At 42.5% G+C, this 141627-nt stretch overlaps 9 protein-coding genes and 1 non-coding gene across 26 annotated transcripts in view; 7 read left to right on the forward strand and 3 right to left on the reverse strand.

Moving 5' to 3' along the window:
• Positions 1-251, reverse strand: part of snai1b (snail family zinc finger 1b) — a 2758-nt gene extending 2507 nt beyond the window's left edge. The window contains exon 1 of one of the 2 annotated variants that reach the window (XM_034591819.1): positions 1-245. This exon is cut by the window's left edge and continues 124 nt beyond it. The gene's annotated coding sequence lies outside the window, so the exon portion shown is untranslated. The other variant, XM_034591820.1, reaches the window with a different exon arrangement.
• An 8320-nt stretch (positions 252-8571) lies between these two features.
• trnaa-ugc lies at positions 8572-8643 on the reverse strand. Its single transcript has one exon. It is a non-coding gene; the product is annotated as a tRNA-Ala (tRNA).
• Positions 8644-13076: 4433 nt separating this feature from the next.
• LOC117765333 (glutathione hydrolase 7) lies at positions 13077-36189 on the forward strand. 4 transcript variants are annotated; one of them, XM_034591807.1, is made up of 18 exons: positions 13077-13087; positions 14832-14836; positions 26528-26677; positions 27017-27593; positions 28054-28277; positions 28379-28530; positions 28650-28767; positions 28888-28955; positions 29406-29479; positions 29664-29857; positions 30877-30964; positions 32133-32260; positions 32358-32446; positions 32544-32696; positions 32813-32927; positions 33033-33170; positions 33710-33809; positions 34593-36189. In XM_034591807.1, the coding sequence occupies exons 4-18, from the start codon at positions 27374-27376 to the stop codon at positions 34763-34765; spliced, it is 2034 nt and encodes a 677-aa protein (XP_034447698.1). In that variant the 5' UTR covers positions 13077-13087; positions 14832-14836; positions 26528-26677; positions 27017-27373; the 3' UTR covers positions 34766-36189. The 4 variants fall into 4 exon arrangements, with proteins under 4 accessions (XP_034447698.1, XP_034447697.1, XP_034447700.1 ...); XM_034591806.1 differs by lacking the exons at positions 13077-13087; positions 14832-14836 and having other exon boundaries at positions 26242-26677; XM_034591809.1 differs by lacking the exons at positions 13077-13087; positions 14832-14836 and having other exon boundaries at positions 26242-26677; positions 28111-28277.
• On the forward strand, positions 14453-23074 carry LOC117765336 (tumor protein p53-inducible nuclear protein 2). 5 transcript variants are annotated; one of them, XM_034591813.1, is made up of 4 exons: positions 14453-14750; positions 19044-19405; positions 20087-20654; positions 20743-23074. In XM_034591813.1, the coding sequence occupies exons 2-4, from the start codon at positions 19282-19284 to the stop codon at positions 21008-21010; spliced, it is 960 nt and encodes a 319-aa protein (XP_034447704.1). In that variant the 5' UTR covers positions 14453-14750; positions 19044-19281; the 3' UTR covers positions 21011-23074. The 5 variants fall into 5 exon arrangements, with proteins under 5 accessions (XP_034447704.1, XP_034447708.1, XP_034447707.1 ...); XM_034591817.1 differs by having other exon boundaries at positions 20746-23074; XM_034591816.1 differs by having other exon boundaries at positions 20090-20654.
• A 788-nt stretch (positions 36190-36977) lies between the features above and the next one.
• ncoa6 (nuclear receptor coactivator 6) lies at positions 36978-50210 on the forward strand. 6 transcript variants are annotated; one of them, XM_034589789.1, is made up of 19 exons: positions 36978-37112; positions 38692-39029; positions 39435-39590; positions 39729-39851; positions 40099-40221; positions 40330-41157; positions 41241-41372; positions 41957-43280; positions 43379-43497; positions 44281-44353; positions 44450-44473; positions 44636-44696; positions 44801-45040; positions 45133-48184; positions 48618-48674; positions 48809-48839; positions 49306-49347; positions 49589-49722; positions 49826-50210. In XM_034589789.1, exons 2-19 carry the CDS (start codon positions 38732-38734, stop codon positions 49870-49872), a joined length of 6864 nt encoding a protein of 2287 aa, XP_034445680.1. In that variant the 5' UTR covers positions 36978-37112; positions 38692-38731; the 3' UTR covers positions 49873-50210. The 6 variants fall into 6 exon arrangements, with proteins under 6 accessions (XP_034445680.1, XP_034445677.1, XP_034445678.1 ...); XM_034589786.1 differs by having other exon boundaries at positions 44450-44696; XM_034589787.1 differs by lacking the exon at positions 44450-44473 and having other exon boundaries at positions 44281-44345; positions 44481-44696.
• Positions 50211-51406: 1196 nt separating this feature from the next.
• top1 (DNA topoisomerase I) lies at positions 51407-66106 on the forward strand. Of its 2 annotated transcripts, XR_004614343.1 has the most exons (22): positions 51408-51629; positions 51924-51948; positions 54978-55074; positions 56072-56204; positions 56526-56581; positions 56664-56768; positions 56875-56965; positions 57081-57166; positions 57265-57380; positions 57469-57590; positions 57709-57831; positions 57914-58101; positions 59046-59190; positions 59405-59548; positions 60127-60312; positions 60841-60909; positions 61032-61146; positions 61906-62033; positions 62186-62280; positions 63038-63187; positions 65373-65569; positions 65620-66106. XR_004614343.1 is itself a non-coding variant. In XM_034589791.1 (21 exons), exons 1-21 carry the CDS (start codon positions 51597-51599, stop codon positions 65473-65475), a joined length of 2310 nt encoding a protein of 769 aa, XP_034445682.1. In that variant the 5' UTR covers positions 51407-51596; the 3' UTR covers positions 65476-65589. The 2 variants fall into 2 exon arrangements, 1 of the variants encoding a protein (XP_034445682.1); XM_034589791.1 differs by lacking the exon at positions 65620-66106 and having other exon boundaries at positions 51407-51629; positions 65373-65589.
• A 1677-nt stretch (positions 66107-67783) lies between these two features.
• plcg1 (phospholipase C, gamma 1) lies at positions 67784-94270 on the forward strand. Its single transcript, XM_034590387.1, has 33 exons — positions 67784-68090; positions 69244-69521; positions 75910-76062; positions 76449-76542; positions 76655-76702; positions 77220-77304; positions 77460-77543; positions 77953-77975; positions 78063-78132; positions 78223-78324; positions 79566-79684; positions 80215-80300; positions 80690-80810; positions 81007-81175; positions 81331-81453; positions 82216-82317; positions 82550-82737; positions 83394-83594; positions 83712-83831; positions 83972-84152; positions 84291-84368; positions 84463-84566; positions 85142-85235; positions 85448-85517; positions 86616-86779; positions 87889-87985; positions 88077-88301; positions 88401-88549; positions 88950-89064; positions 89815-89976; positions 90069-90157; positions 90809-91077; positions 91175-94270. The coding sequence occupies exons 2-33, from the start codon at positions 69305-69307 to the stop codon at positions 91215-91217; spliced, it is 3945 nt and encodes a 1314-aa protein (XP_034446278.1). The 5' UTR covers positions 67784-68090; positions 69244-69304; the 3' UTR covers positions 91218-94270.
• Positions 94271-95428: 1158 nt separating this feature from the next.
• Positions 95429-110630, reverse strand: zhx3 (zinc fingers and homeoboxes 3). Of its 3 annotated transcripts, none has more exons than XM_034590492.1 (7): positions 110037-110630; positions 103145-104054; positions 102932-103024; positions 101257-102825; positions 99759-100490; positions 97650-97944; positions 95429-96673 (listed from the first exon to the last, which is right to left on the reverse strand). In XM_034590492.1, the coding sequence occupies exons 2-7, from the start codon at positions 103886-103888 to the stop codon at positions 96663-96665; spliced, it is 3444 nt and encodes a 1147-aa protein (XP_034446383.1). In that variant the 5' UTR covers positions 103889-104054; positions 110037-110630; the 3' UTR covers positions 95429-96662. The 3 variants fall into 3 exon arrangements, with proteins under 3 accessions (XP_034446383.1, XP_034446387.1, XP_034446386.1); XM_034590496.1 differs by having other exon boundaries at positions 97650-97926; positions 110037-110627; XM_034590495.1 differs by lacking the exon at positions 110037-110630 and adding an exon at positions 107637-107801.
• Positions 110631-112877: 2247 nt separating this feature from the next.
• rab5if (RAB5 interacting factor) lies at positions 112878-117273 on the forward strand. Its single transcript, XM_034590903.1, has 4 exons — positions 112878-113315; positions 114969-115072; positions 115160-115289; positions 115705-117273. The coding sequence occupies exons 1-4, from the start codon at positions 113205-113207 to the stop codon at positions 115744-115746; spliced, it is 387 nt and encodes a 128-aa protein (XP_034446794.1). The 5' UTR covers positions 112878-113204; the 3' UTR covers positions 115747-117273.
• A 1246-nt stretch (positions 117274-118519) lies between these two features.
• On the forward strand, positions 118520-127544 carry zgc:158828 (probable ATP-dependent RNA helicase DHX35). Its single transcript, XM_034590904.1, is given in 22 exon segments — positions 118520-118645; positions 119009-119136; positions 120239-120331; positions 120609-120686; positions 120809-120913; positions 120995-121056; positions 121627-121696; positions 121845-121904; positions 122294-122406; positions 122507-122603; positions 122729-122887; positions 123452-123662; positions 123852-123976; positions 124219-124273; positions 124412-124602; positions 124698-124775; positions 124872-125001; positions 125148-125182; positions 125184-125230; positions 125321-125392; positions 125539-125650; positions 125826-127544. Coding segments are annotated over 22 exon segments (2100 nt in total). The 5' UTR covers positions 118520-118605; the 3' UTR covers positions 125865-127544.
• Positions 127545-141627: the final 14083 nt, after the last annotated feature.

The following is a 141627-nucleotide window of genomic DNA, read 5'->3' on the forward strand; positions in this document are numbered from 1 at the left end:
GTAGTGACAATTCCCACGCCGGAGTGCGCTCGGGTGCAAGGATGTGGATCTGTTCCTCGGGCTGCGGTCGGACGGGTTAGACGCTCGGAAGAGATCTGCGGGACCTCTGGCAAGCTTGGATGTGTCTCGATGAGGGAACGCGAAGTTGCCTCCTCATATAGTAGGAGAGAGGGGAGAAGCAGCGGGGTGGGTGGGCAGGTCTCCGCCCAAAGACACACCCCGTGCGTCATGGCGCCACCAGCACCATTCACCACAGGTGCCCGATGTGCCAAAAGCTGCAGCAAGGCGCAAATCTAATCGAGCGTTTCACGGTTCTTTTGAATGTTTTTTTTTTCACCTACAGGGAGACAAGTATTAGTATTAAATGTGAGGATTTCAATTTAAAATACGCACATGTTTTTCAATTAACACCTGAACCTTGTGAAAATGTGAACGTGAAGGTTTTTCGTTGTGGAAAACAATCAGATCAACGTTTATATAGTTTTCTTATCCCCCAGACTGTCTTCATTCATTAAAGTGAGCCATGGTCTTTACTATCTGAGGCTACAGCGGCCTCTGTCGGTTCATGCTGTAAATTTACTACGAGCTGCTAAATTGTGTTCATCTCTACACTCGTCTCCGGAATAAAACAGATAAAACCAAAGCTTTCATCTGAGGTTTAAAAAAGTCAAAAATGCGCGTAAATTTCAACCTCAGTTAAATTGCTCTTGGTGGATTTAAAGGACAGTGTCTGAACATGATCACACTTTTTCTCCACTTGTTTGCAGTTGTGACACTGAAACTCTTGCTCCACACACACACGCGTTTTATTGATGCCTGTGCGCCTTTGTGCGCCTGTTGCTCGGGGCTTTTACGCACCCCGGTGAGAGGGGGAGATGAGACATTTTTGAGAAGGTACAAGAGACAAACGCTCTGTTCTCGCTGCTCCTCTCAATACCAACAAAGTTCATCCCGACCCGCATCTCCCTCTGTCTCTCTGCGGGGAATAAGCCCGTTTGGATAAAAGAGGAGCTGTTGTTCTCCTGCTCGCTCACAGCACGATCTGGGGTCAAATTAACCGAGCTGACAGGAGCCATATGATGATGTAAAGCCAAACAGAGTCCCATTCAGTCCTGTGCCTTCTTTAACTGGCATGAAATCCACCGACCCGGGATAAATGCCCCTAGAGGAAACGAGTGTCACACCATCTTTCATCCTTCTCTTGTTAATTAAGTGCCTAATTTAATTTGCGTACCCCTGATATCTTCCAAAATAAGATGAGGAAGGGTTAATAGAATATAGGTCTAAACAGATTTCAAACTTTTTACACTCTTTAAGCTCCGTTCTGTAAACTCAAGGGGAAGGGAATTCTTATTGCGGACACCATTCATCACCATATTCTACTTATTTCACTGCGTATTTTATTGTAATTTTTTAACGATTATTTGCATTTTAATCCTCCACTTTCATGCAAGTAAAGAAAATGCATGGAATTCATGACCTTTGCACATATTTTACGCATGGCTTGTACAGCCTGTGTTTATATTTTACGCACGGAATGCACGACCTGTGGACATATTTTACGCACGGATTGCATGACTTGTGTATTTGATTTTATCACAACGCTATGATATGGATATGGGGTCTTCTTCCTTAATTTTTTTTGTTTTGTTTTTGCAGATGTACACAACCCGTGAGTCTGAACATCAGGTGGCAGCCATCAGAAAGGAATGTCACGGTCCTGTTTAGCATTGCAAAGGGCCTAGTATTGCATGGTGAGTGGTGGTGGAGGTGGTGGGTGGGTGATGGGGGTGTATGCACCTGTCTGAAGGCGCCATTGTCGCGGCATGCCCAAAAGTTCACACGTCATTAGGGCGATTGTTGACACCGACGCCACGTAGACTGGAGGTCAGGAGGGCAGCGCAGCAGTAAAAACACGAAGCCAAGACACACGTGAAAGTCATCTGAGCTGCTGCTGCGGGCTCTGACAGTGCAAATGGGGTTTGGTGGTGGTTTACACACCGAGGTATGATATGGGTTTAAGTGTGTGTCTTTGCCACCTCCACCTACTAAAATGAAGACAAATTGAGCATCCACCATCCTTCAACATGTGCAGGAGGCCATGAGAGTGGAAGCAGCTGATTTCAAACAGTTTTCCTCCTCTGCGGAGATCACTGCAGTTTGTCTGTGACTGCAGACAATTTGTGTTACAACAGGGAGTTGACCTTATGACACACAGATGTTCTTTTCCTCTCCTGCCTCAGGGACCATGAACCAGCCGGTGTGCACACACTGCTGCTGAAACCTCTTCAAACTAAATAAAAAAGTATGAAACATTCAGGAAGGATTTACTGATTAATGTCCAAAAAGTGCTGCAACAGTGGAAGTTGGATGCAACATTTCCGGCCAAAAGGAATGTGGCTCTCTGACTATTACTGTGGATTTTGTAGAAGAAAAGCATATTGATCAGTTTTTTGTACACCCTCTGCATAACCTTGGTTGTATTTTTCTCAGTTAAATTACAGAATTTAAAAGAGGGGAAAGAACACAAGCTCACGATACATCGCCAAAATCTTTAATTTCTAGTTCAAATATGAAACAAAAAGTGTCCCACAGCAAGATCAGGTCACAGAAACTCTTGGATATTACTCTTGATAACAAAATGGGCAGAGTAGTGTCTGTAATTAAATTGTGATATAGATGTAGGGTTTATTCAGTTTATCATGACAAATAAAGACATGAATTAGGATGCATTTATTCCATATTGTGTGTGGCATTTGATTGTACTGTATTAATGTAACTTATGAAAATATATTCATTGAATACCATTTTTATTATCAGTTTGATTTACATAACTTAATGGAATCATATTGTAGTTTTCCCCTCATGGACGCCAGTAGAACAGGGAAACAAACAATTAGGAAAAGACATATATATTCTCACACTGTATATATTTTGTTTAAACTGTATTCCCTTGCATTTATTAAGTATAAGTATTGCATCAAAAGGTGATTGAATAGTCCACAAAAACGACAATCCAAAAAATCGTACATATGTCAAACAGAATTAAGTGAAACTAAGAAATTATTTCAGAAAATATATATATATTTTTTAATTTACGATTGAAACCCAGCTCTTCTTTCCTGCTGTTTTACGTTCTCCTTCATGTTTTTCCAGCTCACAAACCTCAAGGGAATCCAACATTATGACCGATCCGCTGGTGCATCAATGGAATCACTTTCTTTAAAACATATTAACTATTTTCTTTTCTCCACCAGCACGATTTGGGTGCAAGAAATGAAAATAAGGAGGAGAAACACTGTAAGCTGGTCATTTACCTCCTTACTTGAACATAGGAATGTATTTTTTCATATCTTATTCAGTCTATTGTATACATTTCATCACTTGGATTTATTTTGCATCCTGTCTGGGCTGATGGGTGGTGGCCGTGTTGCCCTCCAGTGTCCGCTCATGTGTTTGAAAAGAAGCCAACTCCCTGACTTACACCTTTTGTCATTGTACAAGTGGTTGGTTTTTTTTTTGGCTCAAGCAACAAGCACAGAGCTGTGGTTTAAATTCACAATTTACATTTTAAAAGCCCATCACTGGTGGACTTTGAATAATCAGGTGCATTGTTACCTTTCAGCTCATTCAGACGACAGGTAACGGCCACTTGAGGACATTTGCATTAGAAGTTTATGCAGGTTGTTTTCCAGACTGATCCTAAGGCGCGACGACAAACAAATCAGGTCAAGTTTTCTTTGTACTTGTGTTGATTCAAAGGATTCAGCAGATCTCCCAAGATGCTTTGAGTCGAATCTGAAAGGAAACGAACGAGTCTGTGATTCGCAGGTTCTTTCACTGCCAGTGAGGCCAGTTCACTGTCCACTCAGGTTAGGAGGTCTGGTTAACTTGTGCTCAGTCATCAATCTCTGTCTTTATTCATCTATCACATGTTACTTGTGTTATGCCACATGATTTTGTCTTCAATTCACACACTAAACAAGCTTGTGAAGATATGATAAACTATTGTTTATCATGTGCATACAATGCTGGATATTACTTATCCACTGCATGTTTGTGTGTGTGTGTGTGTGTGTGTGTGTGTGTGTGTGTGTGTGTGTGTGTGTGTGTGTGTGTGTGTGTGTGTGTGTGTGTGTGTGTGTGCGTGCGTGTGTGTGTGTGTTGCCCTGCAGTTCAGAGGTCCATAAGCCCAGCAGGAGGAAGATAAGATTACCCTTGAAGAATGCAGAGCATGGACACACACTCCCACACACACACACACACACACACACACACACACACACACACACACACACACACACACACACACACACACACACACGTATGGTCTGTACACACTCTCTGTTCAGTTTTCTCCATTAGACACAAAACAGTCACATGTTTAAGGGAAGATCCATCAAGGACACTCTGAGTCTCTCTCACTGATCCTGACGCTAACTTGTTGTGTCTCTGGAACCATCTCTTCGCCCTATGACGTCATCAACAGGGCAAATGGCAGATTGTTTACATTACACATGAAGCAGCCAGCAGCATCAGACTGCAGCTCTGTGTCCCACCGGCCCCAAAACTGCTCAGCCCTTAGTTCTCCCATACTGGTGCTAATTTATAAACACGATAAAATCTCTATTTGACCCAGAGGTGAGTTTTAAGTACATTTAGTCAAGTACTGTACAATTTTGACTCTTGTAGGAGTAGTAGAGGAAATACTCAGATCCTTTACTTCACATTTTAAATTGCACCATGCAACCTGTGGGACACTTAGTCCTTGGTAGAACCTTGATTTATTGACTTGTTGTCCTGGACTTAATCTTGAGACAACCATACAAAACACATCTTATTCAAAACCTTTAAGTCTCTGACATTTCGAATCAGAAGGATTGAAATGTTAGGACTTTTTTTTTCTATATCAGGTAAAGTAAAATTGGCAACTTCACCCTGAAAAACTACTAAATGAAGTAAGTAAGTTGCTGCAGTGAAAATATTATTTGAGTTAAACTACATAAGTACTATCAGCTAAATACGCATGAAAAGAAAACTGACTGTGTTATATTATCCAGTAATAAATAAACAAACCTTGTATGCTTGCCTACAGATGTGGATTTTAACCAAACATGGGTAATGTGTGTGTCTCTGCTCCAGCCTTATCTGGACGGCAGACAGTCGCAGACCTTTCCTGTGATATGTGGGGCCATTAAAAGTCATCCAACAGTCAGCAGTTTACTTTCTGAGGGAAACTGATGATCTTGGAGGAACCAGATGAACAGTCTGAAACTTCCCAAAGTCAGGAGTTGCGAGTTCTGAGTTGCTTTCCAAAGGTTTGGAACAAACTCCCACCACACATCACTTGAGTTACTTCTGTTCATAGTTTTAAGAAACAACTCAAGACACCATTGTCTTTTTTTTACTTTTTTTTACACGTTTTGCTAGTTTTATGCTTTTGTCTTTGTTTTATTGCTAAGACATTACTTCAAAAAAGTCTGTCTTTTTGTTTGCGCCGCTAAGTGTCAGCCTTGTCTTCACCACCTCTGCATCTGCTCACTGATGATGCGCTGGTGTCTGAAAGTTCTCTGCACATTACTGAATGCTCTGTTATACTGACCTCTAGTGGATACTTTCTATAACTGCCTGCTCAAATAATACAAGCAACTACAAGCCTCCTACTTTTCTATTAGCAAAACATACCACAATGATGTTAATGTAGTACATATATGATATAATAATATAAATATATATATATATATATAACACTTATAACTATTATTGTTGTTAATGATGAGTTCTGATTGGATTCCTTAACAACACTTTTCAGGGATAAACAACAAACAAACAATTGGAATTTGAGACAGAGTAAGACCTCTTTTCTGACAAAACATACAGGATCTCTACTAATGTTTCAGTCCTTTTCAGTTCAGCTTCTCCTCCACTAGTGAACCATCTCCCCAAACAAACCCACAGAAGATCAGTGATGAGGAAGTAAAGTGAGAAGCTGTGGCTGTGCTGGACTCACCTCCAGCACCAGGCCTCATGTCTTCATGTTCACAGTCTGAGATCCAGAGTTTGTCTGGAGACAGAGCTGCAGGTGAAGCTGCTGCAGGAACCGATGCTCTGTGACTAACTCCTCTGCAGAGGGAGGCGCCTTCATGAGCTTTACTCTCCATATTTAAAGGTAGAGAGGCGAGATCAGACCAGAGCAGGACACAATCTCATTGTACCTCTCTCTTTCCTCAGGCCTGTGTTTCCCTCTTTCGATTTCCAACATTGGTTTTCATTGCACAAGTCGGATAAAGGAACAAGTTGTCTTGCTGTGGCCCAGAACTGCATTGTTTGTCTTAGTTTAAATATGATCCTTCAACCTTTCTGCAAAGGTCATTCTGGGTCAAGACATCCTCTGCTGTTCTACTGAAGGACTGTTCCAACACGGTCCACACGAGGGTGCTCAAAGAACAACAATGAGGTGTCTCCAGGTCAGCGGTTAATTCAGAGGTCAGATCCATTATTCACCAAACAGCATGTTACTGCAGGTACAGAGTTCAGATTCATGGAGAGGATGTTAGCAACACGCTGCAGCTACAAAGTTTTATAATGGATGATATGTGACTCTAGGTGGTAATACAACACAAACAGGTGTTCACTCACAGAGACATCCTGAGCTCAATTATAGAGACTAGACACAGAGGAATGTGTGTGTGTGTGTGTGTGTGGGTGTGTGATCCAGCACAGGGTTGACACAGGCGTGTTTCCTGTTTTGTCTCATTACTCAGCAACAAAACCCTCAGGTTGGACCGGACAGTGTTTTCAGTAATGATGTGTGTGACAGCGAAGAATCTGAGTCAGCAACAGGCGAAACGTACCAGACCTGTTTTCATGATCTTTATTTGTTTTATGGAAATTATATTTCCTACACGCCCATCAACAATTTTTTTTGACATATGTAGCAGCTTTGACGTCTGATATTTACACTCTAGGACCTTTCAGTTCAGATTAAGACTGACCTCTTTCACTCTCTGCTGTTGTTATTAATAACATCATCACATCCATAAGTAGGCCTATTACTATTATTATCGTCCGTTCACAGTGCTTCAGTACGACTTTGATTGTTCTCCCTTTCTCTTCTCCCCCTCTTCCTCTCTCTCTCTTCTCTTCTCTTTCCCTTTGCCACACTCACCTCTCCTATCTCACCCATTTCCCTTCTCGCACGTCACGGCAGGTGGCCGCCCACACCGGGTCGGGCTCTGTTGGAGGTTGTTTTTTTCACAGTGCTTGCTCATTGTAGGAGCTGTTGGGTTTCTCTGTAATATTGAACCTTATTGTGGAAAGTCCCTTGAGATGTTATGTTGTGTGGTGATTTGGCGCCATACAAATCAAATTGAGCTGAACCTTGGCAGACATAAATGGGATTTTCTGAATATGCTCGTTTCTTGACTACTACTGTAAAACAATAGATAGGATCGGATAGGACTGGCTAATGTTTCTCCTCATCTTCCACCTTCAGGAATGTTGAAAGTGTTTCTTTCAGGTCACAATGTACAGCCGTGTATGTGGGTTAGGCAGTTACGTGCACCTGAATAGTGCATGTGAAGGTTAGACCCTCAGAGTGGTCTTGTTTCACGGCAGATAGTGTGTCCTGCTTGCTGGAGAGCTGGCCTAGACTAACTTGCTAAAAGAAGATGACATTAATACAGCCATATTTCTTTCTAGGTTGGGGTCTACCTGAGTGTGTGTGTGTGTGTGTGTGTGTGTGTGTGTGTGTGTGTGTGTGTGTATGTGTGTGTGTGTGTGTGTGGAGGCATAGGGTCAGCACCTTGACTGTAAACTGTGGCCCTCGATGGTGAACACAAAGTGACCACCAACGTCTGATTTGTCATAATTTTTAAAGATATTTAGTTTAACTTAAATCCTACAGTTTGTAGTACATTTCAAACATACACGCCATAATAAAACACATATCAAGTTGAAAATATACACACAATTCATACATGTTTTACTATAAAAATAAATAAATAGTGGAGATACAGTGTTCTTTGTCGCTGGAAATCCAAACAAACAAACTCATACACTTTAAATCATAAATAGATATAAATAAATGTATGAAAATATTCCAGTAAGATTATATATTGTTTACAAATACATCATATACAAACTGTTTGTTTTTTCTCATTCTCATCCCCATACCACTCCATATTTCTTTTAAAAAATCGACATATTTTCCTATTTTATTATAATTGTATAGTAAATAAATAGTGTATATGTCTCATATAAATAAATAACGCTGCTGTCAGCAAACCCAACTTCATTGGGCTAAATTAAACAAAACAAAAAACATTTAATCCGACTGTTACATAAAACAAATGTAGATTTAAAAACAAATGATGATTTGGTGAAACACTCGACAGATCACAAGCTGGTAGGACGCGAAGTCATTTGGAGATTTAACGTTACAGTTTATATTAAAAAATATCTTCGTGAGACGCGTTTTTACGATATTGCCAGATTTCCCTGTAACGAAAGCAGCTCCCGGCCCCGGAAGCGGAAAAAGAAAAGTGTGGAGATGCCGGGGATTGAAAAGTGTGGAGATGCCGGGGATTGAACCCGGGGCCTCATACATGCAAAGCATGCGCTCTACCACTGAGCTACATCCCCTTCCGTGTCCAAATGGTAGACTTTATCATATTTAAAGACATGTACGCAGTGATCGTCCGGGAGATGTCACAGCTGTAAAAGGAGACGGCTGTTGGGCTGGATATTTTTGCTCCGCCTTGGGCCAAGTTATGTAATTTCAGGTCACAAACTTTAGACTGGTGTTTTCAACCTTGACCTGGCTCCACGTACCATAGTTTGATCAGTGCGAGTGTTCGAGTGTTTTAAAAGCACGTCGAGGTGCTCCAGCTGTTTCTAAAGCCGGTTCGTCAACACACCAGCTGTGTAGACGCAGGTTGGAAAGACTGGAAAAGAAAGTTGCTGAGTTTCCTCTGGTCTGATCTTCGCTCTGTGTTATTTTTAGCCTCCAGGTCATGTTTGGGTTTCAGTCAGGGGACACATCTGAGCAGGGGCCTCCTCTTCCTGCCACGCTGGAGGGAAGGAAACAGCACATTGGTGGGGATGAGGAGAAATGTATCATTGTGTTTCATCAATAATAAATGTCATCATCAAAGACGCACATGCCACAGAATACACACCGATCAACCCAGTCGGACACAAGCAGCTGCAACTCACTGCTTTCTCCATAATCCTTTGGGGAATTTAAAATAGCCCCCTTGTTAAGTTTCATAATATCCTCCAGGGGAGCGTCAACGAGGGGCTGTCGTCCCCCCTCTGGAGAGCACAGCCTGTCCCCACTCATGTCTGTGTTTATCAGCACACGCTTGCCAAGGACACACTTACAGACCCTGTTTGCTTTAGCCTTGTAGGGACAGAGCCATGGGATGGACATGTGGCACAAAGCCTTCAGGAGGGCTGCAGGGGAGAGGAGGAAAGGAAAGAAGGAAAGGAGTGACAGGCTCCCTGTCTCCTTTCCCCTCTGTCTGCTGGATGTAAACACACGGGCCTGTAGAGTTATCTCACAGGAGGATGAGGGGGGGGGCACTGGTTGAGCTCTGGTTATGTTGTGTAAATTTGAATCGGTGACACCATGTTGCCTCTGTGTTGTGCTGAGTAAGGACTAGTAGACAAGTGTGGTGGTGGAGGGTTATCTAAGGACTGTATGGGGCTTTGGAAGGCAGCCAGTGTAGACTGTATGCAACATGAGCTGCAGAAGGAGATAAACGAAGGCCACAGGCCTCCAGACGTTACAGTGGATAGTGTCACAAGGGAATACCCAGGGGAGAAATAACATCTTAAATAACACCTTGCCCCAGATGGAGCCATAACTTTACAAATAGGGGTTCAGATTCAGTGCCCTTCAATTTACCACAATAAGAACCAAAGGAAAGCAGCCAATCAATCAATTTGAAAAGCTAAAGCAGATAAATTTGTGTCATTTTCACCTGAATATTGATTATCAAACTATTCAAGGAAATCATTTATTAGATTTATCAACAAATGAACTCCATTCTATTTATAAACATACATTTTCTTGTATGTAAAATCCATGAAATTCATTATTTGTAATTAACTGAGCTATAAAAAATCAAATATTTATTCATTTCAACGTAGTGAACTATAAAGTAACCACAAATAGATACTCAGGTGCTATACAAATAGCTCAAACATGTACAGCACAAGTTCAGTTGTGTACTTAGGTAATTGTAATTCATCACTCACTGTCTCACTCACTGTCTCACACACACACACACACACACACACACACACACACACACACACACACACACACACACACACACACACAATGCACATAGACACTTTTGGACCAGACATTAAAGGGTTGCAGCAGTGAAGAATTATATTTGGCAGCAGCAGCATAAGGCGGCTATTGAACTTTCTACAAAGGTGTTTTCACCTACGATTTACGTGAATCTTTGTATTTCGCATGTTCATGTTCTGCCGCTGTCTTGTACAACATAGCTCACATCAAAGGGTGGATTTCGACTTGGATGTGGATGCAGATTGAGATCCCTTCACCCGTGTTAGTTTGACATTTGGGGAAATACTATTATTCACATTATGGCTGGTAGTTAGATGAGAAGAGATTACCACGACTATTCAATGGCTTACCATTACATTTTGTACAGACAGTCAAGGGTCCCAGAGGAAGAACCTTAAAGACTTTGGAGACATTTCTTTAGCATTACTGAGGTTAAGATTCTTGTGTTTTCTAAAATTTCAGGTGGATCCCTGACATGAAATCTTGTACGCACGTGAACACTGTGATAACTCGTCTTTAAGCCTTTAAAACTTCTGACATAATCTTTGTCTAGTACTTTGGTTTATGACCAAACACCTGCAAAAGCCCGTGACAGTATTTATCACGTTAGCAAGCAAGTGTTAGGATGTTAGACTATGGACAATGTGGTAAACATTAGCTTCATTGGAAGTTAACATTGTTTGAATTGCAAAAGTGGAATTTACACAAGTCCTGTAATTAAGTGCAAATTTGACGTTCTTGAACTGCAGAGTTTACATTTTTGACACTCAACACCTCTGCCTCTTTCTATTTCCGAAATGTTTCACTTTTATTTCACGGCATTTATTTTTCTGCCAGTTATTTTACCAATGAAAAATTTACACACAATATATTTGTAATATATTAAGCTTTTTTAGATGTAACCACCCAACATTACATACGAGCTAAAAGTACTGACAGAAAAGTAATTAGTATCAATTTTGAAAATAATTTTAATAATAACATTGGCTGCTTTGCTGTTTCCCCATTTTGCTGTTTCCACATTTTATTTCTTATTGCTTAGTATATCAGTAGCTCAGTATATTTAGTTAATGTACTGATATGAAAGTGGTATCGATCTCATCGATTAGCTCTGCAAAGTAATTCCTCAAAACTTTCAGTCGAATGCACAGAGATCTGCCACTTGAACAACCCCACTGTGTCATATTTCTGGCCTTTTGCACTGCTGTTGGCACTGTAATGTGGTGGTGCTCTGTATCTTCTGGTGCTGCTGTCTTATCATTTGCCAGCACACTCAAGGAAGCGGATGAGCTGTCAAGGGGCAATTTTTTTTTTTTTCTACAAGGAAGTTCATATACTGTTTCAAGTATCAACACATAAGAAGCCAGACCTCTGATTCAACCAGTCCATCGCCACACCTTGGTCTTCGACTGCAAAATAAATACCAGCGCTTACAGCCCAGGGATTGATTGGTAGGCTGCACGTGCCTGTGTTAGTGGTGTCAGCCGGAGCAAGGGCAGGCACGCTGTTAAACAAGAGCTTCATGTCACATTCATGAACACAGGCAGAGAGGGGAGGGAAGGGGACACATTGCTGTAACCTTTCACCCATTTCTCCCACCCGCTCTGCAAACTGTGGGAATCCCGGGAAGCCAAGCAACTTCAGTGAAACCTGCGGCCTGGATAAAGCAGAAGAAGAAGACAATGGAAAACCATAACCTCTTCTCTTTCTGTGTCCTTGAGCGGTGTATTCAAGCACCAATTATTTGTGCATGATGTGGTTGTAATCAAATGCACTAAAGGATAATGTCTTGAATTGCATTTTCTGTGCATGATTAGTTGCTGACATGGCAATACGTGCCCCAAAGACATGACATAACAAGCTCTGCCAGGCCTGTGACTTCTGCTGAATAGTTTGTAAGCACACACGCAAGATGCACAAACTGTTCTTGCTAAATGTCTGCACTCACCGTGTTACTGGGGTTTGGATATCATCATCATCACTGCAGGGTGACTGCGTGTGTGTGTGTGTGTTTGTGTGCGAGTGTCTGTGCGAGTTGCCTAGCACCTGGTAACTGTATAGGCCGAAACCTTATCATCCTGCCTTTGAAACGCTCTCACTGTGCTGGTCTCTCGCTGGTGCGGCAATAACACGACAAAGTCTGCCAGAAGAAAAATGTGATTAAAAAAATCTGGAGGCATTGCCCTGTTAGGTGTGGTCCATTTGTTTTCAACTCATGCAGTCTCTATGACAGGCCTTCATGTGTATTATGATACATAAGATAAACTGAGTCCTGAACAAAACATTTTAGGTTCACAGTCATACGCTGTACATCAAGAGTCTCTGTCAATCCCACTTAGCTAAACTTTAGTAAATGCCCCAAGTAGTGTAAAGTAGACTATGATGTAAGCAGATGTAGATATTCAATTATCTATATAACTACCGGATCTACTTGACCAGTGGTTGATAAATAAAAAGCTGCAGAAAGTAAACAGGAACTTAAATATATTATTCTACACAGTGAAGTAAAAGTGGAATTCATTCTTGAACATTGTATTTCGTTCTTTTCCAGTGGGTGCACTGTGTTTTGAATGGCAGCGACACACTATAGGAACCCTGAACCCTTGCACGGTTCAGGATTATATGCTCCAATGCTCTGGGTGACCTGTCCACTTTTGTGCAGATCAAAGATCTCGAAAAACCTGTTTGCTCTGGTTGTCCTGGCCAGTGCACATTGTCCATGTCTAAAAAAAGTCATTATTATTGCCCATCATTTGTGAACCTGTCTAACTTTTACGAGTTCTCTTCTTTATTATTTGTTTACCTCCCTTCCTTTTACAAATCTTTTTTGTTTCCTAATTTGTGAGGAGGTCCATGGTGTAATAATCTGTTCACATTTGCTCAATTCTGTTCCTCAGTTTTGATGCTGTTGCATTATATGTTCGAATAAAATGACAAATAAAAAACACACGCCACCTGTAATCATGGACTCCAGAGGTCTTGTTTATGTGTATTATCTTATAGACTTCATAAAAGCACAAGACACTCACCTACAGAGACACACACACACACACACACACGCACACACACACACACACACACACACACACACACACACACACACACACACACACACACACACACACACAAACAAACAAACAAACAAACACATAGTCATCAGTTTGCACAATCTGCAATAATAAGAGGCGGTGGGTATTCTTCTTCAAGCTTTTACAGACTGCAGAGTGTAAGAGTGACCAGCAGGGGGGCTTTCCAAACCTTTCCAAAGCCCATTGGTTACTGAAATGCTGCATTCAGAAAAAAAACATCTGATTGGCTGGCCCTCGCCACCGAGGCGGACTGAGCAGAGGGATGTTGAGGGGGAGGGGAGAGAGGTCTATTTACAAATGAAACTTAAAGTAACATCACCAGCATCAATGGACAGGGACGCTTAATCTAGTTTATAAACTGGGGCTATAAATACAATTTGAGGATGTAATGTTAGTGTCAGGTTCCTAGTGCAAGATTAATTATAGGGTTCTGTCACAAGAGAGGAATCTGCAAAATAGCGTGTGCTGCTTCTTTCATGTCTGACAATAAAAATGAATATAAAACAAAAAGAATAAAATGATAATTGTGCAGTGCAACATTACATAACGAAAATACAATCCACAAAAGATAATCTGGTGTCCAGAGGCTATTCAGTGGGTGTTATAACAGTTTAGTAGAAGAAGTTTCAGCTCTACCTGAATTTATTTAATGAACCACCTAGTTGACAATTCTATGACTTTGCTGTCGACAGATCTTCATCCCTCCCTGCTGTAGAAGGCCTGCATTTGAAGCAGTTTGAGAGCAGACTCTGGATCAGTTTACCATCCCCCCCAGCCTGGACTGCAAACAGCAGGGCCGGGGAAGGTGGAGGCCGATCAGGGATCAGTCTCCGGGTGAAGTCACCACCAGTCCCATCTGGGCGCAGGTTGACAGCTCCTCTCTCGCCCTGCCCCCCACCCCCCTGTTACCTAGAGGCCCTCGGCTTGTGGCTTGTGTAAAATTCCGATTGGTCGATTTGTTTGGTGTGGGCGGGGCCTGTGGGCGGGGCCGGGAGTATTGTGATCTCACAATCAGCTGTTTTGTACGTTCTACATTCTGATCCGAGGATCAGCTGGAGGCAGCAATAAACAGAGGCCAAATCTGCAGCGGAAAAAAAAACCGAAGAGAGGAGAGGAGAGAAAAAAATAGCTGCAGATGTTATGATCTGAAAACGTCAGTGTAAAAAAAAGATTTTTACACGAAGCCCTTCTTCTGAGAAGAAAGCCTTTTATTTTTGTATAACGGTGTTTTGATCTACCTCACTTTAAAGGCTATCTAAAGCTATGCTTTAAGAATTGTTGTCGTTTCTACTGTGTGTGAGATCTCGTTTACAACTTGAATAACATTGCAAAGGCAGGTAAGCTATTCTCCATTTCTTATTTCTTATTTGCTCGTAACAATCGTTGTGTCTTTTGTGTGGAAGTGTGTGATCTCAGAGGAATCGTATGTGTCTCTGCCACTGAAGCCGCTGCATTCCTCGCAGGCTTATCTACACCAGATACCAGCCGTTATGAAATCATACGACATGTATGTTATTCTTATGAAACGTTGTGTGTGTCGCTGCCTCACCACACAGGAGCTATCTTTGACTGCTGTGCCATGTAGCCGCTGATGACCTATTATTAGGTCATGGGTAGATTTGAAAGCAGCGAACACCTAAACGATTTAATGAGGTCGATTCGACGTCCAGCACTTGAAAATAACACCAGGCTGCATACATGGAGGTTACAGTCTGCAGGACATGTAGCAGCAGCTCGTTGTTTGTGCAAACTGCAGCAAATGAATGCTGATGTGGAGTCAGGTCGATGGCGGATGTTGATGTTTTTTCTGGGAGGCGAACCCTGCACAGAGTCGATGTTTCATATTCCACACAGCCGCAGATGCTGAACAGTCGAAACCACCGTCTTTACTGTGTCGTCCCGAGCTTTTCCACTCGATGTCTTTCGTGCACAGTCGCAGAGCCACAACTGTCATTGCGCTGACCCTTCAGCCGGGAGCTTATACGGATAATTCATGTTTAACCTGGATCCCCTGCACTCGCACTCCCGGCTGTCACTCGATGTCGGTTCATTGTTTTATTACACAAGTCCAGGGGTTTTCGTGTGTTTTCCCAAATGTAAACACTGTCGCTGTGAGCACCATATTTTATTTTCATCATGTCACTGGATTCAGTTCGATGACCGTCGACAGCAGCAGACACTCGCTCATCCATGGATTTGCTGTTGTCAAACTGCAGATCGGACATAAGGAGCCGAACTGATCGTTTACACGCTCTGATAGATATGATTTTTGTGATATGTTTGCTACTCAGACTTTTTTTTCTCCTCCTTCCTCCGGTCGCCAAAAAAGCCGGAGCCTCTCTGTTAGTGTCAGTGACGTAAGCGTGACGCCACATGCGTCTTGTTTTTATTTCGCGAGTCCCCTCCCACCCCGCGCCTCGCCCCTCCCACTTTTATTTTAAAGGACCATTGCCAAATAAAAGTTCATGAGTCAAGATCCTCTCCACATATCAGGATGTGCAGTTGTTCCAGGATAAATATTTTTTTTATTCAGAGGCTTTTGACCGCAAGCATAAAATGAGCACATGCACACATACGGACGGGGTAATCCTGTGCTGACTGATCAGTGGGAAACTACAATAACACCCACTAGATCCAGATATTTATTTAGATCTGCACCAAATTGCACACACTCGTAAATATACGTCCTTGAGACATGCATATACGTTTTTTCATCACGATCGACAAATTACTCTCAGAGAAATCAATGAAAATGCTAAAGAAAGTATAAAAGAAATTCGGGATCTGTCTCCTGATTCAGATATGCACCAAAATGTAAGGGCTGCTGCCTTGGCCCAACCCACCAAGTTTCGTGGAAATCCACTGGTGGAAGGATTATAGTGCTAAATTGAAACAGACAGGGGTGAAAACAGAACCTCAATTGGCTGAGGTAAAAATTAGTCAGAGTTAGTCCCGGGTTAGACGCTAATGGGCATCCTAAGAATAGAATGAAACAGCATGTCTTATCAGATTAATATTGACATCATCATAAATATGCAGAGGGAGCCGTTCTGGACTCACAAACCAATAATTAATCCAATACACACTAATAAAGGGGGAGAAAAACCTGAGCATGATGGTCAGACTTTCTGATATTATCAAGCTTAGATATGTTTTACTTCAAATGAGATTAATCAGCATTAACATGTGGTAGTTGTTAGATAAGGCCTCTTCACCACCCATGCCATGTATCCAGGAACTCTCTCCTCCAGGATAAAAGCCATTTCAGTGGCTGTTATTTGTCCTCTATTGACAGGATCACCAGCTTTATTTACACTACAGACAAACAGCCCTGAATTAGCTCGTGCAGACTAAAGACCAAACTGATACAAAAATATTTATTGAGGTCCGTGTTGAGTGTGTGTGTTCTATCTACTGCACCCTATGCAAAGCAGCCCCCGGGCCTTCTCACCAAAAATTTGTTTATCTGAATTTATTGGTCACAGTCTCATGACTTTAGTGCTTTTATTCCAGGAATGCATTAAAATCAGTCTCAGTGTTGAGGACAGACTGCAGCGCCTCAGTTCGTAGTAACTCTGCAAAATCCCCAAAAGTACGACAACCCTGGGCCTTTTTAATGAACTGACTGGATAGACTTTTTAAAACATGACCTGAGAGCAGAGGAAAAATGAAGTCAAACAACCCAGAGTATTACAAAATACAACCGTAAAAGCCATTTTTTGATCCATTTTCTCCCCCCTTTCATTCGTCTCTCACTTTCTCTTGTTATTTCAAGCACACGCCAATTCAAAGGGACTCATTGACAGTGACTTTATTTGTTAAAATAATTGTAATTCCACCTGACATGAGAAATCTCAGGAGCACATACAGTACTGTCGCAAATAGGACGTCTCTTCAGAATTATCACCATGACGATTCTCCAAATAAGGACAGAAAGCGTCAGCTTCCCAACAAGCATCCATGCATGTCTCCTTCCATGTCTCTCTGCTCCATGCGTAATTAGTTTCGCATTTTAATCTGTGCTCCTTCAATTCTACCAACCTCTGTGGCTGGTACAATAGTTCAGTGTCAGCAGCACATGTTGTATTTACATGCAGGTATTTTCGTTGCAGATCAGGCTGTGGGGTCAATCAGTTTTAGGTATGAAAGAGGTTATAAACTGGAATTTAAACCTCTGCAACCTTGAAACACCCACACAAATAAACCGATAATGGAGATAAAGCATATGAGGGGAAAGTCATTTAGCTTAAAGTTCATTACCTTAGTCAGCAGGTATTGACAGAGGTCGTGAACTCTCTGATCACTTCAGTCCTTGCCTCTTCTGGACTCACACAGTTCAAGTAAATAGAACTCAGCCTTTGAACATATAGGGGTTTGCCTTATCAGCTAGCTGTTCAAAACACCTGTTCAACATTACATCATCGTATTTACATGTAGGTCAGACACTTGTCCTTTGCCTCAGCAACTGCTGTCCTCATTTATTTGCCCTTCTTTGTATTTTAACATTGTGCTCACTTAACTTTGTTAGACTTTACAAGAGTCTGGCTCTTTGTCTCACCTCCACCTCCTCTTCCTCTTCTTCAGCCTGTCCAGCTGTCCTGAGACTTAGTTATATAAATATCATGGGGGAAGGGACTGCCGCCATTGTCCACCAGCTCCTTACTGGCTGAAAACCTTCCTTCACATTCTCACTGATTACAACATACTCAGAGTTCCTCTGCCACTTTAACTCACTATTAAGGCCACAAGCTGTAAGATGCAAGTTAAAATTGAGATGTTATACTACTGCGATAACAACATATAATTTTACTGCAATGATGCAAATTTGACTAATTTCTCTTCCATTGAAGAACCAGTACATACTCCTTTATGGGTTCGACCTGCAGTGCATGACCTTTTCAGTCTATTGAACAAACCCCAAATCTATAATCGCTTAGCTTTAATCCCGCTGTGATCAATATTTTATACCAACAATGGATCAAATGACTTTGTGCGTGTGTGAAACTGTTCACTTGTCATGACAAACCCATGGATAATGGAACCACACTCTTAAGTTTCCCTTAGCAACTCGAGTCTTGTGGTTTCTCAGGCCTCCAACTTTACAGCTTAAGGTCATTCTCATTGCCTCTCATCATCGTCACTAAATTTTCAGATGTACCAGGAATGTTTTCACTGAGAAGCTGTCTGTAGGGTTTTTTCTCAGTCGCAAACAGCAGACAGACAACATTAGCCACTAGCTGGTGAACACAGTGGAGAAATGAACAGCTACAGGGTCAGATATATTCCTCAGGAGTTGGTTGAGACCAAAATAGAGCTGAAAATGGGAGAGTATTGGATTTGCATTCATCATGTGTTCAGAAAAATCCCTTCAAATGAATATACAATGTTGTCTATACTGGATGTGTAACTCATTGTGCTAACCTGTCGGTAATAATACGTCAAAATATGATTTTCGAGTTTTTCTCACTTGTTGTACTGCACAACAAAACGACAATCAATCAAGTATTAAAGAAGTACAAGTTCCCATTTTAAGTTGTTGCTTCATCTGTAAGATGTGTTGACAGTGATGCACCCAATGACCACTAACCACTCTCTCCTTTCCCTCTTTCTCTACCTCTCTCTCTCTCCAGGCCTTTGCTCCAAACCAAGTGAAACCTTAAATTTGCACTACAGAAGCCTGTCCACTCCCGTTTGTCGAAACCGAGATCCAGCAAAGGGCTTCAAAAGAGAAAAAGACTCAAAAGATCAGACAAAGCATTGCATAAAATCGCAACAAGCGATAACGTAATCACAAATAAGAAATTCAAATAGGCAGCTAAAGCTTTTTTTTTTGTGGACAACAAATCGCACTTGGCAGTACCTGCAGCCATGTTTCAGCGTCTGAGCAACCTGTTGTTTGGGGAGGTGGAGGAGGTCGCGGCTGAGCTGAAGGGACCCAACCCCTGCGTGACGGAGGCTGACGAGGAGGGATGGATGCTCGTCAATCTGCCTGGTGAGTGTCAGCAGAGGGAGTGTGGGGTTGGATTTGAGGAATAATCAAGATTTAGGAAGTTAAGGAATACATCTGTTCTCTTTTGCATGTCTATATCCCAATTTAAGTGCATTATCTATAATCCTGAATTAAGTGTATTGTGTAGAGTGTAAGTGTAAAGTGAATATAAGGTTTGGGGTGGGGTGAAGAATCCTTCGGGGCGTGGCGCAGAAGTTCCAAACACATAATTCTCTGTGAACAATCATCTCCTTCCTCTTTGTTTATGATCTCAATCATGACAAAGCCAATTACTGAGTTTGAAATTTTTGCGTTGCCTGTTCAAAAGCCAACCAATCATCCAAAGCAACATAAAAGTAGTTCTCAGCAGAGTCGAGACAAACATTATGTCGCTGACATAAATCACCACCTTAGAGGGTCAGCACAACTAATGATGTGACTCTTTTATGTTCTGTGTTTCCTTACCCCCTCTTCTTCCTCCCCTCCAATTTTTTTAAACACCCTCACATTCTCCACACTGGTATGTGTGCGCGTGCGTATGTGATCCCTTTTAAAATTGCCCCCCTTCAACACGCATGACTTTTGCGTCTACCACATTTGCATCCTTTTTTGCAACTCGCCGCCCCTTCCACCTGTCCTTATTGGCTGTCCCATCACCTGATTTCATCGCTGCCATGTGCTCAGAAGGGTCTGACAGCATGCTGCAGGCAGAGGATGAGACGGGAGCTCCGCTGATTGCACAATCATCCCCCGACAGTAACCTATCACATCATCAAGACACACATGCAAGGACTGAATTCCCCATTCCCCACCCGCCTCACAAGCGCCGTAGGACACATAAAGGTCAGGCACGAATTGCAGTAGCAACATCAGACCCCCTGTCTTGCCCTAGCGCTAGCCCATCAGACTCGGGTGCCATTACACCCGTGACCCTGCCAAGGCGGGCCAGACTGTCCACGCCCTCCTCCACCCCGTCGATGTCCCCTGGCTCTGGGAGTGAGTGTGGGGGCAGTGGGGGTAGCAGTAGGGCAGGCTCAGAGAGAGGCTGCATGGATGAGAGCTGGTTTGTCACCCCTCCCCCCTGTTTCACTGCAGAGGGAGCTACAGCAGAGGCCAGCCCGATGGAGGACCTTCTCATCGAGCACCCCAGCATGTCTGTGTACGTCTCGCCAAACAACTTATCCATGGTCTCCAACAGCAACCTGTCTGTGGTGGGAGAGGAAAGCCTCGTCAGCCAGGCGAGCAGCATGAGGTGAGAAAAAAAGACTTTTTTATGCAAACTTCATTCCACCTTCACTTCTGTCTGACTCACAACAATCACACCTATTCTCTCCCTGAAGCAGAGTGACTGAACCAGCTGCTGCCCCCGCCACCCGCAGCACTATCCCCACCAGGGTGAGCCGTGGAGCAGCTGCCCAGGCCGGGGCCCTGGCCAAGGTCACCCAAGTGGCCAGGGTCCAGCGTGGCAAGGCTCGCATCGAGAGGCGCCATCTGGGACGCAACCGCATCCAACGCCAAAACCGCACCAGGGAGCAAGTCCCTCGCCACGCAGCGCACGCCAGAAACACCTTACTTCACCAGCCCAGCAAGCGTAACGTCTGCCACTAAACTCCTGAACAAGCAGGGGGCATCGTTCAACCTGAGGGCATTAGACACACATTATTAAATATATTGACCCCACATCATATTTGCTTTCATTTCCGCACATTATATCATGATAAATCAAATACAAACATTAGCTCCTATGTTTTGGTTTATACACAAACTGGCTCCACCTGGTAGTTGTATGCCCCGTTCTGCTGTTATGAACCAAGCCCTCTGAGTTCATCTGTGTAGATCTTTATTGCATTATACATTTTGTCCGTTGCAGTATCTAAACAACTAAAAAAAAGTCTTCAAAAAATATTTACACAGGTTGTACTTAGTAACAATAATGTCTGAAAAACAGCAAAAAAAATTTAGCTCTACTAATTTTTCTTTCCTGTCTTGGTAAAACTATTCTCCTTTCTTCCACTCTTCCTCAAGGCATGTTATTATTATTTTTTCAAATCAGCCATTACATTATCTCCAAAGTACTTGTGGAGATAATGATTTGTAATTGAAACAACCAAGTGTAATTTACTCTTCGATGGAGGAACAGACCTTTCTGCTGGAATCCATGTAGGATAGAGACAAGTTAAGTCTTAGCATATTTTCCGCGAAAAACAACTCATCATGTCCTCAATGCTTTAATTCTTACAAAATAAAACTTGAATTTTATTCAGAAAAGGTGGAGAGATATACCGTGTGTGGCGAGAGTGACGGGAAGACCACTCAGACATTGGTTTCCCTCAATTTTGCAAAGTGACTGATGAAGTCGCGGCAACATGTGGCAACCCAATTTCATCACAGGAAACAAAATGCTGTGAGATTCCTCTCCTCTCGCTTCTGGTGGAAGGTGGAGAGCAAGTAGACGATGGTGAGAGAAGGAGCAAAACAGACTAAAGAGTCAAATAAATTATGGAAAGAATTAGAACTAGGTAGCATTAAAAAAAAAGTGATTGATATGAAATGGTCGTAGGAAAGTGTTATGTAACCCTCAGAGCAGCCAGTGAATTTCAACAAGTTGAATTCAACATCGAACTCTGCTGCAGAGCATTTAGCAAATGACTCTTGTTTTTATGTTTCTCTTGATAATGCTCGTCGTTTTTGTACATATGAAAATTTGTGCTACAGGCGGCCATAATATCATTATTGAGAAGAATTAGACATGCAGTGAAAAGATGCAGGGGCTTGCCTTTGGGTTACAGGGTATGGCAGGTTACAGTAAGTATAGAGCGGTATTAATGGCAACTCTTTATTTTGTTTTGTTTCTCTTTTTTCTGCTCATTTTATCTTTGTAAGGTTATATTTTTTTTATAGTCTCTATTTCTCTGTGTGGTTCCAGCAAAGAAAGAAAAGAAAGTCTGTCCCTGCCGGACAAAGAGAAAACACAACATTTGGCTTGTGAAGCCGACAAATTCTAAATAACTACACAGCATGGCGATCATTAAATGTGTTGTCTGTGAACTAAAGCAAGGTGCCCGGCACACACGTTCACCCACAGTGTGTGCTGTGTTAGCCACAGAAAGAAAGAACCATCTATACACATAAATCCCTTTCATAAAAAAATTTAAAAGTCCCTGCCTTTCAAGAACGCACTTGTTGGGAAAAAGAAAGGAAGTAACTATCTCCTTAAAGCCCAACAACAAGCATCTATCGTCCCCTACTTCCTGCTTATGGGCGTGCATCACATTTCTTTAACCTCTCCTCCATTACTGTCCGTCCCTCTCTCGTTTGCACATCCAGCTCTAACAGTGTCCACTTAAAGATCTAGCTAACTGATATGTGTTCAACAACAATAGTAAACAATGGTGCTGAAGTGTATGCTAATGTTTGTAAATTATTTGAGACATGGATGTAAGTTTGCACTGTCATTCATTTATGTGAGTCGAAGTTATAGCGGTGTGCCGTGTGCTTGTTTTGTTTTTTGTTTTTTATTTGTGGATTTTGTTTTTTTCTCTTCTTTTCGTTTTGATTCAAACTGTGTGTGAGAAGGTGTACTGACACGTAAACTGCTAGAAACTCTACAAAAAAAGTACATGAATAATGATCGTTTTATTTCTCTTGTAAATATTAAAAACAGAAAAAAAACCAATTTATAACGCTTCGTTAGATGTCAAAGCCTCTCAGGATCTGAGTCATTGTGTCCAATGGGACTGATGAGAATCCTCTCTCTGCTCATTAACAAACCAGGAGGGCGACTCAGTGGCCAAATGTGGTGGTTTCACCCCAGGGTCAGTGTCAGCCAGTTGAGATGCACCATACACAAACAGCACGAGACTCAGAGCTGATGTGCCATACAAAACACTGCCCTCCAGAGGGTTCACTTAGCACTGCATCTGCTGTATGGTCGCTGGTGAGGACACAGACCAATGACATGATTTTATTACAATCCGAGAGTCTGGGGGATTTGTTTGTTTGGGGTGCTGGGAAAATGGAAACGTCTTTTCTTGTTAAGATCATCTAGATAAAAAAGATAAATAATTTCCCCATGAGTCACATAACACACATTTTTCATTTCTGCCAATATTCCTTTTAAATGTCTCTGTTAATTTATAATATAATTATGAAATTATGTATCCTGTTTATTCCACTGAACAGTGAAGGGAATGCATCTGAGGTGATGAGTCTGTGTACACACACACACACACACACACACACACACACACACACACACACACACAGACACAGACACACAGACACACAGACATACATGCACACACATAGTGATCTCTTCGCTAGGCTTCCTCACACCTTTGGGGCTCGCTATTCTAACTGTGCCTAAGAGGTTGAATTTTGTTCCTGTGTTGTCAAAATAAAAGTCGGTACAGAGTGAAAACAGGGTAATAATAATGAGAGAGCACATGTGGATGTGTAAGTGTGTGTATGTACGAAATATATCACCACAGATACCTCTGCCGCTGCAATCCTGTCATGTTTTCCTCAATTTTTATTTCTTCCCTTTCTCACCAGTGTCATGTAAAAATGGCAAAAGTGTTGTCAGTATGTTGTGTGTGATTTTTGAAAATGTGTGGTCATCCAATAATGGGGAGAGGGGGCGGTCACCCAGTGTGGGGGGAACCTACATTACATGGGAGATGTGGTCAGGGAGAGGACGAGGCAGGAGACAAATAGTTTATATATTTAAGAAAAAGTGAAATTAAGTGTATCAGAAAAAATACAATAGAATATGCTTGTATTTTCCCATATAGGTATTAGAACAGTCGTTCACCAATAGGATGTTTTAAATGAAAGCCGTTGAATGTCTGGGGAGTTTCATATGTTTTATGTTGTGCCCTGAAATGATGGCAGCTTAAACACACTTGGGGTTTTGCCCATGTTACATCTCAATTAGTACACCCACCTCCCCCCATTAAACAATGAAATATATAAACATATAAAATTTGGTGTATCTGATATCTATGGTGATTGTGCCTTTCACTATCTCTGCATGGTTTTTGTGATGTACTGAGTTTTCCATCCCCTAAGTGGGCAGTCGTCCACTGACAGGCAAGACTATGCAAAAAGTCATCGGATGGCTTTTCCAACATCCATTCAGAAACCACAGGTACCCGCCAAAAAGAAAAAAAAACAAGAAAAACAACAATAAATACTCAGGTTGACACCTGAATCTTGTGTCATTATTTTCATCCGGGAGAACCGAAGGGAACAGGATTAGAGCAAACAGCGCGTGATCTATTGTCAACAATAGTGGAAGATAGGGCAGGACGAGATGGCCAAAAATTATTTCAAGAAAAAAAAAGTCAATATGGATAATTATCACGATAAATGTCACATTATTATTTCTGTTAAGTGCAAAAAATGTTTTTAGTAAAGTTGAGCGAAGTTTGTGTTTTAAACTTGATAAACAGCAAAACATTTTAGACATCTGATGTAGATCACTTATGTGTTAAACCTCCTCACTGTGCTTACACAATGCACAAACTTTATATATAGAAACTTTGTTATATTGCTAATGATGAAAATTGGATTGTGATAATTGTTGATATTGTTTCATTCTCCAGCCATAGTAGAAGTATTCAGAACAGTTAAGTGAAAGAATAAAAACCACATTGTAATAAGTTAATGAGCAAATCAGCATTAAACTACAAAAATTTGAAAAAGCAACTTTTATGAGCAAATGTGATTACAGTACCAAACGTACACAAAATATCACAGAATGGTCCCTGTGAGTTTTACTGTATATGTCTTATATCATCGTGATGGGGAATAAACCCTAACTGATTCGTAGAGATTAAGTTAAATCCTTAACAATACACCATATTTTATAAATTGGACTATAATGTATAAGTACATGTATACTCTAAAATGCAGTACAAAAAAAGTAAAATATTTCCTGACAAGATCGAGTGAAGTAGATGTATAAAGTAGTTTTAAATGGAAATACTCACTAAAAGAACAGATATCTGATTTGTACTTCAGGGAACGCACTTTTTGACCTTCCACCACCTCAGAGATGATAGTATAAATGCAGGTGTAAGTTTACAGGGGAGTAAGTGAGCAGTAAGGTGTGGTAATGTGTGTAGATACAGTATCTGAAGTGAATAGGGGTGGAGTATTGACTTTGATTAGAGGCTTGACAAAGGGTAGGAAATAAAAGTTAGCAAACAATGAGAAGACACGCCAGATGACGTATGTATAGAAGGGTGATGAAGTATAATAGTGCCAGGAGTAAGTATAACATCTATTATTGCAGAATTGGATGTTTGTTTGTGGTGTGGAGCTTTTGGTGGCCCTCAGGGGCATTTTCCTCTTTTGTCCCGTTGGTAATTGAGCCCTTAAAAAATCCTTTCTTGAGACAAGACTAGCTCAAATGTTTGTTAGTCTTGGGTAAACAATGGGGTCACGCAAGGGAAAAGGTTTATATTAAAAGTTAGATCCGTCCTTTTTATGGATCGGATATAGGATCATTTAAATCAAGATCAATTTTAATCAGAGAATGTTTTTTTTAAACCCAGCCCTGTGTCCACCAGCAATTAAGAAATCAGGCAGATTACAGTTGAACAATTGGGTGGGCAGAGTAGAAAACTTTGTTTTGGCCCTTGGACCCAGAGGAGCCTGAGGCAGTGTGTGGTGGGAGGGACAGAGGACAGGTAATAGGAGCTGGGTTAGAGTAGACCTGCCGCAACTTGTTAATCTGGTTCACATAATTTAGAAGAATGCAAGAAGCAAAGGAAGCATGGAGCGGTTTGCCCTGAAACGAGGTTTCTCCATTGTTGTCTCCAAACACATCACAACGAACGGGAAACAGCTTAAAGCACCTGAGGGGGGATTGCATCACCTGCTGCGAAGTCAGTCTGACACCGGCACCAAGACGGAGCTCCAGCTAGCAGGCGTATTTCGTTGAATTGTGAATATAAAGAGCTTAAGAATATCTTTATATCTGAATTCTATATTTAGAACTCACTCTGAGTGACCGATCTTATCCAGGTCACAGTAAAGGGCGTATTTAAAAATAATGTGTAGCCTCAATACCGGCTGGCCATCTCCCAGACAGGTCCTACCAGTTGTCCGGATCTGAAGCCAACTCCCCCGTTTCGGGGCGTCGGGCCGTGATTCAGCGGTAGTCTTGGTGACGGAGAGCTGACCTCAGCTCACCTTCCCCGGGTTCGAACACGCAACAGCACCGCAGAGGACGGCTCCTGTTTGACAACACACGTTCAAACAACTGCGGTGAGTAAAGCCGTGTTAGCTCCGGGCTGTTCGCAGCCGCGGAATTAGCGTACATCGGTGTTAGCTTGTGGCCGCGCGGCGGAGGAGGATACGCAGATAGCATCGTCTTCAAAGAGCTGGACACGATGAACACGCTGCGGTGTTTTTTATTTACATTTAACACATCATCCGTCCAGTTGTCTGCGGCACAGACGGAGACGGACGCGTTGCCGCATGTCAATATTGGCTCATATGTTTGCTCAGTGCCCCGCGGGTTAAGGTTATGGAGACTCGTTTAACAGCGCTCAGACAAATGCTTCTCAAATGTTGTTAGCGTGCTTATTGTGTTATTCTCTGCAGGTTACACGATTGAAGAAGAACACAAATACACCATCATCATCACCGCAGCTACACGCCCATGCTCCGGCCTGTCAGAGACCGACTGCAGCGACAAGTGCACAAGAGAACTACAAATCCCTGCAGGACAGCTGTGATATAACGGGATGTCAAGGATCCCGTCAAGCAGCTGAAGTGCTTCTGCATCACAGCAACACTAGAGCTCCATCAGAGGTCTGTTAAAGCTGTTGTTTTCATCTGGATGATACAGGCAGGGTGTGTGGCTGATCATCCATGACTGGAAATCAGATGTGACTCTGAATATGAGCATTCCCCCCCCCCCTCGCGCCTTCAAGATATAGATAGGTTAGCTGTGTAGTCATGCACAGTCCTGCTCATGACATCATGTCAGGGTACCCGAGTGGATGTGTGGCGGACAAAGATTCAAATCCGGAGACAACCTTGGGGAGCGCCTACTCCCCCGTGGACTACATGAGCATCACCAGCTTCCCCCGGCTGCCAGAGGATGATGTGACGTCCGGGGAAAACGCCCTCAAGTTTCGCAAAGACGATGACAACATGCTGAGTGAGCAAGACACAGGTCAGCCACACGCCGTTCTACACAATACCCTCCACAAACACTTGTCCTTTGAACATCTCTGATTGTCTTTACAGCGAGCGAATTGGTATGTCATGTAGATCTTGATGAAAAATATCGTCCAAAAATGGTTAAACATGTCTATCACAGTTCTCTAGAGCCGAGGCGACATCTTCAAATATCTACAACCCAATGATATTGAATTAACTTTTGCAAAACTCACACTTAAATCTGAAAATTGAAATTCGGGGGGGAACTACAACTCTTGAACTACATAGGAGCTACTTTGAGGATTTACATGGATGCAGAATTCAGAAATAGTTTTTTGTCCCTCTATAAGCAGAGCCACTTTAAAATGAAACATTTTTGAGTGGAGTTTGGTGGGAGGAAACGGAACCCATTCCACATACACCTGCTCTCCCCTGTTTATTCTAAGCCTTTTGGTTTGTATTGCATGTTGCAGACCCAGATCTGTTTCTGAAGTCAGCTCGCCTCCAGCGTCTCCCTTCCTCTGCCTCAGACCTGGCCTGCCATGACGTGTCCCTACAGGAGACGAACAGAGACCCCTTTACAGAAGACTGTGCTTGCCAGCGAGATGGACTGACTGTCATCATCACAGCCTGTCTCACCTTCGCCACTGGAGTCACGGTGGCTCTCATCATGCAGATCTACTTTGGAGACCCACAGGTAGGTTTTTGTGTGTTACACTACGCTTCCTCCCACACATGCCGAAAGTCAGTTCAGAGACATATTAACCGCCTCTCCCTTCTGTGTTTGTTCACGTAAAGGTCTTTAACCAGGGAGCGGTGGTGACGGACGTGGCTCAGTGTACATCGCTTGGCTTCAGTGTTCTGGAGAAGCAGGGCTCCAGTGTTGATGCCGCCATCACTGCTGCCCTCTGCTTGGGGATTGTCCATCCTCACACCTCTGGTATAGGAGGGTGAGTGATAGAGAACACACTCATTTACACTTTTCTACACAGGACTACCACTGAGGTTTTTAGACTTTGCTCATTATTAATAAGGAAATAACTTAATGCTTTGTGGATCTTGTTTGCAGAGGTGGAGTTATGTTGGTGCATGACATCCGTAAGAATGAAACGAGGGTCATCGATTTCAGGGAGACGGCACCATCTGCCATCAACGAGGAGATGATGAGGACTAACCTTGATCAAAATGTACAGTAACTTTCTGCAGTATTCTTTCTCATTTATTTTATTTTCTTAAGATCGCAGTGCATTTGTCCTTGTTATGCACCAAGATACCATATGACCTCTGTTCTTGTTGTTGCATTTCAGCCTGGCCTGCTGGTGGGCACACCAGGCATGCTCAGTGGCATGCACCAGGCACACCAGCTCTATGGCAGGTACAGTAAATATAATTTGCTCAATCTTTCTCCCACTCCTGTTTTTCAAACGACCTGTATAAATAAGACGTAGTTTATTTTCCCCCCTTGATTTTGTCTAATGCTTTTAGACAAGAATAGCAAAAGCTGTTATTTATAAAGCCTGTGCCTGTGTTCAGAGCTGAAGGAGTGAGAGCGTCACCAGCTGTGTCAAAAGAAAAGACATGTATTGTTTTTTTTAGCTGTCTTGTTGGGCTGCAATTACTCTGATGCTATGTTATTATCACCGTACTGATGCTTCATCTGCTGAGGAGGATGTTACCGCACTCTCCAACCCACTTGAGCCATGCATACTACGTGTAATGTTGGTCTATTGTAGATTATTTATTTGGCAAAAGTAGGATTTCATAGTGTATGTATGAGTTTTAAACATTTGTAAACCGAGCCAGACATATTCTTTGAATTCCTCAGGATGTCATGGAAGGATGTGGTTACCATGGCAGCAGATGTGGCCAGAAATGGATTCAATGTCACCCATGACTTAGGTAAGTGTGCTGTTATGTAATATGAATCACTGAGTGAAGTCACAGTCACGAATGTCACTGCTCCCTTGCTTAACAAACACCAGCGTTATCTCCCGGCCTCAGTGTAGTTCCTTCAGCAACGTGAAGTGAAGTGAAGTAATGTAAAGATGAGGTGATCTAAGCTTCCTCTCCCATCTCTCCATAGCTGAGGCTCTGGCTAAAGTTAAGGACCAAAACACCTCAGATGCATTTCGGGCATTGTTCCTCCCCAACGGCCAGGCTCCCCTCTCTGGATTGTTCACCAGACGTCTTGATTTGGCAGCCATATTGGATGCTGTTGCAGTCAAGGGGATACCGGAGTTCTACAGTGGTAACCTGACGCAGGAGATGGAGGCTGCAGTAAGGAAGAATTCTTTTCCCTGTCTCTAGCTATGATTATATAAGAAGTCATGAATTCTGCATTATCTCCACATGGAATTATTTATACCCCCTTTAAACCCTGTTTTACTTTAAGTTCATCTTTTTATTATGTAACTAGTGTATGGTGGTAATTCAGTCGTGTCAGATTATGACTAAATAATGATGCCAATTAATTGTCCCTCATAATTGTGTGGTCCAAATACATGAAATATATTGACATTATTAGTAATACTAATACATGTATTAGTTGCAGCAATCTGAAACCAAATACGGAATATTATTTGATAGTACGTTCCGCAGATTACGAGCAGTTCAACACAATCAGTTTATTTCATTATGTTTTCTCACAATTTGTAAGCAGTTCTTGTCATGTATCAAAGTAATTTAGTTGTATTATTAATGATTGTTATATTATTTCAAATGTTATTGTTGGATTGTCTTTGTGTCAGGTTCTTTGAGATTCAAAAAAAGTGAACAAATATAGAATTTCTGTTGTATCTTGTATAGTCTCTCTGTATTTTATCTCTATAAGGTGACTCAAGTAGTGTTGCCCATGAGAGGTTAGAATTACTCCCCAATGCAGAGTATCAGCAATATTTGTCTATTTTTAACAACATTGAGAAAGAGTACACATACAGATATTGTGATACAGTCATCAAGGGGTTTGTTGTTTTTTAAACAAGGGAAAATTCTAAATGGAGAGAAAACTTGTGGTACTCCCATATCACTTACCTTACACATGAGGTGGGTGTGGGATGTCGACTGGCATCACATTTCAGGCTGTCTCTTAAAAGAAGGGACCTGGTCCTTGTTCTTTAGTTTGAAGAGAAAACACAAACCTTTAGTCACACAACTAAACTAGTATCCACCTATAACCACCACCATCATTTAGATTTGTGAGTCTACTCGGTAAAGTAATAGAATTTCAGATGACTGAAATATTTTTGACTGTTCAATTTCCCTGTGATAAATTTAAAGTCACTATGCATTTTTAATAGGTTCAAGCTAAAGGTGGAGTGCTCACAGACGATGACTTTGGAAACTACAGTACAGTCTTACAGCAGCCTGCAGAGATCACCTATCAGGGTAAGCCTGTTCAGATTTATTTTATTCATTTATTATTTTAGGTTAGATAGACCGATGCACAAGAATAAACATGATCAGAAAATTCAAGAAGATACACACACACACACACACACACACACACACACACACACACACACACACACACAAGCCGTTAAAACAGTTATACTGTGTGTGAGTACCTGAGGATAGTATTTTAAAATCCTCAAGTATAATAAGTGATTTTGTGCAGCTCATTTAATTTGCATTGGGCATCATAATCAAACTCACTCTTCCCAAGCTCAGTTAAAAAAATGTGGTATATTAATATTGATATTAAAATATCCTGAGATCTGACATTATAGTGTTAATATAAGAGCAGAAGTAATGAGACACTTTTTGCGAAAGAGCCTTATAGATAAAAACCTCAACATGGTTTTGACCTTTACTTAGCTTGTCAGGTGTTCCATGTGGAGCTTGAAAGTGAGTCTAGTGTTGAGTGATATTTCCAAATCTTTGTTTATTCACTCAGCAATCTCAATTTCAGAAGCTTAAGATAATATTTACATCAGAGCAAATAGAGGAAAGATTGGTGTATCAAAATAACATTAACTTAAATTAACCTGAAATCATTTCTTCAAGTCTTCCTCTAAAAACAGTTTGTCCTTCTAACATGTACAGAATCATGACTAAAGACATGAGCATATTGACATGGTGAAGTGTGTATAGTGCATACACCTGCACACCTATTTGCTGTACACAAGCTTGGGCCGTTAATTATCCAAATGCGAAAATAACGGGCATGAAACGTATTGTGTGTATTTCCTCACATGGTTCCATTTTTCTCATCCCTTATTTATTACACTATTAATAATTTTGAGTAAATTGTTATTTATTTTATAACCTTAAGATACAATGTTCAATGCTGTATCATAAACAATTTGTTATTTGTTTTATATCTGTATTGTACAACTGTACACTTTCTTTGGGATACCAGGCACAGATGATGCAAAACGTTTATTACAGTATGTGGAACTTTTATAATTTCCCTTTGCTTTATACCTTATACACCTAATATCCATTATTATTTATTTTCTTCTTTTTACTTTTTCATATTTAATTTTGCCACTAAAATCTCTCAGTTTCACAGTAGCAATCATTAAATTTTCCTTATTTGTTGGTATTTCTGAAGGACATCATGTGATGGTGGCCCCAGCGCCACATGCAGGAGTGGCCCTGATCACTGCTCTCAACATCCTGGAAGGCTACAACATCACCAGCCAGGTTTTCAGGAACAGCACCTACCACTGGATTGCGGAGGTACTGTACTATCTGCCCCATCAGTATGCAGCATTAACTACATACCAAGTGCAGTAAATGATGAGATATTTGTCTGAAATTTGTTCTACTTTCCCAGTCTGTGAAGATAGCCTTGGCCCTGGCTAGTGGGCTGGGAGACCCCATGTTTGACACGTCTGTCGCTGAGATTGTTACCAGGATGCAGAGGTAGAGATTAATCATCATCTTTAATAATGAATATATCCATCCTGATTCAATGAGGCATTTTCATTAAACATTGCACTTTATTGTTCCCATCTACAAGCAAATCACAGGCCTCCCTGCTCCGTCAGATGATCAATGACTCCCAGGCTTTACCCGCCAGCCATTACACTCCATCATTTACCTTGGAGGAGGGTGCAGCAGCTGCCCAGGTCATGGTCATGGGTCCAGATGACTACATTGTGTCATTCATGAGGTGTGACAAGCTTTAACTGAGCTGCTATTGCACCATGTCTGTTTATAAAGATCTCTGTGTTATTTAAGAGTGAATTTATATTTTTAGAAAACTTGAAACTGTGACCTTTTTTGTAGCTCTCTAAACAAACCATTTGGCAGCGGGATAGTGACGCCCTCAGGAATCCTTCTGAACAGCCAGATCCTGGACTTCACTTGGCCCAATAAAACGCAGAGTTCATCACCTAACCCAGTACATGCACCCTTTTTTCTTGATGGAGTTATTATTCATTTATTTCTCACAACAGCATTAATTATAGCTTCAAGTTCTCATTGTGTTTGGTCTCATTTGCTCTAGCACAACAACCTCCAGCCTGGGAAGAGGCCCATGTCCTTTCTGATGCCCACAGCAGTGAGGCCAGCCGTGGGGTTATGTGGCACATACGTGGCAATTGGATCTTCCAATGGGGAGAAAGCACTCAGTGGCATTACACAGGTAATTTACATGATGCAAGCATTAATTACATTCATGACTGATTCTTAGATTTTTATCATTTCATATATCCCATGTCATTTTTACACCGCGGCCCTCCTGGAGACAGACCTGAGAGGGGAGCTTGCTGGCAAACACCTGGTGGCTAGGCTTTGACCCACGGGGCCCAGTTAGGAAGAGACCAAAAAAATTACATGGAGCCAATGCATTGTAGATTGAATCAGCTAGATATACTGTAGTTGAGCTCATCTCCATGCATAGCATTGATTATAGAACAAAACTGCAGAAGAGCTGGACTCTTTTTTTTGTTTACAGTGTGCCCAGGGTGAGAGGCTCTGGGCAGGTGTGGAAATGCTCACAAGCCCCCAGCTGAGCACCGCTGTGTTCACCTCACGCTCCCCCAGGAGGAGCTGGAAAATGTTGGTGGGGAGAGGGAGGTCCTGACCACCTAGCTTAAACAGCTGCTACTGGGACCTGGCAAAAATAGATGGATTTATGTCTGTTGTATTATTTAATCTATTGTGTTCTCTGATTCTTCACAGGTGCTGATGAATGTTTTGTCTTCACGTAAAAACATGAGTGACAGTGTAGCGTATGGACGGCTCCACCCACAGCTGGAGCCCAACACCCTCCTGGTGGACTGTGAGTTTTTCCAACTGATCAATCTGTTCTGTACTTTGGTTTTGGTGTGACAAAGTTCCTTCAGACAATGTGAGCAAATTGGCTGTTTGACTTTGTTTCTAATTGCGGTTCCAGTTTCCTTTTCTAAAGTGCCCTTGGACCAGTATTTACATTGTCATCAGATCACAGTTTTGTATACACTAAGCACAGCAGATGAGTTGATGGGATAGCAGAGAGAACCTCTATTGTCATCATATACAAAGATTGGATTTGGTTTAGAGTAGAATGGTACAGTTAAATGTTACAACTCCCTGTGCATTAATCTGCTTTTTTGTGGGGAGCAGCATAAACCAAATTTTTTTTAAAGGCTGCAAAACACAATTTTTCAAAATTCATGTTTCTTGTTGGCACCAGGAATGAATGAAACGCTTCTGATACAGACGGTGATTCGGCACATATCAAAGATCAGTATGTTGCTGGATCTGAAGTTTTGGATCGGGCTGTGATCTAAATATCATCTGATCGCAGCTTTAGGTTTTAAGTCAGAGCTATTGGTTTTAAGACATGATATTCCGTGACCTGCATGGCTAAAAGTCCTCATAAAAATACAATCTGAACACACTGTGATGGCTAAACCGACCGTGTGAACTCATCACAAGGTGTCATTTTCCTTTATCAACATTAAATTCGAACAACAGCTGTAAAAGGAAGTCTTTTTTACTTTGACATTTTATTTATCATTGTTCATTCTTCCCACTAAACTCAGATCGTCCTCCTTTCCCACTCTCTCCTTCTTTCCTGCAGCTGAGTTTCTAGATGAAGACGTGGCGCTGCTGCAGTTCAAAGGACACAAAGTTGAGAGGAAAGACGTTCTCTCATTAGTGGAGGGCACCCGAAGAACCAATGACCTCATCATTGGGGTGAAGGACCCCCGAAGTGCTGACGCATCTGCCCTTACTATGTCCAACCTGCCCTAGTGTGTACTCGCACATAAAAAAAGAAGGGGTAAGATAAACACTGTAAGAGAAAGTTACTGAGTAAGGCGGCTAATGAAGAACCAGTTCACTAAACAGAATTTAAGACCAACATGCTGAGGAAAAATACGACTTCAGACATGCATCTTTCTCTGAAATCACTTTGTAGGAAACAAATCCACTCATTTGAATCCACTGATAAATTTGTTTGCCAGCAAAATAAAATAAAAAAACACCATTTCACACATATCAAAGTTAGTATGCCCACTCTAATGTGCAGTCCCAGTGTAGATAGTGTTGAAAATATATGTCACTCCCCTTAAAAGCATCAAAGTTTGCAGCCTATATTATCCAGGGAAGGGTATAGAAATGCAAGCTGTGCTCATAATATCTGCTTTCCAGTTCTACTTAAAACAGGCAATTACCTCCAGAGGTTTTGGGTGGATTTACTTCGGGGGTGTCAAAAAACGATAATAGAAAATTGGGATGGCTTTTGAAGCTTTTCTTTAACAGCTTGCTTTTAGAATTCGTGATCAGGAGTTCTGACGTAAATTAATGGTGAACAAACAGATTCTCTGTAAGAAGGAGCAGACAATGATGCCACACCAGGATGCCACCATTTACAGCACTTGCATGGTCCTCTATTTAAAGTACCTGTTCCAACTAGTGTTTAAGCCGAGTGTCATCACACAATAACTAGACGATCCTAAACTGAACCATTTAATCTCCTGCTTTTTATATGGCATGTGACTGTGATTAGATGTTGTTTGGTTCAGCTGCTTCCACTGTTGTGAACAATCAATAGCTCATCAGGAGCATCTTTAAACAAAAAACACATCTGCTTCAGTTTAACTGGTGTTAAATATCACTCATCATAGAAGAAGTTATTTAAATACCTAATTTAAAAATGTTTTGTTGTTGCATTACTTTGTTGTCAATTAAAGCTTGTGGAATAGAGCTTTTTTGGGGGAAGGGATAGTTGTTTTTAGAAAGGAAATCTAAGTCTTTAGAGATGGATTGAATGTAATCTGTCTATTTTTATATGAACATTTGTTGGGCTGTATACATTATTTCTACTAGTATAACACAATGCATTCCACCAGCTGCTGTGTACCTATTTCATTTGTAATTATTTCAGGCATTATATTTAAAGTAAGAAGCATTTGTCAAGCAGTGCATTCTAAAAGTTGTTTAAATGATATCCAGCATGGCCAGTGCTGAGTGAACAAACATTTCCTCAACCTTTTGTCTCTGTTGTTGGGTACCAGTGCAATACGACTTTTGATGCTTGTTTTCTTGTACTGTAGAGTACCACGCCTTAAGGCAAACATTTGCACAACACCCGATGTTTGATTCCATGTGTATTTGTATCTGATTTTATTAAAAATCAGCACTGTACAAGCCTAAGAAATAAAATGTTTTCACATTACATCCTCATGCTGGTCTATGTTTGCCACTTTGTTCCTCCATACATGTGATTGATCTCACCAACTGTAGAATAATTATGGGAGCTTGCTCTTTTCTGATAAGTTATTTTTTGGAAAGCTGGAGTTTTAAATAGGAGCTGATGTATTTTTCCAGTTCTTCTTGTGGCCTATTTATTTATTTCCCTGTTATTACCAATGCACACAAGTTATTACCAATGCACACAAGTGTAGGATGAATAAGTACAACAGCACTCAATTGTGTCTTTTGCTTTGATCCAAGAATAAAAGAACCAAAGAATTGCAGAGAACTGTCTTTAAACTTAAAGGTACAGTGTGTATGAGTTAGTGACATCTAGTGGTGAAGTGGCATGTTGCAGCTGAATACCCCTCACCTCACCCTTCCCCGTCCAAATATGAAAGAGAACCTGTGGTAGCCTTCAGTTGTCATAAAAACTCATAAGGAGTTTGGTTTGGCATTTAAATATAAAAGGCTCATTCTAGGGTAAAGAAAACGAAAATGTGTACAATTTAGATGATTATAAACTAGTGAAAACATCACTAGAGTTATTTTATGTAACATTTCTGCCAATAGATCCGTTTCACCTAAATCTTACACACTGGACCTTTTAATGCTTCTGACGATATGACAAGAGAAACCAATTTGTTTTATTTTATTTGAAACATTTTATAATTTCGTATAAAACAAGTCTGTAAGAAGAGTAACGGGATTTTTTTCTTCTTTATTTTTTTGACATTGCTACTTAATTGGAGTTTTACTTTGGAAAGCGCCACCGGAAACAGTATTTCCCCTTTAGCCGGGTTGACGTCGTTTCGCTTCTGCCTTGTATGTGATTCATGTTTTGTTAGCTAATCTTGCTAGCAGATGTCGACTGGTTTGACTCGTTTTCAGATGAATACATGTGGTAAGGGTCTTGCTTTCCTCGTGCGTGTGTAACTGCATGTGACAATAAGCGTGTCGGAGCTAACGAGCGGCGAAGCTAACAAGTTGCGGTCCACAAGATAAATGATGTGCAGCGCTGCTCGGCTAGCTAACGCAGCTAACCGTTGCTAACGGTAGCTTGAGGAGATAACCAGCAGGAACCGTCTCGGTTTTAATTTGAGCCTCTTTGACAACGCGGCGTCTGGTTAAACGCGTTTAACATCGAGTTGTTAGAGACGTGCATGTACTTTGTGAAAGTTCCCACTGACATGAGATGCGGAGTATTCTTGTTCCGTCTGCAGATATCTGATCGCTATTAGCGTGAGATTGTGCTAAGGCCCCTGCCACTGCTGGGCCGATCACAGTCACTAAGCTGCTCACTGTTCGTGATAACGTATAAGTGAAGAGTATCAGTTATTAACGTCTTATCACACTACGGTTTGAACATCTCCACCACCAACAGCCCTTTTTTGTAAAGATTTACCACGTCTGCGCGTCCAGGTTTAGCATCACAGGTCATAGTGATGTCACTGACGTGCAGGTGTGTTGTTGGCTTTAACGTCATCTTATTTACTCGATGATAAATAAATTAAAAAAACTTTATTTACTTAAATCTGTTAAAAAAAACAATTTGCAAAGGGCTCCACAAACATAGAAACCGAAAAGTGACATACACAAAGACATAAGAAATCCAGGTGAAATGAGCCTTTAAACGAGATTTTAAAAGAGGACAACGAGGTAGTTTGTCTGATTCCCAGTGGAAGGTTATTCCAGAGTCGTGGGAGCCTCTCAGACAAAACTCTACCACCCTCAGTTTCACGCTTTACCCTGGGAACCAAGAGTTGATCTGCAGACCTGAGATTAGGAGCAGGTGTCCACAGGATTAGAAGGTCAGTGATATAAGAGGAGGGAAGGCCGCTTAGAGATTTAAAAACCAGCAATAACGTTTTGAAATCCATTCTCAGTGCGATAGGCAGCCAGTGCAATGGGGCTGATGTGTTCATACTGTCGAGTTTTTGTATTTTGAACAAGTTGGAGTCACTTGATTTCTGGGGCAGTCCTGCTAATAGTGAGTTACAGTAATCTAGATGGCTGGAGACAAAAGCATGGATAGCAGTTTGTGCTTCACTAAATGTGAGAAATTATCTTATTTTGGCAATACTCAGAAATTGACCAATAGCTGATTTGATGGATGAATGTTTTGAGAAATTCGGAATCCAAGACTACTCCCAGGTTTCTGGCCTCATGGGCGCACTGTAGACCCTGTGGGATTGTGGTCCAAACACCAACACCCTGGTTTTATAGTTGTTCAGCATAAGGAAGTGCAGTCTTATCGTGGACTTTCAAAAAGAAAGATGTTTCACCTTGTCTCACGTGAAGCCTGCAACAATTCTGTAACCTCTTTATCCAGCATTTTATATACTAATTATATGGTTTCAAGTACAGGATGTTTTCTCTTCACTCTGACACCTCAGCTGCTTCCTGACTGTGGAAACAATATGTTGCAGCGCTGTAGTGGTTTATTAGATAAAAGTAATCATCTCTGTCATGTTTAATTTCAGCATAACACGGTTCAAACGCCACTCCTAGTAAGAGGGGAGGATGGCACATCGACACACCCCACCTGAGCTGTCCCAGCGGACAGAGTGCCTGGAAGCGGATAATGATTCCGACAGGGACTCTGGTGTTGGGGATGATGCGGGAGAGGATGCATACAGTTGCCATGGAAGCACAGTAACAGAAGAGGAGCAAGACAACAAGCAAGATGGCATGGAAGAAAACAGCGGGGAGGCAGACGATTTTACAGTTTTCGTTGCCTTTCAAGGGAATATGGAGGATGAGGATTTTACACAAAAACTTGACACTGTCCTCAGCGGGATCCCTAACATGCTTGACATGGGTTAGTTTCAATATTTTTTAAGCCCTTGTTAATGTTGAAAGTAAGATTACAGGAGTTTATTGAAAACACTAATAATGTTGTCACCTGATGGCCTCACTTACACCTTTTGAATTTCTCCATGTTTTATTGTGTACGACTTTGAATCTCAGTGGATGAAAATAGGTTTTCAACAGTAATCAATTAAAGAGGACACTGTTAAAGTATTATCATGTAGGCATTTCAAAGTGAATAGCATACATACTTCCATCTGTTATTTTATATTTATAGCAAATTTGAATTAAATTGTAGAGATTTGTTTCAATTTTAACTCTGAATAATATTTTATTCTTTGATCTGACCAGTGTTTTTTAAAATCTTGTATACACTGTAAATTAAACTTGCATCCATTTGTTGTCCATCATGAAGCCTCTGACAGGCTAAAACCACAGCATGTGGAGCCATGGAACAGTGTGCGGGTTACCTTCAACATTCCTCGGGATGCTGCTGAGCGACTTAGACTTTTGGCCCAGAACAACCAGCAGCAGCTCAGAGAATTGGGGATTCTCTCTGTGCAGATAGAAGGTAACAGCACAGCCGTCAAACTTCTTGAGACGTAAATCGGAATGCACTCGACAATGTTTTTGTTTTCAGTTGCGGCACTCCAAAATAAAGGATACAAACTGGACCTCCTTTATTGATTTGACTTCTTTTGGTGTTTAGGGGAAGGGGCCATCAATGTGGCTATGGGACCAAATCGAGGACAAGAAGTGAGAGTGAATGGACCAATTGGAGCACCTGGCCAGATAAGAATGGATGTCACCTTTCCGGGTCAGCCTGGCCCAGGTATTAGTTTACTGAATTGATTACACTTGAAATGGCTCTAATTGTGAACAGTAGAAGTGGTTATTTGTTTGTTTGGATAATGGTACATTAGGTTTTATGCAAATGTTGATTGTTTGTTGCATCCATAAAGACATGCAACAATAATTAAAAAAATATTAGTTGTTGGCTATTTGGTGTTAAGTCACATGATAAATATAAGATATTTTCCTGTTGCCTGTAATATATAATATGCTCGTATTTCCATAAGGAGTAGTTAGGATGGCTAATCCACAGATGGTTCCCCCTGGTCCTGGCATGGCAGGTCAGGCCATGGTACCTGGCAGCAGTGGACAGATGCACCCTCGTGTTCCAAGACCATCTTCACAGACAGGTTCAGGTCTTTTTTTTCTTCTTCATCAAATATTTAAGATCACACCATGAGTTATGTTATAGCTTGGGCAGTACAGTTGTGGAAAAACTGCTGCTTCCTCTCTCACAGATGTAATGGACCCAATGATGCCTGGTATGCCAGTTCAGCAGCAACAGCAGCTTCAGCACCAACAAGTTGGTCCCCATGGTCCAGGCCCCATGCCTCAGGCTGCACATCACATGCAGACTCTGCAGGTAGGAAGACCACTTAACCCTGCTGCACTGCAACAGCTACAACAACAGCATCACCAACAGCAACAGGCCCAGCAGCAAGCTCAGCTCTCCCAGCTTGGACCTAGACCTCCATTCAACCCATCAGGCCAGATGGCCGTACCTCCTGGCTGGAACCAGTTGCCCGCTGGGGTTCTCCAGCCTCAAGGCCCTCAAGGCCCAGGCCCTGCCTGGAGAAAGCCCCCACCCCAAGCACAAATGTTACAACGGCCACCTTCCCTTGCTACAGTTCAGACTCCCAGCCACCCTCCACCCCCTTATCCATTTGGCAGCCAACAGGCTGGGCAGGTATTCAATACCATGGGACAGGGTCAATTACAGCAACAACAGCAGCCAGGAATGGGTCAGTTTGCAGCCCCTCAGCCTAAAGGCCCACAGGTTGGCCCTGGTGGTGTTGTAGGACAGCCTAGACCCCCTCCACCCCTTCCACCAGCTTCTGGACCACAGGGCAACCTCACCGCCAAGTCCCCTGGTTCCTCCTCGTCTCCTTTTCAACAGGGTTCACCTGGGACTCCTCCCATGATGGCTCAGAGACCTACAACTCCACAGGGTTTTCCTCAGGGTATTGGTTCACCAGGAAGAGCAGCGCTTGGCCAACAGGGTAACATGCAACAAGGATTCATGGGAATGCCCCAGCATGGTCAGCCTGGGGCCCAAGTTCACCCAGGTTAGTGCACATTAAATGTGGTAACTTATGTTTAAGGAATTGGACATTTTGCCTTAAAAATTAACAATCATTGCTGATCATAGGCATGCCAAAGCGTCCCATGGGCTTTCCAGCCCCAAACTTTGTCCAAGGTCAGGTGAGTGTCAGCGCTCCAGGAACCCCTGGTGGAGGAGCCCCTCAGCAGCTGCAGAGCAGCCAAGCCATGACTCACCCAGGTAAAATGTCTACAACACAGCAGTTGTATATGGGTTTTCCTTAGGAGAAAGACACCAGTTTTGTCTGAGTTAATAAGTTAGTCTGAGTTGGTAAATTAAAATGGTGTGGAATGAGATAAGGCCAGTAATGTATTTTTTAAATCTCATATCAATATTTCAAAAGATTTCTGTTATGCAGTCACACACATTTTTGAAAATATTATTTAAATGTGGTTATTCCATAACTTAAATTGGTTCTCTGGTTGCTCATTCACCATAATACTTGTCAAGATGGAGTACTTTGAGAAAAAAACTTCACTGTGGTTCTATGGCATATTTTGAATAATTGTTTTATTTCCCATACTGTTGAGTAACATGTATTGTTTTTACCTTTAGTTGTAATGCATTAGTCCAACTTGGACATTGTCAGTTCATTATCCATAACACAAACACAGCAGGATAGCACAGTTCTTACATTACATTACTTGCAAGAATGAGAGCTAGAACTGACATGTCGTGGCTGAACATCAAGTTAATAAAAGTCATAATTGCTTATTACTGTTGTTGTGAAAACCCATTTACATCATTTTTATTTTTTACATCAGGAGCTCAACCTTCGGCCTCCACCCCAAACTCAATGCAGGGTCCAGTCCACGTCCAACCCAATGTCATGGGTGTACAAAGTAGTATGGCAGGTCCGCCCCCTGGTACAACCGCTGGGCCTAGTATGGGCCAGCAACAGCCTGGCCTCCAGACCCAAATAATGGGCCTCCAGCATCAGGCCCAACCCGTGTCCTCCTCCCCCAGCCAGATGGTTCAAGGCCAGGGTGGAGGTCAGACTGTCCTCTCAAGGCCCATCAATCAAGGGCAGAGAGGAGGAATGACCCCACCCAAGCAGATGATGCCTCAACAAGGCCAGGGGGTGATGCATGGGCAGGGTCAGATGGTTGGAGGCCAAGGGCACCAGGCCATGCTCCTGCAGCAGCAGCAACAAAACTCAATGATGGAACAAATGGTTGCCAACCAGATGCAAGGCAACAAGCAGGCATTTGGAGGCAAGATGCCACCTGGGGTCATGGCCAGCCAGATGATGCGTGGCCCTTCCCCAAACGTTCCAGGTAACATGGTTCAGTTCCAGGGCCAGGTTGGCCCTCAGCAGATGACTCCACAACAGCAGCAGCAAATGGCCCAACTCCAACAACAGCAGTTACAACAGCAGCAGCAGCAGCAGCAACAGCATCAGTTGCAACAGCTTCAGCAGCAGCAACAACACCAGCAAATGAACCAGCAACAGCCCCAACAGGTCCCGATTCCTGGAAATCCTAATCAAGCTATGGGCATGCATGGGCAACAGATGAGGCTTCCTGCTGGTCACCCTCTTATCCAACAACAGTTGCAACAGCAGCAGTTACAGCAGCAGCAGAAACAGCAGCAGCAGGTCTTGTTGCAACAACAACAACAACAACAACAACAGCAGCAGCAGCAACAACAACAACAACAGGCAGTTCAACAACATCCACATCCTCTGGGAGATCCCAATAATGGTACAGGGGACTTAGGGGTCCAACAGATGGTTCCTGATATGCAGGCACAGCAGCAACAAGGCATGATGGGGGGTCCTCAGCACATGCAGATGGGAAATGGCCACTTTGCAGGTCATGGTATGAACTTTAACTCCCAGTTTCCAGGCCAGATGCCAATGGTAGCAGCCTGTGGACAGCCAGGTGGGTTTCCTGTGAGTAAGGATGTTACACTGACCAGCCCACTGCTGGTCAACCTACTGCAGAGTGATATCTCAGCCAGTCAGTTTGGACCAGGAGGCAAACAAGGAGCAGGAGGAGGTAATCAAGCCAAACCCAAGAAAAAGAAACCTGCACGAAAGAAGAAGCCCAAAGAGGGAGAGGGACAACAGCAAGTAGAGGGACTTGGGTAATTATTTTATTATTGTATTTATTGCAGTTTAGCTAATTGTATCACTGTTACATTGATTATGTGACTCAGCTTCATCTATTTTCTCTCTTGCCTAGTGGTCTTGATGTGAATGCTGGCATTGAGGATTCAGAATTGCCAAATCTGGGTGGAGAACAGAATTTGGGCTTAGACAACACTGGCCCAAAACTCCCTGATTTTGCTAACAGGCCTGCCGGTAACTGACATTGAATAAATGAATGTCTGCAATCATTTTCATGGTTTTCCCTCACTGTTTCCTACATTTCAGCAGCTTTGCAGTAGGGATGTCACGATACCAAAAATGTAGTAGTCAATACCGATATCATGAAATCCACGATCTCAATTCGATACCACAGCAAAAAACTAACCAATAAATCCCATTTACTTCTACACACTCCTTTTTATAAACATATTTGAACATACAAAAAACATCAGTGACTATTTAGCCTCAAGTAATTAATAAAAAGAAAAAACTATTTACATTGTAAAACAGAATGGAGCCATATACGAAAATTGAGTTTTCAGGTTTATAGCTCAATGACTGTAAGAAAACAGAAGAGGCTGCACACGCAATGTAGTAACACACACACACACACACACGCACACCTATATACTCGAGTGCAAGTCCCCCAGCGCCTGCCAACAAGTGATTCTGCTCTTCTGCTCCTCTCTTATGACCTGCATACACAACTGATCTCCACAATAACTTGCTGAACTCACATCCATGTTCCTGGATAAACGGGGCGTGACTTCTTCTGCAACAACAAAATTAAAACACTATCTTGCGTCACAATCTTTGTGTCTCCAGGACCGTGCTGGGGCGAGTTGGTATTGTTAGGTACCTCCAGTACTGTAAAAAAAGTACCGTGGCGTTTTTAGAATTTTGGTATCTAAGTATTCTTGTGACATCCCTGCTGTCCAGTATTCTTTACTTTTCAGGATGTGTAATTGTATGTTTAAATGTATGCTGTATCTTTAGGCTTTCCTGGCCAACCTGGAGAACAGAGAGTATTGCAGCAAGTGCCCATGCAGTTTATGCAGCAGCAACAGCAACAACAACAGCAACAACAACAACAACAACAACAACAAATTCAGCACATGCAACAGCAGCAGATACAGCAACAGCAAATGCAGCAGCAGCAACAAATGCAACAACAACAACAGCAGCAGCAACAATTACAGCAGCAGCAACAACTACAGCAGCAGCAGATGCAGCAACAGCAGCAGATGCAACAGATGCAGATGCAGGGTCTCCAGAATGCTCAAGGGCAGCAGGGGATGACTGGGCCACAGAATTCAGGTCAAGGCCAGCCCCAGATGCACCCTCATCAGCTGCAGCAACAACAGCAGCAGCAGCAGCAGCAGCAAACACAACAACCACACCTTCAACAGCAGGTATTATTATTATTATTATTATTATTAAGTACATTAATGACAATTGTATCAACACAATGGATAATGCTCTATCGGTTAACACTAATTCTTACTCTTCATTTTAGCAACAACAACAGCAGATGATGATGATGCTGAAGATGCAGCAGGAGCAGGCAAAAAATCGCATGTCAATCCCACCAGGAGGACAGCTCCCTCCACGGGGCATGGGCAATCCATCTGAGGTGCAAAGGCTTCCTGTCTCACAGCAAGGTAACATGCCTGTAATGATCAGTCTTCAAGGACATGGAGGGGTACCACAGTCACCCGACAAAGCAAGAGGGATGCCCCTAATGGTGAACCCACAGGTAAGGGCCACGTGTTGTGGTATATGGTAATTCTAATATTGGCATTTACACCTCATAATTTCAATTTTACTATTTATTTTTCTCCTTTCTAGCTTGCAGGCACTGCACGAAGAATGTCTCATCCTGACGTAGGGCAGGGTACCCAAGGCACTGGATCTGAAGAGGTCTCTGCAGGGGCTCATCCTAAGCAGGACAGGCCTGGTGGCCCAGAGATGGGGGTGCAGCCTGGAAATGGGACACAACAGATGATGGTTAACCAGGGCCCCAACACTCACATGATGAAGCAAGGCCCCGGTCCATCACCAATGCCTCCACATACTGTAGCCAGTCCCCAACAGCAGTTACCCACTCAACCTCAACAAGGAGGGCCCATGCCTGGACTTCATTTCCCTAATGTCCCCACAACCTCACAAAGCTCCAGGCCTAAAACCCCCAACAGAGCTAGCCCCAGGCCATACCACCATCCACTTACTCCAACTAATCGTCCACCCAGTACTGAACCCTCTGAAATAAACCTTTCACCTGAGAGGCTAAATGCCTCCATTGCAGGGCTTTTTCCTCCCAAAATCAACATTCCTTTACCGCCCAGGCAGCCCAACCTAAACAGAGGATTTGATCAGCAAGGTCTTAACCCAACCACCCTGAAAGCCATTGGTCAGGCCCCTCCTAGCTTAACTCTAGCAGGCAACAACAGTAATGGCAGTACGGGTGGAAATAACAGTAACAACAATCAACAGCCTTTCTCTACTGGCACTGGAGCTGTGGGTGCAGGTACCAAACAGGAAAAGCAGTCTGGAGGGCAGGGTAAGAGGGCAAGTCCTAGCAATAGTCGGCGATCAAGTCCAGCCTCTAGCCGCAAGTCTGCTACCCCAAGTCCAGGCAGACAAAAGGGGAAAAATATGACCATCACATGCCCTCCCCACCAGCAGCAGTTGGTCAACCCTCAGGGGCAAAACATGATGCTGAGCCCTACCTCGGTACCCCCTAGTCCAGTATCTATGCCTTCACAAGTTAGTGGGGCTATGGAGGCACAACAGACTCAGAGCCCCTTCCATGGGATTCAAGGTAACCCTTCTGAGGGAGTTAGAGAAAGCCAGGGAATGATGACAGCAGAGCAGAGAAAGGTGCCTCAGCCTCAACCCCAGGCACATCCTTTGAGAGAGTTGTCAGCCCCCAGAATGGCAAGTCCTCGTTTCCCTGTGCCTCAGCAGCCGAAACCTGACATGGAACTGCAAGCTGGCACAGTTGAAAGGCAAACACACACGGCCCCTGTGCAGGATTCTGAGGTCTCACCTGCTCTCAGGGCAACTCCAACCTCCCTCAACCAGTTACTAGATAACACAGGTATCCCAAACATGCCTCCTCGCCCTATACAGATTAATGCTGTTAGGGATGTCATGGCGAAGGACAGTACCAAGTCTGCTTTGGATCCAGACAGACCACTCCAGGGTAATTCCCAGAGTACAGATGCGTCAGCCTCTGTTCCTACTACTGCAACTATAAATGAATCGGAAGCCAAACCCAGACCTGCTGTTCCAATCCCTACCAGTAGTCCTAGCTTGCAGCCTGCTTCAATTCCCAGCTCGCACCCTAGCACTATTGTGACCTCCAATACTACCCCCACCCTTCATCAAAACCCCATACTTAGTCATGGGGTCAATCCCAGTCCGAATGTAAACCCAACAGCTACTCTTTGCAACACCCTCAGTACTAACACTAATACCACCCCAATTGTTAGCCCCAACCCAGTCACTTCAGGCCAGAGCAATTCTGCCTCAGCTATTAATACCAGTTCTATCTCCAGCTCTGCTCTTAACCCAGCCAATTCGGCTCTAAAACCAATCCCAAATCCTAAACCTGTGACAAATGTTCACTCAGTCATTCAGATTCCTGCCTCTTCCAGCACCATTGCCCCCAACCAGATCACTGTGTTTGTCACCTCTAACCCCATCACCTCTGCCCCCACTCCTCAGGCCCCCACGTCTATGGTGTCTACCATGGTTGCTGTACCTAACAAGAATATTAGACCTCAGGACATCCGGCAGCAGACCCCTATCCCTCGACCTCCTCAGTTCATCACCACCACCCCTGTATTTATTAACCCAATTTTTCAAGTCCCAGGTGCGTCTGGGGCTCCCAATACCACAGTGGTATCACAGGCAGTGACCATGGTGGGGCCTATCCAAGTGTCCACTACAAATATCCAACTTTCTCCTGCCCCAACCTCCACTCAGTCCTCAGTGGCTAACATGACTAGCACTCAGCTTACCAGAAGTGCTGTGGGACAGGTCCAAATTGCCAATTGTATGCCCTCATCTGCTCAAGTTGGTCCTCTCACAGCACCTCAACAAATTAACCCTGGTGCTCTAAAAATCGAAAATGTATGTGAGACAGGTTCTGCTCAGAAGTCTAGTCCTCCAGTCCAGCAGCCATCTCCACATCCAACCTCATCAGCATCATCTCCCTTCCAGCCCCCCCTGGCATCTCCACCTCCCTGCTCTAGTCCTGGGGCTCTGAACACCATTCGAAAAAGCCCCATGCCTCCATCTCCCACTGCCCAAGTCAAAAGTAAACCTGGACAGGCTGCTGCAGCTGTTTCTGGTGCAGCTGACTCGCATCAGAATCCTGCGGAAAGGCCAGCGCAGGGGCCCACAGTGGCTGTGCCACCACCGATCTGTCATCCAACTGCTACTCCTGCCATTCAGATTGAAGCACCAACTTCCCATCCCATTCCTGCTGCTTCAAACAACATTACACCACCTGTACTATCCTCTCCAATCCCAGCTTCTGACCAAGTTGCTGTTCCTACTCAGATTGTTACCCAGGCCCCAGTTCCTGCACCAGCTCCAGTGCCAGTCCCAGCGCAGACTGTAACTTCTCAAGCTCCTGTTGTCACTGTAGTTGGTTCTACCACAGACATTGCTTCTACTACCTTGCTGTCTACGGTTGCTTCTGTGGAAAGTCCCATACCGTCCATTGTTCCAATTGTTACTGCACCTGGGCCTGTTCAGGAGGTTACGCCCACCACAACCTCTCCAGCTGCTAACCCCAGTGCAGTAACACCAGTTCAGTCTGACCCCCCAGCCATGGAGCCTCCCATACCACCAGTGGCAACACCTAATGAAACCACTCAGACCACACCAGGTAAACACACAGTAATGAGCTAAAAAAAATCATATATGTAGAGAGCAAACAGGATTAGGATCATTTTCTGGCCATAATCCTGGGTCAGGTCAAGCTGATGACTAAACATATCGTGTGTCACCACTGTGGTAAGGGTTTGTTTTTACATGTCATAGTAATATTTTTAGTACAACTTGAAATTGTCATGCAAACTTATTTATCAAGCTTTCTTGGGTATAAATTCTTGTTTTAAATAAGAAAACAGTCCCAATGTGCAAAACATTGGCAACTGGTGGGCTTAATAGCAAAAAGACAGTTGGGCCTCAATTCCCACCATATATTTACATAGTTGCTTAATATATGGATTTTATTGAGTAACCAGGGATGCATGTTTATTCCAAACAATTTTTTTATATTCATGTATCAGTTGAACTATTTCCACCTGTTTCCCCAGCACCTGTTCAACAAGATGTCCCACAGTCACAGGAACCTGTTGCCAGTGAGAAGACGAGTAAGTTCCGTCCTTTTGTTTTAGGTGTTTATGAAAATGCTTATCTCCTTAAATAGAAAACAATATTTCCATATCATCTGAGTCAATTGGAGGAAAATGGCATAAAAATTAATTGTGTTTTTTGTCCTATTCAGGTGAAGAGGTCTCAACAGGTTCTGAGCAAGGGTAAGATTCCTTATACAATATTTTTTCTTTAAATTACTATGTTGTTGATTAGTTGTTAAATGCTTAATGTGCCGGGGTTTATTAAGGTGTCCCTAACTGTTGATCTCTGAAAAGTCGGCCTAGTCTTAAAACCCTTGCTCTTGAAGGAGAAATGCTTAGACACTTCGAACTCGACTGAAACTCAGGCAGTTCATTTGGTTGTCCAAGGGGGTACATGGCGAAAACAATGAGCCACGTGGCCTCAGCACTTGGTATGTATGAATAGCATGCAACAATATGAATATACTAATGCATGTCTGGAGTTCGAAACAGAGAACAGCAAATCACAAAGGAAATCATACTACTCCTCCTGACCTTTATGGCCATATCTCTTTTCCTGGGGATTGTCATAATATGGTGGGGAAGTGAAGCCATGTTTGTTCAGCACAGTCTATAGTTTACCGCTGTTTTTCCACTTCTATCACAGATGGGCAAAGAAAAGAAAGACGCCCATCAACTTAGTCCCAAGGTATGTATTTTAACATGTTTGTGCTGCAAAGACACAAGCAGTGATCATGTCGACGTAGTGGATGCCGTCGGGATGAAGACGGACAGTATCTGTGGTAGACGAGGAAAAACAGCAGTCCTGTGTGGTATTATATCTTTCTCTGAGTAGAGCAGAGTTAACTCTCCGCCCCCTGTGTTTAATAACACACCCTTGTGTTGTCCTTTCCTTTCTCCCTTTTCGTATTTCTGTCTTGTCCTCCCAGAGCTGCCGTGGAGAAACCCAAGGGACCGAGCAGACGCAGCTCCCGGGCAGAGAAGGAGGTGGAGGAGGAGCCAGTGGCAGACAGTGGCATTAGGAAGAGATCGGCCAGGCCTGGCACAAGCGCTGCGGTAAAAGGTAAACACACGAGCATATTTTAAAAAGTGTCTCACTGCACCTGAGCTGTACACATAACATCACTACCTTTCGTCTAATTCACTTGTCTGTGACTTTTTAACAGAAACTGGAGCGAGCCCCACCCAAGCCAAACGAAGGAAGTCTAAATAGGCACAACTGCAGTTGTGTACTGTACTGTACTGTAAATTGTGTTTTTCGCTGTGAATCATTTGATATCGGTTTCTCTGTCCCAGATTATGAAATGTCCTTGGAGAAAGAAACCATGTACAGAGTGTTTTAAAAAGAATTATGCTATCGTTTTGTCCATGCTATTATTTGAGATTGTAGCTAGAATGTGATCATACATTGTGTTTCGTGTGAATGTGCTTTTTATATTAAATGCTGGATTAATCCTGTGAAGACTGATCATGGAGCTTGTTATGATTGTATAATTATGCTGTAAAACTGAATTAAATTTTCTACTGCTTTTGTTCTGTGGAACCGTGTAACATGATTCTTGGGTTTTCTTGAGGTTTTTAGTATCAGTCAAGGCATCTTAAAGACTAAATTAAGTACTGACCACATGTGCTGCTTTGGTTCAGAAACACCGGTATTGAAAAGGAAGGAGGGTAATAGTGGAACTGACTTAGGGCCCAACTACAAGGAGATGCCTGAAGTGAAAAGGTTGAAGTAGATTGTGTTGTGCTGTTTGTACAGATCTAAACAAAGAAGAAGGAAAGGTGCAATGAAACTAACAAAATCTACATAATGCTGCCTCACTGTGTGCTGCAGAGGCATGACATGTAATATAACAGCGTTTGGCTTGCTGCTCCACCATACCAGCTCTTCAGCATTTCATTTAAGTTTTCTCTTTACGGCCAAACAGTTGCTGCTCTTTAAGAGTGAATGTTTTTTTGTCTTAGCTCTGAAAAAAATGTGATTAGCCTATTTTATTTACTATTTTCTAAAATGTAAACCAAATCATGCATTAATAAATCAAGTAAAATAGTTGGCTGAATAATTAATAAACCCTTCAAGGGTTTCCCAGACCTCACAGCAACACATTTTTGAGAAAAATGTATTAAATGTACATTGACTTTAACATGAAGGAGGAGAGGGTTTATGGCGTATACTGCAACCAGCCACCAGAGGGTGATCATGGGGATTTGGCTTCACTTGTAAAAAGATGTGAAGTTGATGGTTGATGTACCCAATTTCTCAAAAGTATAATAGACATGTTACAAACATGTAACTTAGATTTATTTAATTTTAAAATTTAATTCAATGTGGTAAATGTGATATAATAAAAGTAAAATACTGACTAAAATATTTACGAACAGTTTAAAAGCACTGGAATTGACGAGGTGAACTAGGGGGCATATCACTAAGGTCACATTACCAACGTTATTTTCTTATTCTAAACAATTCTATCTACTATATTTGTTTTTTTAAATTCTCTTTCAACTCATTTACATTTGTATACAGATGTTACTGTTTAATTCCTTTTACCTCTTTCACTCTCTTTTATGTATTTATTTTTGCTTGAAAATGTTTATATTTTTCTTATGAAATGTGCTTTAGAAATAAAACTTGCCTCACAGAGGGCCCCACGTTTGTATTTTCTCGTGCATCGCCCCTGGAGGAAGAAACGTAACAAAGGGATGAATTCGGAGAAGATGAGTGTGTCCACACTGGTTTGATGGCTGATCCTTGTGGATGCTGGTTCCTGATGGGACCGTGCGTGTTGCCTGTGAGCCTGCGGACATGCGCACTGGGTGAACATCGGGACTCCATTCCGTAGTGACAGTGAGGTTCGATACCCTGACATCCCGAGCAGCTGTCTGTCTGTGTGTCTGCTGTGGTACGTCCACCTGCCTCACCTACAATAATCCACCATGAGCGGGGATCACGGACACGGAGGCTCTCAGGTATGTCTGTAATATATGCTTTTTTCCTCTGCAGCTGTTTGCATGAATTCCTCAGCAATAACACAACTGTCAAGTATCAACCATCTTGATGAAATAATGGCTCAGATCGTCACAAGTTACATTTTAATCTTTGTAATTCCAGGGAAAACTTTGAGATCATGTGCTTTTTACAGCAGCAAAAACAAATGCATCCCTATGTGACATGCCCGTGCCTATTGAAACTTGAATAACCCCAGAGCTACCGGCATTTGCAAAATTGAAACATTAAAAACCTCCTTTTTTCCCACTTTGCAGGTGAATTCCGGAGCTAAAGGAAGCGGTAGGTGCCCTGATGAGGGTTTCTATTCTCACCGATTAGTATTTCCAGTCGCAATCGTGATGTGTCTGCTGATAGTTTTGCAAAAAAGGACAGAAATGGCGTCCCAGAGACTAAGTCCCTTCTCCTCCACTCTCTTGCGGCTATTGTTCAAAAAGGGGGTCTGAAACGTGCACTTGCGACCCCCGCACGTTTCACACGGGGGGCTGATCCGGACAGGCCCGGCGTCGTGTTCATTTTGCACGCTTCAGCCCGGCGGTACGTGTGTGCAGATGTGGTGAATTTTGGAGCCGAAAGTGGCAAAATTGGGGCTGAGGACTTAGTCTCTGCGCCATTTTCTTTTTCTGTGGTGAAGCAGCCGGGGCGCCGACCAGCGCGCCGACTCTCTGCCGCGATATGGAGGCGAGAGCTGGGGGAGCTTATCGCCTCGTCCCCGCCCGCCTCTCACCCATCATCCGCCGCACTCTGCCTCCACATCTGTGCGGGAGACATCCATGATCCGTCCAACAGGGAATCCTCGCACTTTAAAACTCTCAAGTCACAGAAAAGAAAGTTGCACACGATTAAAAATCCACATTGCCCTGAGCTTTATTACACATAGGTTTTTTTTGCAGAAATTAAAAAAATCTGTCCACACAGACAAATGCATTAATAATAATGATAATAACAATAAACTTGATTGAAATAGAACCTTTCAAAACACTGTCGCAAGGGAATTTACAAGTTCAACATGAACAACTGAAGGCAAACATGGGGAAATAGTTAAAAAACAAACAATTAAAAAGCAATTTGAAGATAATAGAACAATAGAGCACAGATACAGATATAAAAAGAGTGAAAACCAGATAAAATAAAACATCAAATGATTAAAATGGATGTTAAGATCAGAACTAGGAGAACACACACCTGTACAATGTGTTTTGAAGAGATTTTAAAAAGAGGATGAGTGGATTACAACTAGATTGCTTGGATATACAATATACCTACTCACATATACTACTATTATACTATCATTACATCTGTCATTACTGCTCCCTTCATCTCTGTCGGACATTTTCTTTTGCCTAAATACTTAAAACATTGATACACCCCTTGTAATTCTGTCCGTCCTGGCAGAGGATCCCTCACATGTGGCTCTCTCTGGTTTTAACCCCTGTTAATAGGTATTTTTGGTGGTTTTCCCTCGATCTTGCTTGAAGGTTAAGGGCAAAGGATTTTAAACCTTTTTGAGACAAATTGTGATTTATGAATATGGGCTATGCAGATCAAATTTGATTGATTGATAAGGAGTTTGCCGGACGGATCTCCTCCGGTTGTTCCAAAGAGTGGGAGCCCTGACAGAAAAGGTCCAGTCACCTCAGGGTGAGCAGGACCTTCGCTGAGGAGCTCAGGTTACGACCGGGCACATATGGTGTCAAAAGATCTGAAATGTCCTTAAGTGCAAGTCTGGAATTGGTCTTAAACGTTACTGCGAAAAAATCAATTCAAAAATGCTATATGGAAGCCAATGAAGAGAAGCTAAAATAACATGCTTTCTTTTAACATTACTCCTGCAACGTTGAGATTCACTTTAATTTCGGTTGTAATCAATGTGTGGGTTTCATTAGCAGGATGTGTGTTACTGTTTTCACATGACAATAGCAGGTAACACCGTTATTAAACTGCCATGACAACAGGGTGCCACGAGGTGATGATCAAGCCAAACCGGTTTCTCCCTCAGGGGCGATTTCACTCAGCAGGAAATATTTTTAATATCAACACTCGAGTAAAACAGCAGCAGCAGCGCAAGTATTTGAGAAGCTGCACGGAGAGTAAGAGAGCGATTATATCTCTCAAGTATTATATCATCATCTTTCTATTAAAAATACATCAAACGTTGTATAACAGCTGAAAAAAGACTCTGTTATGATAAGAATTAGAGACGATGAATATTGTGACAGTACAGTTGGATTATTACAGTGAATAGTAAAGAGCAAAGCAGAAGTGGGCAAATAGCAGCGTAACAAAAACACTTGGCTCCACAATAAAAGCTGAAGGTTTCCTTTTATTGTTAGCATCAAATATTTTACATAATTCCTTGTGAGTAACAATATGTACACGGCTTATGGAAATCTTAATATATATGACTTTGTAATGTCTGACAATAGTCAACGATTTGCTTTTCCAACACAAATACTTGGTATTCTAATAGAAATAGCCAGCTGATAAGAATTAAATTCAAAAAGCGACAACAATATTAACAACAGCACTTGCAGTAAACCATAAATAAAGACAGCCACTGTAATCTTTTTAATAAATATCTAAGATAATACGCTGCTGAAGCCCAGACTCACTCACTCAATTGAAAAACGACACCTGCATTCAAATTGTATTCCAAAAACAAAAATGAAATCATATACTCCAAAAATACTTAAATGATATTTTAATTATCTTGCCTGCATGGCCACAGCACCTATAAAACTATGTTGGGCCCTCATTGAACATTGGCCTGTGGTTGTAACTAATTTTTGGCCCCTGTGCTTATGTATAACAATGTTACTATCAACTATCAACTATCAGAATCAAGTTCCTTTTTCTTTAATGAGGCAAAAACCATCAGAGACTCATGGACGAACAAGCTCCGGCACCTGAGAATATGGTTCACCTGCAAAACGTCACTGATAGAGATGAATAGATGAATAATAACTACAAAGAGACACAAAATAATTACAAATGACTACAAACTTTCAGTCTGGGTGTTTTACACCTATGTAGGTGCGTGGAGGGGCCTCCTGTCTGAGGCTGTGCCCAGGGGCCCATTGTCTTATAATCCTTTGTGTCCATGTGATGCTGGGCACTGGTGGATAATTGCAGTGTTAATTCAACAATAGCACGGAATATATAGAAGAAAAATATGAAGTGCGTTTTATTTCAGCTAAACCTTTGACTGTAGGCAACTAAATGTAGAAAAGATTTAGAAAACTGTGCAAAGATATTCTTTCATTTGTTTTTGTTTTTATGCTGAACAAGCTGATCTCTCCTTTGTATCGTAGACTCTCACAAACATAAAGACAAGCACAAAGACAAGGAACACAGACACAAAGATCACAAGAAAGACAAGGAGCGGGAGAAGATCAAGCACAGCAACAGGTAGGAGTTTTACATTGACATGACTCTACTCCGAGTGGATGACCGGACCAATGCAGGTTTCTTCAGCCAGAATTGATGTTCTGAAGTTGCCTAAATCCCCTGAAAGGATCTTATCTCACAACACGTTTCATGTTCAACAAAGGCTTTGTTTTCACCAGTGGGGAATTCTGTTGACTGTTCCTGTCTTTGCTGAATATTTTATAGAGAAGGAAACAGTCAGGATGAAACATGGAAACTCAAGCTTTTCAACAGACATGAAAGAATCACAGCGAGTTCTGCTGATTACATTGAAACTGAAACTGTTCTCAGACATGGACTTCGGAAAAGTCCGGACATTATCCGGATGTTTTGGTTTAAACACTAGCATCGGCCCTTAGTGTCAAAAGCTCTTTAATCTCTTTGTCTTTCCAAGTTGACATCTTATTTGGTGCTTCTACATGTTTGGCACCTCTGTTTGTAATCCTGAGATATTTGTATTATTTTGGTTTTTCAATCGGGGTGAATCCCCCGGACAATATCCTGCTGTGTTCTCACTTGGGTTCATTCTGACATTCTCCAGAGTTTTAACTTCTCACGTACAGCCCCTCTGGATAATTCCTGGAGACTATCCAGAGTTCAGTGCATGTCTGAAAGCAGCTTACAGAGCCCTGTCATGTTAAATCAGCAAACATACATCACACAGACCTAAAATCAGCTTCTTATGAATGACATCTGTAGTGCATTTGTAATTTGAAACACTGTGGCCACTGCTTTGGTTTCTTCTTTTGTCTTGATGAAATATTTGCGGGCTGCGGTATATTAGTGGAGTCACGACATTGGCCCGTCCTGCTGGCAGCTGTCCACGGCTCCGTCAGTGTTTGTGTTAAAAAAACGTTTCAGTTTGTACCGCTGGTGGTTGCCGCACCGTCAATAACGTCTTTTTTTCTGTGTCTGTGCATCTGGACCACGTCTGACCTCTTGCACCTGATCTCCGACCTCTGCGGCTTCTGCTTCCTAGCGAACACAAGGAGCACGCCGAGAAGAAACACCGAGACAAAGAGAAGCTGAAGCACGGCGACGGCAGCGCAGACAAGCACAGGGAGAAGCATAAAGAGAAAGACAAGGACAAAGAGAGGAGGAGAGAAGAGAAGGTTTGTTCAGTCAGTCAGGCCCCGTAGTGGAAATATCACTATTTCTAAAATAAATATTCTGTTACATCGACAATAAATATTTCTTTTATTATAATCACAATTATTTAGTGGTTGAGATTCAACTCCTGTGTTTATTGATGTATTCCAAAGTCTTGCAGAGATTAGTCTCATGAGAAAACAAACCATAAAACTAACAATGGATGCTTCAGCCTTCCATCAACTCCGATTATGAGTAAAATCGGACGGTTTAAACGTTGCTCAAGTGCATTTTGATCGTCAGCGGACGAGGAAATCCAATAAACTTTTCTCCTTCTCCCACAGATCAAATCGTCCCACACAGACAAGCCTAAAAAGGAGAAAGAGAACGGATATGTGAGGTAAACAGCATCACTTTGGTGTTTCTGATGTGAAATAAACGTCATTATGAAGCAGCTCAATATGTCGAATGTGTGACTTTAGAAACACGAGCCCAGCTGTCATTAAGAGCGAGCCCGAGGAAGACAACGGCTTCTACCCTTCTCCCCAAAACAACAAGTCCTTCAAACGAGAGTACGACGATGAAGAGTGGGTATCCTTCAAATTCATCCTAAATCACCGTACTTATGTTGAAGATTTAATTTATTACTCTGCGTTCTGAAACACAATTTGATTATCATCCTACCGTTTGCAGATTTGAATACAAGCCCAAAAAAGTCAAGACAGAACACGACAAAAAGGCAAAGAAGAGGAAACATGAGTACGAGGAAGATGAGGAGGATGAGGTTGGTTTATTTTTTTCTCTCTGTTATATTTGATCAATACGTTGTCGTGTTCTCCTGCTGGAACGTCAGCTGCCGATGTTCTTCAGGTTCACTCTGTTCTCTCCCATTGGTTCAGGACATCAAGCCCAAAAAGAAGACAAAAGACAGAAAGGGAACAGATGGAAAGAAAACCAAAAAAGAGGAAGAGGAGAAGTGGAAATGGTGAGATCAATTTTGGGGGGGAAACTATTCATTTTATGCTTTGGGAAATCACACCAAGATCAGTGTGAGAGGTTTGTATTTGTTACTTCTTTGATTAGGTGGGAGGAGGAGAGATCCACCGACGGCTCCAAATGGCGCTTCCTTGAACATAAAGGTCCAGTGTTCGCACCCCCCTACGAGCCCTTGCCCGGCAAAGTCAAATTTTACTTTGATGGTGAGTCTGTGTGTATAAAACCTAAGTTCTGATATATTTGTAATGATCTTTGCTCATCACTAATGTATTGTTTTTTAAATATTTGTAGGTAAGCCTATGAAACTTAATGCTCCTGCTGAGGAGGTGGCTACGTTCTTCTCTAAGATGTTGGAGCATGAGTACACAACTAAGGACATCTTCAGGAAGAACTACTTCAAGGACTGGAGGAAGGTGAGGACATGAGACAAGACACATTCAAGCGTGTCAGTTTGTACACTTGTGCCAGAATGTACCGATGTGCAGGTCAAGCATTTAAATTGGGCTTCAGACATGTTCCCTTTCATTTTAGGAAATGACATCAGAGGAGAAGTCAAAGATCACTGACCTGAACAAGTGCAACTTCAGTGAGATGAGCGAGTACTTCAAGGCCCAATCAGAAGCCAGGAAACAGATGTCAAAAGAAGAGAAGCAGGTAGACGTGCGTTCATGCTCGACTCGCCCGGCTCCTGAAAGCATCATGAAATCTCTCATTGTGCTTTCGTGTTTACACGCAGAAAAACAAAGAAGAGAACGAGAGGCTCCTCCAGGAGTACGGTTTCTGCGTCATGGACAACCACAAGGAGAGGATCGGCAACTTCCGCATCGAGCCGCCGGGCCTCTTCCGGGGGCGAGGCGACCACCCGAAGATGGGCATGCTGAAACGCCGCATCCGGCCCGAAGACATCATCATTAACTGTAGCAAGTGGGTAATCTCATCACGGTCGTTGTCACCTGCCTCACTCCCATGAATATTCATCCATCTATCCATTATCTATACCGCTTATCCTTTGAGGGTCTCAGGGGGAACTGAGGCCAACTGCCATGAATATTTCCATTTTATAGACTTTTTACCCCTGGTCCCGCCATACTGTTGTAGGTGGGGTAATAAGAAAAGAACGTTGTGGGACACCTTAAGGGCAAACATGATGTGGATGTTGTTCTTTCAAAAGGTCACATTCAGACTCACCCATCTTTCCTCGTTCAGCCTCTTTTTTCCTCCATCCCTTTATCTTTCCTTCCATCCTCTGTTATGTTGTAATTGTTGCATTTATTTACTCACAGAGGGAATCATTTTCTTCTTTATCTCTGCGCTCCCGTGCCTCCAGGGCAGTGTGTATGAGAATAGTTTGTGGAAAAGCTAATTTGATGCAATCACAGGGATGCCAGCAGTCGAATGCACGTGGCATGAGATGTATCGCAGACACACACTCGCGCACATGCCGGGACTGTGTCAGAGGTGGTCTTCCTGTCCTGCTGCGTGTGTGTGTGCAAACAATAACACTGCTCGGGGAGGACATGTTGACCCCCACACACTGGTCACAATGGGGTTTGCCTTACAGTAAGATTTCTCATTGTCTCATAGCTGCAGTGTTTATAATATATAATGAATCTGGATCTATTACACTTCTATAGAATATAGTTACATTTCAATTGTAAATTCATTTTAGTAGCATTTAAATAGGGTTGTCCACTAACCAGAAGCTCGGTGGTTCGATCCCTGGCTCTTCCAGGCCGCTGTTTGAATGTAAGCATGAATGGGCCTTGTACTGTAAAATACTTGTGAGTGGGTGAGTGGTTGATGAGACTGGAGGGGGGGGGGGGACTGTCATGTTTCTCATCCATTTACATCTACCTCTCTCTCTGCAGGGACTCCAAGCACCCCAAACCTCCCGCGGGGACAAAATGGAAGGAGGTTCGCCATGACAACAAGGTGACCTGGCTGGCATCTTGGACGGAGAACATCCAGGGCTCCATCAAGTACATCATGTTGAATCCCAGCTCCAGGATTAAGGTAGCCGTGGTCTCCAGCCTCTGTTTTGTCTTAATCCTGATGTGAGGATATATTTATTTTTGCCACTTTTCCCCTGTTAACAAACAATAATTAGCTGTGTGTGTGTGTGTGTGTGTGTGTGTGTGTGTGTGTGTGTGTGTGTGTGTGTGTGTGTGTGTGTGTGTGTGTGTGTGTGTGTGTGTGTGTGTGTGTGTGTGTGTGTGTGTGTGTGCAGGGGGAGAAGGACTGGCAGAAGTACGAGACCGCCCGGCGGTTGAAGAAGTGTGTGGATCGCATCCGAAACCAATACAGAGATGACTGGAAATCCAAAGAGATGAGGATCAGGCAGAGAGCTGTGGCGCTGTATTTCATAGACAAAGTAAGTAGAACACTGTAGAACTGTAATGATAAAAAAGACTAATACTAATGGCTCTCAGTTGAGCAGATGCCTGTACCAAGGCCCAACAGTCCCTGTGAATCCGGCACCAAATCTGTCACGTTCGTTTTGACATTTCTAAAAAACTTTAAAGATACATATAAACAGTTTATTCCCTATTGAATACACGTTGGCGAACTTTTAATTATTATTCCTTGAGAAATTGGTGAAAATATAAAAAAATAAAAAACATTCCGATCTCACAATGTTGAAGGAAGAGAAGAAAGATTCCCGGATCTCCTCCTTTAATTAGTTATTTCTCGGCCTATGTCCCTCCACAAGTTTCACAGGAATCTGCTCAGTAGGGTTTTCATAATCCTGCTCACAAACAAATGGGCAGGGGTCAAAACATAACCTCCTTGGCAGAGATAGTAACAGAACAAGAAGTGGGTGCAGACTGAACTGTTGGAATTGACAGTTTTCCTTTCATCTCACTCTAATCGTTGTTGAATAAATCTTGAGACGATGCTTCACACCCAAATCTTAATAAAGATCACAAATGTATGGCATTTCCCTTGTAGCTGGCACTGAGGGCTGGAAACGAAAAGGAGGAAGGGGAGACTGCGGACACCGTTGGCTGCTGCTCGCTGCGGGTGGAGCACATCAAACTCTACCCCAAACTGGACGAGCAGGAGTACGTGGTGGAGTTTGACTTCTTGGGTAAAGACTCCATCCGGTACTACAACAAGATCCCCGTGGAGAAGAGGGTAAGACACAAGACAGGAGGGACTCAGGGAAAATGGAGGGAGAGTCGTTAAAGACAGAAGTGGAAGGAGAAAGAGGACAACACTTGTTTTATGAGGGTGGTGCATGTGACAGTGGTGTGAAGTTAGTGTTAATGAGATTAGGAGTCACTTTGCTGAAGAGGATGATTGCAAACACAGGTGATCAGACTCTAAAACCTTTTATCCTGCTGGGCCTCAGAGGGTGGTCTGTTTCCTGCTATTACTGAAGTGTACACACACACACACACACATACACACACTAGACATGTGCTATTTTCACGTTAAATTCGTCGATAAACCTTTGCACTATCGTTTTGTGTACACTTCCACTGTGCATCCGTACTTGCATTTAGATGTCTATACAAAAAACACCAATCACACAATTTACCACCTACTCCTTAGAATTGATGTTAGCACCCTCGTCTGGCAGAAATGAGACACTGCATACATGAACAAAGCTCATTTTGAAGTGTTTTCATGCTCTGTAAATAATTGCTGATTTCCTCACAGGTTTTTAAAAACCTTCAGTTGTTTCTGGAGAACAAGCAGCCGGAGGACGACCTCTTCGACAGACTGAATGTAAGAACCCCGTGTGAATATCTGCCTCCAGGGCCTCGCTCTATAAGGGAATTGTAATCAGAATATTTTGTGTCTGCTTATCCCAACTCTGCTGTCTCTTGCCCCCCCCCCCTGTCATACAGACGTCTATTCTGAATAAACACCTGCAGGAGCTGATGGATGGACTGACTGCAAAGGTGTTTCGTACCTACAACGCCTCCATCACCCTGCAACAGCAGCTCAAGGAACTTTCCTGCTGTGAGTGAAAGCAGCTTCAGTCAGTTAAATAAAAGGGAATTGATGTTTCAGATGTTTAATGAGATGGATTCGATTTCATGTTGTTTTTAATGACTAAAATGATTGTAGGTTTAGACTGGACATAATGTCAGTTGGAGACTGAAAGACAATAATTGGTCTTTAAATGTTTCTGAAATGCATAAATGGAAACTAAACTCATCGCTGTAATCTCAACAGAGGATTCCACCAGTTAACATAAATCATAAACGTAAAATATTACAGATTAGCAACAGCCGCATTGTTTATCAACATGAAAATCAAATTTATCACACAACATCAAATTTTAGATTTATGAGTGATCCGTCTCTTCAGTTATACATGTTTACATTTATAGGTGCAACATATTGTGTTTGTTTGGAATGATGGATGATTGCAATCTGTTTATTCTGACGAGGACAGATAACAAAGAAGAAGCTCCATGCAAATAAACCTGCTTGCTCCACGTAATGAAAATACTCAACATAGAGCATTTAAACTCATGTACAACTCAAAATACCTGACGGGGTCAAAAATATATAAATGTAATTCATACTTTCTCCAACACAAATTAAATAAATCATAGATTTTCCAGTTACAAATATACTTTACTTCTAATTTACTGTATATGAATAAAATGTAATGTGTTTTTAAATGCGTAAGCAGCATTATTTGGGTCAGCGATTTCAAATTCCAGTCATTTTAAACCTCTCCCACCTTGCTGTGTTATTGTTGGGCCTCCAGCTGATGACAGCATCCCGGCCAAGATCCTGTCCTACAATCGAGCCAACCGGGCGGTGGCCATCCTCTGTAACCACCAGAGAGCTCCACCCAAAACATTTGAGAAGTCCATGCAAAACCTCCAGACCAAGGTAAACCCCCCCCCGCGCTGTTACAACTTTCGTCAGCTTTGTTGTCCCCTCACAGGAAATGATGTTTTGGTGTCATCTTGGCTGCCTGGAAAACTGTGAAAGATAAAGTTCCCTGTCGACACGATGAAGACGCAGATTTGTTGTGATTGCAGATTGACGAGAAACAAAATCAACTGTCCGCAGCCAGGAAGCAGCTGAAGGCTGCGAAGGCCGATCACAAGGCTTCACATGATGACAAGAGCAAAAAGTAAGAACACCTGAGCGCTGCTGAGACAGATACAGTTCGATCTGCTAACTCATCCCAGGTGGGAGAGAAGGCCACAGAGTGTATTTTGTTTAGGGCATTTAGTGGCCGGAGGCAATATGTTTTCAGGATATCCTAAGAATGCCTTGACGGAGTTTCTTCAAATTTGGTACGAATATTCACTTTGAGTCAAAGAGTAACTCATTACATTTTGGTGGTCAAAGGTCAAAGGGTCAAGGTCACATCGCCTTGCTTTGACCTCAATAAATCAGGAATGCCCAAAGGGAATTTCACCACATCTGGCACAAACATTCACACTCTGATCTGAATCTGATCATAATCTGAATAGAATTTGATGGCCAAAGGTCAAGGGGTCAAGGTCACTATTACCTCACATAGCACAATTTCTGCCTTGTGAATGCGATATCTCCGACAGACCTTGAGGGAATTCTTTTACAATTTTTTGGCACAAACATTCACTTAATCTTGGATTTATTTTTGGCAGCCAAAGGTCATGGTCACAGTGGCCTAGCAAAGTGTTTATGTTTTTCCTGAACATGATATCTTAAGATCAGCTTCTTCAAATTTAGTACAAACTTTCACTTGGACTCAAAGATGGACTGATTCGATTTTGGTGCTGCAGTGCGGTAATTCTAGTTCAATTCTTCCTCCATCTCTCTCTCCCATGTGCCTCTATATCTCTCTCTCTTTTTGTATCTGTGTTAATTCCTCCCTGTGTGTGTCTTTGTGTCTCTCTCAGGACCGTGGAGGTGAAGCGTAAAGCTGTGCAGAGGATAGAGGAGCAGCTGATGAAGCTCCAGGTTCAGGCCACAGACAGAGAGGAGAACAAGCAAATTGCTCTGGGCACCTCCAAGCTCAACTATTTGGATCCACGCATCTCTGTCGCCTGGTATTTATGTTATGATAGACATTGTTTACCTGTGTTTATTAACTACCAGACATTATTTCATCACAAGTGTCATTACAGTAGAAAACAAACCCTGTGACATTTAATGAGTAAACCACCTACTGTTTAATGGGCCATATTTGTCTGGGCGAGTGGGTGGGTGGCTGTGTGGGGGCTGTGTGGGGGCTGCATATCTACCTTGGTGACAGAAAGGCAGGAAATGCTCTTGCATTGTAGGAAAAGGAGCAGCACAAGCAAAAAAGCTAACGGCTGCAGAAGGAAAATAAGAGGAAGAAAAGCGTGTGAGTGCGAGGAACAATGAGGTTTGTTTCTAAAAAACCAGGGAGCGTCCCCAAACAGCGCTCCTTCCTCCATGTGGGAAGTCAATGAGGTGCTGTCTGTGGCTGAATGGAGGGCCAGGCCACAGAGAGCAGGGAACAGTGGTCTGCCCTCGCTAACCCATGCCCCACAGCTATTTCTGGAGAGCCTCCTCCTCAAGCACAATGGATACAGGAATGCTCCGTGTTTTGCCTGGTTGTAAAGAGTAAGGGACGGGGTCCCCCTCACAGGGTGGTGCATGGGAACCTGGTCTGTGGTAGTATGTGTGCGAATATGTGTAACAGAGATGAAAACACTTGAGTTGAGTCGGGCTGATTGGTCGCGGGGCTGCCGTGTTTTTCTATTATCCAGCGAGAATAGAAGGTTTAGGTTCAGCTGCCAAAAACAATGTGTTCTTGTGACTCGACAGTTAATAAACCTCATCAAATTAATTAATATTTATTTGTATTTATATCATTCATTAGCAGTCCAACGTGAGCTGTCCCATCACCACCATTTTCAGTAGCTCTTCCATTTTTAGTACATATGATTTTGTGGATTGGTATATTTTATTACCACCGACAAGGATGTTTTTTTGCCCCTGTTTGTTTGTTAGTTTGTCAGAAGGATTATGGAAAAACTACTGAACAGATTTCCAAGACAAATTGGTGGAAGGATGGGACATGGGCCAAGAACGAATCCATTCAATTTATGCATGGATCCTGACAATGGGGCAGATCCAGGAATTTACTTTCACTTTCTTTAACAAAGTGAGACAGGGCGTTTTTTCACTTCACATTTTCACCGACTTCTCAGGGAATAATTCATTCATATCCATTTAAAATCTATGACATGCTGCATAATAATAGAATCGAGCTCGGGTGTGTTAAATGGGAAACATTTAAGGCCTTGATCTAATCAACCAACATTCAGAATTCCCACCAACAGGTCCAAATTCTGTTTGAACCAAACTCTCCTACAGATGTTTTTTCACAGCTGACATTTTGACTTGTCATAGAAGACACAGCTCAGATTTGTACTTAGAACATTAACGATGGCTCTATTCTACGTGAGTGTCCCAGAAAGTCACCACAGTGTAACACAATAGACCTTCCTCCCAGCAGACTTTTCTTCGTGTCATAACAGGAAAAGCTCAGTTGTAATCAATAACTAAAATATGGAGTGCATTCCATTCAGGTGAGGTTAGTGTGAGGCCCTGGTATTATGCAAGCTGACTCACTGTCACGGCCGAATGGGCCACACTAGACAGGACTGAGCCATTGATCAAGGAACTTGTTTGACCTGTGCTGAATGTTGATCAAAACAAAAGGATAAGATAAGTTCAGAAAAGAAATGATACGATGAGATTATTATGAGTCATAACTTGAATTCTTACGCGTAAATAAGTTTCATCATAAATTCAGTGTAATGCACATATAGAACTTATTTAAAGACAATGGGCTATATTAGGTTTTATACAACAACAAAATATCAATAATAATAATATTTATACATTTCTACTGCATTTAAATAAGAAAGATAGCATAAAATAAAATATAAAAAAATAACTAAATATAACTACTTGGAGCATAGGGAGTTAGTAGCTGCGTAATATCACTGTGGGCCAGACTGTGCTGAGCTTTCAAGTTTTTAAAAGAATCTTAAAATTAATACTAAATTTAACTGGCAGCCAATGGAGAGAGTTGGGTAATAAAGAAGAGGAAGATTCTTTGGTGACATCTGACTCACTGTCTAGAGCACTTCATGGAATTTTTCATATATGAATAATAAGGAGTCATTTTTAGGCTCTAATCCAACTGTGTCTTCCTCTCCTCTCCTCTCCTATCCTCTCCTCTCCTCTCCTCTCCAGGTGCAAGAAGTGGACCGTTCCCATCGAGAAGATCTACAACAAAACCCAGAGGGAGAAGTTTGCTTGGGCAATTGACATGGCTGAAAGGGACTATGAGTTTTAAAGACACTTCACGTTTTACCTTTTTATACCCGAGCCTTTGATTGTAAAGATGGTTCGTAGTCTAGCGATCACAGTTACTGTGGTCACTGCAGGGCTGTGAAGGAGGACCACGGATTGATAATTGTGTGTATATATATGAATCGGTTGTGAATTTAGGAAAATAACGTCAACTATGTGACCAAGCTGGTGAAGGGTGTCGCTATTAAAAAAAACTAAAATCACAGTAGTGTGTATGTAGCTGCGGGTACCTGCCCATGATCGAACGACGATGAACACATGAGTATTATCGACTGAAATTTGAAAGCCATCAGATTTATTGAGACATTCTATATTCTCATAGAATAATGAATGAATTAAGAAATGTTTGTATGGGGGTTTGTGAGAGGCAACACGAGAGACCATATAACGTGATGAATTTCAATTTGTGTGATGAATCCTAGCACTATGCTCATGTAATTATTAGCACACAGAATGTCATTGTTTTCTTTTAGTTTGATTTTGCTGTTTATTTCAGGGATGTACATATTTTTTTGCCATTTTTTGCAGTTACTATGATACTTTTACTTTCATTTTTGAAGGTTTGCATTGTCAACAAAAAGCTCTTCATTGCTCATATGCAACGTGAGAATGCCTGTGTGCGCGTGTGTGTGTGTGTGTGTGTGTGTGTGTGTGTGTGTGTGTGTGTGTCCACAGTTTTACAGTGAGTGAGTGAGTACAGCATCATGTTCTGTGTGTCCAAGCTAAAAGAGACAGATGTTTTCTAAGAGGGATGTGGATTTTGCCAAAAAAAAAAAAAGACGTTTATCATTGTAGTGTACTGTTGAAAGTGTCTTCTTAAAATTGATTTCCAAATGTGAATCGACGCTATAACTTTTGTCATTTATATTTCCTGCTATTTAAACACACAACTCTCTCTGATTGGTCGAATGCTTTTATTGTTTTGAGCTTTGTAGTCTTCAGAATAAAACATCAACCAAGTGTCTTTACTGCTTCTGTGGGTGAGAATGGGATTGAAACAGCCGACTCATGCTCTCGAGTAAACAAAGAGTAGCTAAATCCTGTCAAAGTTAATCGACAGTGAGCAGTTGAACCATTTGCCCTGATAACACACCTCAAAGATAATCAATGAATCAATACTAATCCCTTTTTTCAATTGTATTCATCCCTACAAAGATAAATGATCGAAGTGAACGCATTTTTCCCAGGAAGGAAGAAGAAAAGAAAAGAAATTAAATAATGTGAACAAACATGAACATTATGATTTTTCAGTTAAATATTTAAGTTGTAATTAAGTGTAATAACAAGTTGCATGTTACTTGATCAAGGTGATAAAGGGGCACAGTAGTGATGATGAGCGGGGGGGGGGGGAGGGAGGGATCACAGGCTCCTATTGGACGGATGAGCTGCGTAAAGTAGACAGCAGATATACGAGCTGATACCGGAGGTAGAGAACTTGTCTCCAAAATAAATGCATGAAGGCGTTTTCTTGCCACGTTCAACTCCTCAACAGACATGAATGTGTGTGAATTCAAAGCCGACTACATGTAAAGTCAGGTTTATAGAGCTCAATAAAAGTTGAAGATGACAAAAGGCCAAAGTATTAAATTGGGATCATAATTGATCCCTTTTATGGCAGGGCACCCACTCAAAAACATTTTATAAGGGGCAGATCCAGCTGTCATCCTTGATGCACTTTATGAGTTGAAATTCTAATTGAGCAAAAAGGCGAAAAAAATATTTTGTAGGCCATGGACATGCTACAAGAATGAAAATATAACGTTTTTTATTTTACAATATTTTCGTTGTAATTTATCTGACTTTAATGTAATTAAGATTATAAAGGTCTAAAAAAATGCAAGAAAGGCACAAACTGAAGTACAAATAAATAAATGAATGTAGAAATAAATAAACAAAGAAATAAACCAAAACAATGACGGTAAATTAATACATTGAGGAATTAATCGATAAATAAATAAATAGATAGATAAGTAAATAAATGAATAAATAGCAACAGCATTTTGAAAAACGTATTTATTCATTTGTGTTTTCCTACATTTATTTATTATTTTAGTTATGTATCTATTTATTTGTGTATTTCATGCTTATGTATTTATTTGTGTATTCCTACATGTATCTATTTGTCTATTATATATATTATATTATATATCTATATGCCAGTTTTTTGTCCACACAGTATATTCTGGCACTAAATGCAACAGGTTCTTTCCCGGGCCTTTATTGTGAAGCCTCGGAGCGGAAGCCTGGCTGCTGCCCCGCTCCCGCTCCCCTGCTGGTGGTCTCCTCTCTGGGGGAAGGGCCTCGCTGGCTGCGTCCGAGAGCGGACAAACTTGCGTAGTCTCACCGCGGCTCTCTCCGTGCCTTCCCACCTCTCTCTCTCTCTCTCTCTCTCTCTCTATGGACGACCGGAGGCGAGAGGAGGACGCGGGGATTGTTGTCGTCGGGACTGCAGCGTCTTTCCGGGCCAAGGCGATGATTTAACCACCGGGGGGAGAGCGACGAGAAAAACCGGGGTCCGCGCCGGGGAAACGGAGACACACGAGCGGAGAGGAGCGGGCTCAGCCGTCGGAGATGTGCGGTCGGGCCGAGATTGCGGCGGTAGGTACCGAGCAGCACCGCGGCCCCTGCGACGTGTTGTTTTTCCCTGTTGAGTTTTTCCTCCGCACGGTAAGACGAGCACAGAGGAGGGGGGGAGCGGGACGGAGGCTGCGGCTACCTGGGCTTGTTTCTGCTGGAGAGAAACCACCGGCCATGATTCCTTCCTCCGGCCCAGCAATGCTAACCCTCACCGGCCCCGTCTCCACGCCGTGGAAACAGCCAGGCGGCTCTTGTTAGCCCCGCTCTCCTGCTACTCCTCCTCTGCCGCCGTCCAGCACCACTGCTTCGTTTTTTTTTTCTCTCTCCATGAATAATGTGACGCCTCGTGAATTCAAAGGAAACTTTGTTCTCCTCTGCAGCAGGTTACAGGCCTGTTGTTCAGTCGGACTCGGATTAAAGATCCCCGCTGCTCCGTTCAGGCTCAAACCTCTGTGGAGAAAGTTTACATGTTGGGATCAGCTCCATCAACACGTTTCCTCCACGATCGAGGCTTTTATTCGGGCTGCAGCTGTCATTCATTATTGATAAATCTCTGTCACTGTAGAGACTTGACAAGCTGCCATTAGCACAACACACTGTGCAAACCTTACCCATGGAGAGAGATCTATGAAATCCTGCATGAGATGAAAGATTGAAGTTGTTTGCTTTGTATACAAACACGATTTCTCTGTCTTAACGTGATCATAGACACTTTTCTATAGATGCAAAACAATATAGCTGTGGTTTGTTTAATATTTAAGGTCTAATAATGTAACTCTATACGAACACATGAATTAAGTGTATATTTATGTATCAATACACACATTTTACAGAAAGACTTATACATTTCGAAATTAAACATGAATGCATGTGTGTACATATATATTCATATTTGTGTTTATTTCAAAAGGTACTAATCTATTTGTAGGTCTTTTTGTTAGGTTAATTTTACAAAATTAAAAATGATTTTGAAGCAGGAAACAGTTTTTTTTCTGCTACACATTTTCCAGTATGTTTGCAGGCGTATGAAAGCACAGTACATGTAGAGTAAGGTTTCCAGCCTTATTGAAAACGTGTCGTCTCTTCACTGGGGTTATAATGTGTGTACAGTGCCGACACACTAGAAGTCTCCGGTGATTTGTTGTTTCATGAGTTTCCCCCTCTCCTGCTGTAGGTATCCCTGGACTGAGCAGATTGTTCTGAGAGGAAACGGATAACAAACAGGGGAAGTGAACATGGCAGGGACCTCGGGCTTCTTTTCCAACGGACCTGTTCCGTGGATGGACAACGACACGGAGATGAACAACCTCTACCGAGACCTGGAGCTGGGGACAGTGCTGACGCTCTATTACTCCAAGAAGTCCCAGCGGCCAGAGAGAAGGACATTTCAAGTCAAGCTGGAGACCAGGACTATTATCTGGACTCGGGGCACGGATAAAATAGAGGGAGAGAGTGAGTAGCATGCAAACACAAAACATACACACGAACTGGTATTTTGGTTGTACAATGCCGGCATTCATGCCAGAAATAGATTGTTTACATACATTCAGGAATATGACAGTTACAACATGTTGTGAGGTGCTTGAATGGCTCAGAATAGACTTGGTCTGTACACATGATGACGCGGTGGTATTGTGAGCATCTGGAGAATCGTGTCACTTCCAAAATCTTTTACATCCTTCAAAATATCACAATGTTATCGAGGAAATGCAGTAATATTGGTTATGTGACACTTTTTTAGAAACAAGGATTTGAAATGAAAGTGAAACCGGTAGATGCTATAATGGCTCATTTTACTCAGATAAAGCAGTGTAATAAAAACATATTGCTTATTACCTAACTGTGATGCAGCATCCATGACCATTAAAAAGACAACGTTCAAGATATAAAACATTTCTGAAAAGAAAATACCAGTTATGCTGACATGAATATTACAAGTTTTAATTGAGCTGTTATTAGTAGATGAAAGTGGCTTTTCGGTCTTGCTAAACTTGATTTGCTTTGTTGATGTGATTGTTGTTTATCATTTAGATAAAATAAAAGTCCAATGACTAGTTCAAAGGAACAGCCAGGGGATAAATCACACCTCAGGTACAAACTCAGGGTCAACAATCAGAAGAGATATTGCTTCCCGGAACACTTTTTGTTGCATTAATAGGAATATGTTGCAATCTGGGAGGAAGCTGAAGCTCAGGTTAAGCTTTAACAAAACAGTGCATCTAACCGGGGATGTGCTGGGCTTCGGCGAGTCGTTAATTCATCCGTCTGGAGGGTAGCAGGATGCCTTGTGCACAGCTGTACTCTGCTCCGGATGCAACAACAAGAGCACACGCAGACACACAAACACAGAAAAGAGGACAGAAGTCTTTGGTGGGTTTTTTTCTTCTTCTTTAACACAACAGTATCATCTTCTCTGTGATGAAGGGTTTCATACTCGTATGAGCTCATAGCTGCCATCCGATACTCCTGGAGATGTGAAATTGGCCTCAGCGGCTCATTAATGCACAGAAATAGAATATGAGGGTTTTTTACTGGAAGTGTGTGATCATTTGGGAACGATTTGGCCCGCTGTATTTACCCCCCTTATCAATGGCAGTGAGAGAACGGCGTCGATTAACTGTGGGAACGGCACTCTTGCTTGTTGCTAAATATAAAAGCTGAGAGGTGTTGGCCTTTAAATTCTCTCCTCTCTCAAATTCGTTTCTCTTCTTGGTGCCATCATCGTAAAATTCTAGAACAATGCTCTCTTCACATTGTATCTCAATATGCTGTAAATATCATAATGCTGGTCTGTATTTTGACGAGGCAGGATGTGGTCTTGCAGAGCGATTTGGTGGTAAGTGACGGGATGGAAGCTGTGGCAGGGGACATCACAAATGGAAGGCCTTTAGTACCTGACGCATACAATCAGTGTTTTTCAAATGAAATCCCTTTTAGAATGTCAGATGTCGAAATATGTTACTGAAGACACCGCAGCAACGTAAACATGACTCATGAGCATGTGAGTGTGACCCGGAGACAAACTCATGTTAGAATGAGTTAACTGACATACCTAATTAATGCCATACTGTATAGATAAAATATAGTATCACTAGAGCTAGAATGATGCCAGCCTGATACAATGACCAATATTTGCTTCTGACAGATACACACTCTATTGGCGGCTTGTAAGTTACACGTAGATATAAACTGGTGCTGTCTAATACCTTCATGATGGTTCTAATGTATAATGAATTAGGTTTAGACAATCAGCTGACCCATCTCCTGATCCATCAGGGTATTTTGAATGCTTCAGATCGTCCTGTGTTCCAAGGAAATTGGGTTCTATTACTTTGTCGAACCCCATTTATGACAGTGAGAAGCTGAATATCCACAAAAAAAACGATGTTATGCATTACAGCTCAACCGCACCACAATCAACTTCCTCCTAAATGATCACACAGTAGAATCAACACGTCTCTGATACAGTTTCTACAAGAATAGCACTCAGTAGAGCTCATATCTGCACCAAGGCCCAGCAGTCCCTTTAAATTCAATCAAGCTGCAACAAATTTCACACACTCATAGATATCAGTTCACTCAATATGCCTGATCTTCTTCATTAAGGCCCAGAAGTTATTCCCTGGGAAATTGGTGAATATTCCTGGATTTGCCACTTTTATCCTGATCCACGCAATTATTGTATATCAAGTTTTCGTGGAAATCCATACTGTAGTTTTTGCATAATCCTGCTGACAAACCAACCAACCAAAAAGCAAGCAAACAGACAGGGGTGAAAACATAATCTCCTTGGCAGAGGTAATAAAAACTGAACATTATAACCTTCATCAAGGCCGGATTTACTGCAGGACGGTCATAATGGACTGGATTACTTTGTGAGTTATTGCAGAGGTACTAAACTTCCAACATAGTTTATATGTCTGCTGTCGAATACTTGATATACTAAGATAGTTTGTATACCTACTTAGGAACCCATAGCATTTCGTTGTACTGTGCACTTGTCTCGTGTTTGGTCTGAATGATAACAGAGTGAATCTTAAGTAACGATCAGCTGGAGGAATCCCTATCAAGAATCAATGGTTTTAGGAAATGCGATTGTCTGATGTACCCGTATCTTAAAAACTAAAATCTCCCATCTATATCAGAATCCGCCTCTGAAAAAAGAAATGGCTATAGATATCATAATATATATTGTTACAACCATATGAAATACATCTACCCTGATAGATTTGATCCAGCATGATTTAAACCAGATACAGAGAACCACTCAGTGAAATACGATTAGAGCTTGTGGACAAAATATTACAGAAATACAAGGTGGAGCATCGCTGCGTTTTATGTTCTTCATGAAGTTAAAGTTTATAAAGTATTTACAAAGCACTGGACACCATAACAGGCTTAAATATAACAGAGACACATGTCTGTGATTATCATGAGTCTGAATATCGGCCTGTGCTGATACATCCATAATGCTTCTCTGATAACCAGTAAATTAGATACGAAAATACCATTGACATACTCCAGATTTATCTTATTAATGATACTACAAACTACTGCAGAGTTGATTGAGCAGTACTGACTCTAATAGTTGATTATTATGATTATTTATGGCTTTACAGTTAGTATTTTGAATTACAACTAAAAGAAATAGCCAGAACATTGATTTGGTTATCAGCAGAAAAATAATTGAATCTATTTTTGTGATCGTTTAAGACAAATTAGTTAATTTTTCAAGCAATAATGACAAAACGTCCTTGTTACTGCTTCTCAGTTGTGATTATTTGCTTCTCTTTTTAAAAATGCTGTATATAACTGTAAGCTGAATATGTTTTGGCTTTGGATGGTTGGTTGATGTCACCTTGGATTCTGGGGAACTAGGATGGACATTTTACAAACTAAATAATTAACTGAGACAATACTCATACATGCATAAATCTGTATTCAACCGCTATAAGTTTTTGTACTAACTTGAATGGTGAATTGAGCAGAGGGAAATGACGTGTCGTAAAGGGAGGATTTTGGGAAACTGTGTGATATCAGAGTCATAATGGGCCCATATTGATCTGCATTTAGCACCAATTAACGTTCATGTGGAGAGCTACATCCTGGAAACTCTAAACCACAAAATGTTCAAGAAATCATCCAATAGTTTTTGTTGACTTCTCAGTGATGTAAATATGGATGGAATTACCTGTCACTGGAAAATGTCGTCACTCTGACCTACTTTTTCCATACCTCCCGTAAATCAGTCACACGCAGGCTTTGTCGCCTCAGACGTCTGATGTCATTTCCAACTAATGCACATCTCCTTTTTTCTGTCGCGCACTTGGCTGTCAGCCCAGTGCATCTCTGAAAAATGTATCGGCAAATTAGCGGGACATTAACCCGCAGGGAGCGACAGGGTGTTACAGCGTGCGTCTGCCTATTTAGATTGTTTATGTCTGCATGACAACATTGTAATAAAAATCAGGTTGTCACTGGAAATCAAGCGCAGCTCCAGCGATGACTCGCTCCTTTTACACTGGGCTGGAAAAGAATCCATGTCGCTGCCTGACAGTTGTTTGTCAGGAAACTTAATTCGATGTGGTATCGAGGGAGCTGATATGATCCGCTGATGTGGAAGTGCACTCTAAAACAGTTTCACGCTGTGGGCTCCACATTTCATTTTATTTACAGTTTTATCTTTACAATATGGCTTTAAATACTAAACACACGCAATAAGGGCTGCAAAACCATCATTTTCATTATTGAATAGTAATATTGATAATTTTCCCAATGAATTGTTTATAGAATTTTTCCTAGCCCAAATTATGTAGTTTAAAGATTCTTGTTTTGTCGAACGATCCCAAAAGCAAAAAAATATTAATTTCCAATCAAATATGACAAAGACAAGAAGGAAAGTAGTCGATTAAAACACTCATAGATACATTATTCTGTCAGAAGACTAATTGATCTTTATACAATTCATATCAAAGCTATAGATTTTTAGTGGATACTGTGCAGTTGTATTTGTTTCTCCTCTGCAACACACAATTGACGACAGCTGTTGTAATGCGCTGAATTAACTGAAGGTGCAATGTGGATTATTAATGTAATCTGGGTGAGGACTGACACTGTATACCAATCAAACCTGTTTTCTGGCTGTAGTATCAACCTGTCAGTTTGCAAGAGTCGGCACCAACTACAGATCTGTAGATTCACTAGATAGTCAAGGATTGAAATCCCAGTGTTGCAACCAACAATTATTTTCAGTATCAGTTAATCATTTGATTTTTGAAATGTCATAGAGAAATGGTAACAAGCCCCCATATTTGGTTCTGAGACTCAGCCCCTGTGAGGGGGAATGGTAGAAATGTTGTGGAAGGCAGAGGCGCTGGAGGAAGTGTTGGTGTGTGCTGCAGGATGCCTCCTCTCATCTCCTTCGGTAAGGTTACACCTCTGGCTATCTCTTTATTTCCTGCATCTGTCTGAGGCAGGCACCAAATATTTGGACTCCAGTGACTAAAAGTGTTTTGTAACAGATCAGCCTGTCAAAGCCGCCTTGCTCTGAGCGGAAGTCTGCAGGCCTGTGTTGTCAGTAAAGTAAACTGAGATATGATGTACGATCACAGGGCTTGACTAGGTGAAATTTTGCATGAGAAGACGCACTGGGGTTTTTTATGCTTCAGAAGAGAACACGCTCACTCTCACCTATACGTGAGCACAGATGTGGTGTGTAGGCGACAAAGGCACAGGATGTGTGGTTCGGGTGCAGGAAGAGGAGCAGGAGCTGAAAAAAGTGTGTCGGTGTGTGTGGGTGTGTATTTAGCAGGAGAGTCCTGGCTGTAGGTCTTAAACTACTAGTGGTGTAGCCCTGGTAGGAATCCATTAAGCTACTTTACAGCCCACATGTAACTGCTCTTTAATGCAATCAAGACAAAAATAGCCCAGTGTCATAAAACGTTGGATATATAAAAGATATGCGTTAGGGAGGCAGTGTTGTAAATGGCATATCAGTGTTGTAACCTGTGCTTTATGCCCTTTGAATTTAAAAAAAACTCTCTTTATACCACACACTTAAGTACATTGCGTCTGCGACAGGTTTGATACCTCTGGCGTACAGATCAGACCAGTTCCAGTATTAACTGGTTTGTGCGAGTGGCTCAGGCTGGCTCTTGTTTTCAGCTGAGTGTGGCTTTGGTTGATCTCAGTGGTGAGAGACCAAGCTTAATTTGCGTTCGCTAACATGGTCATAACTTCATATGAAATTCAAATCTATCTGTATGTGTCTTTGTGGTTCAAGTCTCAGCTTCACTGTTGTATGTGATCAAGGGGCTTTAAACTCATACATCTTGGTCTGTGTATGAGAACTGAGGCACTGTTTTCTGAAATTATATTATAAAAACTTTGTGAAAGTGTTATTTAGGAGCATTTTCATGATGATATTCTTCTTTAACAAAATGATATCATGCAAGTTATTATTTCCAAGCAAATTGTAACTTATAATAACACATTAACAAACACGTTAAGGACAAATTTTTCTTGCCCAATGTTTTTGAACATGTAGGCCCCAAAAAAATCTGTCATGTTTTGTTTTAGTTTTTTGCATAGCCAAATTTGGACACAATTTTATAAAGTGTTGCTCCCTTGATAAATCAATCATCAAGAACTGGGCTGAAACAGAATGAATTGATTATGGACTTTGTGAAATAAAATCAAATTGAATCTGATGATCAGTGCTGATATCTGAATTCTGAACATTGTTTTATTATTGTTGTGTTTTTCATATGATCGATGTTTCCCAGTCGTACTGAGGAGGTTCTCTGTTTTTGGTAACGCTTGTATGTGTCTCTCTTCCTAGTTGACATTCGGGAGATCAAGGAGATCCGTCCTGGACAGAAGTCGCGTGACTTTGAGCGCTATGTGGAGGACTCTGCAGCGCGGCTGGACCAGGCTCACTGCTTCGTCATCCTGTACGGCACCGAGTTTCGCCTCAAGTCGCTCAGCCTGGCAGGTACGCACAGAGACGTACACCCATTCAGATACAACCAGCACATCAGTATTTCACCTTTGCATCATATTCTGAACAGGAATAGTTCTGCTAATAAGGTTAATAACATAAACCTCAATCTGTCAGCCATTAGCCTCAAAGATGTTCAATGTTTTTATCAGTTACTAGTTTTTTGTGTATGTGGCTCTTGTGTTTGAGTAAATATCTCAGAAGGTCGAATCAAAATTGCGAATATTAAGCCAAGTCCATTTGGCTCTAAGATCACAGATCACACAACGTCACCCTCTATTCTTAGACCCTTATCTCGTGCAAGGAAAAATACCCCGCAAACAAAACTTCAACTTTCATTCCCCCTTTTAAAAAGTAAATCGTGTTTCTTTTTTCCTCAGCAACATCTGATGAGGAGATGACCATGTGGGTGAAGGGGTTAACCTGGCTTGTGGCTGACACGCTGAAGTCACCAACCCCACTTCAGATAGAGAGGTAAACAACACTAATGTATATACACACCATATCCAAAGTTATTGATGTGAACAGACATCATACTTTCTCTTCTGGTTGCTCCATGAATTCAATTTAATGTATTTTTTTTTAGGTGGTTACGTAAGCAGTTCTACTCGGTTGATCGCAACAGAGAGGACAGGTGAGTCGGCTCAGTCAAAAGATGAAAACTGCAGAGTTAATCAGATCGACCTCACAGGAAATGGCCATAATTAGATATAGCTTGATTGTATTGTGCACCAGTCGCGCACCTCTCCCCGGTGCAACATCTAGAGCAAGTCGAAATCAGACTGGTATGTGTGTCTGCTGAGTGCTCAGTTGAGGTGTAGTGAAGGAACTAAGCTCTCCGTCACACACCAGCACCTCTTCCTGCAGCAGGAAACAGACTGCAGAGGATGGAGGAGATGCACAGAGATGTTTGGCTGCTACATCCCTGATGAAAGAGCGAGCCTTTGTTACGCTGCTAGGGTATTGTCTGCTCCGGCCAAAAGTCCAGGCTGTGTAGTAAAAGTGAAGCCAAAGATACTTAGCAGAGCTAGTAGGGGCGTGCGTTTGCTGGTGTTCAGTGTGTCTACGTGTGCGAGTGAGCACAAGTGCTCGTGCTTATTGTACGTGCATGTCCATGTTTGTGTTTCAACCAAAAGTGTGTATGTGTTTAGGATATCCTGTAAGGATCTGAAGAGCATGCTGAGCCAGGTCAACTACAGGGTGCCCAACATGAGGTTCCTCCGAGAGAAGCTTCCGGTAACCACCACCTAGTTATCACAAAGCTCCCCCACTCCCATCTCTCTGACAATACTATCGCATTAAAAGAGAAGTTGGCAGAGACCAAAGATTTATGATTTGTCGTTAACCGTCCTGTTTTGCTTTCCCTCTCGCGTCGCCTCTTGTTTTCATAGGACTCCGAGCTGAGGAACGGAGACGTGTCCTTCAGTCAGTTTGCCCAGCTCTACCGCAGCCTCATGTTCGACGCTCAGAAAAACGTAAGTGCAGTCATTTTGTGTATCCACAGATGGTTCTGTCCCGGCACTTTCATCCCCCTGCTCCCCATCTGATGCCCTGCCAAGGCGTACCCACCCCCCTCCCCATCTGTCTGCTCTCAAATGGCTGTGAGATCAATATGCACCAGTTAAAAACCCAGCAAACCCCTTTGGTGGAGGCCATTAGGACATGGACACACCCACACATACACACACACACACACACAGACACATGCACTCAGATGAGGAGGCAGGCAAGCTGTGGTCAGATTAAATGAATGACCTCAGTGCCCCCCTCACCAAGTCTCACCACCCAGCCCCCTACAGGATGTCTATGTTCATCTTTTTTAAACATCAAAATAACAGCACTTTGAATTACTAACTGAATTTTCCTTTTTGATCAATCCTGCAGATGGAGATCCCGTTTCTACAAAGGTAGGTCAGAAGTAAACACACACAAAGATGCTGAATCTTTCTGCTGCGTCACAGGTGACTGAAGTGAACCATTACTTTCTCTGCCAGGTTTATTGACAGACCAGAGCAGAGGATGTCCCTGGAGGATTTAAAGAGCTTCCTCCTGGAGTCTCAAAAGGTAATATCTGTGGGCCTTTGAACATTTATTTTGTCGCAGATGTGTTTCATTCGCATGCCCCAATACATCTGTGTTTCTATGTGACTCCAGGAAACGTGGGCCACAGACAACAACAGTGTTCAGGAGTTTATGTTCGGCTATCTGAAAGACCCCCTGAGAGAAGTGGAACAGCCATATTTCCACCAAGACGAGGTACGCGCACTCCCACCGCCTCTCACATTTTCATTTACCCCCTTTTTTCTCACTTCTTTTCTTACCCTTTGCTCACCAATGGAAATTTTGATTAAATATTCGTCAGTTATGTTTTTCCGAAGACCCCTGCCTTTGATAGTGTGGGCTTAAGATCATCTAAATTTACCACAGCTAGCCACGATCTCGGCCTCAAGCACCTCCTCCCACACATAGAAAAGGTTATTGACTGTGGCGCTGTGTGAGGGTTCGGCAGGAGGCGAGGGATGCTTTTTGTGGTCAGAATAAAGCTTTGATTGACAAACGAAAAGAGGCTCGCACCAGGAGCCAGCCTGTGGGAGTTGGTGCAGTCTTTCTGTGCCCCAGCTTATAATGTTTACTGAGAATAATGCCTAAAAATGCCTTAAAAAATGTATATAAGAAGAAGTGCTGATAGGACAACATATTCCACCTTCACTGTTTTTGCACAGACTGAACCCCAATGTTCAACCTCTGGACTCTCAGACCACAACCCTGTAGACCTCTGTCATACATACTGTGACTTATCTGAAGTGCTAAGTCTGCAGCTTATCACAACTAAATCCAAATTATTTAGCTGATGCATATTCTGTATCTGTGTAAAAAGAAAAGAATCTCATTCATGACTGACTGCCTGAGGCTGCAGGACAACACCACTAACTTGTACTACTTGTTTACGTGCAAATGTTTTTCCCACAATGCCGCTGCTCTGTGGTTTCCAAGGCATTTACAATTGTTTTGTACTCTTTAGCAAAACATGTGTGCCACTGTAGTATCTGCTTATAGTTTAGATGGATTATTGTATTGAAGTATTTGATGCAAGTTCAGTTACAGATGTGATTTATATATCGATTGAGCTTTTTTTTGGAGACAACAGTGATTTTAAGAGACACATCACTTGTAAATACAACACAAAACCATTTGTGTCTTATGTTGCAGACACAATCTCAACATGTATGTGTAAATCAGATGCTAATAGTGTGATCTGCAGGAGGGCTTCTCATCCACCCCAAGTTTACACATTTTTGTGTAACTACCTGTTTCTCAATTGCCTTGGAGCTGCGAGCCACCAGATTTAAGTTTCTTCGCGGTGCTTGACTCTGTTATACTTGCAATTCTTGTTATATTGTGGTGTGTCTTTATATCTAGTGTAGATCACATGCCGTTTGAAAGCCCACATTTGCATTCTCAGCCTCATTTTCATCATTCTCCTCTGTTCTGTGCAGTTCCTGACGTATCTGTTCTCCAAAGAGAACACCATCTGGGATTCCACCCTGGATCTAGTGTGTCCCGACAATATGAACAACCCTCTGTCCCACTACTGGATCTCCTCCTCGCACAACACGTAAGAATGAGGCAATGGAGGACGTGTGTGTTTACATTCAGTTCTACCAATTTTAATTACAGCCTGGGAACATTGAGGGCTGGCATCCTATCTTGAAACCTCGAACCAAAGAGGGCTTTTGAACTGGCTTCATACATCAGATAAAAGTGTATTATTTGACAATTATGTCCCAGAATGAGATCCAGGCGTGTCTTTTGCAGGAAAATGTATTTTTCCTCCCATTGAAAAGTGTGTGAAAGGCAGTTCAAGTGATAACTTTCTGTATTAGTTGTGGAACAATACTTGGCTGGCAAGGACCGGAGCAGTGGAATAAAAACTTCCACGTTGCTTTGATTGTGTTTGAATTGACCGGCTGAATGAGTAACAAAAGAGAAGGAGCCCTTTTGATTCGGCACTATCAATGAGCTTCGGCCACCACCATAGAGAGTGTGTGTGTTTATGGTACAGTCTCTGACGTGTGAAACCTTTTGAGGGACTGGTTAGATGTGTGTTTTTGTGTGCGCACGTTGACATTGCTCGTTTATTTTTAGCTACCTGACGGGAGACCAGTTTTCCAGTGAATCGTCCCTGGAGGCATACGCTCGCTGTCTGAGGATGGGCTGCCGCTGCATTGAGTGTGGGTATACACACAAACACACACACACACTGGAGTTTCACTACACATACAGTAAATAACTACCCCTTGACTTTCAACCTAATAATTAACTCTCATACCACTCTGGCTTACATTTCCACTTTTCGAGCAGCTGCCGCACCCTTAGCCACACACACTTACTATTACATAACCAAAGATTACTAACACCAAAGCCTTGTCGAGCAGGTTTCCTTAAGCAAAAAAAAGTTAACTTTGCCTCAAACAAAAGAAAACAAACACAACATAAACGTCTGCATCTTCAGGTTTAAAGGCCTTAAAACTCTTCTGTAACTTCCTGTATATTTACATCTGTCTGTGCAGTACTGTCGAAAGAAATTACATTGCAAGCACGTGTGTGTGTTTATTTTCAGTGGATTGCTGGGATGGTCCTGATGGAATGCCAGTCATCTACCACGGACACACCCTCACAACAAAAATCAAGTTTTGTGATGTCCTGACCACCATCAAAGAGCACGCCTTTGTCACCTCTGAGTAAGTCTTCGTGATTTCCTTTACAGTGATGAGATGAAGGAACGAGATAGCGCGCACACAGAAATATCAATCAACAATCTGGACAGGCTGCAGTGGCATCACTCATCGTTGTAGTGTTTGAGAAAATAAGATAAGAAACTGACACCTAAGCGCAGATAAAGAGTTTGACGTGTGTTTGACTCTGGTCCTCCCTCAGCTATCCCATCATCCTGTCCATCGAGGATCACTGTAGTATTGTGCAGCAGAGGAATATGGCCACTTACTTTAAGAAGGTGTTTGGAGACCAGCTGCTGACCAAGGCGGTGGATATCGCGGCAGACGGCCTGCCCTCACCCAACCAGCTCAAGAGGAAAATCCTCATCAAGGTCCGGAGGCACTTTTTTTTTTTTTACCAATTTTTGTTACAGAAGAAAGTATGAATGGATGTTTTGCACACTGTGTTCCTGCAGCATAATGTGTCTGATTGTATGTCCTCTTCTTCCTCTGTCCGTCTGTGCTCCTCTCCCTTCGTCATCTGCAGCATAAGAAACTTGCAGAAGGCAGTGCCTATGAGGAGGTGTCCACCTCCACTCCCTACTCAGAGAATGATATCAGCAACTCCATCAAAAACGGCATCCTGTACCTGGAAGACCCAATTAACCATGTAAGCACATTCACTCGGTTTTCGTGGAAGAAGGAAGAATGATACAAATAAGCTTCTAAACCTGTCGTTTATGTTTTTAAATGTATGTTTATTTAGCTGTAATAAACATACTCATACCTACACAGTCCACTCAAACTAATCTAATCTTAATCCCAAACATCTATCATATCATCCCATACATCACTCTAACTGCTTTATTTTTGTGTTTGCATGTCTGTTAATTAGATCTATATTTGGTTTGTTTTGTTTTATGTTTTTTGTGTCGCACTATTTCACTGAAAACTAAAAAACGATCTAGAATGACACAGTAGAGCACATACTTCAGACAAGGCCTAACAGTCTCATACTCATAGATATTGGTCTTTTAAATATGAGTTATTTTTGTTCATCAAGATGAATGATTGCCTGGGAAATTTGGGAAAATGGCAAGTAACACTATCTTGCAATGTTAAATAAAAAAAAAACTGATTTGATCTTTTCTTGGCCATGCCCCTTCCTTCTCGTAGAAATCAGTTCTTCAGTTCTTGCATAATCCTGCTGACAAAACAAACAAACGGAAAGCGGGGTGAAAACATAACCTCCTTCATGGAGGTAGAAATGAACAAATCTAAAAAAATAAACGAATATGAGCTGCTTTTCTTGATCTGTTGAGTTCTGTTTCTTGCTTCTTGCTTACTTTGGCTACTTTTCAGTGCAACACATGGATCCTCTCAATATTTAATCAAAGTCTTTCTCCCTGTATCCTTCCTCATTCCCTCTCAGGAGTGGTATCCTCATTTCTTTGTCCTGACCATGAGTAAGATCTACTACTCGGAGGAGACCTCCAATAACCAGGGAAACGATGATGAGGAGGAGCACAGAGAGGTTAGTAGGCCTGATCTGCTGTCTGAGAAGAAAACTTGAACCAGACGTTGCACTCAATTCACACAAAGTATGAGCAATACTTGAATTCCTGCATGGGTTAGAGGTAACTTTCATTTAGAGAACTCGCAGGGCTTTTACAGGATCAGTTTCGGAACATAATGCATTTTTAAGTGTCTTATTTTGTAATAGCAATGAGCTGAATATCATCTCCCTCTGTCTTCTAACCTCCCAGGTGTCCAATGGTATGGACCAGCACGTGACAGAGAAATGGTTCCACGGGAAGCTGGGCGCAGGGCGAGACGGGCGGCAGATAGCCGAGAGGCTGCTGTCGGAGTACTGCCTGGAGACTGGAGCTCCTGATGGCTCTTTCCTGGTCCGAGAGAGCGAGACCTTCGTGGGAGACTACACGCTGTCATTCTGGTATAATGCACATACTTCTACATTTATAAATCCTGCAGACTTTACACAGACTGTGTGTGCACTTGTTTGGCAGCGATAGTTCACTGCGTTTACTTTCATGGTTAAATAAACATTAAACCTCTTAAACTCAGTGGTAATATTATTTAGAAATGTAATTGAATATTTTTTAACTCAAATGTTTAAGCAGTATTAAGTGGTACGTTTTTCATGGCGTCGTTTTTATTAAATTGAATGTGAATTGTTGCCTGTATGGTGCTTTTGTAATATGACTTTCTGTATATGTCACTGGAAAACTCTCCCATTCTCATTGTGTGTGATCTGTAGGGTTAAACTCGTGCAAACTGATTGACACGTGCAGATCAATCACTGTCAATCTCCATCGCTAATTGAATGTGGTCGTTGTCACGGTCTAAAATGTGATCATTCACCTTCTGTCTGCAAATGCATAGACTTTGCATGAGAGGAGGTATCTCACAGCTAATCAATCTGTTTGTATGTGATTCACACACAATGCATGGAAACAATGTGTATATGCTCGGAGTGCAGCGTGTTCAAGGTTAATAATGGGGGCAGGGCTTTTCAGCGAGCTCTCACTTGGTCATAATGATGCAACAATGACCTTCTCTTTTCCTCTGTCCCACTCTTCTCTGCACCAGGCGGTCAGGGCGGGTGCAGCACTGTCGCATCCACTCGCGTCAGGAGGCCGGCAGCCCCAAGTTCTACCTGACTGACAACCTGGTGTTCGACACGCTCTTTGCCCTGATCACCCACTACCAGCAGGTGGCGCTGCGGTGCAATGAGTTTGAGATGAAGCTGACTGAGCCGGTGCCTCAGACCAATGCCCACGAAAGCAAAGAGTGAGTCCTAACACTGAACTGACCTCCAGTGATGACAGTGCAGACTGGTCGCTGACACTTTAATGTATTAGGATCCTTAAATTAATATTTATTGGTTTATTTTTTCTTCTTCCCAAGGTGGTACCATGCAAACCTCTCCAGGAGCCATGCTGAGAACATGTTAATGAGGGTTCCTCGTGATGGGGCTTTCCTTGTCAGGAAGAGAGCAGAAGCCAACTCATTTGCCATTTCCTTCAGGTAACTCAGTCCTCCCTTAATGTCATAATAGATTATATCTCAAGTTATCTGTTTACTTTCTTTTAATGTACGAGGAAGAGTGTAGAGAAATACAAGTGGTTGAGTTTATAATTGATATCATGTCTCTGGTTTCTCCACAGGGCCGAGGGTAAGATAAAGCACTGTCGTGTGCAGCAGGAGGGTCAGACCGTGGTGCTGGGCACCTCAGAGTTTGACAGCCTTGTAGATCTCATCAGCTACTATGAGAAACAACCTCTGTACCGCAAAATGAAGCTGCGCTACCCCATCAATGAGGACACACTGGAGAAGATAGGCACTGCTGTAAGTATTGCTATGAAGTCTAATGCACTTTTATTAGAGATTAATAAGAATAAATATATAGAATAGTTTGCATTCTGTGGTAAAAAAAAATCTGCAGCCAAATGAAAAGACCTGTCTACACAATCTATTTTCTAACAGGAGCCAGACTACGGGTCACTGTACGAGGGCAGGAATCCAGGTTTCTACGTGGAGGCCAACCAAATGCCAACATTCAAGGTTAGAGTTCACATTTTGAATTCTGCACATTTTGACCAGTGTGTGTGGTGGAAATTTTGAACATTTGTCAAAGCCATGTGTCTTGTCTTTTCAGTGTACGGTCAGGGCCATGTACGAGTATAAAGCCCAGAGAGACGATGAGCTCTCCTTCACCAAAAACGCCATCATCTCTAATGTGGACAAACAGGAAGGAGGATGGTGAGTGGCTGGAATAATGAATCATCCATTCAAACACAAGGTCACTGCCAAGGTCTGGACCTAGACACTGTCCTATCCTGACCCAGAGCTATAACCAATGAATTATTCAGACTCGATACATGTTGACAGAGCATTTCCGTCTTAATTGCTGCAGCTTTTCTAGGCTCTGGCTTAGCGGCTCTGGTCACAGATCAATTGCATGCGTTGTAAATCAGAGATGAAAAAACTAAATGCGATATTAGAGCTGTTTGGACTTTTTTGCCAAACAGTATCTTTATTTATTTTTAGATGGAGTAATACACTCATGACGTTACGTTTAACTTTTATCAAACTAAGCTCTTTATTTTAACATCACATATCTTTATTATAGAGGACTTAGATTTATTATCTCTAAATTCTCTGAGACGAATTTTAATTGATATCCTTGATTTAGACAATAAAATATAGTTGTGTTAAATTTGAGCTAACTGATACAGGTATGGGACCATGAGATGAGCTAAAAGCCCTTTTTCTAAGATCTATTAAGAGGTGTTAAGGTCACATTGCATTTTATCTTGTATCTCTCTCTCTCTCAGGTGGAAGGGCGACTGTGGAGGGAAGAAGCAGCTGTGGTTTCCTGCTAACTACGTGGAGGAGATCAGTCCATCAGCAGTGGAGCCTGACAGAACTGTGAGCATCAAACCCCCAAACTGAGAGAAGCCTACAGCTACACATTTGTATATTTAAAGTGAAATAAGTGCCCCCCGCTCCCACAGGGAGGTCAGGCCGTGTCGCTCATCTGTCAGTTATCCACGTGCCACAGAGATACATGTGTAAAGTGGATTATTACTTCAAACAGGGCGATAACTTCTATCTTAATCCTCGTCTTTTCTGTCAAGCAGGAGATAACAGAGAACAGCCCCCTGGGAGATCTGCTGAGAGGAAGCGTGGACGTCTCTTCCTGTCAGATTGGTGAGTGGCCCCTCCACTTCCTGTCTGACTGCAGGGTTGCAGAGCAGGGCAGTCACCTTGCCAGAGGCCAACCTGCATTTTCTGGCCGTCATATGCTTGCACATAAACTCAGGACTCTGTTTCTTTAACTGCAAAAGGACACTGTCACCACTTTGTTTACTTTCTTTTTTTTTTAATCCATTATCAGCCTCTTCTATTATTAATTCTTCTCCTTTCTGTTTTGTTATTACTCGTGCTTTTCTAACAGCTCTGTATTTGATATTTTATTGACATCCTCCAATCCAGTCAATACACAACCCATTAGTGTTGGCACATGCTGTCCAGGATTGTTGTGTTCTCTGCTAATGAGTTAATACTTGAGCCTGTTTCTGTTTCTCTGTGTGTGTGTGTGTGTGTGTGTGTGGGGGTGGGGGTGGGGGTGGGGGTGGCTCTCTGGCTCCATGGCTCCATGGCTCCATGGCTCCATCTAGTGGTGTGGGAAAGATGTAATTATATCTTTCCGAACACTTTGTTCCATGGCTTCCTTCATAAGACCACTGGCAGAGCTGCAGACGCTGAAGCCGTTGTTTTCCTGTGGAGAAAGTGATGATGCTGAACCTTGAGGCAGGACTGCTGTGCTCAAAGTTCAAAATATTTCAACTTCAACACTGTTCTCCTCTGACCTTTTGTCTGGAGAATATCTTTAAATCAAATTGAAGATGTACAGGAGGTTTTAAACATGAAGAAAGTGTTGGAGTTACCAGGTTACTTCTTAATTTGATTTATAAAAAATGACATCAGCATAAACGGAACCAGAGCTGCGATGGTTTGTTGATTCATTGATTAGTCGATTGATTAGCTTTTTTTGATAGTATGTTAATTATTTAAGTTGTTTTAAAAGCAGTATTTTCTCTCCATACCTTCACCAGTTCATATGTTCTTTTTTTAATTTTTCTTGCCCTAGATGCTCGATTTTTTGTTTTTACATAATATATATATTAAATCATTTCACATTTGGGTGGCTGGAGGAAAATACTTCAAGTAAAAATAGGAAAGTGGAACCCATAGTTTTTGTCCTCTTCTCTATTTTCCTAACCATTGTCTCTTTCTTCTGTTCAGTTGTGCGTTCTGATGGGAAAGGCAGCAGGCCCCACGTCTTCTCACTTGTGCCGAACACCTCCATGCGGACGGGCCCAGTGCTGGATGTTGCTGCCAGCAGCCAAGAAGAGCTCAAGGAATGGGTGTTCAAAATCCGTGAGGTCACCATGACCTCAGAGGCAAAGGTAACTATACTGTATGAAGTGGCAAACAGGAAGTGCAGGCCGGGACTTGCCCATGCCACAGTGTGGGTTTAAAGAGCCAGTCACGACTTGCACTTGCCCTGTAATACCCCTGACTTGTATTTAGGAAACACTGATTAAGCAGTAAGCTCATGTGGTATTTCTCAGCAGTTACACACTCACTCACCTGGAAGCTGTTTTGTTTTTCCTCGGTAGAATCACTTGAGCAATAGTTGTTGGGAAAAGAATGAATCCTCAGGCGAGCATCTGCTCAGGGCCCAGGGCTGGGGTGGGGACAGAGCCTGGCTTAGGGACTTTAGACTTGCATCACTGCTCTTTGCAGATGTGGTTCGGTTGACTTCATCAGAGGGTGACCTTCAACATGGCCTGGGGTGGTTTGCAGCCAAGTGTTCTGGATTAGATTCTGCAGTCCATATGCAAGTGGCTGTATATGTCAATGGGAAATGCAAGTGGCAGTAGGCCTTTTCTTTCTCTGCCGTAACGGTGGATTGCTCTCTCCCGTTTTGGTGTGAGTTGCTGCCCCGTGTGCAGGAGTTTTTCACAAGTGAGCGGAGGATCAGTGTGGTCATTGTACCTTTTGTGGCGCGCGCGCGTGTGTCTCCTCGTCTCTGTCGCTCTTCACACAAACAGATGATCACATGTATTTAGTTATTAATCAAGGATGTCTGGTCACTGATGTCCTGGCTCTGCGTGTCTCGTGTTGTGTGTTCCAGATGATCTGCGTGCGCTCAAAATGTTGGGCTTTTTATTCAATGTGTTTTAAATACATGTCTCCTAAACTCTTGAATTAATCAAACAAACACAAAATAAACTTCAAGTCCTGTACGTGTCCTTATAAGTTAGGGATCGTGTTTATTGTTAAAGTGAGCGCAGGTCAGTGGGGGAGTGACGGGTTTTACGGCACGGTACAAGGTACCCACGCCGCCACTGCTAAGTGAACCTGACAGTTCATGACTGCACACAGTGGGGAAAGTATTCACAGAATTGACCGTCATGAGCCAGATTAAGTCGGTTACAGGTTATAAATGTCGGTTTCGATACATTTTTTGGTTAATTGCCCAGCCCTGATTTAAAGTTGTCTCTGTGCACAGCTGGAAGAGGGGAAGATGATGGAGAGGAGGAAGAAGATCGCACTTGAATTATCCGAGCTGGTCATCTACTGTAGGCCTGTGCCGTTCGATGAAGACAGTAAGAATTACACACACACTCAACATCAATCAATATGTCCAATACCAGTACAGGTGGGTCAGGTCTGTCCTTCTCTCCCTGCCGCCTGTAGAAATCGGCACCGAGCGGGCCTGTTTCCGGGACATGTCATCATTCCCGGAGACCAAGGCAGAGAAATACGTCAACAAGATCAAGGGGAAGAAGTTCCTGCAGTACAATCGACTGCAGCTGTCCAGGATCTACCCCAGGGGCCAGAGACTAGACTCCTCCAACTATGACCCGCTTCCCATGTGGCTCTGCGGCTCCCAGCTGGTAGCGCTCAACTTCCAGACCGCAGGTACCGTATCTACCTTCTGTGTCAGAGCCGATAAACAGTGTAGACAGAACCTTGTCTAACGCTTTGATTACCTTCCCTCTGCTCTTTCCCCACATTCAGACAAGCCCATGCAGATGAACCAGGCCCTGTTCATGTTGAACGGAAAGAGCGGCTACGTCCTTCAACCGCCCATCATGAGGGACGATAGCTTTGATCCGTTTGACAGACATACGCTACGAGGCCTTGATCAAACCACTCTAGAGATAGAGGTACAGTGATGCCAGGATCCGACTCTGTGTTTGCATGTGTGATACAATAATAGAAAGGTTTTCAAACTGTGAGGCACAAAGGGTACTGAGATACTTTACAACCTTTGGCACCTGATTGCTGCAATTTGCTTCAGAGCTAATCCTCCTTCTTGGCATCTTAACTCAGTCTTATATGAACTGACTTGAGATATATAAATATATTCTTAGATTCAGTTTGACATTTTCTTTCCTCACTTTCCAAGGATATAATTATCTCCGATGTCCAGAGCGAATAAACAACCCTACACTTTCTAAGAGATCATAGAAGCCTTGACAGAACTAACCCACAGTTGTATTTATGTGCTGAAACAAGTGAGAAGGTCTAAAGCAGTAACTCGTGTTCCTCTTCTCCTCCCCAAAGGTTTTGGGCGCCCGGCACCTGCCCAAGCACGGACGTGGCATAGTCTGTCCTCTGATCGAGATCGAGGTGTGCGGGGCAGATTATGACAGTGCCAAGCAAAAGACTGACTCGGAAGGTGAGAGCTGCCAAGGGTCAATGAGTTGTTAGTGTTTACTGGACACGGTATCCTCATGTAGTTTCCTGTCTGGTCCTAGAAAAACAGGAAGTTGTACAAAACAACCGAGCCATGTGTGGGAACAAAAAGGGAAACACGGTGTGGACATAGATCTGATAAAGCTCTTGTCAGGGTTTATTGTTTGGCTTTGGAATTGTATCTGCGATTTTAAGTGTCATGCCAAATTTATGAATTATTTATATATAAGAAAAACCTATATGAGAATACAATATTTATTGCTTTCTGGAGAAATTATTTTTGTTTCATGCTTTTCTGTATCTGATGATGGTTTATTGCTCAGAATTACTTTTTTGCAGACTTTTTCCTTGAGACAAGGCATTAATGTGACTTGGCAGATGTGGAGGTATTCCCACAGATGTGGAAACACATTTATTTAGGAGTCGGCAGTTCTGGACAGTAAATTCTGACCTGAGCACAACCAGCATTATGTTGTGATAGTTTTATGTGTTCACTTAAATGAGGATCTCCAGCACCCTCTGCTATTTTCTTCTTTTTATGTATGTTCCTCAGTATTGGTACCGTTTTAAAATCTATATATAATGCATAATACACATTTTATCAGCTCAGTTACTGTAGTATAATTTCATACACCACTGTTTCACTAGTTAAAGATTTTGTTACGACACATTTGCTGGATCCATATTTAACATTTCTCTTCTCCTTCCATCTTACTTTGTTTGTGTTCTGCAGCGGATAACGGTCTGAACCCCACGTGGCCCCAGAAGCCCTTCCAGTTCACTGTGTGCAACTCTGCATTCGCCTTCCTACGCTTTGTGGTTTATGAGATTGACATGTTCAACGACCCAAACTTCTTGGCCCAGGCCACATTCCCCATTCACGGTCTGAGGACAGGTAAACACAAAGATAGTTTCCTCTCTGAGACGACCACAAAGATCCCATTGCAGCAAATCTGTGCTGTAATCAAAGTCTTGATGTGTCACCAGGTTACAGATCCGTTCCTCTGAAGAACAGCTACAACGAGGACCTGGAGCTGGCCTCTCTGTTAGTCCACATGGACATCATCACAGGAAGGGTGAGCTACTGTTTGTTACCGAGCCGATCCTCAAGCTGCTCCATGATGTCACTATCAATAAACACTCACATACAAACATAAAGGAGACGCAGGGACTCGAGCTCCACTGGTGGATTGTATCCCATGAACATCAGTTATTTACTGGACTCACCAAAACAAACTATCAAACAAGTAACTGACTGTAAAACTGTTGGTTTATACTTTGTTTAATTGAACAAAAATAGGACAACTTCAAGAAGTTATTACATGTTAAATGCTTTACTGGTGCTAATAGGAGGACAATAGTAATAGACAGAGACAGACGAGCTAGTCCCCCTGGTTCCAGTCTTTAAGCTTTGCTAACCAGCTCCTGGTTTTAGCCAGTTAGTTAGTTAGTTAGTTAGTTAGTTAGTTACACTGTACCAGTTTCTTACCAGGAAATCCTACTTAATACTGAAGCCCTTAAATCATTTTATAACGAGAATTGCTAAACACATACAACTTTGTCTTCAGTCTCATCTAAACCACCCAAAACATTTAAAGCAGACTCATCATTGTGTCATGTAACGTCGAAATATTCTGAGCCTGCATGCTGATTCTAAAGGAAACACTTGAACTCTGGAAACTCTGGAGTTGACACAAGCATCCTCTCTTTCCTCCTTGTTCTCTCAGGATGAGAACGGAGAGGTTCTGAGCCCGTTTCTTGCGGTTGGGGCCACGCCAGTGTCAGCATCTGCCCAACCAGGCCGGGAACGGCTCGGGGACTTGAGCTCGGTGTCTCCGACCTCCTCCAGCATGTCTGCTCTGCCCCAGTCGCCGGCCCAGGCCATGGCCTACGCGGGGAGGGAGGGTTCCTTTGAATCCCGCTACCAGTCCCCTCTGGACGAATTCAGGGTGCCCCAGGAGACCCTGCTGGACCACATGGACGCTCAGAACAGAGGGTAAGTGTGAGCCGCGCTGCTTTTTGGTGCGTGCAGGGACTTTGGAAGCGCAGAGAAGATTCTAGAAGTCCTCCTCCTGTCTTTGTCTCCACCTCAGGAATTTGCGGAGGACCCGTGTGGGTGGAGAGAACCGTGTCTAAGTCCAAGGCAATCAGGACGAATTTCTGTCGCACCCCCCCACCGCCACCATCACCTCAACCCCCCTTACTCCTCCTCCTCCTCCTCCTCACCCTGTCGCCTCCCCCCCGTACCGATGATGTCACTGACTGCTGTGAACACTGTTTCCATGGAAACGCCCACCACCGCTTTGGCCTACATTTCAGGCAGCTCTCCCTCCCTCCATTTTCCAACACCCACCCCTCTGTCTCTCTCTCTCTCCCCTTCCTCCCTCTCTCTGGCGCTCTATCCCCGGCCTGCCTCCTCAGTGCTCGCCTGAGGAGGAGAAGCGACTCGGACATAAGAAGAGGGGAGGGTGTGTGTGTGGGGAGGGTGGGCGCTGCGAGGAAGCGGAGCACGGCGGACAGGAAGAAGAAACGGGACATTCACAGGAGAACAAACACAAGGCTGAACGAGTTCCAGCTCTGGACGGGTCATTTGCGGTGCAAGTCGTCCTCTATTGTGTATTAAGTGTGCACAACAGCTGCTTAGTTAGGAGGCTTTAGAGGAGGGACAGAGACGGAGCTCAAAGAGGTATCAGTTTGAAACTGTCTCCCAGTTAACTTTCTTTGATCTACTCTATTTGGCGTATATGAACATATATATTTATTCCTGCTATGCTGTTGGCCAGAGAACAGCTGCAGCTGACCTGCTCTCAAAGAGCTCCTGTATCCATGTTTTTAATTATTATAATTATTTAAACCTTTAGACATTCATAATGTGACTTTTTTATGTATGTGTAAAACATGAGGGCTCTCTATGGCTATTTTTAACATCTCTCTCCTCTTTGCTTTGTGGAGGAATGAGTCTCCAGTCTGACACAGTAATCCTGGAGGGATTTTACATTTTTTTATTTTTACCTTATTTTTTATTTTTTTCGGAAAGGCATCAGGAAGAAGTCATAACCTGTTGTTGTTGTTGTTGTCGAAGCCGTGGGAGAGAAGGCAGCAGCTCGTTTTGTCTCGGAAAACACTCAAACACACACACAGTCATTTTTACTTCAGCTAGTTTACATTCCAAAACAGACTGCACATCATTCCATTTTCCTGCACTGCAGACGCCTTCGGAAACCACACAACACATTCACACATCTGTCTCACTCACTTCCAGTCTTACTCCTAAATGGTCATGTCTATTTGAAACCTCACTCTTTGTTAAAGCAGGGACACAGTTTGACCCTATGAGGGATTGTGTTCTGAGTGTTTAATGAGGCTTGTGGTCAGAAAGGTTTGATTTCTTGCTTGTATCGTCTCCCCGCGTGTTTTAATGGCAGCACGCTCATCTCGTCAATCAAGACAGAGTTCAAACGGCTGCAGGCGAAAAATGACAATACTGATTGATAATAAGAAGTGTTGAGGAAAACATTTAACACATTTTAAAACATTTTCATTTACTGGGAACGTGGTGAATGTTTCACATCCATCTGTACACCATGAGTGAATATTGGAGTTGTAGATTGTAGCACAGTTACACGTTTAACTGGGCAGCCACGTGTTCCCCGTATTTATAATTGAATGTTTTGTAAATGCAGATATTTTTACTCACGTTTGTATCTTTAAAACAAAAGCGACGGCCCCTTTATTCGATTACTGTGACACAAGTATGTTTTAGTACCAACAGATGTCTAAGCAAAGGTGACTCTCTGCAACCAGCTTGTTTTAGTTTGTGCAAAAAGAGTTTTTACATGTTTGGATGAGAAATTTGTCGACAAACTCTAAGCAAGTGAGAAGGTTTGCGTTGCCAAAGTAAGGTGTTAAAAAAACAAAACGACTACTAGGCCATATTGTTTTGCAGCACCACACAGATGTAGGGAACTGTGTTTGTGCTGCCGTTATGTTCTGGTGAGTTTTGTCACTAAGCAGCTTCCCAGAAACCTGTGTGGGATTTTAAGTTCCAGTGCCACGAGATACAGTTAAATGGCCACTGCCCATGAGTTTATTTATGATGAAATGTACAAAAATTGGGACTTTATCTTGGTGAACGCCAAACACTGCACTTCACAATTCATCGACCACAACTTCAGACCCTCGCTCGGCCTCCGACTCACAAATGTTCAGACTTCTGTTGGGGTGAAGGTTGGTTTCCTCCTGAATGTGCAGGGAGCTCTTCATTTCCTGTGTGAGAGAGTGTGTTTGGGAGGAACAGGCCGAGCCGGAGCTTCAGACTTGGTTGTAGCTGTAGCTTTCTGTGGCTGATAAAAGGTGCCTGAGGGAGGGGTGGGGGGGCAGGAGGTCTGGGCCTCCATATAACTGACGGTGTTACCTTTCCAGGTTTGTATCAGAAACAGTGTTTTCTCTGTGTGTGATGATATATGATGTAAACTCAGTATTGCCGCTCAGTGCTGAAACACTGAGACACACCTAAGCCATATGGTATGATTTAAGGTCAAAGCAGGGACAGGAGTGAATGCTTGAGGACTCACTGAAACTTTTGTGGCATCTTTTTTTTTAGTTTATTTTGCGTGCCATTATTAAACCCAAAGTTCCTCCATATTACATTAACTTCTCCAGCGGTCCATGAATGGTATTTTTTTTTGTTTTTTGCGGAGAGCTCTCCCTCCAGTGCTGCATTTCTCTTACTGTCTGCTAACATCTATACGTGCCTCCATCTTTGTACACATCACATTAAAGCCTCATCATTCACGTGCCCCCGCTGGGCGTAACTAGCACCTGCACAGCCATGGTACACCCACTCAGGTGTGGTCTCTTCATTTGGACTGGTTGGACTTCACGTCAGCAGCTGTGTCTGGTTGACATGTCCCTGACTCTCCTGCTGTACGTGTTGCAGCGGCATCAACAGACTGTAAAGAGGTCAAATCAGACAGAATGACTTAGAGCGCCTGTGTGTGGGTGTGTTTGTACAAGGCCCTTAAGTGTCATTTGTTCTTTTTGTTTTCAATCGTGTCTGTTCCGTCTCATTTACAGTCGCCTTTCTGTAACGTGCCTAAACTATGGAGAGGAAAAGTATTCATTTTAATTTTGCCTTTCATATGAAACATATTCAAGCCTGAAAAGTAAATAAAATACTTACTACTTTATACTACTTTGTCTTCTTTTCTTTTCCTTGAAACGTCATTCAGGTGTTGACAGAGCTGGTTTCATTTGCACGAGATACTGCAGCACAGGAAGAGAGGGCAGAGGTTTCAGCCTCACGAGTTCTCTGCAGCCCGAGAGTCGGTGCACTGAACTGCTGTGGTTTTAAAATGATGAGCTAATAGAAAGGGTTCAGCCAAGTGTTAAATGTTGCCCAGTGTCACCTTCTCTGACGTGAGGCTTTGCTGGGTTTCTCTGTCCTGTGTGATAACAACCTTAACTTGTGTGTGACGGCCATTTTTAGGTATAGACTAGAGAAGAGAAAGAATTTAATATAAAGTATCATCCAACATAGATGGACTGTATTTAAACAGCACCAGTCAGTCACACACACATTAAAACAGCGCTTTTTCTATCAGTTGGGTTTAACTATTGGTCAGTTTGTGCAGTTGAAAACAGGCAAGTTAGTTTTTCATGTTTTATTTCTAACAGTTTTAATCCCAAAATAAATATGTCAAAAAACACTAAAGATATAGTCACTGTGCATTTTATCAGGAACACCTCTACACCTTATTCATGCACTTATCCATAAAAAAAACAGATCTACAAATTGTTTTCTTCTATTTGGCAAGTAAGAATTTCTATTTTGTATATTACATTTAAAAAAAAATTGTATCTATTATTTAGTTATTTTATTGGTCTTGATGTGCTCTGTACTTTTTGTTTTGATTTGTTATTCCAGTTATTTCCTACAACTACAGAAAGCTCATTTACAATTCTTTCTCTTCTCTATACTGGCTGATATATTTGTATCAGAAAATATTTACGTCCAAGCATCGCTCGGCAAATATGCATATCGTTGAAGCTCTACACATGGAGTATACGTGACAGACTTTACAGCAGCAGGACGATGTAAATAAAGAACATTGTGTTTTCATTGTAATAGATCTTCACATTTCACACAGTGGGACTCATTGATATTCTTCTTCTACAGGTACAGAGGAATAAGATAAAACTAGTTGGTGGGATTCATTTATTGGTAGTTTGGATTTTTTTCTGTGGGACCTGTTGACAAATGTTGAATATAGCCAGTGATAAAACCCTTTAATTAACCAACTTGTGTACGACTTGACTTGCAGGCCAATGACACTCGGAGGCACAGATTTATTACATTCTTTTTATTCTGCAAATATCTGTAAAAATTATACATCAAGCCTAAGTATGGAACTCTGGTAAAAGTTCACAGTTGTTTTACAGTCAATTTTATTTCATTATAAAGTTCCATAAAAACAAATGAACGTACAGGTCAGTGACGTAGAGAAGAAGCACTTGATGCTACAACACAAACCAGATTCCATAAAGTCTAATATATCGAGTCGTCTTTTTTTCATTTTATACACAACAGGGAGGCTTGCCCCCTTCGGATGAAACTAACTCTAGACGTTTTTCCCCAAACAGAACAAGTTTATGTTCTGTATTAGCTGAGAAATGAAGAGTGAGTATAAAGAGATGTCCCCCCCAAAAAAATACAAAATTCAAGGCAGGATCGAATGAACACCAGTGCTGTGTTTCACATAAGATGCCAACAGCCCAGCGAGCACGTTCAGCTGCAAGCATGAAGTCAAAGTGTGAGAGTGCATGATGGGAAAAGAAACGGAGCAGGATATTAACACAATGGAAAAAAAAAGAAAAAAAAGAAAAGTAGGTTCATTATTCTTTTACTTTAAGGCCCCGGCTTAAGCTCCCTGTCGCAGAGAGCTGTGTGGTTTCTCGTACCCCGAAACAAACTATGAACAGTGTCTCAGACGATCCAGGTCCGAGGGTGGACTTGGTCGATATCTGTCCGAACCCAACCCACCATCCCCCCCCCAATCGACATCTGCTGTGAGGTCTCAATCCCTGACCACACCTCTTCCTTTTTTAGATCCTCCTCCTCTTCTTCCGCCACATTTAGTTTTTCTTCTGTTCTTCCGCTCCAGCAGGCAGGTGTAAAACAACACCTCACCCCTCCCTCCACCACAACTGGATTGCAATTCCTACTGGAACCTCTGTCTGGAGGTAAAATGGTGGACGGACAGATATTGGAGAGGGTGGGTGTGTCGCAGAGGGGTAGACAAAGCAGGAGATGGAGGGAGAGTGGGCGTGTAGGTGGATGGATTGATAGAGGGGGGGTTGGTTAGTAGCTTAAGCGTCCATCTCACATAGCAGGGGGGAGGTCATGCCTACCTCTAGGGGGGAGAGAGAGAGAGAGAGAGGGAGGGATGGGTGTGTGGGGATGGTTTCAAGGTCCATTTCCATCCAGTGATCCTGTTACAACCACATCTGCCATCTTTTACTCAGACTCCCGACACAAAGACCACCTGCGTCGTGAACTCCGTCCTCCGACAAACAGCCTCTTCAGTCGGTTCCTTTGGTAATTTGAAGAAAAATTTTAATTAAAAATCCATGAGCCAGAAAACATGAATTTACTTTAAAGATTATACCGAACACACAGTGAACCTCGTTACACACAACTCTGATCGTTTTGTCCCTGTAACACTTCTGTGTTAACTGAGAGACAATAACATGTTACTGCGGAGATTCGTCCCCATATGATGATAACGATTACTTGCGCACTCAACTGATTAGTTAATCCAAAGAAAATTAATCATCCAAACAACTTTATTTAGATAAATCATTTTGATACTGTATTAAAATTATCTAGTTCCAGTTTCTGGTGACGTTTTTGGCACATAACACATTCAACTTAAGATGGTTTCAAACGTGCGATTAAGTCCACATATTATCCTGAAATTTTAGCAGTGGAATTTATAAGTCATGTCCTGCCTCCTGCTTCCTCGCCTGAATGTTTCAGAAATGTTCCTGTTGTTGTGAACTCATCAGACCGGAACAATCTCCTGCTGCATTCTTCATATGTGAAAGGCAGAGTCCAGAAAATGTTTGCTACCAATTTTGTTGGTTACACGTCACACTAATATGATTAGTTTTCTCAGTCATGAGTGGGAGGGATTATCATTTTTGAAATTCAGAAGTTACATCACAGTAATTAATTCCCAGCAATGACTTGTTAACCTCATTCTCAGGAGTTTAAACAAAGGTTAATGTCAGTGGACAAACTGGTCCATGGTGTGGTGCAGGTGTTAGCCTCTACCAAATACTGAGAAATGCCACTCAAGGAAATTCCAAACTTGATGTCTTTAAATCTTTTGTGTTCTTTTCTGGTTGATGTGGCAAAGGTTAGTCAAAGCTACACCAAATACATTAAGGAGTCGCCTCTTTTTGTTCCAACCCTCGTCTGGTAACAATCCGTTATATCCAGTTCAGTCAAACATCAAGGGACGTAATTTCTGCACGTATCACGTTAAAGATGATACTAAAGACTACCTTTAGTAGGATTCACAGTCTCGTCAGTGTTGGCCTCCTCTGGGTCTGTTGTGACACCACACACCGACTGCTCCATTTTCTCCTCGGTTCCTCCTCCTGGCTCCGACTCCAGAGGGGAGGAGCCTGTCGTCGGTGGCTCGGTGGCCACGCCCGGGGCAACTGGTCCTGGTCCCGTCACAGCAACAGTTTGTTCCGTCTGTGGCAAAGACGCCTTGGTAGCGAACCAGTGTCGCACCAGGTCCGTTGTTAAACCGCTCTCGTCAGCCAGTCCCTGCAGCTGTGTGGGAAGAAGAATCTGTTAGATCAAAGCCACGCATTAAAAACTTTGATCACAATTTATAAAAGACCTCATTCAATAACAGAATACGGGTGACTGAAAAAACACAGTGTAAGAAAAGCACAATTAGTAAAGGGTAATAAAATAACTAAACTCACTCAGTAAAGTCAGCGAAACAGCCTCATCTATCTAAAGTTAATTAGCCATTTTATTATCTATTACAACAGCGCTGCCACATGTTCTTCCTTTAAAAGCCAGTTTTTGCTCAGAGAATTTTTACTATATCTTTAATACTCAGGTCCTAGTCAGAGGTGTCAATTAAATTATCAGATTTTTTATATTCATTACTTAGAAACATCTCTCATAAAACAGTCCAGTTCAATCGGTGCAAAGTACAAACCTCAATAAACACACGTTAAATATCTCTCACAGTATCATTTATATCCGAGCTGTTGTTCTGGGTTACATTAGATTTGATAGCTAATAAAGTGATACATCCTCAACAACAGTGTATTAATTTCTACCCCTGACATCTGAAATAGTAGGAACAGAACAGAAACAAAATATTTTACAGTTCCATCTGTGAGATGTATCCTACTTGTTATAGTTTATAAAATCTCCCCTGATCAAGTCACCTTTTAGTTTTTAAATGTCTTTATTTCTATTTAATCTGTTACTCAGCAGCATCTGGATGTTGTCAGATGAGGGAAACTTTGACGCATTAGAAAAAAAAATCAATGACGGATGTTAATGTTAAACTAAGAAGATAAACACTGTTCAACACAAGGACGTGATGTCACCATGTCCTCAACTGTTCTCACCTGGAAGTAAAATAGATATGAAACTGTTTTTTTTACCAAACATCCTGACACAATTATATAAACAAATTATTTACCTACACAGATTAATGAGACCTTTTTCTACCGATATTATGTGTTTGTGTTCTTATTTCTTTATGGCACACTTTTGCTTAAGCAGCTGGTGCTAAAATGAGTAAATAATTTAAAACTTATATATTGTTGATGCACACATAATTCATAGTACCATAGCAGAGTAGCAGAGCATGACAATTATTTGGTGATAATACAATTCACATGTTTTGTGCTCAATATCTCTCCTCCAGCTGAAGTCTTTTATTAATATTTTCATTCAAAAACTGCTTTAAAAACCAGATGTAGAGTGCAAGAGCAGGGGCATTTACAAACTGCAGGGAATTCCAAGGCACTCAGACTCTGAAAGCTTAAAAATCTATTACGTACTTGTCGCTGGGCATATTGATAGAAATTTTAACAAACCACCCTGTCACCAACCGTGGAGCTTCCAGGTGTCATTTCTAAACCAGAACACTGTCCCCTCTATGAGCTACAGCGTATGACACTTAAGTCTAGCACCAAGTAGATCAAATATATATAGAGAGAGAGTCAATTCAAAAGATTAAAGTAAAAGTCAGACACCAGTGAATCAGTGGGACCACAACTGAATGAAGGAATCATTCATCAAAAGCAATCAAGCTGAATTACGGAGCGTGCTGCCGGCTCGGATACACAATAATATTCAGGAAGAAAAATTCAGTTCTTATTATTTTTTTAATTACTTGTGTGGCTCCCAAGTCATTTACAAGCCCCAAAAATAACCTCTGCCGAACACAGAGAAAAACAACTGTGGCTTTGCAGAATACGAGCACATTTTCTCCTGCAGACCAGTTAATCTTTTATCTTTTATCTTTTATCCCCCCAGCACAGATTCATCACCTGCCTCTCAGATTTCAGTTGTTCAGAGACACTGAGCTGCTCAAAGAAAATGTGGAAATGCTATATATAGTTGTCAGTTACCTGCGTCTCCTCTGCTCTGCCGTGTACGTCCAGATGTGCCTGGAGGATCTGCGTGTTCTCCGTCTGGAGTTCCTCCTCCAGAGCCATGGTCTGGTACGACTCCAGCCACTTCAGCTGGCCGTTCTTCTGCACATACCGGGAGTCCCCAAACCACCGCACCACCTCAGGTCTGGGCAGTCCAGAAGCTGAGATGAGCTCATCGTACTGAGCAGCACTGGGCCACTGGGTGCGGGCGTAGACTTGTTTGAGCAGGTGAAGCTGCTCTGCTGTCTTCTTGCCTCGGATGGCTGTGGGTTTGGGAGAGTTGGATGGTTTGGGTGTCAGGGTGAAGGACTGGGAGGGTTTAGGGGTGGAGGATGGGGCAGAGCCTGGGGAGGATGCAGGTGTGCTGCTGGACAGAAGCGGTAAAGCAGAGCTCTCCAACCCTTCGCCCTCTGCTTTGCCGCTGGCCTCTGTCACCTTCAGCATCTTCAGATTAATCTTAATGGGGTTGACTTTCAGTTCTCCTGAACCGTCCTCTCTCTGTCGTTCCTCCCCATCAACCCCCACCTCCTCCTCTCTCAGTGCCCGATCTGCCTCCTCCTTCTTCTTCTCAGCTGCGGCTTTCTTCCTCCTCTCAGCAAACCAGCCATGGATCTCCCTCCTGGTCATCTTGGTCTCAGTTCGCAGCCTGTCCACCTCTTCTCCAGATGGGTCGGGGTCCTCTGCAAAACTGGCCTCGAGTGCCTTCAACTAAACATGATACAGATGAGGACAAGGTCAATCCTTTTAACAAGTAGAACTAAATACATTGATGGGCTTGATTAATTGATTAGCGGCTAAATTGGAAAATTAATCTGCAATACTTAAAGCTAGTTGTCAAACTAAAATACAAAAACCTTCTCTCATAGCAGCTTTTCCATTGTAAGTATGTGTTGCTTTTCTTTGATATATCACTATAAACTGAAAAACTTTGGTTATGAGTCAGTGATACAGGTGTGTTATACTTAGTGGCTAATGTAGGATTACTTTTTTACAGTATGTAGTAGAACTCCCCAAGACCTGTAAATGGGCTCTGCTATGTGCATCATGTACATTCTGTAGTACATGGATACTTTGCACATTTACTCCTGCATAAACTGTGAAGCTCTGTAACACATGTAACACAACCCCTGGGAGTTGATGACGCGTCTAATGCATGTCAGACCCAAAATTAAATAAAAAAACTAAACAAAAATAAAACAAATATTTCCCGGTGAAAAAATGGTGCCATACACGTAGAAGACAAAGATGTCAAGAGAGTTTGTGGTGATAAGAGCCGGGGTGCTGAAAACATGATAACGTGATCTATGCATCAGAGTTAATACGTCACTTCCTGCCTATGGATTGGTTGCTGTTGTGAATGAGTCTGTGCAGAGAACCTCCTGCTGTGTTGTGCATGTGTGAAAGGCAAACTCTGGGTAAACTCTGCAGCCAATTCTCCGGAATTAACCCAGAGGTCATATCTTAAGGGTCTCACCTGATGGGGTTCTCTCTCCTTGTAGCGGATAGCTGTGAAATCTTCAGATGGTTGTCTGGGGAGTCGGCGGGAGGGCGTGCTGGGTGAGGTGGGAGTCTGAGGTGTCGTTGGACTCAGGGGTGCAGAGCTGTGCTGGGGCGTTTTGGCACCAGAGCTGCTGCTACTTTCTGACAAGTCAACAGGGTTGGCACTGCCAGCGGCGCCACTCCCTGGTAAACCTGAACCACTCCCTGTTACAGCTGCAGTGCCAGACTTGTTGTTCTGTGCACCTGTGCTCGTGCGCACCCCTTTGAGATTCCGAAAATGGTAGCGCCGGTCACTGAACCACTTGCGAACTTCTCGCACTGTGAGCCCAGTCCGAGCAATGAGGCGGTCGACCTCCTCCTGGTCGGGAAACTGGCTGCCCTGAAAGCTGTCCTTCAGTGCGCTGAGCTGCACTTGAGACTTCTTGCTCTTGTAAAAGCTGGGGTCGAGGAACGCGTTGACTGGCGTCCCGGAGCCAGACGTGCTGCCTGGAGGAGCTGAAGGCGAGGGGGAAGAAGATTTGGAGGCAGGGGAAGAAGCGTCCTCCATTTTCATATTTAGAGGGTCAATGGGGTCAACGTCATCTGTACTTGTGTTCCTCGTTTTATTTTTGTTGCTGGTAACGTTAGCATCTTTACTCCTCTGTCCATCACTGCCCGTTCTGCCGTTACTGTGTTTAGGTTTACTGTCTGTGGTTACTTTGCTGTCACTGTGCACAATGCTGGTGTTATTAGCTTTGCTGATATCAGTTTTCTTATCAGTTACACGGCTGGTAACATTACTTTTGCTCTTGTCACTGCAGACTGCATTAGCATTGCTGTGTTTACCATTGACACTGCTCACCCTGCCATTACTATGATTACTGCTTCCCAGACTAAGGTTGATGACACTAGCTTGACTGCTACCGACAATGCTGTTTTTCGTACCCCCTCCCCCACTCCTACTACTATTACTGCTGCTAATGATGTTGCTCACAGTGCTGCTGCTGCCCACTGTCCCCACCACCATGCTGATGCCTTTGTCTGCCACCAGGGCTGCAGCAGGTCGGGCCTGCATCATGGGGCGGGCTGCTGCCTGGGGCTTAGGCGTGACGGCCAGGGCCAAAGGGGTGCTGCTAAGCTGGATACCATTGGCCATCATAGGCTGTGTGACGATTACCCCGGCCTGGCTAACAAGAGATCCCTGCAGGATATGAGGGATCCCAGTGGCTCCCAGTGACGCAGGCAGGACTGTGAATGTGTGATGGGCTGGGCTGTAGTGGCTGTGGATTTGGTTATGTGCACTGGAAGGTGCTGTTTGGATGATGGTGTTAAACATCTTCCTCCTGGCCTCCTCGATCTCCTCGGGAGACCAGCTGATGCCTTGTTTAAGTCTCTGGGCCGTGAACCAGATCTTAATCTGCTCTTCTGGAAACTTTGTGACCACAGTCAGGTAGCAGAGCTCAGCCTTCGTGGGGTACGGGAACTTACTGAAGGAGGTCTTCAAGAAGGAAGAGGAGTCCATGGAGGCACTGTACGTAGGGATGCTGCTCAGGGGAATCATCACCTGGGAGGGACAAAGAGGAAAATTTAAGTAGGCGATAATTATGTTATTTTACATCCGATTCATTTCAAAACAGTGGGATATAAAATATGAATAACAAAACAATTACCTTGGGGAGGTTTTTTGAGGAAGAGGACATATTTGAAGAGACTGTGATCGGTGCAGATTGATGAAAGTTTCTGGTCTGAACCACTGAAACCACCTGTAGCAAACAGATTTAAAATCATCTAAATGAAGGAATATGAATTAACTTGTCTAAGAAAAAATTAAAACAGAATTCTACCAACAGCCAAACTGAAAAACAGAGAGGATGACCATGTACCTGTGTGATGGGGGTCTTGAGCATCGGTAACGCTCCAGAGCCATTGACGATCTGAATTGCTGAGGGCAGCGTGACCTTGGTGGTTCCATTGTGGACTATTGTAGGAACATGTGTGACCGTCACTGCAGTGGTCTCTTTTCTCTTGGCCTCTTTGGAGGAGGAGACTGAGAGAGGATCCGATGAAGAATCGTTGGAGACTGGATGAGGCACCACTATCCGTTTGGGCTCCGACTTGCCCTTCAGCATCCTCATTATTGGAGTCTTGCTTATGGAAATTTCACTGTCCTTCCCAGACTCTGTCCCACTTATCAGATTCTGCTCCACCACAACCCTCCTGTCCTTCTTCCTCAGCTGTAAAGTAGTGTTCCAAGTGCTGGGGTGAACCCTGGCATTGTGCAGAGCCAGACCCTCAAACTTGGGCGCCGAAACCCCACAGCTCAGGCAACAGAAGCTGGGGTCTGCGCGAAAGTCTGGGTGCCCGGTGTACACATGATCCAAGAACAAATTAAGGTCCTGGGTTTCAAAGTTACAAGGCTTACAGGTGTAAGTGCCAGCACAGTCTTTGACAGCGTCCCCTGCCTCTGGTTTGGAAGACTCTGAAGGGTCTAGGGGGCTTTGTCTGCCCCCTCCAAAAATCCTGGACTGACAGAGAAGAGCAGGGAAGTCCTGTTCAGCCTCCTCCAAAGGACGTATTATCTTGCTGGGTATCATACAAGGAGTAGTTGACTTCCTTTTGCTGGCCATGGTGTGACCGCAGGGGTGAAAAGGGTTGTTCAAACGACAGTGAGCAGGGTGTGAGTGAGAATGTGAGTCGTTTCCGGTTGACTATAGACCAGGCGCGGGGGAGGGAGGACGGCGGGACTCGTCCATAGATCCACTCGCAGCTCTCACCGCAGTTTTGAGTAAAAACCTGAGGACGAGAGAAAAGAACATATTTTAGTTGAATTCGTCAGTCATAATAAAATATGATACACTTGTAATTTGTTGAATAGTTTTATATAAAATGTTTAATTTCAATAACAGATAAGGGCAGATATTGGAAAAGGAGAGACGACCTTGAGAAGAAGGAGTAAGATTGGATTTCTCACTTTTGTCAGTACAAGCCAGTTTCCTCACAGCTGGACCAAAATCATGCACAGCTGGATGTTTCCAAGTAAAATATCAACAGCATTGATAATATAAAGGCCCTGTGAATGGATTCAGCTGAAGCCATTCAAATCTTGAGTTGCTTAAAATGTTTAAGTTTTCCCCTCAACTCTCCAGGCTACCTCTTTTATTAGGGCATTCAAACGTGCCCTGTCTGCTTCTACACTAAAGGCTTTTTGGGAGAGCTCCTGTCCTACCCCGATCTTTCCCCTCCCCCACGCAACTCTGTCTCACTTCCCCTCGTTCAGACACACCCCCACAGAGAGAGCACATTCTGTTTTTTTTAATCCACAGTAGCTTCACTGAACACCTTTTTTAAAAAAAAATCTGAAATACACACTTATGAATGTGTTGCTAAATATAGGGCCTGCTCGACAATTGTGCAAGTGGGAGGTTCAACAGATGTTCCTTGGAAAGATGTAATTCTTGCCCCCAACATTGGTACAGAGGGAAACACACAAACCTGACCATGAATACGAATCTTACATTTTTTTCAAATCACCTCTTGATTCCTCGTCTCCATAAAATGTCTTGGAGTAGTTTTCCTCTCTCTCCCTTGCTCCCTCCCTCCCTCTCTCTGACAGAGAGGTAGTGATGCAGTATCAGAGGACAGCTCTAGGGCAATTACTCTACCAATCACCCTGCACTGACATGACGCCTCACGCAAAGGGCGGCAAAAAGCTCACAAAAAGTTTAAAGGCTTGCAAAAGTTCAACAGGAAACCCCTGAAAACCTCTCTATATCCAGCCGCTCCTTATGCAAAGATATTTTATGAACAAATCGTATGCAGCTTTTCTGGTAAATAGCCCATATCTAAAACAATCTTACCCTTTCCTATGTGCAAACAATCCCATGTTTAATATTAAACATGTCTGGGGCTAATTTCAGATTGAGCATAATGTACACATTGCTGCTGCTTCGCCACCGTCTCTCTCAGGTGTCGGTGTCATCAAACGACAAATCCACCTTTCTTCATTTCAATATGAATTGGTCAGTGGATAAGAATTTCTTTCTTCTGGTAGCCCCCAAAAAACTCTCACAGCTTTGCTCTGGCCACAGAGAGGTCACAGTACACAAGCTCAAAGCCCCGTTAACCCTTTCAGGGCTGGGGTGTGACAGACACCCTTTCATGCAATAACCGGGCAAAGGTACACAGAGTTCACTTTACTGTGTTCTGATGCCTGCACTTCCAGTTTGAGTCAATAAATCTGCCCTAATCTTCATCAGTCTACATATGACATATCGTATCTACATAAATCACCTGCTTAAACAATCAGACAATAATGAGATACTTTATTACGCCTGTGATGAAGACCCTATCGCAGAGTGGGCATCTTTTCTTTCACACCACTGACAGACCCCTCTCTTTGGATCAGAGCTTGAGGGGTTAACAGGCAAATGAAGTTTACTGAGGAGGGAACGAGATGCCCCTTGTTCCCCTGTGCAAGCCCCCCAGAGAGAGTAGCTGCCCATGGCTGGGGCAGTTGTGCACCCCACCTACTCCCCCTGCCATTCAGTTCTGCATCAGGGGGCACTGCTCTGCCAAGGCAGGCCGGTCACATGACACAACACAAAGGCTTATGGGTGGGCAGTCTGAGCCATCCATCACGTGGTTCCGTTGGGTGTGGGTGGGCAAGCGAGAGGAGAGGGAGAGCGAACGGGAGAGGATGGTGGGGGATGGGCAGCCGGTTTGGGGTGAGGAGGCATGGGAAGGAGGGGTGTTAACAGTCGTGGAGGAAGCGCTGAGGTGTTTCAGTGAGGAATTTTCCCTCATTGATACCCTCCTCCAACCAGCCATCCCACCTCACCCTGCCAACCCCCACTCTTCCAACGACCCCCTCTTGCTCCAAACTACAATCACAGTCTTTCCCTCCTCTCTCCTTCCCTCCCTCCCTCGCTCGTCGCTGCACTGCAAAGCCTGGAATGTTCCAACCCGAGCTCTTCGGCCAGTGGTCATAACCTGGAGTTCAGCCCCAGTGTCTATGTGTTCAGACACATGCATTGCCTCATGCAAAATAACTATCCGTGCTAAAAAACAAACAAACAAACAAGTAAACACAGAGTGCATAAAAACCTTAACTTCCCTCATTCATGCATATCGACAGCTGTAAAGACTGCAAAGCCATTTCACACTGATGACATGTGAGAAATCAAAAAACCACAACCGTGGGCACACATCTGCCAACAAAGGTTGAGCCTCAGAAGCAGCAACACCCACAGGCCCCATACAGGTGAGGACTGAAAACAATGTGCAAAGCAAGCCATGCTATTATTGGTGACTCGGAATGGGTAGCTCATGTCTCAGCAATGCCAGGCAAAGACACGTTGACTCACTGGTATGAGCGCATCGGCCAATAACGTTTGATTTGAATGTAGCACATAGGTTGACCATGTGGTGAGGGTGGGCTTGTGTCTGTTATTTGTGTCGGCATTTGCATGTGTGGGTTTCCTGTACGATAGAGTGTGGAGGGAGGCGACGTGGGATTGGGTGGGGACGACGGGAGTGCGTGCATGCGTTTGTGTGTATGTGGTGTGTGGGGGTGGCTGCCTGCATGCCTGTGTGTGAGACTTGTTTACTGAGGTAGTGAGGCTGCCATTTTTTCCCTGTGTAAGAGTCAGAGATCTCCCAGTGACACACAAAGATGGCGTTTCAGTCCTCCCAGTTCATAACCTATATTATCTCCGCCGCGTCAGTGGCTCAGCACAGCGTGACCTCCTTTCATCCACTGACCTGACTCTTGTCTAGGCCTGGGCTATATCCTCTGAGTACAGGCCAATAATAGCATTGACACCTTCTGCAGCTTGGCCACACAGTGTAGCTGCGTGCTAACGAAACCACTCATCTCATCCCCTAGCCGAGGGTACAGGTGCAAGGCTCAGATCTGTGTCTAACAAATGCTCTCTCTACTCAGACAGAGAAAAGGTGTACACCACAGGAAGTCCTTTCCACGTTTGCTCCATTTCTTGTTTCTACTCTCGTCTCTTTTCCTCCCTCTACCCCCCCCCACCCCACACTCCTCCTCCCTCTGCCAATCCACTCTTCACCCTCTGCTTCCCCTCCCTCTCCCTCACCGTTCGTTCTTCTCCTCCCTCTCCAAGCAAGTTTGGCCCAAAGAGACAGGTCGGCAGCGCCACTGGTGTGTTACTGTCCCCATGGCAACCACCTCCTACCCCCTCTTTCTCTCCAACCAGCTCATTTCTCCAAAGCACATGCGTGTGGATAAACACACACATACGCACACAGTTACTTAGACACACACACAACTCCATTGCCATCTAGTCTCTGGATCTAGCGGCGCTTGTTTGTTCCACACACCCCTGTGAGTGGTATTTGGAGAGTCCCTACCCTGCTCCTATTTCAGTGCCTCCCTCACGCAGTGTTGATGTCTCCCTGCTAGGTGTGGTAGCCGTCGTCAAGGCGCGCTATTGGCCGGAGCTGATGCAGTCCCTTCCTGTTAACTCGGTGCCCCAGTCCCTGTCCAGACATCTGCTTGGGCCATTGTCCCCTGCTCTCCGTGGCTCCTGTGCTTGGCCTGTAGAGGCCTGAGGCAGGGCTCCTGTATTCACTGGAGGCAACACAGGACACAGCATGTGGACACATAAACAGGCCTGAAATCCTGGCAGATGTCATCTTCTCTGTCAGAGAGACCCAAGGAACCAACCCTGTCCCCCAGTGTTTTCAAGATGATTATTAAGTCTGCACCAAAGCAAACCCTTCGCCACATTCAACGTACGTTTTTTGTTAAGAAATCCTTCGCCGTGTTGTTTTCTGTCCCAACACCTTAACACCTTGCTAGTTAATTTATTCCCACGTTAGTCCTTGCTCCAGCTAACCACCTCCTGTCAGTCAACTCAAGGATTTCACTCGCTCTCTCCTCTGCTGACCGCCACGGCTCACCTCTCTGAATGCTTACACATATCGCACTACTGAACTTCTTTCGACTTCAGTTTTTACACGACTCTGGCAGCACTAAGAAACTCTCAGTGACAGCGCTGCAAAGGTGCCATTCCATCTTCGCCCCGGTCCCATTTCTGGGCTGCTCTCAGGTCAGGGAGAGGATCGCTGTGTGGGTTGCAAACGGCTGCATTGCTGTGGCCACTGCCAGTGCATGTGTTAAAACTGGGTTGCTGAGAGGGGAGGGAGAGAGAAATGGCGGAACACCATGCTCTGTGCTGTCCAACCTAAAATGGCTGACATCACAAGCTGTTAACCAGCCAAGCAGAGCAAGAGGCTGCTACTGCTGCTACTGACCCAAACCTATACTCACTCTGGACGTGCGAGAAGAACACGCTGCTGTCTCCCTCCAAAGAGGAAAACAAACGGTCATTACGTGGGTCAAGACAGAAAAGACAAGTGCCACTGATGAAAAGTGAGGATCACTCACTTTTAGAACGACATCAGCTCGTCATCTGATGCTTATTAGGAAAAATAATACGGGGAAATTAAACAAACAACCAAAGTTAGTTCATAGTAAATATAAAATATGATTTGTTTTACACAGTGTTGTACTGATGAATCCTTTCATACAAGGCTAAATCTGAGGGAGAGACAGGGAGGAAAGGAGAAAGAGGGGGGGGAGGTGTTGATGGGGGGGGGGGGGGTGATCGAGTGTGTGAGTGGGACTATTCAATGAGATGTGCAGCCACTGAGCTCATTTCATCACCACAGAGACACACTTAAATACAGCAAGAGGAGGAGACGTAGTAATAATAATTATAATGCAGCTGTACAGATGTTAGGAACATCCATGACTGACTATTCCTAATTAGAAGTGTTGTTATTCCAGTTGTGTAGTTTCATCTACACAAGTCATTACACAAACTGCTACTCCGGGAGTGATAGGTGCAGTTCGGCTGATGGAGATAGATGCATAGATGAATAAGTAGCCGGATTAGGCTGCATGTCTTTACCTGGGACCCCACGTGAGCATCAGACACAAATTAGCAGTCTGGGAAAGCTTTGATCTAATCCCTGGAGTCACACACGCACACACACACACAGAGACATGATAAATAACCAAGACAACAACCTGCAAACTCGTAAGTGACTGTTTGACCACAGTTTGGCAGCCTTGATTTTAAACCTGAGTCTGTGTCAACAAACAATATATAAACATGTTATCAAATCCTGACAAAAAAAAAAAAAAAAATGCACATTAATAAAAGCACATGGAAAGACCACAGTAAATGATCTGTTCAATTTTTTTTAAAAGGGGGAAACTATAATATATTAGTGTGAAGTGACAGGAGGTTGAGGTCATTTTCTAACTTCTTCATACATAGCTCGTAAATATGGAAATCCAGCCGGTTGGTACGGTGACAACCTCCCGGCTCTGAATCTCAAATAAACCGACATCATTTACACACAGCTACTGTGTTAAAAACTATTTCTTTACACGGGAACCAGCAGCTGTATCCTAACCTGCTCGGGCTCACTGCGCTGGTCCCTGAGCGCAGCGGCGTCGAATATTTCCGAAAATGATGCGTGTTCATCTTCCGCTCAACTTCGCGAGTCCCCAACTTAAAGGGGCTCGTGTGCGGTTCGCGTTTGAAAACAGTGAACCCGATTCAAACAGGCGAAGACCCCCCCCAGCCCCTAAATAAACTATATACTCTCTCTCTGTCTCCCCTCGTTGACTGTCGCCATTTTAAGCAGGCGACATGCAGCTGGACCGAACCGCCGCAAAGGTAAACGGCTCCAGCGATAGCGCACAAGTTTGGAGTGGAAACACAAAAACACACTCACCTCGCCTGGTCGCAGCTCGGAGTCCGCAGCAGAAAGGGGCTTTACATCTGAAGTTTACAATGGCAGGAGCCAGAGGAGTGTGGCTGACGGGAGGTTAGGGCTTCACTGATGGCAACTTAGAAGGTGGAAGACCCCTCCGTCCATCGGCGGGTTCGAACCGTGACACCGGACCGGTCCCTACAATGCAGCCCCCCCCAGCCCCTGTCCTCTCCACTCGGCTGTGCTGCGCTTGTTTGTCCTCGGTGAGCTCCGGCAGCCAGTGGAGGGGAGGACAGAAAACACGACGGACGTACCGAGGGAAGAGGCGGACACGTGACGCACACGTCACTGACGGTGGAGTTGGCGTGAGAGCTCGAGCTCCTCCGCGGCGCAGAGAGCCGGAGTGAGTCAGACATCCCGACATGAGTCCGACCGGGGGAGCGACGCGGGGCTGCAGCCTGCCGGTGCCGGTGATGCTGCTGATGGGTCAAGTTCTCCACAGCGACAGAACCGGTCCCGGTGAAAGGTGACGTTGGACTCACCTGTCCCCCCCCCAGGTGACTTCTGTTAAAGAGACATGCACACATCATGTCAAAAGTTATCATGCATCACACCTCATGACAAGCAGCTACTGTGCACATAGATACATCATTTTATATATACTAATATACAGACATATATGGACACTATGTCAAAAGTTATCATGCATTTAACCCCTCATGACCAACAACAGCTACTGTGCACACAAATAATTTGTAGGCATATTAAGACACTGACACTAAATCACAAGTTTCCCCCCCATGTGAAACAACACAGCTACTGTGTACTTATGTACTGTCATATATTAACACTATGTCAAAAGTTACCCTGCATTCTCATAGACGGTAGAAAGTTACTTGTCTTGGCGTGCAGGTGAATGCTGAATTAAATGTAAAAAACAAACAGATAGCGTCCTGACCATACCCATGTCAATAAACACTCAGGGAAATGATCAGCCAAATCACTCAATTCACACCACTTAATCAGGCCTAAGTTATATATCCCTCAGTTAAAGTCAAATAATGGTAGTTGTCCAGTGATGAGCAATAGAGGATGAAGCTGTAAAAAAAGCCATTATCATAAATGAGGCCCTCTGCTGGGCAGCAGAAAGAACGACAGAAAGATCTCAATGACAAACCAGCCAAAGAGGCTGAAGTCATGTCAAGTTACATGATGTAGGTGAGCATCCACTCAAAGAAACAAAAGCCAACATTGTCTAGTCTGTGCTGCTTGAATATAAATACTTTCTGGTTTTCTTTCTCCACTATGAAATCAGTTAATATCTGAGGGTTTTGGACTGTTGGTTGGAGAAAACAAGACATTTTACCAAATTTAAAGCAGACAACAGCCACAAGCCCAGTGTTCATTTGGGCTTGAGTTTTGTTTTAATACGACTGCTTCAGCTTTTGTCTGTTCCAAGTTAACACCACACAGAATCCCTCAGGCAAGGTAGAATCAGCCCTTCACATATATGAGGCTGCAAGCAGCATGTATTTTCATTATCAATATAGCTAATACTTTATTTAAGAACCAATATACAGAAAATGGATGTTATTATTCCCTCAAGCCCAAATAAACGTATTGCAATTTTCTTTTTTTGTCTGACAACTGGCAAATATTCACATATGATAAACTGGTACCCGAGAACTTTTGGCATAAATGTAATATATGATTTTCTATAAACTGATTAATCAATTAATCAGCTTGATCATTTCAGCTCGAAACCACTGGCTGGTTTATGTTTATCTGTAATAGTGTGTTCACAGGTCTTGCTAAAAAAAGCGATCAGAAAGCTAAGTAAACCTGGAGAAGTAGCATTCACTTTCTATGGTCCACATTTGTGAAACAAGCTTCCAAAGAACCTCATGTCTGCTGCAAATCATAGTTCTTTTTAATCAATGCTGAAGACTTTCCTGTTTACCACAACCTTTTGTTAAATCAAATAATTACTAAATTTTCACACCGTACTGTAACGTTCGCGCTTTTATTTCTTATTTTATATATTTATTTTCTATTCTCTGTAATATGAATTTTAGTAAATTAGCATAAACACATGAATGAACTTAGAGGCATACTTCACAGAAAAAAGAAAATTCACTTATTATCTACGAAACCACTATGCCGATGGAGGGGTGGGTGCAGTTTTTGCGTCCACAAAACACTTTTGGAGTTTCAGGGGTAAACAGCGTTGCAGCCAATAGAATTGAATTAACTGGTGGCCCCTTCGTCAAATGTAAAAAAACATAACATGCCTCCATACTGCTCCTGTGGTGTCATCCAAGTGTCCGTAAGACCTGACATTCAAATTCAACTTGAAACGGCGTCAATGTATTTAGCCTAAATGTCCGCTACCGGAACAAGCGATGCTACTGCTTACCCATGCTCACCCTCAGGTGAGAGCTTGTGTGCAGTGTGTGCTTCCAAACGTGAACACAGCTCCAGAGGAGGATATCAGAGAGCCTTTCGGCTAAATGGTGTAAATGACGCCGTTTCGAGTCGAATTTGAATGTTGACATGACACCGCAGGAGCAGTATTGAGGCATCTTAAGTTTTTAATCTATTGTTTTTTTAAGTTTTAAGAATCGGTCACCATTTACTTCAATTGTATTTGAATTGGCTGCAACGCTATTTATGCTGTTTACCTTGTTTACTCTGAAACTCCAAAAGTGTTTCGTGGACTCAAACACTTCACCCACCCCTCAATTGGCATAGTGGAAAGTAGATAATGAGAGAATTTTCATGTTTCGTTGAACTATCCCTTTAACTTTCAACCTGACAGTAGTGTGTACCAGTGTGTGGTGGGCAGTCAATGGTGGTGGGAGGTGAATCCTGCCTCCAGTGCGAACATTAGCAGGGCTCCACCGCTGGAGGTCGCTGTAGGTTTTAATAGCAGCTGTCAGGAGCGGTGCAGAAACGTTGCACTCTCTGATTGGCTGCTGGCGGCTCGGGGTCAAACAGCGTCGCGCATGCTCAGAAGCTCTCACACGGTGAGCGACAGAAATCTGTCAGATCAGCGGAGCCTTCATTCCTCTAAATACCTCCACATATTCCTCCTCTGCTCCTCAGCTCCTCTCCCTCGAAACTCAACCCCGGCTCCCTTCACATTCCTCCTCGGACTTTTTCGGCCTGAGCAGCGGCAGAAAACAGCGAATGATGACGAGCAGCTCGAAGCGGAAAGAAGACAGTCATCTGCTGAATGGGGGAGTAAAACAGTCCCCATGGAGCAAAGCCCTCAACAGTAACGCTGTTTGGGAAGAGAAGGTCAGACACTTTCCCGAGTTGTACTCTGGGCCATTGTGTTGTTGTGTTTGCCTGGAAGTGCCCTACAATTAGCCATGCAGCTAATCTGCTGTTAGCTCCTCACACAGGCTGCTATGTGGAGCTAGCTGCCATGCTAAGGGTTAATCTGGCTCAGTTGTGGCTGTCTGTCAAATCGGGAAGAATTACTTTTAGTAGTTTGGGCACAGAAAGTGTTGGGTTACGTCTCCTTCCTTGTTAAAGTCACATTATTGAAATGCTTTTTTTATATTTCCCACATGTTGCCTCACACTAAATGACTTAGTAGTAGTCAAGGCCCAGGCTTCAACTAATGATTATTTTTACATCTTTAAATCAGCTTATGAAAAAATGTATTAACTGTTAGGGACTGGTTGGTCAAAACTTGTATAAAGATACAAATATATCTGTGATTATCTCGATAAGTGTCACATTATTATTTCTTTTTTAATTTTTTAAGTTTCCTCCTCAGTGAAAGTTCTTTACTTTGTGACCTGAGAACGACTCTCGATTAACAGCAAAACATTTAACACATCTGAGGTGGATCAATCATGCATTATACCTCCTCACTGTTCTTACACTATTCAAAGCCTTATATTGATACATATTGAAGCTTGGTTATGTTGCTATTAATGAAAGTTATATAGAGATGATAATCATTGATTTAGTTTTTTGCCAAGTGCTTCTAAAAATATTGAAAAATTAATTCAGATTTCCTGAGCCCAAGGTAACTTCTTCAAACTACTTTTATTCTCCGTCCAACAGCACAAAACTGAAATATACTCTATTTAAACATCCAACACCACATCATAGCCTGAATCAAACCTTAACCCCAAACCACAGAGGTCATAGCTACAGGCGACACTTTGTGAAGGAGAAACTGACACTGAGAAAAACAACTGGTGACACATTCTCGCCATTCAGTCAAAATATTAGCTTATCCATTCCTGTTGCTCACAGTTTAGGAACAAGAGATAGATGAGTACCTGAATCAAGGCTGGATCTGGAAATGCTTTTCCATCGCACGTACACATGCTGAAAGAAACGTTTTGCTCAGGAAACATCAGAAAAAGTAGAATGGCTCTGAGTATAGCTCAGAGGAAGTATAGACTTCCTCCCCTAACCCTGCTCTGCAAGGGCCCTTTCTCGCAAAGTCATATTCTTGGATTTGCCCCTATGTTCATATCCACGCCAAAATGTAGTACGCTACGGTGGCTGAAAAAAGCCTAGCTTCTCTGAAACCACATGTAAATCTGCTATAACCAACCATTTCATTTGGATCTGCAACCAAATTGCACACGGTCATTGATATCAGTCCCCTAAATATGCCAGTTCTTTTCCATCCAGATCCATGCGTGATTTCCTGGGAAATTGGTGAAAATGTCAAAAACCTTCCATCTCACAATTGTAAAGAAAGTGATTTAAAAATCATTCCTGGATCCGCGCCCACATTGAATGTTTTCTTTCTTGGCCCAAATTCATTCAGTCGTTTTTCCCTTATGCTGCTGCCAAACCAACCAATAAAAAAAACAAATGGACGAGGGTAAAAACTGAACCTCTTGGCAGATGAAAAGTACATGACATCAGGAAATACAATGAGCCACTATGTTAAAGCTGGTTGTATTCTTTTTTTTACAGGACGAGTTTTTAGATGTGATTTACTGGCTCCGACAAATAATTGCAATAATCCTTGGTGTGATATGGGGAGTTGCACCTTTGAAAGGATTTCTGGGAATAGCCATGTAAGTATTCTGTCTGCTTTTCACTGAGCCTGAATGTTCTTAATAAAACACAGACAATCTAACATCTTCACTTGTTTGTCCTGCTAGATTCTGCATCATCAATGCCGGCGTCCTTTATGTATACTTCAGCAGCTTTCAGCAGATCGATGAGGAAGAGTACGGTGGCACGTGGGAACTCACCAAAGAAGGCTTCATGACTTCTTTTGCTCTGTTCCTGGTGAGGATGCTAATATTGACGCATAGCATTAGTTTCTGAAGACGTGTACAATTTACGCACCAAGCATACACTGGATATGCACAGCAGCAATGATGCGCATGCGTAGTTAAAGAAAGTATATCTCTTTATTCACACATCAAAGAACAAAAACTGCAGATATTGTCCCCAATAAATGACATATTTGCTTAAGGAATGATTTTTCTCGTCCTGTATGGACAGGATAACATGCAGTAATTATGAACATGCAGTAATTATATTCTAAGAAACAATTGTAGTATTTCACATTCTTGTCATAATTTTGCGTCTAATCAACAAATCAATGCTTATTGTAGGTTTATGACAAATTCAGCTGTTTGTTACTCATTTAATTTAATGATTAACATCTAATCTGTGTGTTTGTTCATGTCTTTACCAGGTGGTGTGGATAATCTTTTACACAGCTCTACATTTTGACTGAGAGGAATCCATAGGACACTAAATACGAACATTTCTGTTGAAGCAAATTATGAAAACACAGGAACTCCATGAACTGAGGGGTTGTCACCGCTCCTACATACAGTATGACTTCTCAGTGCATCATGGGAATCCTTGTGTGACTAACGAGATACTGCAAGACCATCATGATGAACATGCCCACATATTGTACATCTCTCTTAATTTGAGTGTTCCTTTTTTTGAAGGCATTCTCCAGTACACTTGCCATTTGTTAAATTTCCTCCCTCACTTCATCGACATCGTCTGTGACAGACCAGTAACGATACAGAAAGCAGCTCAGCAGTACCATAAATGCTGGAAAATAGGAGGAGGATGATTCATCTGGGTCACTTTACTACAGGCACCTTCCTCTGCTTTGGAAGACATGAACACAGATTTTTTTTTTTAGTGTGTATTCAACCCTGTTGACTGCTCATGAGCTGGTCCCTTAAATCACAGAAACTGGACAGTAAACAAAGTCTTGTCACATAATAATCATGATTCAATCAGTCCATGAGTGTAACCGTTAATGTAGGGTCAAAATGCACCATATCAGATGTACTTAACTACCAGTAATGGATTAACTATGTGGATTCACTGCTGAATTAAACTTTGTGCTTGTTTTTCTTTTTGGAGATCTGGGCTGAACAAAACAATTGAATTATAAGTGGTATGACAGTGAAGTACCTTTTTATAGGTTACTGTTACCAGCTACAGTATGTGTCTGGTTTCAACGGTGGAGTCGTCTTTGGTTATGAAAATATACAGGTGACTCTGCTACATTTCTTTTGCTGATTATATATAAACAAAGCATTTTTAAGTTAAATCTGTAATTTCTTCTCAAGGGTTTAGACTCTGAAATATTGTGGCTGAAATCGCACAAATTTTAACATCAAGACAAATGGTTGTAAGATGTTTATATCAGCTCTTCTCCGGCCCCAAGTCAGTATCTGCTACCAGTATCAAAAAGCTCTAATGTCTGTCAGGAACTAATAATGATCTCATTTATCTGCACATCCAAATAACTTCTTAAAACAAAGAGGGAGGGATCCTGCATGTTGTGTTCAGATGCAAACGATTCCCAGTCTCAAGCAGAAACCTGGTCTGTGCACTGCCATGATTTACTGTTCAGAAACCTAGATGTCATTGATTAATGGCTTAGACCTAAGTTAGGAGGGTACAAATAATTTAAATTGTTTTCTCACATGTAGCTTCCAGATCAAAGTCTTACCTGGAATTAATTTAAACTTGTCTGTAAATTCTGTATCATGTCCCTTTCTGTCCAATCCACCTTGTAATGATTTATTTGTACTTATGTTATATCTTGTTTGATGTAACATATTTCTCAGTATTTTATAGTGGAGGCCTATTAAAACCAGTTCTGACAAAGTTATTGTAATGATACTGTTATATTAGATACACAACTGGTGTTTGAAAGGATTGTATTTTCTGATCAAATTTTTGGGAATCATTAAACATGGGCTTTATTTGGCCTTCATTTTCAAAGAAATGCTCTTTTTTTTTTACTAAAACAAAGAAATTAATTTGTTTTTAATTTTTTGTAACTGATTCATTCAGGGATTTTTTTGTACCTCTGCATTGAACTGTATGCTGGCATTGCTAAGGTACAGATTTCCCTTTACTTAAATGTATTGTACTGCAGTTTATTGTATATTATGGCTGCAAATAATGCCTATTGTCTTTATCAATCTGATTATTTTCCCACATTAATCAATTGTCTGTGGAGTGTCATTAATGTCCCCCGTGTGTTCTCTTTATCTGACAGTTCAAAAATGCAAATGTCTTCAGTTTACACTGATATAGAGAAAATCAGAAAACCTTGATATTAGAGAGGCAGAATGATTTAAACAATTTATTATCAAAATAATGACCAATAAGTGTCCTTACAATCAACTGCATGATCAACTGACTACTTCTTGCAACTCTAATTTATACATAGGTCAGCTTTTTGATATCACTACATAATGGAAATCCATTGCTGCCAGCTAAACACAAATAGGTAAAATGGTAGAAATAAAGATGCAATATTAAAGTTATTTGCATTTAAAAGTAAAAGAAATGAATTGCCAACAAATTAATATGTGAAGTGGGCAAAAACCTTGACTCGCTGCAATAGTCAATATGTTTGGCACTGTGTTTCAACATTCTGACTTTAATGAGTGTTTTTAACTTTGTCAGTTTACTATACTACCTATATCCTAGTCCTTAACCTATTTATTTTTATAAATTAACTTTTAACCTCCCACTCAACCCATAAATGCAAACAGGCCATAATATGTTTAAGATAGATAATATTAAACAAATAGAAATAAATTACAAAAACTACTGTGTTGAAACAACTCGAATGTAGATAAGATAAGCGAGAGAAGTTGGAACTTTATCGTTACTGAAGGAAATTCATGTGAAATAACTGTTCCAAAGTTACACTAACAAAGAATAAAAGCAATAAAATGTTTAGAATAAGTGATAAATATGAAGTGGGTGAGAAGTAAATGCAAGAAGACCACTGCCTAAACAAATAACAATAAATTCAATAAATGTAAAATGATTAACTAAAGACATTAAACACATACACAATTGTTGAACTTTTATCTTGATCAAGTAAAAATATATAAGTAAAATAATACAATATGATACTTATACTTATGATAACAGTGATTTCCTTTCGTTTTAAATTCAAATTAAATTATAGCTTGAAGATTATTTGCAGCGCGCTGACGTCACTCGTGATATCTCCGTGGAAACCATAGGCTGTGACGTCAGGCGCAAAAAAAAAAGAAAAAAAGGAAAAGGAAATAAAACATGTGACGTAGAGGGCAAGATGGCGGCTCCCCTTTCCACGATGAAATTTTGGAAGCCGGGTAAGTTGGACATAAGAGAATAATTCACACGTTTGCTGGAAGTTTTTCGGGTAGTGTAGTTTACCAGTGTACAGCTGCTAACATGCTAACAGAGAATTAGCCTCGCTCCGGCCGCAGCCTCCTGCACAGCCGCTGCGCGGTCCCCTGCAGCCCGGTAACGTTAGCTCTGCGGAACCGAGGCGAAAAGCTGTCAAAAGGAAACAACCCCAAAGTGCTAATGCGGTTTAAACATCACCGGTGTAGGGGCTCGTGTGTCTTTTATGTCACGGCGCCGACACTGCGCTGAAGCCCGGCCGCCGTCCTCTGTAACTAACACTTTAGTAGAAGATAAATAAAACATCTCCACCATCTGCTCTGCTCCAGGCGCCGAGGCTCCGGGGATCTCAGAGGAGCGGGAGCTCAACACGGAGACCAGCGGCTCGCCAGTCATCTTCAACCCGCACACCGCGCTCTCCATCGAGAAGCAGCGGCAGAAGCTCCCCGTTTTCAAGGTTCCAAAGTCTCACTGTGCAACTGTGAATGAAACTGTAATGGAGATCCACTGTTGCAATGCTACTGTTATAATTATCATTATACTAATAATAATGATGAGCTTTATTTCTATAGCACCTTTCATACAAGACATTCAATATAAATGAAACTAAAAACATGTTAAAATGTTATTCAAATAAGAAGAGAGCAGATTTTAAGAAACATGAGATCATGTTAAAATGACATTCAAAAGCAAAGGAAACAGAAAAGAAAGAAAATGATAAAAATAAACATAAAAGCGCAGGAGTGCAAGCAAGTGCAAGATCTAGTTAAAGGCTGAAGTAAAGAGAAATGTTTTTTCTTTTGAAGACATTCTCTGAAGCAGCTTCTCTGATATCCAGCGACAGCCTGTTATGTTAGATTCACAGCTGGTGTTTGAAAAGATTGTATTTTCTGATCTATTGGATGTATCAATAGTAGACTGGCACTGGATCTGGACCAAATTGCACACACACACTCATGGATATCAGTTTCCTATACAAGTTAAATACATTTCTGGATCCACACCAAAATTTACTGGGTTCTTCCTTGACCCATGTCACTTCCTTCCTGGGAGTTTTCAAGCTATCGGTCCTGTAGTTTTTGCGTGATCCTGCTAACTATCAGACAAACCGAGACAAAAAAACATTCGTGACAATCCTCTGCATTGTGCAAACACCGTGAGGAGATATGACAGATAATTGATCCTCTTCGGGTTTGTAAAATGTTTAGCTGTTTATCAGGTGTTTGGCATTCTCTGCTCATAAAGAATAGATTCAAACCACAACATTCACTCAGAAGCAAAGATCAGTCTTTAAACTTGAAAGAAATAATAATGTGACATTTATTGTGATAATTGTCAACTGATTTTGGTCATATTGCCCAGCCCTAACATGCTCTCTGTTTTTTCTTACTCTACTTACTGTTTCTCAAGGTTTCACAACTTCCTCTTTATTGTGCCTGAGTTAACTGTTGGGTGACAAGTGCATTGAATGTGGTCCAGTGGGTTTTGGCCTCTTTAAGTGATTTTCTTTTTTTAATGGCAGTTGATGAGCTTTTTTTGTCAATTGCTTCCTCATCCAGCACAGAAACAACATCTTGTACTTGGTGGAAAGCTTTCAGACGGTCATCATAGTCGGAGAGACGGGATGTGGGAAGACAACACAGATACCTCAGGTTAGTATAATTCTGAAAGGGGCAACCTAATCACATATGCAACCAATTTAATAGCCACAAAGCAGAGCACTGTTTGATACCTGATATTGGTTTTACGTCACCTTGTCTTGATGCTTAGTTGCCTTTTCTCGTTGAAGGATTTGGACCACATCAGCCAGAGTTACATTTTAGCTCAGGGTGCAGTTTTGCAACATCAATGTCTCTATCTCATGCTTTGAACTCCTCCTCTTCTTTTTTTGGATCTCCCTACCTCCTCTTTTTATCTGACTCCTTTCAGTACCTGCTGGAAGCTGGCTGGGCGGCGGAGGGGAAGGTGATCGGAGTGACACAGCCCCGACGCGTGGCTGCTATCTCTGTAAGAGCTCTGCTGATGTCCTCTGACCGTTCTGCTCCTTCGCTGTTTTAATGTCATTTCACTGCAAAGACACAATCCTGCTTCATACACTTTATATTTCCCCTCCTATGTCCTGCTGATAGGTTGCTAACCGTGTTGCAGAGGAGAGGGGGGCCCTGCTGGGGCACGAGGTGGGCTACACCATCCGATTTGACGACTGCTCTGATCCTCAAGCCACAAGGATCAAGGTATTCTGCACCAGATGAGTGTGGTTTTGTTTTGCTATAGTTGGTTCCTTTCAGTGCTGAAACTGTCCCTGTGTCCTTCAGTTCCTTACAGATGGAATGCTGGTGCGGGAGATGATGGCTGATCCTCTCTTGAAAAAATACAGGTACAATGAAGTGAATGAAGCCATTCCATAGGCAGTTTTCACAGCAAATATGTTGACTTGCTACAATATGACAGTCTGCCTCACAGCAAGAAGGATTCTGATTTGAATCCTGGTTTGCCTCTGGTCTTGCTGGAGTTTGCATCTTCTTTCAGCTGTTTGTGTGGGTTCTGTCCGGGTCCTCCTGCTTCCTCCCACAGTCCAAAGACGTGCACATCAGGTTTAGGTTAATAGGAGACTCTAAATATTCTGTAGGCTGGCGACCTGTCCAGCGTGCACCGCGCCTCTCGCCCAATGTCAGCTAGGATTGGCTGTAGCTCTGCCTGCGACCGTCAAAGGATAGGCAGGATAGATGAATGATGGATGAATGGATAATTTGACAGTGAGCCGATGTGCACGATACCAGGACCCTGAAACTGAAGCAGCTAAATGCACGTCACTTATCATTAGTTGAGCCTTTTCTGCATCAATATGCCAAAAATGTCTTCTTGTTATCAGACATGTGAACTTGTTTTTGTTATAAAGAATTCGGATTCACTCCAACTCTGTTCTTTGTTGTGCTTTGATCCTCAGTGTGATGATTCTAGATGAAGCGCACGAACGAACCCTGTACACAGACATAGCGATTGGTCTGCTGAAGAAGGTAACACCAGCTGATGCTGTCAGTAGATAAAATTTAGGTTTTCCTGGTCACATGTTTCCAGCCATTAAAATAATGTCAGAAACTTGTACCTTCTTTTCCGTTTCTACCTTGACTCTCCTTACCTTTTGCCATTGATTTCTTTCAATAGATTCAGAGGAAGCGGCGAGACCTGCGGCTGATTGTGGCCTCTGCCACTCTGGATGCCAAGGTGACTGCATGATTAAGATGAACAGATATGCTTGGTTGGCGAGAAAAGAAAAACAAAGACAGACACGGGGGAAAGTTGATTTCAGGTCAGATCACGTTGTACTGACATCTGCAATACACTGATGAAAGAAAGACACAATCAGGCCACTGCCGCGCTCAGCGTCAAACAAGTCAGCTGAAATGCTGTATCAGACATCTACTGTACGTTTTGGTTCAAGATGCTTTTATCTGCACATTCAGATTACTATGTTGCACCACAATATTAAGTTATGTGCTTTCAAAAAAGTCCAATTTAGGGCAGCAAGAGAATTTCTTAGGATTGCTGCTACAATTAGCTAAGGAATCCCTCAATGCTTTTTTAATAACTGTACAATCACGTTTCTTCTGAAGAAATTCCATGACTTCTTCAACCTCAATGAGTCTGGGGATCCCAACAAGGACACGTGTGGCATTCTGACAGTAGAAGGACGCACGTTTCCAGTGGACGTCTTCTACACTGTCAGGTGCTTAACCCACATATTTCAGTTTTCAGGAAATAAGTTTGTGTAATTAGTTTATTATTTATCAGTCTTTAATTTTGAAACGTCTTGTGTGTGTTCTCAGTCCTGTGCCAGACTATGTGAAGGCCACAGTGGAGACGGTGCTGAAGATCCATGAGACGGAGGATGACGGAGATGTCCTGGCTTTTCTTACCGGTCAGGTGAGTGTGGCCATATCCTAATACCACCACTCAACCTTTCTTTAATAACTTCCATTGGACAGAAGGGTATAGATTGAACGCCAGCATTCCATGTGTTATTTCAAAACTCTTGTTATCATTTATAGGAAGAGGTGGAGAAAGTGGTGTCCCTCCTGCAGGAGCAGGCGAGGTCTCTGTCACGATATGGCATGAAGAAACACCTGAGAATTTCACCCATGTACTCTGGTCTGCCATATGCTGAGCAGATGAAAGTCTTTGAGAGGGCACCTTCCTCTGTTCGCAAGGTAAATGCCTCCTGTGTTTTTGTACAGCGAGGATAAAATTATTTTAAAGGTTTGCAATTCTGTCATTTTGCCCATATGGCTCATAAATCCATAAAGAAAAAAAGAATCAAGGAAGAGGAACACACTGTCTATACAGTATAGAAAACTAGAATGGCTCTTAGCAGAGTGCATATCTCCACAAAGGCCCAACAGAAATCAGTTCCCTAAATATGCAAGATTTTTTTCCCATCAGGATGAATTATTCTTTGTGAAATTGATGAAAATGTCAAAAAACATGAAAAAATAAAGTCTGAATCTGCTCCTTTGTCTGTATCTATGCCAAAATGTAATTGGTTCTTTCTTGGCCCATGTCCCATCCTAACAAGTTTTGTGGAAACCCATGTAATAGTTTTTGCTTAATCCGGCTGACAAACTAACAAACCAATGTACTGAGGCCAAAACGTGATGTAAAAAAACACCCTGTTCTTAAACACTGCAGTCAGCTGTTCACGTAGGAGACAACAGCAGCCACTAAAACTGATCTGTACAAAGCATCTGACGAACTCCCCCTGTTGTTTCCTCCAGGTTGTGGTGGCTACCAACATAGCTGAGACCTCCATCACTATAAATGGCGTTGTGTTCGTCATCGACTGTGCCTTTGTGAAGCTTCGCGCCTACAGTCCCTCCACTGGCATCGAGTCGCTGGTGGTCACCCCCATCTCCAAAGCCTCAGCGAGTCAGAGGGCCGGGAGAGCCGGACGAAACCGACCTGGGAAATGCTTTAGACTTTACACGGGTAAGTGTGAGTTTGCCGGAACAGAAGAATGATTAGTGTAGAATATCGTTATGTTAGAGAAAATATGCGTTGTTAACCTTTGTGGAAAATTGATATAGTCCGTTATTCTTCTCCCTCCATCATCCCTCTGGCTTTTATTCTCTACGTCTTTCCCTCCCCCTTTCTTATTGCCTCTGTTCGTCTCTACAGAGGAGGACTTTGAGAAACTGCCTGCCTCGACTGTGCCAGAGATGCAGCGCACCAATTTGGCCCCTGTCATCCTGCAGCTCAAAGCATTAGGCATCGACAATGTGCTGCGCTTCAGCTTCCTATCTGTGAGTAGCTCTCGCTCTGCATCCACAGGGTGGCTGTGTCATACTCACCCACTGTGAAAGGAGTTGTACTTTACATGTTAATTAGACAATGGCCCCTTGTCTCTGGGGAGGAAAATATACACAGAAACCATAAAACTAATCCAGCCGTGGTCTGTTTGGGCTTTAAAAGATTGTCACATCATTTTTAATTCTTTCAAAGTAAATATTGTAATCTTGCGTTTTCTTTTACTCCACTTTAACAGCCTCCTCCTGCTCAGACCATGGTTCAGGCTCTGGAGCTGCTCTACGCTCTGGCAGGTAAGAAACAGGGTCGTCAGCAACGTTTTAAAGTAAAAAGGTCCCTTAACTGCAAGATTGTGTGTTGGCAAGCATTCACAAGCTGAGGCGTCCTTGCACAAGATGCAGAATCTCAACTATATGCATATGTGTTGGCAGGTCTGGACCATTACGGCCGTTTGACGGATCCCACGGGTTTGCGGATGGCGGAGTTTCCCCTCAGCCCCATGTTCGCGAAGATGCTCCTCGAGTCAGGAAACTTCGGCTGCTCCAAGGAGATTGTTACCATAGCTGCGATGATGCAGATCCAGAATATATTTGTGACTGCGCCCAATCAGAAGAAAGCTGCCGTAAGTGGAAAAACAGGCTTTTCAGAAGGAGCTTATTTGACAGAAACGCTGTGTCAGCATAACAATGATCCAATTTTTGCTATCTCACCCTGCAGGCCCGAGAGCACAGGAAATTTGCAGTTGCTGAGGGAGACCACCTCACCATGCTGAATGTGTACGAAGCGTTCATTAAGGTAAAGCGTTAGTGTACATGTAGCTCAATCAGTGGCAGATAAACACAAGATAAAGATGACTCTAATCAACGCTACACAATTTCCTTTTTCCTGCAGCACCAGAAGAGCTCCCAGTGGTGTCAGGAACATTTTCTCAACTACAAGGGTCTGCTGCGGGCTGTGACCGTACGAGAGCAGCTCCGGCGTCTCATGAACAAGTTTAAGGTGCCGCGGACTTCCAGTGAAGGTAAGTGTGCATCACGTCAATCTCTGTGTAATGAGACGAATTAGCTGTCTACAGTGAATGACACATAAGGTAGCGGCAGTAGCTGGTGACCTTTCTTTTTTTCCAGCTGTGTGTTTTTAATCTAATAAAACATTTGTCTTGCGCAGGAGATCCTGATGTGATCCTGAAGTGCATTGTGTCTGGGTTTTTTTGCTAATGCAGCCCGCATTCACCATTCTGGCTCCTACAGGTGAGAGTCTCCTTCACCTGTTATCACTCCTCTATCAGATATTTGCCTTATTTTATTATTTCATTATTCATTTATTATCTGCTTTGCTAGGACTTTACGAGACGACCGTGAGCTTCAAATTCACCCCAGCTCTGTGCTTTTCGGGGAGAAACCTCCAAAATGGTCAGTGCACATTCCTTGCACTCTGCTGCTGCAGGATTTGCTATTATGTACAAATCTTGTCCAATAAACATGATTTTCTTTAGCTATTTTATTCTCATACATGAATTTAACAACTATACGTAAAACCTTCACATTGTCTCCTCCAGGGTTGTCTTCAATGAAGTGGTGCAGACATCAAAATACTACATGCGCGATGTGACTGCTGTTGAGTCTACCTGGTTGGTTGAGTTGGCCCCTCACTTTTACAAGCAGGCCAAGGTAGGGCAAAAAACAGAATCACTTATTACACCAAGGAGGTTATGTTTTCGTCTGTTTGTTTGTCATTTAACAGGATTACGCAAAAACTACTGGACAGATTACCACGAAAATTGGTGGGAAATTAGTCTGTTAACAGAGCTGCTTTGATTGAACTGTTTCTTGTGTTCTCTTTCAGCATGGTTCACTGGCCAGCAAGAGATCCCGGGTCCTGTAAATCTCGCCATCAATTCACCACGATTAGACAAAAGTCACTGACCTAATGGAGAAAAGCCGTCTCAAGTTGCCACTGTGCCCCCTCTCCTTTTCATTGTATATAAATATGTAAAATATTAATTTTACATGTCCACCTGCACATCCTCCTCACACTCTGTGGCCATGTTAGAATAGCAGTAAGTAGATATATTTTTTATTACTGACGTGAACACATGTGATTTATTCCATTTGAATTTGTCTTGTCTTGCTTTTCAGCAGGATGTAGTTTATATTTAAGAGTAAGTGATGATGAATGTGAGATGAGTCCAGGCTGTGCCTGTGTGTGCGGTCGTTCAGGCATCGTCATGCAGTTCATTCATACTTGTACATAGTCAGAGCATCCTGAGGTCCAGGGATCGACTCCTGTGTCAGAGGCCTGTCCATACCTGGTTCTAGGCTTCATTATTTTTTTAATTGCCGTATTTCTTTAGTCCTGGTTGCATGATAAATAATGAAAGATGATAGAGTGTGAGGATGTTTTCCTGTGAGAGACTTGAGCTTTAGTTTTTTCAGTTAGTTTGCTCTCCTCTTAGCCTGGGTGCTTTGGGGTTTAATTGGCACTTTGAATCCAATTCAGTTTTGATCTCTTCAACATCCGGGCAGAATGTAGTGGTATATATTTTCAGACCGAAAGAGGGATATACATTTATTTTTTTCAGTCAACTTTCAGATAATACTGTGAAAGGTCTGCTTTATTTTTGGCTCCTGGTTTTTCTGCTCTGTAACTACTGTCTAGCTCAGGCGTAGTGGCCTTGTCACCGCTCTGTGCCCGGTTTCTTTATCAGTCTATTTCACATTTCATTTTCTGGAATGGAATGTGCAAATACACTCGAGCATTGTAAATGAAAAGCTGTGAAATCAAACCTAAAGCTGAAGTGCCATTTCTAGCTGTGATGACAAAGTGCTTTCACACATGTATCCAAAGCCTCAAGGAAACAGTAGCATTTATCTCTGTGGTCATCGTGATTGCGTTTCCTCTTATGGATCGTCTCACCTCTGAGCAAGGCCATAATGTACTTTTCTTTCCTTGTTACCTACCACATCTTCAACCTGGTGTTCAGTAAAATGTCCAGTTACAGTATTTATGACCTCCATTCCATATAGACAGCATGAATGTGCCCGACATTTCTGCTTTCGTCTTTGGTTGTACTTTACTTTTTGGTTTGTCTTCAGAGGTGTTTGGCTCTGAAAGCGTCAGAGAGCTTCAAGTATTAAAAGTTTTGTCATTCGCTCTGCTGGGATCCAAACCAGCGAGGTCACAGTCACCCATTTTTGCTCCTGCTGCATGGTTTTGTTCTTGAGGTCAAGAGTGTAGATTCACTGAACCTGTAATCAAACCACAGAACAACACACCATAGCATAGATAACAGCTCAAATTAGATGAACACACAAATGTACACAAAAGTACCTTTGCATGCTTAACGGTACTCTGATGTAGACCTATAAACACTCGATCAGCACGTAGACTTCACCGCAAATGAAAACATTTTTTGCGAGACGACTCGTTTATTCTCGTTTGTGCTGATACTTGTGCAGCCAAAGCAGTAATCTGTAAACCTGTGTCACTGCTCACCTCTGAAATAAGAAACTATCACTTGCCATTTCTTCCTCCCACCCTCTAATAAAGCCTTATTGTCATGCACTGAGAATCGGCTTCTGATTTCTTTACTCACTGAAGTACTTTTTGTACGTCTTCATGCAGTTCATGTCTTTGCCAGGTGATGTCACTGTTGTACCACAAACAAAGACTTGAGCAGAATGGTGAAGAAAATCATCTGTAAGTGTGAAGAATCTTTGTAGTGAATGTATGTATGTATGTTGCTGTTGTGGTAAGTGTATGGATTTAAAGTACTTGATGAAAAGTTACTTGGGTTTGAGCCACTGGCCCAATTTGGAGATACAGTATGATGAACATATGAGGGATCTGTTAATGTACAGTGAGTGAAATAATCATTTCATGAATAGCACACTAATAAGTTCAGAATACTGACTACAGGAAGCCATTAAAAGATAAAGAAAGTACTCAGTTCTCAGCGTCTATGAAATGCTAAAGCCAAATACAAGGCTGATGTAATTTTTAAAAAATATTTTGCACTTCACTGCTCTGCCACTTGAAAGATGGAAGCTTAAAAAAAGAACAAAATCAAATGTATTTAATGACACATTTACTAGATGACCCCTTACCCTGATGTAGCACCATGACAACCATGCATCCACCGCGTGCCATAGTCCAAGGTGGACGGGTCAGTGAAGAAGGCCTTTACAGGTATTCATCTGGTGCTTAAAAGAATAGGCTAAAGAGGGCGGTCACTTTGGGGCTCCATCACTCTCCAGATCAACATTTTTTACATGCAACACTAACTATTAAATTTGTTTTACTTTGTTACTGTACTTGGATACATTTTCCATGTATCTCTAAAGTATTTTTATTTTCTGGGACTTTTCACTTTTACTCCACAACATATATCGGCAAATATGTTTTCTGTTATGTCTTGCTATAGCCTACAAAAACATTCTTCAGTCGTGTACATTTCTTGTTGCATTTTCTCAAATTTACGTGTTAAACATCTATAAAAATACCAAAGAACAAATCTGGGAGCAGGGTTGTAGTATCAAAAGCGCCCACTAGGAGGCAGGTGAAGCTCTGCAGTGGGTACATTGCTACGCAGTAAAAAGAATAATGAGAAAGAAAAAGCGCGGGAAGTGTCCTCACCTGAGGAGAAGTTCAGCTGGCGGTGACTCCATGTTTCTTATGAAAACACAGGCCCTAATGCAGGAAAATGGTTTTAAAAATGTTTATGGAATATTTCTTCAACCATGAGATGCGAGGAGATTCTTCAGACTCCTGTGGAACAATGGTGAGTGTTTTTAAACCACCTCAAACAAGGCTGAGTGATTAACCTCAGAGAAACCTGCTGTTAGCTAAAACTAGCTTAGATAAGACTCCTGCCTTTAAACCCCATGCAGGTTGTCATGTTCGGCTTTTGTTGAAACTGTGTCACAAAGGTGTTCATTTAATTCAGTCGTCAAAATGGAGGCTGCAGTTTGTGGTGCTGTTGAGTTGCCTTAGGGCTGGGTGATATTTTATTTTGGAATAATAGGACAAGATGGAGAATATCCCTTGTATGTTCTGCCGCACTGATTAATGCCTACTACCAGTTGATATTATTGTATTTGTATGTTATTGTCATTATTGTAATGTAATTTCAATCCAATAGCAATATAGCAAAAGTACAAGTACAGTGAGTGGGTATAACACATATAGTAAATAGACTATGTGTAACGTCTGTTATTTGGAAGTTTGAAACCACAACCTTCACCCAGGAGCAAAAATCTGTCTTTAAACTTTATTAAAATAATAGTGTGACATTTATTATGATAGTAAGTGATCCTGACTGATACAAATGTTATCTTTTGACTTTTATAATAAGCCAGTTTAAAAGGTCATGTTCTCCCTCCTCTTAACCAATAGAGAGTGGATAACAAAAGAGTTTACATTTGACTCCCAACAAGCTTTATGTTCCGGGTCAGTTCAAAACCTGGTGATAAATTCTACGTGTGTTGTATATTTATGTTAAAAAATATACATTTAGAAGATGTTGTCCTGAACAAAGCTTGTAAAGGTGTTTCAACTTGTGGTGCTTTCAATATTTTGAAAGGGATTATTTGACTAACTTTTCTGTCTTTTACACTGTTTTAGAATTGCACTTTATTCATTGACCAATGCAGCAGCCACATGTCTGATTAAATTATGTGTTAACTGCATTACTGTAGAACTTTTCTAGTCTGTAAGACCACTCAAATAACTTCACATTTCAAGACACATTGACACCACTGGGGAGTCTGGGATCAAACCATTAAATTCCTGCTCCTTGTCCTGACCCAGAGCCATAGCTCTACGAGAATAGCAATAATAGAAAATTGACATTTCCTGAGGAGTTGGAGTTTGTGTGGTTGAACGATGGAGCAAATGGAGTTTTAATCCATATCTACATGTTGCAGCTGTTTAGATTGATCACAGCTGTCAGCCTTAGGAGCAGGGTTATGCAGATACACCCCCCCATATGCATCCTGAAATTCACTTTGATAAAAGATATTATTTATAGTAGTTGAGTTTCAAGTTCTTCTGCAGCTATCCACTGGAGGGCAGTAGAGGGACTGTCACCCCCCTGCTCTTCCTCCATTAGCCAGCAGGTATGGGTCGACAGTCTGTGGTGTGGGTAAAGGGGAGTTGAGATGGCACTGCTGGAAGCATTTTGAAAAAGAAGAATGTTTTATTCATTTAGCTTTTTTTGTAACTGGCCACTGCTGCAAGGATATACTTGTGAACAGGATTGAAACCATGAATGTTCAATATCTATAACTCTGCAGAGAATGTGGTGATTGATCAATGCAATGTAATTTAGATGTTATTTTGACCAAACAACAGTCAAAAACTCAGATATTTCATATAACATATAGAAAAAGACTAAAGCAGGGAGAGAAGACAAGACTAGTGCGTAGTGGAAGACGAGCAGTTCTCATTTTCAGAGCACAGCCAATGTTGGCCTCTCTATTGGCAGAACAAGGTGAGTGTAGACTAGTGTTTTTTTACCTGGGCCGGTTACCTGAGAGCTGCAGAATGAAGGAGTGACGTCTCGGTTGAAATAAAGCGCAGGCAACGGGCCTACATCTGAAAACAAAGAGCCAGAGCTGATTCCTCAATGAATCTCTGGCTGTTTCAGTTCAAATCGGACAAAACTCAAACATCACTACATCCCAGCATTTCTTTGTACCCTCCATTTTAAATAGAGAATGATAACCTGTAGGGGTCAAATCTGTAAGAACGTTTTTTTCTCTTGTGTCAATTAATCAGTAATGATTATTTGTTACAACACAATTAAGTGAAGTAATTGGACATTAATTGTATCAATTAAGAAGCAACGTAAAATGTAGCCAACACATTAGTCAATCATGACTGAATATCCCACTTATCTAAATATGTTTATATGCAAAATACTTTCTGTCTCCCAGTATTTCTCCAGAGCTTCAGATTTGCCTTGTTACCTGAGGTGACTAGTTCTTTGCTTCAGCAGACGCTTTTACTGTGTTTGCTTCAGTTTATACATTTTCCTCCCTGATCCTCTGCCTGAGTGAATCAAAATCCTGTGTAATTGCTTTGTTTCTGACCATAATGACAAAATGAATCGTAATTATTGTATTTAGTTTGTGTGTAGAATAACATACTTGTCTGTGGTACTCTTTCTTAAGAAGGTGAACTCAGTTGCATGAGGAATAGAAATGTGAGTAATTTGACTGCAAACCCTGTGTAACACAAACCTTTCCTAGAAACAAGTTTTCTGCTTCATTGTTTAGAACCACAAATCAGAATGAACAGCATCAAACTGATAGATCTGAATTATACTAAATAAATCCTGTCATCACACTTATTCTATTATTATTATTATTATTATTATTATTAATAAATTATAATACTATTTTGCTTTATTTTCTTAAGGTAGGCAACATTCTCTGTGACATTGGTCTGTGTCTGTAACAGAACTAAAAGACGTGAAAATATAGCTAACTACTGTTCATATCACGTTTCATCACTTAAAAATGTATCATTGTTGCATATAATATAATATATATAATAACATATATAATATAACAAAAGCTTTAAGCTTTGGCAACAAAATGCTTGGTGTCCCATTGTTGGATCTGTTGAGCAAAGGAACAATGGAACAAATATGAGCCAAACTGAGATACAGGATCTGTTCTCAGACGTCATGATCTTAGATCATTAAGTCACGGTTATGTTATTAATCTTTAAGATGTTTTATTAATTCACATAATCTAATAAAAGTGGTTTAGTCTTGTGAATCTTGTTTGTTCTGTGTTTCAGGGATCCTCTGAAGTACGGCGAGTGAAGCTGTGACAGGAAGGAAGCCTTTTGCGGCAGAGAACAACAAAACAAGTAAGAGAGGCTAAATTTCCACATGTGTTTTTCAGTTCCACTCAGTTGCCCATTAGTGTTGTGTAATGACATACATGCGACGTGACAGCCGGAGGTATTAGTGATTAATCGCGTGCATGTGACTCGGGACGAGGCAGCAGTAGGAACAGGCGGTGTGTGCGTGGTTGAGTGTCCCTCGCCATATTTCAGTGCTGTCAAAAAATCATTGACATGTTCTACCCAATTCAAAGAATGTTTAACTGTTTCTAAACGGTTTGATGGGAAAACGAGTCATGTGTGAATTGTAATTACCCCCTGTTCAAAGTTTGTACATGTTTTGAAAGAAAACAGTGTGGTTAATATTTCTCCCCTCAGTGAACAACCCGTAATAAGTGCCAGCTCCCAGTTGTTTGAGGATCTTGGTTATTAAAGGGGTCCACAGTGCATTTCTGAATTGTATTTGTTCGTGTAGGATTGTGCGATCAGACGATATGTGACTCCTTTACATTGCAAGGCCACCGTGGACTTCTTCTTTAAGGCAGTGTAGGATTCATACTTGATTTTTGCATCAATGTGATGAATTATTTTTTAATTAGCACACATTTAATTTTCTGATTCAACCAAAAACAAACATTCCAGTCTTGTTTTATTATCCATATTTTTTTCTCTCAATTTGTTTAGTATAAAATAAACACTATCACTATGCAAATACTGTGATAAAGGATTTTAACATCTTGTGAAAGCATAATGTGAGTGTATGTACATGAGATTCAAGGTTAATGACATGACATTAGAAAATTACTGCTTGAACCCAGTGATAGTGAAGTTTCCTTGTAAACTGGCGAAATAACAGTGATGAGCACATTTTCTAAAATTAACATGTATAAACACTATTCTATTTTTAAACATATCGATTAATGCTTTCATTTAGAATCTACTAATAAGTGAAGTGGTAGCTACGTCCATGACCTAACGATTATTTTCATTATAAATTAATTTGCTCAATTATCTTGATTACATTTTTTCAATTAACTGATTAATCCTCGCATGTTCGGGATAGGAATCTTCATCTTCTTATATTACTAGTTTTATAACCTATAGCTCAAGCCCCAAAGCTTTTCAAGAAATGTAAGTCGAATAAAGAAATAATTGTTTGTTGATTGATTAACTGAATAACTGACTAAATGATTGCGCTCCAGTTTGTTTAACAGGCTGGGTGAGAAAGCTATTTTTGCATTCATCTACAAGATCATAATTAATTATTCATTATTTTACAAATACCAGTTTTCTCTCACTGTATCCATTAACAGGAGATAACATTAAGCTCTGGACATGGTGGGTGGATGTGATCATTTTTCAGGACATTTTCTATAACATGAACAAAAACCTGTATTTCCAAGTAGCTGTATGCATGAAAAAAAGAGATTTCAAGCATGGGAGGAATTTTTACATTTGGGAGGGAGGATGCAATCAGTAACATGGGACTCGCAGAGGCCTCCTCGGGTGACAAATTGAAAGTGTCTTGGTCTAGTTTATAGCCCTGATCAGGTCAAACGAAAAATATTGGAGGTCTGGGTGAGGAGACAGGCCCGCCTGGTGCAGATAAATGGACTGATCATTTCTTATTGAGAAACAATTCCTAAAAGGTAGTTTACTGTGTGACTGGGGAAGCGGCGAGCGGAGAGCAGAACACGCACCCACTGCTCCCTCCCTGACCCTTCCTCCACTGCCGGAATTAAATGGATAGAGAGAACGCGTGTTTCTGATGGCACTCCTCCGCCAGAGAGACACACCATTTGTTATGAAGTAGGGGTTCTGATGAAGTGTAGGGAGCTCCTCTTTCTTTTTTCTCCCCTTTTTTTCATCCTTCCTTTCACAGGCACTACAAGGCCGGCCTTCAGTCTGCTTCACATGAAATGGATGGAAGGAGCCGATTGAATTTTACACTCCCCTGGTCATGATTAATGTGTTTGGTGCGGGGCGTCTTGGCAGTGAAACTCCACTACCGCTAGCTGGTGCTCAAGCTCCTCCATGCCTGCAGTCTGATAACTTTGCAGGGGGGTTACTGTAGCGGGGTAGCTGTTAAAGCCGGCCAGTTTTGTTCAGGAAGCTGCTCCTCTCACAGCCCACAACCCTTTTAACTCCCCTTCCCTGCGTGTTCATAGAAAATCTCTGCTCTTGACCGCTCGCTCGTTATTACTTCACGGTCAGTTTCTCAGTATGCTCTGTACCCACTGTTACTTGGCAGGCGGTGCTGCAAATGTCAATTTATCACTTAACCCATTGTTAAAGGGTGAGAGACCTAATAAAAGATGCCAGGTCATGTTAGCCGCTTCCTTAACAGATGCTCATGGTGTCATTTTACTTATTCAGACCTGAAATTACACCAGATTTTCAAGAGATGACAGTTTCTTTATGAAAAATGTTGTTTGTAGTCATTTTCTAATCTTTTACAGGAGGTTAAAAATGTTACAGGCAAAGTTGTACGAAGGCTCACGTGTAAAGTTCATGCACAAAATGAGGCAATGGCTTATTTTTCTACAGGACATAAACTTGAAATAAACACAGGAGTTTCACAGTGATAAGATAATTGTATCATCCTGTGAATTAGATAATAAAGCCAGTATCATGAGGTGGACAGGTCCGGCCAGACACCCTCAAAGTATCTGGTGATAAGGGACCCATATTTAATGGCATTAATGGCAGCAAGGCGGTAAGGAACAGACTGGATTTACAGAAGTGCCTTAGATGAGAGATCAATAAAGAGGTAACTGAGTGGATGAGCCAGACTAAGCAGGAATCGGAGCAGGTTTAATTTTGCATAAATAATGTACAGTGTGAGAAAAGAGAGGGAGATATATGTAGTGCAGCCAGATACAAGGTCCATTCTTTTTCTCATTTGTTGTCTTTGTAGTTGGTCTTTTTTTTTCACCATATTTCACCTTTTTTTTTTCACATTTTTTTGTTTGGGTTCTACTTTCACATTAATTTTGCCATCTATGCTACACATGTGTTTAAACACGTGTTTAAACAGTTATAGTCTTAGAACCCCTGTAAGTGGATTGTCTGTTGCCCGGCTGGAACTCCCAGTGCATCCTCCTCCGCAGTCCAAACCCTGCTTCAATCACCAGGACGTCAGCTGATGATGGATGGAGCTGTCTCCCTCCAGGTTGTCATAGCATCTGTTGCGTGGTGGTCACTGTATCCTGCTCCGCCGACGCTCGTTCGCTCACTGATAGGTCTCCATCGCTGTTTGTGTGCGGGCCGTTTGGTGGGTAATGGCGGCAAATGAGAAACACAAACCTCCCTCTCAGTACTTGAAATTGTGTTTTGTCTTGCTTATTATTGGTCACAAGGTAAGTTTGTAGTGACTCTCATTAAAAGAGCCACTTTAGCTTGACTCCGAATGGGTGTTTGTGGTTGAAATGGATTAAAGGTGGCTAGAATGTCCATCCTCGACTTAAGGTGGGGGAAGGGGGGACAGTATAGCGGGAGCAGATAACTGGAGATAAAAACAATGGGAGAGTGACGAAGGGAGGAATGGCTGAATGAGGGAGAAATCAATAGGAAATCAGTGTTTGGGGAGGGCCTGTCGTTTATCAGGTGACACGGTTAAACAGCGTTAAGGCACTAAAAGTGAGAAAAATATGGGCCATCCCCATGATGGTATTGATCACCGCAGAATGGGGCAGCAGAAGGCCGAAGCCACTAATAAAATAAGACGTATCTGAGTGGGAATCAGCCTAGGATCGATGGGCACGGTGATCAAGGCCAAAAACATCTTCACTGGGATTTAAACTTGTTCTGCCGCCCCGTGCCCCCCTCACGCTCCTCACTGAGAGAAAGGGTTGGTGTGATTGAAGTGGTCGGCCACTTGAGGCCCTTCAGGCTGGACTCACTTGGGGTAAAAGTATGAATTGATGGAGAGTGTTCTTTATCCTAAACAAGCTTTAGTTTATATTAAATACAGGCACTTTTCCCCTGTTCTATACTGTAATGTTCATCTGTCTGGTACAGTGACCAAATGTCTCATTACCTCCCACAAGGATGTTTTCACCCTTCATCCGTTTGTTTCTTTTCAGCAAGGTTACGCAAAAACTTCTGAGTAGATTTCCACAAAACCTGGTAAGAGGATGCGCTACGCGTCAGGGAAGAACCAATTAAACTTAGGTTATGTATCAGGGGCTGGATCCAATAATAAATGGATCTTGATTTTTTAAAAATCAGGCATGTTTAGGGGACTGATATTTATGAGTGTGTGGAGTTCCCTGTGGCTTGATTGAATTTAAGGGGACTCTTGGGCCTTGGTGAATGTATGACCTCTACTGAGTGCCATTCTAACTGGTATTCAGGTCCTTTAATTACTACTTTATTGAGAGCAGACCTTCACTGGATATGTCTCTGCCACCATTACACACTTGGATTTAATTATTGTAGTGTCTCTCAGTCAGTTTGGGTAGTTTTGTTGAGCTGCAACCTTTAGAGTCTCATTTTCCGTAATAATAATTTTTGGACTTGATGGACATTGTCGTGTTGGCTGACAGTTTGGTTTCCTGTCTCTGTTGCTGATATGTGAGAAACAGCGCCAGTTTTAAGCTGTGTGTGTGTGTGAACTAAAGGAAAGACACAGACACAGGAAAGAACAACTTGTCCTCGTCCCTGCTGCTGAGACCATGTCCACAGCTTCGTGCTGTTGTCCTCTCTACTTTATTTTGGCCTTCAACTCAAATCAAACAAAAGGCTTCACACAGATCTCTAGAGTAGATAAACTGACAACACTGGTTGTTGTGTAGAAAGCTTGTTCAACATAATACCATGCCTTGACAAACATGCGCAGGTTAAAGATAAGAAATGTTTCACAACTTTGTTTGTGTAGCTTTTACTCTGTAAATATTTTTATTATTGTGATTGTGAAACATTTTGATATTAGACATGTTTAGAATGTAGAGCTTGTGACATGTTGAGTCATACTTATTGTTACATTGTTCACAACGTATTAGACACAAACAAACTGAATATAATGATAAACTTTGTTTATGGACATGTTAATTTTGCAAGCAAATTGTGGTGAGCTTTTTTCCAAAGTCCGAGATTTATTATTTAAGCTGTGATTATCCCAAAGCTGATGAGGACCTTTTAACTTACGTTTCTTGTGAATTAATTGCATGTCTAAATGCAGCAGGAATTTGATAACGAGGACATCAAAGGAGTTTGTAAGCCTGTAAGAACGGCCTGTGACCCTTTTTAAATCTTTCTCTCATAAAGTTTTTACCAGTTTTATCCTCCAGATCGGAGAATTTGTTGGACTTAATTGCTTAGTTTTTGCTCTGATACGTAAAGTTGTAACTTTATAGAAACACATGTGTGCCTTTCTTAATTGTATTTGCTATGACATATTTGAATTAGCTCAGTCGTGTTTATGAACTTGAATGTACAAAAATGTATTTAATGAACTTATGGACATTTTTTACTTTTATGCATCGACTGTTGCAGATGCTCCGTCAATGACGATGAGAAAACTGCAGCATCTCTCACTTCCTTCCCTTTTATCTTCATCCGCCTTCATCTAAAAGCTTTCATGTTGATTGATCTCATTATGCCAGAGGTTTTGTCTGAAAATGGGCCATAACAAAGAGGAAAAAACATTGAAATCAGTTCTTGTGGCTGTTTAACATCTGGCTGTAGGCGTTTAATGGGTTTAGAAAGGCGTACAGAAGGAGGGTCTTGGTGTTTGTTTGTTCTGTTTTAGCATTGGAGCAGTGGTGTAAATAAATAGAATATGTCTATACAGGCCACTTCTCTAATTCCTCCTCAGTTCCTCTCTGGTTCTCTCCTCCATTTATTACTCACCAGATGGTGCAAGAAGGATTCTCTGAAACAGATATGATGGCAGAGGTGCTAACAGAGAAGTCGAGGCCTGTGGTCCAGGGGGACACTTATTCCAGTAATGTGAAAACCTCCCCCTTTGTTTTTGTGTATATTTAGTTCATTATAAACAGATGTCAGCGAGCTAACTGTCCCCAAGTGTAACTGAGGACATTGGATGTTCTTTGTCTTTCAACCCTCTCTCAACCGTCTCTGCTTTCTGTACTCTGTATATCTTTCAACATCACGCACATAACACTACAAAAACATTCAAAAGAATGTATTTACCACTGGCAAGCTGCTGTAGTTCTTGGAAAGTGCTTGTTGCTGTCTGACGCTCAATCTTTCAGCGTGCTGAACAGTGAGCAACTCTTTTATTCACAGGATTTTGAAGGAAGTTTCCTGTGTTGAGAAACAATGCCAACTGGATGGTGGAGTTCGGAGGCAGTGTCACTGGACAGCAGGGAGCTCAATGAGATTTTGTTGATGACAGTGAGGTCACTTGGGCCACAGAGGACTGACGAAAAGAAAGAGGAAGCACTAAACGCCAAATTCGTAGAATCAGATCCATTAAATTTCAGTGTATTTTCATTTATCTGCACATTTTCTTCAAGCGCCGTACTGCGCAGTATGTTTAACAAGAGCTACAAGTGAGAGGCGACCGAAGAGAGCAGAAGTGTGACAAATAGCAGCAGATGATGCAGAAAATGTGCAATGCTAAACATCAGTTACTGCACATGGGAGAAATGGTGTGTTTGTGCAGTGTTTGCTGTCCAAGGAGTTTTGGTAGTTAGGAAAAAAAAAAAGGTTGCTCTCACAGCTGTGGACTTGGAATTGAATACATGGCTTCATTTTCACAGTTTAAAAAAATTATGTTGAGGAGGGCAGAAAATCTTGCTGGGGTTTTGAGTTTCTTTTGATGTGTCCTGATGACGATTATGAAATCCAATAAAAACTAATTAGGAAATTAGGAGGCAGATCAATACGGTTTGCTCTGGTGGAGCATGCTGTTTGTGTGTGTGTGTTTGTGTGTGTGTGGCGGTCAGTTTCTCGTCGACCCCCACCTGCCCAGGGACTGTGTTGCAGCTCTGACCCGGCCAAAGCAATTGTTACTGATACTCCTCTGTGGATTCAGCCTGCTCTACCCTCATATGGCTGTAATTTATATTTTGTTGACTGCCGATTTCTTCGTCCATGTGTAATCTGATTCTGTGCGTTTCTCAATTTTGCTAATTCCATCCTTCTAACGTTACACCTAATGTACCCTGAAACCTCTTTATTGCTCTTTATTGCTCCGGGGTTGCCTTACTTACTCAATTTATTTATTTAGAGTTGGTTTGACCACCACAAAAACAAGTGACGTAGTGGGGTTGCATTGACAGGACTGTGATGGAGAGTTGTATGAGGTTTCTGTCTCGCCCTTGTCTTGAAAGATGAATGGCCGTGTTCAGATTATGTGGAGAAATCTGCCATCTTGAATTTTACACTTTCAGCACTTTGACGAAAGTGAGCAGAAAAGTTTAATATTCATGAAATTAATATCCATGTTTATGATTCCAGTTTCTCCCAAACTCTGCTTCACTTAAGGCACATCACGGACTTTTCACTTTACACCATAGTGTGTAGGAAATGAGACCAGTGCGGACAAGAATCCAAAAAGATTCCAGCTGGGACTGGGGTTGAGGGCTAAGGTGGGACTGAAGCAGGGGTTTAGTTTGGGTGAGAGGTGGGTTCAAGTCAAGGACCTGTAGGATAATGTATCAGTTGCTAAAAGGATAGCAGGCTGTATTGGACAGTACCGACCCTTCCTCGCTTCTCTCTCCCACACCCCAGTCCTCTCCTTGGCCCTACTTGCCGCCCACCGGTCGGTATGGAAACAGGGCCTTATTTAGCGGCCGGACTCGTCCGTGTCCATGCCTGGCGATTTGTCCTTGTCTAATTACGGCTGCTGGCTGCTGCCCGTGTGCACATGACTAATGGAGGGGCTGGGGATGGGGAGGGGCGAGGTTGGGTGCAGGGGGGGGAGGCGGCGGAGCAGGAGGAAACAGTGGACGAGCAGACCGGCCGCTGGTGATTTGTGGACCAGGCACTCTGTCATTGCCCTGGACCCATTTGTCTTCAAGAGGAGTCGGGAAGAAGAGGGGTGGAGATGGAGGGGATGGCGGTGGGGGCTCCGGGGCAGAAAATGGTTTACAATGACTCCCATTTTCCAGCACTTTCATCCTTGGCCACAGCAGTGTGCGGGGTTTGCCAGCGATGGGCTGGAATGGGCGGCTGACGTGATGTAGGATATGACAGAAACCTTGACAGCTTGCCGGTGTTATTTCTTTTTAGAGGGCTGGCTTGATGGCCACCCTCCCTCTCCCCTGAGAGCAAGCCTTATCTGTTTTCTCCCTGTCATGTGGCGAGAGCAGAGGCTCTGCAGATTCAATGCTCCGCTGTCTGGACTCTAAGTTGGAGACCAATTTTATCTTGCATGTCTCAGACTATGCACATACATCACCCACAGCTTAGACTTTGGCTGTTGTGTTTTCTTTTTTATGTCATCCTTCAAAGCTCAGCATGTGTAACTCATCCAGAGACACAAGTGATTATGGATAGTCAATAAAATTAAATAGTGCTAGGAAAGTCTTTAATTGGTTGTCATGGCTTTATGTGTGGTGAATTTCCGTTTTTATGTGCATTTTGTACCGGCTGCTCATCTTTTTTCCTCATTTCCCTTCAGTTATGTGCAGCTTGCCGAAGCCACCTGCATCCCTTTTCCACCTGGGGTCCTTATTAGACCCGAACTTGGGTTTCTTCTGCCGCACAGACAGGAAAGAGCAGCAGAAGGGCAGGAACTACTAACTCTGTATTGATTTTTACAGTTTTTTATTTGCCCCCCTTTGCTCTTTCTCCAGGTCTTTTTAAGTAAATAAACACCAGATTTGTCATGTTTGTCCAGAGAGAGGAGGGGTTCGATAGAAGGGATGGGGGGTAGGTGGAGAGGGGCCAGGCCCAGGCCTCGCACTGGGTCAGCCATGATTCATTCTGCCATCTCATGGATGGAGGGATTTGGGTAGAATTGTTGAAGGGTGCCTGTGGAGCCTCTCTCTGACCTCCCTCGCTTCTGTCCCTCCCCTAGTGCTCCTGGGCAGCCCCGGTCCTAAATCACTGGCTGTCAGTGTTTTGGCAGAACAATGGTGCAGGGTCTTCTGCTCCGTCTCAGACTCCAGCCGACTGGACACGGTTTCCTCCATCGTTAGTGTGAGCTCGTACCCTCTCTGGTCTTTCCTGGCCCCTGAGCCCCACAGGGCCCAAAGGAGGTTTGGGGTTAGGCTCAGCCGGATGGTCTGATGAGTTGCTGGACCGAAGGACTGTGTAGGGGCAGGGAAGAAGAGATGTTTCCTCCATGAAGATTATATCTTATTTCTTTGCTTATTCTTTGTGGAAATCATTTTTTTTCTGTGACTGAAGTTATCACAGATTCTGTAATTATTTTGACTGTGTTGTACAAGAATGTTGTTCATAACCTGACGGATGAGGAAGAAAAAAGGTTTTAGCCACTTTTACTTCATGAAGCTGGAGCTGGAACGGTTAATTTATTACTTGATTGATTTAGTTGAAAGACGGAAAACTGTCAACAATCATGAAAAACGATGATCAATAAGATAATTTATTGAGAACGATCTATCATGTATTTTGCTTTCCCTCAAAACACCAGAATTCACTCTGTTTTATCTAACTTGAATAATTACTACAGTATCTCAGTAATTGGTGTCTCTTAACCCTCTCTTTACCCTTTGTCTCCATTGTTTTCTCTCACTTCTCGATTTGCCCTCCTCCTTTTACTGTTTAAAGTCAAGAGTCCGAGGTCAATCTATCTAATCTTCTAACTGATGTTCGATCAATATGTCAGCAGCCCAACACTCCCTCAGCAGTTATG

The sequence above is a fragment of the Hippoglossus hippoglossus genome, chromosome 7 (genome assembly GCF_009819705.1).
Source record: "Hippoglossus hippoglossus isolate fHipHip1 chromosome 7, fHipHip1.pri, whole genome shotgun sequence".
NCBI lineage: Eukaryota > Metazoa > Chordata > Actinopteri > Pleuronectiformes > Pleuronectidae > Hippoglossus > Hippoglossus hippoglossus.

Coding starts and splice junctions, on each gene's coding strand:
- plcg1 (XM_034590387.1), top strand. CDS start 69,305: ATGGCAGGGACCTCGGGCTTCTTTTCCAACGGACCTGTTCCGTGGATG. Junction 78,325..79,565: donor CATATTTCCACCAAGACGAG/GTACGCGCACTC, acceptor TGTTCTGTGCAG/TTCCTGACGTATCTGTTCTC. Junction 80,811..81,006: donor CACGCCTTTGTCACCTCTGA/GTAAGTCTTCGT, acceptor GTCCTCCCTCAG/CTATCCCATCATCCTGTCCA.
- ncoa6 (XM_034589784.1), top strand. CDS start 38,732: ATGGCACATCGACACACCCCACCTGAGCTGTCCCAGCGGACAGAGTGC. Junction 39,591..39,728: donor TCTCTCTGTGCAGATAGAAG/GTAACAGCACAG, acceptor TTTGGTGTTTAG/GGGAAGGGGCCATCAATGTG. Junction 41,373..41,956: donor CCAAGCCATGACTCACCCAG/GTAAAATGTCTA, acceptor TTTTTACATCAG/GAGCTCAACCTTCGGCCTCC.
- LOC117765333 (XM_034591807.1), top strand. CDS start 27,374: ATGCACAGTCCTGCTCATGACATCATGTCAGGGTACCCGAGTGGATGT. Junction 28,956..29,405: donor GCACACCAGCTCTATGGCAG/GTACAGTAAATA, acceptor TGAATTCCTCAG/GATGTCATGGAAGGATGTGG. Junction 33,171..33,709: donor CACTCAGTGGCATTACACAG/GTAATTTACATG, acceptor GATTCTTCACAG/GTGCTGATGAATGTTTTGTC.
- LOC117765336 (XM_034591813.1), top strand. CDS start 19,282: ATGTTTCAGCGTCTGAGCAACCTGTTGTTTGGGGAGGTGGAGGAGGTC. Junction 19,406..20,086: donor GATGCTCGTCAATCTGCCTG/GTGAGTGTCAGC, acceptor CCATGTGCTCAG/AAGGGTCTGACAGCATGCTG. Junction 20,655..20,742: donor AGCCAGGCGAGCAGCATGAG/GTGAGAAAAAAA, acceptor CTCTCCCTGAAG/CAGAGTGACTGAACCAGCTG.
- rab5if (XM_034590903.1), top strand. CDS start 113,205: ATGATGACGAGCAGCTCGAAGCGGAAAGAAGACAGTCATCTGCTGAAT. Junction 113,316..114,968: donor ACGCTGTTTGGGAAGAGAAG/GTCAGACACTTT, acceptor TTTTTTTTACAG/GACGAGTTTTTAGATGTGAT. Junction 115,073..115,159: donor GGATTTCTGGGAATAGCCAT/GTAAGTATTCTG, acceptor TTGTCCTGCTAG/ATTCTGCATCATCAATGCCG.
- top1 (XM_034589791.1), top strand. CDS start 51,597: ATGAGCGGGGATCACGGACACGGAGGCTCTCAG. Junction 51,949..54,977: donor TTCCGGAGCTAAAGGAAGCG/GTAGGTGCCCTG, acceptor TTTGTATCGTAG/ACTCTCACAAACATAAAGAC. Junction 62,034..62,185: donor TGCAAAACCTCCAGACCAAG/GTAAACCCCCCC, acceptor TTGTGATTGCAG/ATTGACGAGAAACAAAATCA.
- zhx3 (XM_034590492.1), bottom strand. CDS start 103,888: ATGGCCAGCAAAAGGAAGTCAACTACTCCTTGTATGATACCCAGCAAG. Junction 100,491..101,256: donor AGGAGAGAGAACCCCATCAG/GTGAGACCCTTA, acceptor TATCATGTTTAG/TTGAAGGCACTCGAGGCCAG. Junction 97,945..99,758: donor GCAGAGCAGAGGAGACGCAG/GTAACTGACAAC, acceptor TTGATCTAACAG/ATTCTTCTTCCCACACAGCT.